Consider the following 144,179-nt stretch of genomic DNA (forward strand, 5'->3'; position numbering starts at 1 on the left):
GCGATATGGAGCATTTTCAAAGTGGTTGAACTTTTTCATTCTGTTGCCATTCTAGCACTGAGTTCAGGCATTTTCCACTTCCCTCTGACCCTTTGCTCCGAAATCATAGTAACAACAATAAAAGAATTCCATGGCTAGCATCAATCACCAGGTACACCCCTCACTATTAACCTGGTCAGCAATTGAGAACAACATGAGGGAGGTCTGGGAAGGTGTGAGGACCATCACAGGTCATAACACAAAGACCAGAGCCGTGGGGGGGACAGTGGAGAGGGCGAACGAACTGAATGACTTTTTCAACAGGTTCAACCAGCCCATGCCCCCCCCACCCCCACCCGCACTGCAGCCATCTCTCCTTCTTCCCACAACACACCTCCCCCCAGACACCACAGCACCTCCCTCCTCCTCCCCCCCCCCCCCCCACCTCAACACAATCTCCACCTCACATCACCACAGACCAGGTCAGAGGACAGCTGAGGAAGCTCCGACCCAGGAAAGCAGCAGGCCCGGACAAGGTGTGTCCAAGACTTCTGAAGACCTGCGCTGCAGAACTGGGGGAACCACTACAACGGATCTTCAACCTCAGCCTGCAGCTAGGGAGAGTGCCCACCCTCTGGAAGACATCCTGCATTGTCCCGGTTCCTAAAAAGAACCGGCCCAGTGAGCTGAATGATTTCCGGCCGGTGGCACTCACTTCACACCTGATGAAGACGTTGGAGCGGCTCTTCCTCAGCCTCCTCAGACCCCAGGTGCAGCACGCCCAGGACAGCCTGCAGTTCGCCTACCAGCCAGGTGTTGGTGTGGAGGATGCCATCCTCTACCTACTACACCGAGTCCACTCCCACCTGGATAAGGGGAGAGGCACAGCGAGGATTCTCTTCTTGGACTTCTCCAGCGCCTTTAATACCATTCACCCCCCTATGCTTCGGGATAAATTGAACCGGATGGGAGTGGACCCCCACCTGGTGGCCTGGATATCCAACTACCTCACCGACAGGCCACAGTACGTCAGGCTGAAGGACACCACGTCTGACACTGTGGTCAGCAGCACTGGAGCCCCCCAGGGCACAGTGCTGGCCCCTCTTCTCTTCACCCTGTACACCTCGGACTTCTGTCACAACTCAGAGCTGTGTCACATACAGAAGTACGCCGATGACACAGCCATCTTTGGATGCATCAGGGACAACAGAGAGGAGGAGTATCGGAGTCTGGTGGGGGACTTTGCTGCTTGGTGCCGCACAAACCACCTAGAGCTCAACACCTCTAAGACAAAGGAGCTGGTCATAGACTTTGGGAGGTCCAGACCGAAGCCGAGACCAGTCCTACTAGAGGGAGCTGAGGTGGAGAGTGTGGACTCCTACAAATACCTCGGGCTGTGTCTGGACAACAAACTGGACTGGTCAACACACACCAGCCACCTGTACGGGAAGACACAAGGCAGGATGCACTTCCTAAGGAGACTGCGGTCTTTTAACATCTGCAGCAAACTGCTGCGGATGTTTTACCAGTCTGTGGTTGCCAGTGTCCTCTTTTACACTGTAGTGTGCTGGGGAGGCAGCACATCCAAGAAGGACACATCCAGACTGGATAAACTGATCAGGCGAGCCGGCTCTGTGATCGGCATGAAGCTGGACCCTCTGGTGACGGTGGCAGAGACAAGGACACTAAACAAACTGTTGGACATTATGGACAATGCCAGCCACCCTCTGCACACCGTCATCAGCAACCAGAGGAGCCTGTTCAGTGAGAGACTGCTCCTTCCAAAGTGCAGGACTAACCGACTGAAGAACTCCTTTGTCCCTCATGCCATCAGGCTGTACAACTCCTCACTTAGGGGGAGGAGGTAACAGGGACAGACTCTCTCACAAGCGGTAGCCACTAATTCACCTCACAAAGTTAATAGTAGTTATCCTCCTTTATTCAATAGTAATATTTATTTATTTCTCAAAGGGTCATATGTGCAATAATCTCTCACCACAGTGCAATAACCTAATTTAGTTTAATTGAACTATTACCCACTGTTTACTTGTACATTTTCTAAGAGTGTATATTTTATATATTTTGTTATCTAATTTTGTACTTTTTATATATATATATATATATATATCGATAGATATATATATTTTGATCTTTATTTATTTATTTATTTTTTTACCCTCTGTGTGCTGATTCTTTCCTATTGCATTGTACTGTATAAGCTGCTGGAGACTGAATTTCCCAGAGGGAGTCATCCCAAAGGGATCAATAAAGTTGAGTCTAAGTCTAAGTCTATAACAGGCCTACTGTCAGGGCAATGGAAAAGGCCTGCTTGAAAATACTCAAAAGTGACAGAATATAAATTAGCCTGCTATGCAGATGATATTTTAGTGTATTTAGAGCAACCAACAATCTCTTTACCCAAACTGATGGAATCACTTAAACAATTTGGTCAATTATCGGGATACAAGGTTAACATAGGCAAAACGCAATTACATCCCACCACAAGAAATTAAAAATAAATATCCACTAGTATGGCAAACAACGTCCATCAAGTATTTGGGCTTAACCATACCAAAGGACCTCACTAAACTATCAGAATACAATTATCAGCCTATACATTAAAGAATTAAAGAGGATATAACGAGATGGAATCTGATTCCTTTCCTTAGCCGCCACTCGAGAATTGAATCTATCAAAATGTGTGTATTACCTAGATTATTATACCTACTTCAGACCCTGCCAATAGAGATCAGTCAAAGCCAATTCAATGAATGGGAAAAAATGATATCCAGATATATATGGCAGAGCAAAAGACCAAGGGTTCGCCTCAAAACCTTGCAACTCAGCAAAGAAAAAGGAGGATGGGGTCTACCTTCTCTTAGAGATTACTATTTTGCAGCACAGACCAGGGCAATTGTATGCTGGTGTAACCCATCATATAATGCCCAATGGAAAATTATGGAAGAAAAAACAAGCCCTATTCCCATACAAGCAATTTTAGCTGACAACAACCTACAGAACTACATAAATATTATTGATAACCCGTGGCTTAAAAGTACTCTTAAAGTATGGAAAATGATTATAAAAGAATATAAAATAAAAGGTGACATGGTAGCTCTGAAATGGTGTGCCTACGACTCAGACTTTGCTCCTAATAAATTAGACTCTAGATTTAAGGATTGGACACAAAAAGGAATAACAGCTCTGTTCAAGGTAATGAAAGGAAGAGCAATGCTCAGTTTTGAAACACTTAAAGAGAAACACCTCCTGGAAAAACAAGATTTTTATCGATATTTGCAGATGCGTCATTATGTCATTATGGAAATGAAAAATGTGACAGAAGCAAATATAAGTTTTATAGAAGTGTTTAGAAAAGCATACAATTCAGATAACAAGGGTAAAATTATCTCACATATATATAAGAGTTTGTTAGATCTTAAAACACACTCTACTACATACATTAAAAAAAATGGGAGAAGGAAGGGGGGATTAAAATATCTGAGGAGGAATGGACACAAATGTGGGAATACAACTGGAAGTGTACCAGTTCGCAAATATGGAGGGAATATAGTTGGAAAAGCCTGATAAGATATTTTATAACACCCTCACAGAAATCCCACTATGATAGAAATATCCCCACATGTTGGAGGAACTGTGGTAATCAAAAAGCAAACCACTACCACGTTCTGTGGGATTGCCCTGTTATTAAAGAACATTGGAGAGGGATACACAATGCCTTGCAAGATATTTTTGAACATGTTATGCCTCTGGAGATAAAGATGTTATATTTTGGGATTATACCTCAGAATTGGTCAAAAGGAGACAAATATTTAATGAACATTTTGCAGCTAAAAAGACATTAACTAAGAAATGGTTGTCACAGGAGAGCCCAACTCTAAACGGGTGGATGGACATTACAATGAACATTTACAGTATGGAAAGGACTACGGCTTTTATTAATCAAAAGTTAGAGCAATTCACTGCACACTGGAAAAGATGGGTTAATTTTGTAACTTCCCATAAGCCTGATTTTATTTTCACTGCTTATTAGTTATATTGTAAAGAAATGATTACTCCCTAACTGTACATACTTTTCTATTAGTTTTGTATGTTATGTCATTTTGTCGGTATGTGTACCTCTGGAACAATGGTTTTGAGACTCATGATGAGAATATAGGGAGGATGAGTACACTCAATGTCAAATATATACAATGGAGATGTTTGATGCAAAATGTAAATAAAATATAAATTAAAAAAAAAAGAAAATACTCACAAGTGAAACGACATCATCAGGCGTTCCACTTGACACTCGTCAGAAGAGTCTCTCCCCAACTACAGAAGAACAGGTACGATTAACTGTAATTTACAACTTCCTTGTTATGCCCAACTGAAATTCTGCAATTTAAAGTGGTACTAATAACTTCAAAGTCTATATGGAAAAAGGAACACGAGGACATTTTTTATAACTGTTTATCAAACATAATACATATATTGTTAAATTAAAAAATGTCAATATGTAGCAGTTAAACCTTTTCACTTGTTTATGACCTGCAGCTCACCTCCTTAGAGAGACACAGAGGTTGTGGTTTCTGTGCTCCCCTCTCAGACCAAAGGAAACAGTGTTATCATCCACCACAGTGAGCTGCGTACACTGCCACCTCATCAGTGGTTAACAGGAGAGGCAGAGTTTGTATTTTACTCTCTTTAAACTATATTTCCAAAGACAAATCAATTGGAAAATATAGTGTTTCATATAGTCTTACACCGTCTTATGATTAATAAATAAATATTAAATATTTAAAGAGTGAATTAGGTCAAATATTAAAATACTCAAATACATTTGATGATACAAGCACAAGGGACAACCGAACTGCTGACTTATAGATACTTTATAAAGACGCCACGATACAATCCATGCCTTTTCAATTTACAGTGCTACAATGTTTACCAATTCTTTCTTTTCTCTTTACCCTATTCCTGGATCAAGATAATTGAAGGCCTGCTCCATGTTGCTGTAAATCAGCTAGAGACGGGGAATAGCATATATCATCTAAACCACTACACAGCAGGTGTGATTCTGTTTGGTTGAAAGGCAGCTGGTCGCCCGGCACAGTCTGTCAAAAGTAACTTCCAAGGACTGTCTGTGTGTGTGTGTGTGTGTGTGTGTGTGTGTGTGTGTGTGTGTGTGTAGATGCCAATATGATGTGTGTTACATTTTGGAAACAATTTTCTGTTATGCTCAATGCTCAATACATAGCTGAACTTGCATAATTTGATTTTATTGAAAAAATGTAATAATATTTAATAATGGCTCACACTGCAAATATAAAACATCTTTCTTTTCTTTCTTTTAGGTGAACTTTGACAATTTCCAGGGCATTATTTCCTTTGTAAATATTGGCAATGTCCACTGGAAGTTTCTGGTTAGTAGGCAAATTATTCCTGGAAAATCCCTTAGAATTTCTGTTCTAAAAGTTGTGATCAATATTTGTTTCAATAAGTAAATTATTTTACATTTTCAGTACATAAATGCAGTCAACCACACAGTCTATCTGGTGGAAGTTCCACAGAGAGAGTGGATTCCAACCACGCAGCCAAAAGAATCAGGTATTTAGTAGTTTAATCAATCAGTATAACATACTTTGTGATGGTGCTTCTAGCTCTACTGCAATTGCGAAGGCGTATGTGGCATCTGGTATCCACCTAGTGGTGTGAGGGACCATTGCACTAGGATCTTGTCAACTTCCATGTTTCTCCAGAAAGGGTCACTGGAGAATATATTCCTCATTCTCATTCATCTGCTGTTGTCTGTAGGATGTGAGCTACCTGGTGGGCTGAAGTAAAAGCTTTGCTTCAGTGTGCAGTACTATGTTTGCACACAATAATGAAGAAGGTGTAGGTGGGGCCTTCACCTGCAGCAGGGTGGTAAACAAAATTTATCAGAGCATGCTCACGTTGGATACACCCAATATTAACGCAATAGCACATACACAGTTTGTGTTGTTGCCAAAATCAACACTGCAATTGTTCATATTCAACCCTTGACCTGCACATAATTTAGACATACAAGTTCTTTCATCTCTCGTTTCCATGGCAGCTTAATGTTAGTTCCATCTCAAAAGTTGACAAAATTGGTTCATTAGGTTTGTGACTTACGAAACCCCTAAGCTGTCAATCCGTGTTTGTGAGATCATCATTGGTACACAGCATTGAATAGGCAGAAATGCTCAGACATGACATTGACTTTTTATTTAGCTCATGATCTTGTAGCATATTGAAATGACCATGTGGATGTGTAAAAAGGTTAAAAACTTGATTTTCACTGCAGTGGGTCTTTAAGGCTTGAACATACTCTTTAGATGCATTGTAATACCAATCATTATGTGATATTAGTGAACATTTATTTTGAATCCAGTCCAAGTCATTGGATTATATCTATCAAATGTTTCTCATTCTTAACAAATCTTAATAACTTCCTTCCTAAATGACATAGTGAGTACGTGACAATGAGGAGGACATGCCATGGGAAGACAGAGTGGGTGGACATAAAAGGCAGGGAGGAGTTCTGACCCATCCAGTTCAGCAGGATGGCAGTAGCTGTGGGGTTATTGTCATCATGGTAGGTGCTTCTGAATGTAATTCAATGCCTACAAATATAATGTTATTCTCAAGTAAGTTAGCTCACACTTTTCTTCTGTTAATTAAGTCTGTCTTCATTTAACTCTGTTCAATTTGTGAAAATATGTTTAGCTTTATAATTATCATATACATGAACAGTTGAAAATGAGTATGTAAGAATTATTTTGGTTAATGAAGTTGTACCTAAGAACAGCTGCACTGTGCTAGAACCAGGCACATATGACATTTTAAATATTTGTGTTTGTTTAGATGGCAAGGGCAGTGATGGAGGCCTTTCCAGCTCCTCCAGTAATCACATTTGGGACATCCTAAAAGGAAATGCGGAATGAGAGGAAAACACTGGCTCTCCAGATACTGAATGCATCAGGTTTGTAGGGATAGTGTTAGTCTGTGGTGTGGAGGAGTAGTACACATACTTAAATACAGCTTTGTCAGGACTCCAACATACAAGGCAGTCAACCGATATAAGGTATAACGGTTTTAGAAGAGATCTTATGCTGAAGACAAAGTCACTCAGGTTCCAAATTGAGTAAAATGATCTTTACTTAAACTTCAAAGGATGAGCCGTTCCCTGTGCAGCAGAGACGGAGCTCACAGCAGTCATGAAATCTCTTCTGAAGATCAACATTCAGAGCGGAGTTTATACTATTACACCAATCCTAGCCTAAAACTATGAATGACAAAAATGGTGAATAGAACTCTGGAAATCCTTGACAGGCTGACCATATATGCCAGTGGCCCATTTTCCTAAACTCAAAGCAACACCTGTGTGAAATACAGGTTGTCTTGTAAATTGAATTCACATTTAAGTTTAATCTTCCTGGATGAGTACCTCACAGAGTTTACACACACAGAGGTGTTAATCAGTGTATAATATTTGTATAGTTTTATAGTTATAGGTGGTCTCAGCATAATGAAGCCAAACATCCAAAAGCCAGAAGACAATCAAAGTGAAAGTCAGACAAATATAACTAAGCAGGCAAATTTACAAAAAACAAGAGCCAAAAATGAAAAACAGGATTACAAAACAGAAGCAGTAAATAGATTTACAAATAGGCAAACCACTTGGGCAAATTCTAACAACAGACAGGTCCTAAGTGATATATGAGGTAAGTGTGGCAGTTGAGCAGGTGAATGGGGAAGGCTTGTGGATGATGAGCTGGAGAGGTCGGCAGAGCGGGAATGGATAAAACCCAGTGATTGGGCTGAGGCATGTAGGGCTGCAGGTATGGGATCTACACAGAGACACACAGAGCACACTACACAGATATAGAGAAAAAGACCCAATTAAAACTTTGACACACTTAACCACATTGCAATAACTCAAAATGCTACTTTGAAAGTATTTGAATGAAGTTTGTTCAAGAATGAAGATAAATGAATGGAGTCTTTGCTGTACTTGCTAAAATTATTTGAGGCTACTAGTTAAGTTGATGCTGAACATGCATGGGCTGAAGCTTTTCGTTTGCCAACCACTGTATTTAACAATAAATATCTTCCTAATTCTTTTCTTTTTGTTCCTAATTTTTTAGTGTTTGATTTGGCCAATAACTGTGCCATGTGCTCCATGGCAAAGCCTCCAGGATCTGGGCCTCAACTAACAAAGTGGGTAAGTTTTTTCCTTTGGTTTGTTGTGTCATTTAGTTTTTTGGTTGTAATTTCATTCTTTTTTTTTTTAAGTTTGTGTGATACCCTCACAATCAGAATCATCTTTGAGATTTCCACCTTGTCATTTTATAGATCCAGTGTGACAATTGTGAGCGATGGTTCCACGAAGAGTGCCTGAGCATGGCTACTGAGGACCTGGAAAGAGCCAGAGCGGGCACCTGGAATTGCTGCTTGTGCCCCTAAGTTATATGCCTTTATTTTTGCGTTTATGTCCTTATTTTGTGATGTAAATACTATATTTTAAATGATACTTCTGTGCTGCCAATTATTAAGTTATTTTAATTGTTTTTATTATTGGTTAATCTATCTTGGTTTTATTGTTTTGTTCAGCACTTTGTTCCATCTGCTTTGAAAAGGGCTATATGGATAAAAAATATTATTATTTATTGTGGTTGTTACATTCTGTGGTTGTTACGTGGAATATTGTTACAGAAGAACAATGAACCTGGGGCTCGGTATGATGTATCGGCTCATGAAAGATGGCTTTAAAGGGACAGAAGTGTGTGAAAACACGAGGTTTCCTTTTAATCCTAATCTGAAATCAGCAGCAAGTTATGTCATGTAAGCCATCTAGAGGGCTTTAATGGCTTTATCATCAGAATGACCTGATATTTTCTGAGTGACACCCTGGGGTGTTGTACTATCACTCTGAAGTGAAACTAGTGTGTGATAACAGGTAGTTTCGTTTTAATCCTCATCTGAAATCAGAGGAATATTATTTTATATAAGCCATTGTAGAGGGCTCATCATCTGCATAACAATGAACATTAATGGAGTGTTTCCTCATGATATTACCCAGAGGAAGCATATATAAGGTAAAAAGAATCGGTCCGAGCACAGAACCTTGTGGAACTCCATGACTAACTTTGGTGTGCATAGAGGACACATCATGAACATTAACAAACTGAGATCGATCTGATAAATAAGATTTAAACCAACTTAATGCAGATCCTGTAATGGCCAATTAAATGTTCTAGTCTCTGTAACAGGATGTGATGGTCTATCATGTCGAAAGCGGCACTAAGATCTAACAGGACGAGTACAGAGAGAAGTCCTCTGTCTGAAGCAGTAAGTAGATCATTTGAAACTCGCACAAGTGCTGTCTCAGGGCTGTGGTGGACTCTAAATCCTGACTGAAAGTCCTCAAATAAACTGTTGTTATGAAGAAAGTCACATAATTGATTAGCGACTGCTTTCTCAAGGATCTTTGAGATAAAAGGAAGGTTAGATATAGGTCTATAGTTAGCTAAGGTGCCTGAATCTAGGGTAGGCTTTTTAAGAAGTGGCTTAATTACAGCTAGTTTAAAAGGCTGGGGTACATAGCCAGTCGATAAAGAAGATGCAATATGTGCTGTATACAGTGATGTAACTGTATCTAGTCGAAAATGAAAATGCATGTAATTCATCAAACTCATTTTGTGTCTTCTGGATTTAGCGTAAAATGGAACTGGAAGCAAGTGAACCACCGCACAACTTCATGTACATGGATGAGGCTGGCTTCAACCTAACGAAACGCAGAAGGCAGAGCTACAGGTGATGAGCCAGGCCAACGGGGCGGGAACATAACCATGAGTGCTGCTATCTCTGAGAATGGTGTGCTAACGCATATTCCCCTTATTGGGCCGTACAATACAGAGTCTCTCTACAGGGATCTCATCCCTGAACAAGAGAGGGGTCAGACTGGAGATGACTTGCCAAAGTATGTGATAGTTTGGGACAATGTCAGTTTCCATCGCTCCAACATCATCAGGCAATGGTTTGCGACCCACAACAGGATGCTGATGGAGGTCCTCTCACCCTACTCCCCATTCCTTAACCCCATTGAGGAATTTTTCTCAGCATGGAGATGGAAAGTATATGATGGCCAGCCACATACACAGATGACCCTTCTGGCTGCCATGGATGCAGCGTGTGATGACATCACAGCAGATGCCTGCAGAGGCTGGATAAGACACTCTCAAAGATTCTTTCCACGCTGCATCACAAGAGAAGATATTCGTTGTGATGTGGATGAGAATTTGTGGCCCAACAGACAGGAACGTCAAGAGGTGTAGGAAGACTGCACTGTAATTCCTACAGCACTGCATGTACTGTGTTCCCAAAGGAGATTGTCCGATGTTCACATTTCTACTTTAGTTTTCTTGTTTCTTTCTTTGTGCTATGCAGCGCTGTCCTCTCCTTTCTGTATCGCAATGACACGCTCTGTCAACAAATCACAGTACAAACAGTAAAAGCATAAATGTGAATCTCCCACATACACTAAGGTGTAACTTACAATTTACAGTAACTGTCATCAGAACTTCAGCCATAGTTTACATCAGAACACCCCTCTAGGGTACACTGTTATATTGACAACATGACTAAGCAATTTGACTGTCTTATCCGTACACAATGACACAAGGACTTGTCATTCTGATGGCACTGACATGTTCATCGACACAGATATTTACTTTTGAGAAATGAACTCAGGATTTTGAGCAAGAGACTGGCTTTTGCAGGTAATCCATGCTGTTTTGCTATTTGTACGAATTGTTTTGAGAAACGCACTTTCTGTTCTGAAAATGTCGAGGATGATTCGAGAAATGCACCAAAGCGAGTGAGAAAAACATCAACAGTAAATGTAGTAACAGTAACAATCATAAGCAATACAAACATAGTTTTCTGGCTGTCATGGCAACTCAATATTCACACGTACCTAAACCAGCTGGGCTCCACTGTAATGAAGTAAATCTTTTACACATGGGTCTGTATGTGACTGACTGAGAGGCTGACTGAGAGGCTGACTGACTGACTGACTGACTGAGAGGCTGACTGACTGACTGACTGACTGACTGACTGAGAGACTGACTGACTGACTGACTGAGAGACTGACTGACTGACTGAGAGACTGAGAGACTGACTGAGAGGCTGACTGACTGACTGAGAGACTGACTGACTGACTGACTGACTGAGAGACTGACTGACTGACTGACTGAGAGACTGACTGACTGACTGACTGACTGACTGACTGACTGAGAGGCTGACTGACTGACTGAGAGACTGACTGACTGACTGACTGAGAGACTGACTGACTGACTGACTGACTGAGAGACTGACTGACTGACTGACTGACTGAGAGACTGACTGACTGACTGACTGACTGACTGACTGAGAGACTGACTGACTGACTGACTGAGAGGCTGACTGACTGACTGAGAGGCTGACTGACTGACTGACTGACTGAGAGACTGACTGACTGACTGACTGACTGAGAGACTGACTGAGAGACTGACTGACTGACTGACTGACTGACTGAGAGACTGACTGACTGACTGACTGACTGAGAGACTGACTGACTGACTGACTGACTGACTGACTGACTGAGAGACTGACTGACTGACAGACTGACTGAGAGACTGACTGACTGACTGACTGACTGAGAGACTGACTGACTGAGAGACTGACTGACTGACTGACTGACTGACTGACTGACTGACTGAGAGGCTGACTGACTGACTGAGAGACTGACTGACTGACTGACTGACTGACTGACTGACTGACTGAGAGACTGACTGACTGACTGACTGACTGACTGAGAGACTGACTGACTGACTGACTGAGAGACTGAGAGACTGACTGACTGAGAGACTGACTGACTGACTGACTGACTGAGAGGCTGACTGACTGACTGAGAGACTGACTGACTGACTGACTGACTGAGAGACTGACTGAGAGACTGACTGACTGACTGACTGACTGACTAACTGAGAGACTGACTGACTGACTGACTGACTGAGAGACTGACTGACTGACTGACTGACTGAGAGACTGACTGACTGACTGACTGACTGACTGACTGACTGACTGACTGACTGACTGAGAGACTGACTGACTGACTGACTGACTGACTGAGAGACTGACTGACTGACTGACTGACTGAGAGACTGACTGACTGACTGAGACACTGACTGACTGACTGACTGACTGACTGACTGACTGACTGAGAGACTGACTGACTGACTGACTGACTGACTGACTGACTGACTGAGAGACTGACTGACTGACTGACTGACTGACTGACTGAGAGACTGACTGACTGACTGACTGAGAGACTGACTGCCTGACTGACTGACTGACTGACTGACTGACTGACTGACTGAGAGGCTGACTGACTGACTGACTGAGAGACTGACTGACTGACTGAGAGACTGACTGACTGACTGACTGACTGAGAGACTGACTGACTGACTGAGAGGCTGACTGACTGACTGACTGAGAGACTGACTGACTGACTGAGACACTGACTGACTGACTGACTGACTGACTGACTGACTGAGAGACTGACTGACTGACTGACTGAGAGACTGACTGACTGACTGACTGACTGACTGACTGACTGACTGACTGAGAGGCTGACTGACTGACTGACTGAGAGACTGACTGACTGACTGAGAGACTGACTGACTGACTGACTGACTGAGAGACTGACTGACTGACTGACTGACTGAGACACTGACTGACTGACTGAGTGACTGACTGAGAGACTGACTGACTGACTGACTGACTTATTACAAACGAGGGGAGTCAGAGAGAAAGGGCTTTTACTTTGAAAATATACCGGAAGTTTTGACCCGCTTTACTCTCCACGTCTGTGACTTTTACTACAGGAAGAGATGCTTATATTGCTGTCAGAGGTCAATAGGACTCATCACAATCATTTTCACCGTGTATTCTGGCCGAGAACCGCGCGTCTCACAGTAAAAAGAGGCGAGCCTCCTGTTCTCTATGGCGTTATATTTGTGCCTAATTCCTGAGCGATCAGTGGGTGATTTCGAGTGCAAAATCATTTGTTTCGCGAGAACTTTAAATAATGTTTTGTAGAGAAGTTATAGGCAAGCGAAAAATAGCGAAATTTGAGCAAACAAATATCAATAGTGCGCTCAATTAATTATTTTTTATGTTCGCTATTATCCATATAAGTGTGCAATAACAACCCCTCTCCCTCGACTTTCCTCACGTGTCCGCTCACAGAATCTTGCTCAGAGCGCTGACAGGCCGCTGCCCCCTCGCTCACATTGTCTCTCTCTCTCTCAACCTCTTCACTCCGCGCGCTCAACTTTGTCTGTACGTTCTATGGTACGCTCGCTCAACCTGACACAGCGTTACAAGGTGCCACAAAACCAACCAATCGGGAGTCAGAGAAGGTCAACTCTGATTGGCTCTTCCGCCTCCAATTACAACATCAGAGTAAAGAGCGCTAGGTAGCTAGCTACCGGAAAGGCATGGTCATGGACATGGCAGAAACTGATGAAAACAGCAGCGATACGCCACAGCGTCAGGTGAGTCACTCATTTATAGCTAGTTTTGTTATATCACATTATTTTTTGTGATGCTTTTGATGAAATCTATATATATAGTATAGGCATATCTATAGTTGTATAGGCTATCTTAGCTAACAGCTGAGGTTATAAAAGTAGGCTACCTAAGTATAACTATTTTGTCTAACGTTAGCAGAAAACAGTAAGTTACATTTAAGGCCAGTTGTTTCCAGTTTAACTGAAATGTTAATGTCACATCTTGATTTGATTTAGGGCCATGGTGCAGTTGAGTCAGCCGCCAGAAATCTGTCTTTGCTGCTTAACACCATGGGCACGAACGGCTCAGCAAGGACGCCAGAGACGGGACAACGGCCGGCCCCTCGGAATGTGACTGTACAGCAAGAAATGACAAGGTTTGTTATTTAAACACGTTTTAATTTACTTGTTTTAAAAATATTGGCATAATATATTCTTGTTAAAGGTCCACCTACTATATGCACTTTGGTATGCCCCATCTGTTTAATCACTAAGATTAAATTCACATATGCATATTGTTTCCCCTTCAGACAGGCATTTGATTTATAATTTCATTTTTGTAAATTGATATTGGCTTATATAATCAATCTAAATATTATAAAAATGGCTGAGTGCACTATTGAATTAGCAAAGGATGCCATTATTAAATAAAGGTAAATTGTCTGACAAACAGCAATATAAAAAGTGCTGTAGTGATGCCCTGACTTAGAAAATTTGCTCTCTAGATGTAAGAAATGTATGTTAGGACTGACCACAGCAAATGTCACATTATTTTGATTTCAATGTTTTTTTTCAGTGAAATTAAAACTTAATTGATAATTTCCACTAATTTCAGATCAAAAGCCAAATTTAATATCGATGAAAATCATAATGATAAGTATTTTCAATGTAATGCATCTCTTGATTGTTATTATACTTCTATAATACTACATTTTAAATCAGATCCTTTCAGGGATATTTCAAATCCACTTTCAGTAGGGGTAAAAAGAGGTGTTTGACTGCCACCAAGCATCTTGTTAAAGTCACCAGTAAGCCAACTGCTCTCAATTTTTATCTGCTGCCAAAAAATACATCGCACACACCATTGCCAATTGAGGAGCTTGAACTTCTCCAGGCAGGCATGGGAAGACAAACAGTGTCTCTCCCTGAAGATGGTGACCACACCGAGGTACACAGTCCAGTTGTTTGAATTACCCTTAAAGTTCTTGTAAGACATACTTCACCCTAAGTCTTGAGACTATGTCAATGCTTTTTTTCTTTCTCACCCTCTCCTTCCCCCCCTTTTTTAAACAAAGATTTCAAAGCTCCTGGCTGACACATTTCCAAAAATGGAGGATCTTCGTGGAGGATGGCTTTTGCATAAGGCAACAGGTCAGTAAAATGTAGATAATTTTGTTGTTTTTATATTGTGTGTTTACTAGATACTACTTTCCTTTTTATTTTTTCCATACATAAACCCCCATGGTGCTTTGATAACATGCTGTAACCAATTGCATACCTACAAAATATATTCTATATATATATAATATTTGTTACAAAAAATAACAAAATAGTTTAAGCATGTTACTCCCCCTTTTTTGAAATACAGGTGGCAGTGGTCGGCGAAAGCTTACAGTCATTCCACCAGAAGCAGAGGGGCACTCTGTCAAAGCTCTTCGAGCTGTGTCAGCAGGTGGCAAAGCCACTTTTTACATAGTACCTCTTCAGGAGACATTAGACACCTCTCCCCTGCCTCCTGACTCACAGCACTTTTCAAAAATGCCAAAAAAGACATGTTACCAGTGTAATGAGGTGATGCCGTTGCAGATGCTTGCTGTACATGTTAAGACATGTAAGGGAAAACTGTCCCCTGATGAGACAGGTGATGAGGTTAGAGTACAATTTTTATTTTTTTGTATTTGTCAAATAACCTTAAGAAAATATATTAATTGTTTATTACAATGGATGTTTTGTAAATCTGCAGTCCTCTGATGAGTTAAGTATTGCGGAGACTGAGGCAAATCTGTGGAGCAAGGTAAATGTAGAACATAATTAAAATCCATAATCACTTAAGATTTAATTGTTGCAGTAATAATCTGTTTTTAACAGAGCAACTTTTGTTTTCTAATTTCAGGTAGTATGTCCAATTTGCACCAAAGAATTCCCAGAGGATGAGATCACATTCCATGCTAGCCGATGTGGAGAGAGGTAATCTGCTTTGTACAATAAACATTTTTTAATAGATTAATGTACATGTATACCTATGTATTGGTTGGTGTATAATAAGGAATATTTATTCCTGTACAGCTTTGATAGTGCACAGAGCTCTGCAGCAAATGACTACAGTCCAAGCCAGCTCAAACTCCAGTATTCAAACCAAAGTATTCTCAAAGGGTCATATGTGCAATAAAAATCTGTCAATGTGCAATAATCTCTCACCACAGTGCAATAACCTAATACCACAGTGCAATAACCTAATTTAGTTTAATTGAACTATTACCCACTGTTTACTTGTACATTTTCTAAGAGTGTATATTTTATATATTTTGTTATCTAATTTTGTACTTTTTTATATATATATATATATATCGATAGATATATATATTTTGATCTTTATTTTTTACCCTCTGTGTGCTGATTCTTTCTTATTGTATTGTACTGTATAAGCTGCTGGAGACTGAATTTCCCAGAGGGAGTCATCCCAAAGGGATCAATAAAGTTGAGTCTAAGTCTAAGTCTAAGTCCAAAGCAGTAAGTTTTATTTAGATGACACTTGCATGAGTTCACATCAAATATGTAAAATTAATAATCTTACTTTTCTTCTGTCTTCTATTCTAAGTGTGGAGGATGTATTGTGCTTCCTTCAACACCAAGTTGACACCACAACAGAATTTAAATTGTGTGTGGACAGAGACGACCTTCCAGACCGGGGCATCCTCCAGTGGAAAAGGAAAAAATCTGCAACTCCTGTCAGTGCTCTTAAGGTGGTCTATATAGGAGAGGCAGGCATTGATACAGGAGCCCTCAGAAAAGAGTTTTTGACTGGTAAGTTTGTCGTTCAACTGTTTTTTTCTGATATGAAACAAAACCAGCCCATTGCTCTAACTGGAATCTGCTTTTATGTCTTAGATATGATTTCAGGTATTGAAAACAGATTCTTTGAAGGAACTGGGAGCCATGGTAAAAATCCCATGTACTCTTTGACAGACCTTGATAATGACAACTTCAGGTTGATATTTTTTTATTTATTTTTTTTACAATTCTTCTTTTTTTCCCATGCAAGAAGTTTTAATGAGACTTTTTTTCTACCTTCCACACAGAGTTGTTGGTGAAATAATGGCAGTCAGCCTTGCACAAGGTGGCCCACCACCAGCTTTTTTGAAAGAGTGGTGCTACAACTTTCTCTGCACAGGAGAGGTGGACTTCAATGCTCTGTCTCTAGAGGATGTGTCAGATCCAGAATCATGTCTACTCATCAGCAAGGTGAACACTCTGAACTCTAACATTTTTGGGTATGAAATTGATCTTCCTTTTTAATTGTTTTTTGTGCTTTTTTTTTTTAATGTTGCACTTTTTCAGGTTCAGGATGCGGCAGACTCCCAGTCTCTTATGTTGTGCGCCGATGAAATTGTAAGCTGTGGATACACAAGCCTGATCAAAATGGACAGCAAAGACGGAATCATTCGGTAATTGTTTTAAAGATCAATTTTAAAATTGTTCAATTTAAAATGTTAACTTTTCAAATCAGTGATTCATTTTTGTGTGCTTTTCTTTAAAGAGCAATTGTCTTGCATTCTACAACAAGACTGATTCCAATGCTGCAGCAACTTCAAAAGGGCATGAAACTGTATGGCCTGGTTGACCAGATGGGTGGAAACCCTGAAGCTTGCCGCTCCCTGTTTGTTCCTGGGGAGATCATCAAAGTATGGATTTTAACTGCCACTTGTTTTATTCATACACTGTCCTTGTTCAGTTGTGTTTTTTATTCTACATTACCTTAAAAGTGTGTAGCCTATGTTAGTTAAACATTTGAAAAATATTCAACTAAATCTGCACTCTCCTTCTAGCCTGATGCTGATTTCATTATGATGAACTGCCAACCACATTTTAGTGAAAAGGGGACATCTAAGGAGAGAACTGAGAGGAAGATTATCAACTTCCTCCAAGATTTCTTGCAGGAGATTGAAATGTCAGTTAATAAATAATCTACAGTGTATATACATAAATCCTATTTTGAAAGTTTTGTTATAAATTTACTGTAAAAAGCACTTGGTCATTTCTTCAAAGAAAATTGGTTAACACTTTTTCTTTATTTTTGTTATGTGAAAAAATACCCATCACAGATGAGGTGACTGCTGATGCAACTGGTGGGACAAAGCCTCTCTCAGTCCATCACGTGCTCCAGTGGATTACAGGGCAATCCCACATCCCCATCCTCCCTGATGAAAAGAGACATTTCAAGATAACATGCAACTTTGAACACGAATGCAGGGAGCGGCTAGGAGATCATTCTGTTTGTTACCCAATTGTGAGTGCCTGCACCCAGACTGTGACTTTTCCAGTACAGCATCTTAGCACTTACACTGACTTCAAAAGAATCATGAGGGAAGCTGTTAGATATGGTGGTGGATTCCACAGAGTGGCCGGCAGACCATGTGACTCAGAATGTTCAAGAGGGTCAATAGTTCTCTGAAGATGTTGCAGGGTTTCATCCTCAAGTGGGCACAAGATTTCAGGAACCACAACTGTACCGTTGGTGTCTTCTCGAAGTATGGCACTCTCCCAGTCAATCCCTGGGTCTTGGAGTTCCTACACACCCCCCCCCCCAAAAAAAATTGACAGGTGAAGAATTTGTAAAATTGTTACTGTCAAAAATAAACATGAAGTTGTAACATAAAGCTGCATTTGTTTTTACTTGAATTGCAATTAAAGAAATTTTAATTTCTGGCTGTTGTAATACACTTTGCTTCATTACTTAAAGGCATAATAGTTTGTAAGAGTAAATGAAAGAAAAACAAGGATTTCTACAACTTAATTCAGTTCAAGTTTTAATCATGTCATAAGGAAAGACTGTAGTTTTCTAATGGTGTACCTCAAGTCTCTCCCCTTCATCTAAATCCTGAAGATGTCCCATACACCACAGCTGTTCAGGAGTGAGACTTCCTTCTGTCCGTAGAGGACGATGATTCCATCCTCCAGTGAAGGTGGCAAGGTCTGCTTGCACTCGAGGGAGAAAGATGTAGTGCACACCAAAGAGGTGAACCACATCAGAGATGTCAAGCAGGCCATCTTCTTCCAGTGAGTGAAGAACATCATGGTACTTGCTAGTGACTGCAACCCAGACATCACGCCAAAGCCGCTCTATCCTGGAATGAAATAGAGTTGGTTGACTTGGATTTATAAAACAAATTAAATTTCATTTGACAACCAAGCTGCAAGAAGAACTACTGATTATGCAGTAAAATAATATTTCAAGACTGTAAACAACTAACCTCTGATTGTGGACGCTTTTTCCAGAGATGAAGCTGGCTCTTCCTGTTCCCTTTGTGGCAAACATGAAGTATGCGATGTCCACATTCTCAACCACCTGATCCCCCCTGACCCTAAGATGAAAATAATTTGAATGAGATTCCACAGGGTCAACTTTTACCTCAGTTAATGAAATTACATTTATCATTGCGAGAATACAATTCAAAATTACAAAAACTGGCACTGCTCCTAATACAAGTTTGTTTTGTAAGGGCATAATACCTTGATGGTAATCCATAAAGCTGGGTTGACCTCAGGAAGAATGAGAATGCAGTTGATGCTCTGTTTCTTGTTGCACCTTCCAAGTAGAAGATCTGGGATGAATAATGGGAAAATTGACATGAACTTTAAGAGCTCTAAAACCAGCCACAAGAGTATTGTGCAGTACCTTAATGTTTATATTATACTATGAAAAGAATACAGGCAGGTCCTACATACTCAATGTGTGGTATAGTAACAGATCCTCCTACAGCATTTGGAATTTTTATAAATTATTTTTCTTATTGTTCTTGCATACCAATATACTACATATGTTACACCTGAAATGCAACTAAGTTAACACTTCATCTGACTGAGGTAAGTTAAGCAAAGACAATGTTTATCTGAAATATGGAAGTGTACAGCTGCATTTGAATTAATAACTGCTGTAAGGGAGGAATGCAGATGCAAGTTGGCAATAACTATAATAAAATTGTCATTGCTCCTTAAAGGTGATTTGTTTTTAGAAGTTTATTCAGATGTGATAACTATTTGATTCAAACAGGAATGCCATTCTGACCTCTGCTGGCCAATGCAATTATTCTGTTCACAGCTAAGCGAAGGACTTGCATAGCGTCTTTTCACAGAATGTTGGCAGTTTTTTGTTTTTCTTCAAAGGAATTGGAGATAAATATACACAATTTGTTCAAACCTACAATGGTAAAAAATAGCTGATTATGAGCTTGTACCTCAGTTAGCCATGTCCCTGTGTGGACTAAGCAAAGTGATAACATTATCATTAAGAAATAACACACAAGTTACCTTCCTTGAGTAACCATCCACTCCTCCAAAGATGACAATATTGTACCTGTTTAAAAAGGGAAAAAGTTTCAATATACAGGCTGTTCTTGTGAATATTTTTTAACATGGATCCATCAACCAAAAATCTGTTTACCTTATCAGTTTGTGATTTGTGTCAATGTGGACCAAGGAGAGAGGGCCACGCACAGAATAACTTCTTCGCACAACACACCCTAGTTCTGTGATCCTTAAAAAGATCCCTGCAGCATCAACACGATGCATGGATGCCATCATTCTCCACCATTGTACGCGGAGTCCCATTGAAACCAAATGGCCTTGAACCATCCTATAACCAGCATTTGGCATCTGAGTTTTAATGGCCGAGATTATGTCGTCAAGCTCTTGGTCAGCCATTGTGCTGTAGGTTCCTCTTACAGAGAAGCCAAATGCTTGCATCCTTCTGTATATTGTTCTTCTCGACACCCCAAGGCATTTTGCAATGCAGGAAACTGGCAGATGTGTGTCAAGCAAATTCTGTAGTTTTTCTCTTTCTATCACGATTTTGGGGTGTCCAGATCCTGGACCAACTTCTGTCTCGTGTTCCACTATGGGCATGGAGCTGGCACAAATTTCCCTCTGGACAACATGATGTAGGTTTTGTAGTGCTTCAGTAATCTCTGATACACTGCCTATCTGTTCAGAGAACGATTCGAACAGAATGAGCTCATGGCGAGTCAGGAACTCCAAATAATCAACATTTAATGGCTGCTGATTTATGGCAGACTGCAGTTTGGTGAGAAGTCTCTCCATTAGCTGCTGTCTGAGCAGGTCCTGTTGAACAGACAAGGCACAAAGGATTAGCAAAGCAGGAGGACTCATAATTAGCCTTTTACTAAGTTACAGAATAAACAACGTGACTGTGATAGCCGGTAATGTGACTTAGAAGCCTGTGTTACACTTTCCACTTATGAAATCCCAACTGTTTCCAAGACGGAATATGCATCGAGACAGGGTTAGTTTTTAAATACAATTTCTTAAATATGATACTTTTCTTCGACCTTTTATGCAAATACAGTTATGAGACCATGTGTGCAGGTTATCAAACCTATATTCATTAATAACTATCTACATATTGGCAACGTCCCTTTAGCATACATCGTAAATTAAATTACTGGTAAAACAGCCTCTATTTACCAACCAATGTTAAATTGCTAGCTACAACTTAGCTACCGTTACTGCTTATTGAAATACCGTGGCAAGCGTTAGAAGTCTATCAAGAAAGCTATTAGTTAGCTATTAGTTAATTAGTTAGCTATTATAATGTATGCGGATGCAAGTACAAACAGAAGTGCATTAATTTTGATCAAACAAAGTTTGTAACTAAAGCTATTCAAACTCCTTACATGGGGACGAAGTCGGACATTGTCTTGTTGCTGGCTGATTGACATTCTGGCGCCGTGCTAGCCAGAGAAGTAGTCATACGACCGCTGATGTCTGAAGGTACATACATCTAACGTTAAACTTAACAACACAATAAAAACACAAAACTAACATGGCAATGTCAATATAAAAAATACTGACCGAAAATGTTTATTGACCCCTTTGTCGATGAACCATTCGTCTCCAGTCTTCAATTTCTTCAAAATGCTTCCGGAATGCTGCATATACTGTAGCGATCTAATTGGAGGCGGAAGAGCCAATCAGAGTTGACCTTCTCTGACTCCCGATTGGTTGGTTTTGTGGCACCTTGTAACGCTGTGTCAGGTTGAGCGAGCGTACCATAGAGCGTACAGACAAAGTTGAGCGCGCGGAGTGAAGAGGTTGAGAGAGAGAGAGACAATGTGAGCGAGGGGGCAGCGGCCTGTCAGCGCTCTGAGCAAGATTCTGTGAGCGGACACGTGAGGAAAGCTGAGGGAGAGGGGTTGTTATTGCACACTTATATAGATAATAGCGAACATAAAAAATAATTAATTGAGCGCACTATTGATATTTGTTTGCTCATATTTCGCTATTTTTCGCACAAAAAGACAGCAATCAAAAATAACTAAAGACAAATAAAAATAAAAAAAACATAAAATGACATTACAAACATGATGGTGCAACAGGAGCGAGAGGGCACAGCCCTTTGTAATCCTGACTGCCTGTGGAAAGAAGCTGTCCAGCATCCTGCTGGATCTGGCATGGAGGCGCCTATACCTTTTCTCTGACAGCAAGCGTGAGAACAGGTCGTGGGAAGGATGATGAGGGTCCTTTATGATGCTGGTGGCCCTGCAAGCACAGTGTTGGTTATAGATCTCTAGGAAGGAGTAGAGGCAGCTAGCAAACATTGACTGCATAACCACAGCCTTATTTATTAGAACCATGCGTGTTAACTGCATACCGACATAACAGAAAACAATGTGTTCCACATTGGGACCACTTCTCTTTTCCATTTATCTGAATGACTTACCATCAATTTTCAACTGCTGCGCTCAATTCAACAATCCATCCATCCATCCAACAATCCATCCATCCATCCATCCATCCAATAATCCATCCATCCATCATCCATTCATCCAATAATCCATCCATCCATCCATCCATCCCACAATCCATCCATCTAACAATCCATCCATCCATCCCACAATCCATCCATCCATCCATCATCCATCCATCCATCCATCCATCCCACAATCCATCCATCCATCATCCATCCATCCATCCATCCATCCATCCATCATCCATCCATCCATCCATCCATCCCACAATCCATCCATCCATCCATCCATCCATCCATCCATCCATCCAACAATCCATCCATCCATCCATCCATCCCACAATCCATCCATCCATCCATCCATCCATCCATCCATCCAACAATCCATCCATCCATCCATCCATCCCACAACCCATCCATCCAACAATCCATCCCACAATCCATCCATCCATCCATCCATCCATCCATCCAACAATCCATCCATCCATCCATTCATCCAATAATCCATCCATCCCACAATCCATCCATCCCACAATCCATCCATCCATCCATCCATCCATCCATCCATCCAACAATCCATCCATCCATCATCCATTCATCCAATAATCCATCCATCCCACAATCCATCCATCCATCCATCCCACAATCCATCCATCCCACAATCCATCCATCCATCCATCCATCCATCCAATAATCCATCCATCCATCCATCCATCCATCCAATAATCCATCCATCCATCATCCATTCATCCAATAATCCATCCATCCAATAATCCATCCATCCATCATCCATCCATCCATCCATCCATCATCCATCCATCCAACAATCCATCCATCCATCCATCCATCCATCCATCCAACAATCCATCCATCCATCCAACAATCCATCCAACCAATAATCCATCCATCCATCCATCCATCCCACAATCCATCCATCCATCCATCATCCATCCATCCAATAATCCATCCATCCATCCATCCATCCCACAATCCATCCAACCATCCATCATCATTCATTCAGCCTGTGAGACGTTCAAGGACAGTAACATAATCAGACCTGACAGCATCACAGATGGAGCAGAGGGAGCAGAGCTGCAGGAGGCGACGAGTGTGCTGTGTGAGTGTGATCCAGCAGGAGGCTGCCGTGTGTCTGTGAGTCCCAGCAGCTGGAGGAGCTGATTCTGTCTCTGTGGGATCAAACTGACCTTTAATCACATGAAGCTGCTGCACACACTCAGTGTGGCCTTTCCTGTCCTCACCTGAAGCTGTGCAGAGCAGAGGTCTGGAGGGTAGCAGGAAGGGGAGGGGGGAGAATCTCCTCACCTGAATCCACAGTGACAGCTCCCTCCAGGGGGTGGAGCCGTGTGCACGCTGACTGAACTTTGTACTCTGAGATCCATCTGACATCTCCTGTCGTCTCTCTCCTGTATCCACCCTTCACCTGTCACATCTGCTCTCTGACTGTCGGCATGCAGGTCAGCTCGCTCAGCCACATGCATGTGTGTGCGTGTGTGTGTGTGTGTGTGTGTGTGTGTGTGTGTGTGAGAGAGTCACACAGCATGTAATCATCACTTTGTGTTTCACACAATGCAGTTACTTCAATCGCTCCTGTACCGACATGATTCCACAGAGATATGTTCAGAGCTTTGTACTAGTAGCTCTATGTTGGGTTAAAGGAGTTCAGCCTGATGAAAAAATATAACATATCAGATGCTTGCAAACATTTAATACTAAACAAGAGATGTGACGTGATCATGTAGAAGTATTACAGTAATACGTGGTATGAAATTAATCAATGTTTCTTCCTCCATCAGCCCTCAAAGGGACGAGCTCATACAATCTGAGAAGTTGTACAGCAGGTGGGTGAGGTTTCTCCTGATGGCATGTCCTGAGGGGAAAGTTTAACTACTACTATAACCTGTTGTCTACCTACCTGCCGACCAGACCTTACTCTGTCACACTCATCCTTTCACACACACACACACACACACACATTAATACACTGATTATGTGCCAGGCAAGGCTAAAAATCATCCACACACATTCACAGCTCGGGGGTTCAGTATCTTGCCAGAGGAGACTTTGACATGTGACAGCAGGAGCTGAGGATTGAATGGCCCATTTTCCCAATAGTAAATGACCCACTGTACCTCAGAGCCACAGAGCTAGACTACATCAAATGCGAGTGAATGTGCCGCTGAGTCTAAGATTAATCCTGTGCATGACCTGATGGAGGCAGGGGCACAACAAGGCACTGCCAAGCCCCTTCACCAGCAGACTCTGATGACACACACAGGACCTCTGTGTGACTGTGGTTTGTTAAATGGTTAGTTCAGATCCATCTAATAATTCATGTAAAACACAGTAACTCCATCAAACGAGCTGGCGGCAGCGGACCTCTAACTCCTGTGCTCTGTTCGAAGGATTAAACCAACACTACTTGTATCCTCTGTGTGAACGCAGCATGTTAGATGTGAATGTCATGGTGGTTTGTATTTCCTCACAGAAGAAGTGAGGATCATTCAGGCCTCAGTTTAAAGAGTTAAAGTCACTAGTGAGACACAAGAGGACAGATGTACACCTTGGGGAATCAGTGGTGAAGCCAATGAAGCCAGTGAAGTGACATTTGCTGCAGCTTGTTAAAAGGTGAACTGTGTGCCCTCATCAGCTGGAAGGTAATGAGCAGCTATGAGGATGAAGCAGAGACAGATATATTTGTGACACAGTAATAATAATGAGTTTTTTAATCTCTGTCTGTTCCACACAGTCGCCTGCACGTGCTCACACACACGAGAGAAGTTGATCGTACAGTGATAAGGTCCGCACTGATACAGGCGGCTCATTTCTCAGGTGGGTTTAAATGATCCAGAGTGTAGTCTGTCTCCATGTCTGTAGCTTTACATACAGGGTCTGAACTCTTTTCACTGCCTGCCACTGTGGCATTTCTTTTGTCTGCCACTTTTAAAATCTATGCACTAATCATCTTCATCGTCAGCTTGAGTACATCTTGGCTATTGACAGGCCAGGGACGGAGTTGATTTTCAAAACTCAGAAGGCTTTCCCGACACGTGCTGACTTTTGGAGCCTTGGCTTAATGATGGAATCAATCAACCGTTGATGGATCTCTTTCTGCTTTAAAGGTGATTAAGTTGAACTTTTTTTGTGTTGCTTTGCAGATTGGAAACACGTTTTGAACTCATCCAACAAATTGCCCTGTCAAAAGTTTAAAAAAAAATCTGATTAACTCTCTATATATATATTTATATATATATATATATGCGTGTATATATATTTATACAGTCAAAATACAGAAAAAATATGATGACAGAATTAAAATAGTCTTGCCCTCTGTCCTCTCTATTTCTGAGTGTTCTGAGCTTTGTTTTGCCACAAAAATGTGTTAAATAGAGGATATGAATGTTCTTTTTTATGTTGAAAATCAGTCAAATCTGTCAAACTGAGAGGTCAAGTTAAAAATTCTACTACATAGTAAATTAAGATCGAGACTTACAGGTAAACTTAAGAGTGGGTCACATGCTGATGGACGTCGCACAACATAGAGATCAGCCACAAATATGCACCTGTTCTGAGCAATGACTGTATATATAGATGGACAACACGTCTCCATCTGCTCCCATTGTATGAAATTGATGCCAAAATAGCCCCTGCGATAGGCGCTGCCATCTTGCGATGGTGACGTCATACGGAGCCAGAGACTGCGCAGTAGAGATCGGCGAGTGAAGCGGCCATAGACACTTCCGCTAACCCAAACACACACTTAACTTACCGAAAAACAGCAAGGATCCCGCACGCCGGCGTGTTTAACAGCAGAACAGCTTCCTGTGTTGGTCTGAGGTTAACGTTCACAGGTATGGAAACTTCAATGACTGTAGTGATTGTTTTAGTTACGTTTCCACTCGCGGATCGTCCTCCGCTCTGCTCACCCGGAACTGATTGACTGCAGGAGCCTAATTTGTCAACAGAGCTGTCAATCATCATTTTGACAGCATCAAATAACTACTTAAAAATAAACTTGTCAGAAAAAAGAACACCTGGACATAAGTCAGCATGATAATAACTAGCTATAATGACAGAAACCATGTTTGAGAAAAATGTATTTGACGTGTATTTTGATTTTATAGTTTGACTCATGTCCCATCTGTTAACATGGAGGAGGCGGGCTTTATGAGCTATACTGCAGCCAGTCAGCAGGGGGCGCCCGAAATGTTTTGGCTTCACTTTTAGGGAGCTGTCATGTCGTCGATCTTTTTATACAGTCTGTGGTTCCGAGCAGCATACATGCTCGTCAGCAGGGCTTGACATTAACATCCGACAAATGCGGGTATAATGGGGCAGTGGCGGGTGACTCACTCTCTCTCACTAGCCACTCTGGCAGGTGGCATTCTATTTTTCTTCAGTAAGCAGACCGCTTTAAAGTTTTTAACACGGGACGATCCAGAACCGACGAGAGGGAGAGACAGCGCGGAGAGAGAGAGATGATCCAGAGTGTGATCTGTTATCAGTTTATCAGAGTTTATAATCATGGGATCCAGCAGTGAGCAGTTTATAATCATGCAGCGCAGTGATGACACCGATCTGTGTGTGGTTCTCATGCTCTGCCCCTGACTAAACAGGGTCGCGATCTGTGCCCGTACTTCCGTGAACAATCATCTTTATAAAGCAGCTACGTCCACAGGCTGTGAATGAAACGAACCAGAGGTGATCCACGCGTAGTTTATCAGTTATCATGCGGCGCAGGGAGGAGGAGATATGACACAGATCTGTTTTTCTACCTGGCTCAATAACGTCGCGATCAGTCCGTCTTTCCGCACACAGGTAGGCTACTATAAAGTATAAACTCTCCACATGCTGTCATGTGTCCATATGCTGTGTACTTCATATATTTCACTGATGAACAGTTGATGTCAAGCCCTGCTCGTCAGACAAACACACACACATACGAGTACAGCCCTCTTGTCTTCTGTTGAACATGGACCTTGTGGCTGTTTTAAAAGCTCTAAAGTGCCGCGGCGTAGTGAACCACGTCGGCTGTGGATCATTTCGATGCGCAGCGTCTTTCAAGGCAAGCCTCCCTCACAAAACATTATTGGTTTTTCTAACTAGCCTTTTTTTAAGAGCCACATAGCTAACTCTAAAGGAGTGGATGTTGCAATTTCATTACACCATCACTAGAAGAATACACTGAAGCTGGTGATGTCCCCCAACCTGTGCTGCAATACCAGGCAAGTTTTGGCTTGTGATTTATTTTTCTCTTTGAAATGGCCTTATCAGAGAAATCAAGATAAAGAGCCTGTGTGAACCACAGATGGAGCTAGTAAACCCGTAGGAGACGGAGCCAGTTACACGAGAGGTCTGTACATACATGTTTACATAAAGTTATTCAAACCTTCCTTTTTCCATCCTTTCTTGGAGCAGACCAAACCTGCTCTGGTTTTCTGTGACGGCCTTTTTGGTGAAAATCAATATATGGCTAAAGACAAGGCAGGATACTGAAATCACACTCTTCATAACGGACTGATGGTAATCATTATTTAAATTGAATAGAGCTCATATTCATTCATTAGAATATAGATAGATAGATAGATGACACGATATTAGTGCCATTAACTAGTCTAGTTATCGCCACCTACTACCAGATTAACCTTTGACCTTTGTAAAGGTCAGTCAGGATTCCAATAAGTATGCGTTGAATGGGCGTAAAATCTGAAAACGTAATTGTTAAATTTGTAACAGTAACATCATGAAAAGCCTTTATCCTTAAAGGAACAGTTTCTGTTGGTTGAGACAAAAATAATGACTAAACTTGAAAATGTTCACGGCTTGTCGGCGTGGCCTTTCAGGACAACCCAAACACCTGGTCTGGATACAGTTCTGCCTTCTTGTAGCCCATTGGACCAACACATTAAGTTTATAAATTATTCACCTCTGTACAATCTCCCTTTAAGCATGAACATTAAATTACTTATCTCCCCAACAGACAGCTGCAGAATGCACCATTTTACCTCCAAATGGCCTGCTTGATCACCGTCCTTGCCCTCTCTATCTTTGTACTCAGTTCTGTCTATTAAAAACACTTCATTAAAGATGAATAGGAGTGCCTTAAGTTGCCTTGATTGCCACTTCCTCACTCACTGCCTACTTGTATATGGGTGTAATCAGTCTGCTCTGACAGAGGCGTGATGGTTGCATGTGACAGGTCAGGGATGTCAAATGAGGCAGAAGAATTTTGAACAAACTTTTTTTCCCCTTCGTAGATCAAGAATGCAGGAACATTACAGGAGGCCCGGAGGCTGCCCGCGATGCATCTGACAGTCGCTCCCTCCTGGGTTGCCTCAGACTGCCTTTGTCCCTACCTGAGGCCACTGCCCTTGTGGACAGGGTTGTCACAGCCTTTGCCAAAAGCAAACACACTAATAGGGATGGGGATCAATACGTGGTTCTATTTGGACCCGGTTCCGAATTTCTCGATAATTGTTGTGGTCTTCTGTCTGTGTAGGGGCGATCTGCCAGACGAGATGGCTACCTCTCAACTTATTGCTGCTGGTTATATTTCATGTCTCATAGTTAAACCTGATATGTTAAGCAATACCAGTTCTGTAAAGATTTATTGTAGTCTTTCCAGCAGTAATATAAAGGTATCGTTGGTGGTAAAGACTCAGACCGTAAGCAGTCTCATATTTTACCAATATCGATTAAAAACGAACGATCCATGGCCCTAACTAATGTGTGTGCACATGTGCTACAAAGGTTAGCAGAGGGCTTTCAGGCACAAGGAGTGTTGGAGGCAATTAAGACACATCCAGAAGTCATGAAGGAGGTCTTCCTAGAAGAGGGCCGGAAATCGTTTTTGGCAGAAGACCTTGTGAGAGGTTTCCATCCCATCCTCTCCCCAAATGGATGCAACAAGAGGACAGATGAGAATCGGACCCTGAGCTACCGGCGAGACTGGCTGCTCCAGCTATCTGTTTTACAACGTTGCCTCTTAGAGTCATACATAACTGATGGACGTGTATTTAAATATGAACTGTTTCTTTCACACGGTCGTTTTGGATGCAAAGCTCCTCCTCCTGTTACCCACGATGTCACTTAATCACTCATTTGTTCAGTCATTCACTCTCTCTTAACCCACTCTGCACCTCATGATGGCTCACGGGCACTTTGTGTAAGACCAGTTCAAGTCTTCACACATTGTTCTTGATTTCCAGCGGGGGAATCTCAAGTGAGCGTGGAACAAGTGCTGGTGTTCTGTTCAGGACTGGACCAAATCCCCCCTCGGGTTCAACAAACAGCCAAAAGGGTGTGTGTGTGTGGGGGGGTACTCTTTTACTTTTGTGTAAGTCATTTCTAGAACAGTAGTTTTACAGCATGAGTTAAATGTCTGCTGCTTAGTTATGTACGGACATTCCACTGTGCCCATTCCACATCCTGTGGCCTTCTGCATGCGCACGTCTGTTTGCTTTGTTCCTGATGTTTATGTTTTGCTCTTCTTGTGAAGGCCCTCACTCTTGTTGTTCTCTGGGGCGGCTGTGGCTCAGGAGTTAGAGTGGGTTGTCCACTGACCACAGGGTTGGCATTTTATTCCCCAGCTCTCCTGTTTATGTGGCGAAGTAGGGCTGACCCCAAGTTGCTCCCTATGGTCAGACCAGCACCAGGTCCGAACAGCCTCGTATCTGATATCAGCCTCATATCATGCAGTCTGACAACACAATGTAAAACGTTCACTGTGTGTAATGGAGCCCTCATCAGCAGCACATGCCTTCAACGATCTTTCCACTTCTCAGCTATAACGTCATATTCTTCCTGTTAACTACCAAAGTGCTCATATCTCAGATTCTCTGCTCACGTCTGCACTGTTGTGCCGTCCCTGATATGCACTCTGTATGTAATTAACTAGGGCTGTCAAAGTTAACGCATTAATAACGCCTTAACGCACATTACCTTTAACGCCACTAATTATTTTAACGCGCGCTTAACGCACTTGCGTTCTATTATTATGACCCTCCGCCCACACCGTAGTTTGAGAAATCAGGAAGCGATGCAGCCGCAATGTTGTGGATAGCATGCAGAAACAAACCTCTGAGCAGAAATGGATAAAGAAAAGGGTCTTTTAAGTGTTCAGCCTCAATGCCCTGCTAGATGGTCTGAACAAGACAAAAGTTATTTGTTTTTACTGTTGATGTGAACTGAGTTACCACCGGCAGTGTTTCCACTGAGGAAGAGCACTGACACAGTGACAGGAGTCACAGGACATCAGAACGCTCTCTGTCCGCACACAATCAGTTCTGTAACACAATGTAAACATTCCTGTGTATCTCCGTATGTCCCTATTGTAAATGCATTGATTGTCGCTGTTTATAAAGCTAGAAGGTGCAGATGTCATTCGGTAACGATCGATCTTTTTGATCGTTACATCATTAATAAAGTCCCTCGTGCACACCCGGCTCACGTGCTGTGAGAACTGAATCGCGAGAGAAAATATTTAACTTTTGTGACTTAATTAAACAGACTGCTGATGAAGACAGTCAACACAGCAGACAGAGAGACAGACAGAAAGAGGGGGCGGGGCCAGCAGCTGTGCAGCGAGCAGAGGTGCAGGTGTGTTGGGGGACTGAAGCAAAGTGATCAGATTAAAGTAGTTTGTGAATTAAAACTTAATTAAGGTGAAGCAGAGAGAACAATTAAACTGTGGAAGGAAAATAAGCATCTAGAAAGAGGGTCATCCAGACTGAGTAAGTCTACATGTGATGTGCTGCTCACAGAAATCATTGATATATGTGATGATTGCCATGTGATGCTTTCAGCATATTGTTGAGCGTGCATTACCTTTGAGGTTCTTCTGTAGAATATTCTGGACAGTATTTGTCTTTGTTTTGGAATGTTATAATAATAATACATTTGCATAAAGGAAGCATATTTGTCCATTGCCATGTTGATAAGAGGATTAAAAACTTTAAAAATATCTCTTTAAGGAACATTTACAACAGGTAAAAAATGTGCGATTGATTTGCGATTAATTGCCAGTTAACTATGTGTGACGAGCTGGTAAAACACACCCTCACTCAAGGGTGAGGTTGGGTGTAATTTATTAATTTTATTTAACTAGTGGAAAGCCTGACAACGCCACCCTGGGAATTTCGCCCAGGGAGATATTTAAATCACAGTGCAGTTAATAAAGGAAATATAATAAATAAATGGAGCATGAGACGTCGTTCAGGTACAAAAAAATACATATACTTTATTTTCACAAGGGTATAAAATTAACTTATCTTAAAATAACACCATACACACAAGGATGTGAGGGAAGGAACCCTAGCAGGGCTGGAGCTTACCAGTGAGGGGGAAATGGGACCATGAGGGGGAGAGGAATCCCAGGAGAGGAGCACCCGAGGATTTGTGACACTCGCACACACGCACGCACACACACACACACACACACACACAATGGTGAACAAGCAAAACCCCGGGTTTACACAGCACACAGGAGGGGGATACCACCACCAGGACACCAGGACCACCACCGTCAGCTTCCAGTCCTGAAAGGAGAAGGGAAATTAGTGGTGCTGGACACCGTACATCAAAACACAACTTCTCAAAGAAACAATCTACCAAAAGCAAATGTACGCAAAATTCTAATGTATGACACAACAAAAGAACTTCAGCTGTAGTAATTTACAAAACTGGTATCACACAAACAAGCAAAATGAAACAAACACAATTAAACAAACACAAACAAGACATTTAAATCGGTGATTGAACCAAATTCAGAAATAACAAAAATGTGAGCCAACCTGCCACTATCACTCATTAAAATAAATATAGGCCTGATACAGTCAGGACACACATATGCCAGGAGTCACTGCACCAGCCTGCTCCTAACGCCTGTCAATCTCATGCAGAGCTAGGAGGGTGAAGGAGGCCAGAGACTGGCAAAACAGGGTGTTGTAACTCACGGCAGCAAAGTCAAGCTGTGCAAAGCAAAGCAAGGCAAAGCAAGGCGAAGCAGGGCGAAGCAAGGCGAAGCAGGGCAAACAATGCAATACAATAAAGCCAAGCAAAGTGAAGCAAAACAGCGCCAGGCAAAGCAGCAGTATTTCTCTGTCGCGTCACACGACACAGTCAATCTCGATCAGAGCACAAGATCACACACATGGGAGAGAGGAGGAGAAGTGAGCTTCAACCACGGCCGGCACAGAGCGTCAGGACGGGGATTCCCCTGCTGAGGCGGACAACGCCGAATTGCACCGGTGCTGCGGTGGAGACAGGAAGTGAGGCAACCAGGGAGGGGGCGGAACCTCGGAGCCAAAGAGCAAGAGGGCGACAAGATGCACAGTGCTTGCCTATATAGAGTGGCCTCATGAGCTGACTGGCTAACAAGAGAGCGCTGGGCAGCACAGTCACAATCAGAGCAGGGATGATGCATCTCGTCCTGCTACATATGGACAACCATCCGATTAATCAAGATTAAATATTTTATAATAATAATAATATTTTATCAATTGACAGCCCTAGAATTAACCTGTTACCACTCTACTATTTGTGACTGACATGCAAGTTTCTTAACAATAATAACAATAATAACAATAATAACGATAATAATAATAATAATAATAATAACTACAATAATAATAATTGTGCTGTTCGGACTTTCCCTCACTAACACACACACATTGGAACCTGGAGGCTAGTTTGGTTGGCTAACACCAGCTAGCTAGCTCATACAGTTAAACTTGGGTATCATAGCTAGCGTGTAATAATGTCAACAACATAGACTGTAGAACAAGTTTGAGTTTATTTGTCAAATGCTTCACAGCACAACAAGTGTCCACCACAAATACGAAACAAATGACACAATACATAGGCTAACCCAGCAAAGCTAATCTGTACTGGGATAACGTTAGCTAGCTTTACATGCTAACACTGGATAGCGTGTTAGAAAATGTTGCAAGTTAGAAAACAAACTTAGCGAGTTCTGTCTGTGGTGGATGCTGTTGCATTGCTCACATTGAGCCGCATATCAATGAATCAACATCCTTTTATTGATGATCTATTAAGTGTAAACTACTCATGCATTAAATCATCATGAGTCATGCAGTACTTCAGTATATAAAGTACCTTTAATGTAAAGTGTTACTGCAGACCAGCATGTAGATGGATAAATGGATGTGCATGTTGATGTGGATGATGTTGTGTCGGTCAGTGAACGTGCATTGCTATCAGATAACAGCATACACATGCACATACACTTATCCATGGACATAACACTCTACATATACACCCGCCATAGTATGTAGTGTGTGTGTGTGTGTGTGTGTGTGTGTGTGTGCATGTGTGTGTGTGTGTGTGTGTGTGTGTGTGTGTGTGTGTGTGCTCGTGTGCGTGCATGTGTGTGTGTGTGTGTGTGTGCGTGCACGTGTGTGTGTGTGTGTGTGTGCGTGTGTGTGTTGCTGGCTGCAGACACACAGATGAAGAGGTGCCTCCCCCTCAGGGATCGTCCTACATCCTGTCTGCGCTCTGCTCCTCACAGTCTCTCCTCAATGTGATTCAGCTCTCACCGTCTCCGCCACATTTCTCTTTAATGTGTTTCCTGCTCCTTCCCCTGCACGACGCTCATGAATAAATTGTGAGCTGTTGACTTTTCTGCTCAGTTTTCAGCTGTTTCTCTAGTTTGGGGAGTTTGTAGCAGCATCAGGGGTCACAGTGAACGTTGTAAACACAGCTGAGTGACGGCAGACCCTCTGCCTCCACGTGGGAAGTAGATGCATTTAGCTGACAGCCACCTGTAGGTGAATTCTGATTCTCTAAATCAGTAGATGATGTCTAGATACCGAAAAATGCACAGTTAAAACAAAAACCCTCAAAACTCAGTGCAAACAGCAACACACTGAGGTGAAGCGCTTTGAGGTCATCGTCGTGTTGATCTTGAGAGTGTGTGGTGATATTTCCACGTCGTGAACACAAACACTGAAGGTTACAGTTAGTCGAGTTTGGTCCAGTCCAGCAGAGATGCTATACTGGGTGGTGAATGTCCAGTAAGAGACTGATAGATGAAAATAAGTGTTTATTACAACTAGTGCCAGAAAAGACCAACCAGCGTGTCATGATAGACGGAGTCCATCCCCAGCTTCACCGTCAGAGTCATGGTCCGAGCGGCTGGAGAGCTTCTTGACACTGTAAGTGTAATGTCACTCCCTGTCGTGGAGCATCGGACCTCCAAACTGCAGCACACTGTTCACCCTGTCAGACTCGGACGATGCATACACACTGAGGTTCAAACGTGTCCACAAAGAAAACAACTCACAAACATCTGTCTGTTTGCTGTTGATCTTAAGTTCAGCTTTTCAATCAAGGCAGAGGCTGAAGAACATCAGGAGGTGCTGGGAACATAATCAAATAAAGTAAGTAGGACCAGTCATGTAGAGAGTGTGTCAGCGTCCTTCAGGGTTTTAAAGCAGCAGAGAACATCCTCCTCTCTGAGTTGTCTGCATGAAGTCAGAATAATCAGTATAATGTTTCCATTACCTAACTGAGTCCGTACCACAGAGGTGACATGAGTGTCTCCGTCTCTCCTCTCTGAGCCTCCTGGACTCCTCACCAGCCGAGGTCACACAATTAGCCTCTCCTTGAGAAGAGGAGCAGAGCAGCTCCTGCTGAGCCTCATCAGCCTCCTCTTCATCTTTATGAGGTGTTTCACACACAGGTTAGGGTTCAATTCAACATCTACTGTCAGACATGTGGCACGTACAAAGAGCTTGAGCTCTTCTGAGAGCGCTGCCAGCATGAGGAGGTGAAGATGAGCTTCTTTATCTCCTCATTACGTCCTCGGTCACTTCAGCTTTAATCATCAGGGAGGCTCAGCGTGTGCTCGTCCAAGGACACCGAACATTTCCATCACTGCAGTCTGACCACAACTGAACATCAAACCAGTAATTACACTTCACGTCACTGGGGAAAAAAGAACACTGCTAACACATGTAAAGTGTGCTAACTTGTGAAACACATATACATGGACAAATGTGTATTTAACTATTCTGTGTTTGTGCCTCTGATTTACTCCTCTACACAACCCATCATTAAAATAAATGTTACCTATCTTTATATGTGTTGGAAAACATTTGTAAATAAATGCCTCTAATGTACAACTTTATCATCTTTGCAGATGAAAACCAGCACACACAGGAAGAAGAAGAAGAAGAGGACCAAACTAGCAGCTGTAACTGGTCTCTTGCCTGCTCTGAGTGACAGTTTGTCCCAGTTTGAAGCTGGAAGTCTTGAGTGAGTCCTGACAGATATCTGTAAAACATCAAGTCATCAAAATCAACCTGTTGATCCCGCTCTGTCCTGCTCATTATTATCTAACGCAAACATGAACAAACATGAATGGATTTCACACCGATGATTGTGTGTCAGTCAGTCAATGTGTCATTGTCATGGCTGTTGCTAACCTGTGAGTCACATGACGTACTCTCTGCTTATAACTGTAGCAGAAGTCTCTGAAATCACGCGGGTGGCGAGATGTTGCCTGAACAGGACGGTGGAAGAGTTGGAGAGAGGTTACGTAGAGGACTGCCAGAAGGAATATCTTTCAAAAACCATGGCTGAATATTTACCTGACGGCGATGAAGATGAGGCATTTGATTTTGATGGCCAGGGATGATACCTCAGACACCACACAGCGCTGTGTAACCACGTCGGAGGATGTCCCCCCTCTGATCAACAGGCTGTGCTGCAGACATTCTTTCATGTGCTCAAAATAAATTGAAGGAGGCGGCCAAGACCTCAGGGACCAAATGGGCAACTATCTACGAGTAAGTACCTAACATACTTACATGCATCTAATTTCTTCTCCTACAAATGTCACTGTTTCTGGTTATACAAAAGGGTCTTACTCTTAAAAAAAAGGACGATCTTTGTCGGGATCATTTCTGTCATGTTGTCGGACACCTGGAGCAACAATCTGAGCCTGTCAGCGGCAAAAACAAGAAGTTTTAGTGGACATACTTTGATCGGGCGCAGTTGCCCCAGTCCGTACCGCGGCTAAGGCAGAAGCTACCTGGACCGATTCCAAAACGTTTTGTTCCTATGAGTCATTTGGGCACAAATTTATACAATGAGGGCCCAGGTCTAAAAATACAGAACGTCTCCTTTAAAGTTTTTCGTCTGTCAAGCTCCTGTTTTGCAGAGTCTGGATTTTACAAGTTTCTTGTACAAGCAGATGCTTCAGATGTGGGACTGGGGGCTGGGCTGGCACAAGGGGAACCAGGCCAAGAGAGGCCCGTCTTGTTCTGAGTAGAAAACATTATGACTTTATGAGACTTTACTTTATTAGAGAAGAAGTATTCTCCCATCGAGAAAGAAGGTCTAGCTATTAAGTGGGCGATTGATTCCCTGCGCTACTACCTCCTCGGAAGGGACCAGCTGCAGACTGACCACCGAGCTTTGAAGTGGATGAATTCAATGCAACACCAGAACGCCCGATCCTGCGGTGGTGTCTCGCCCTCCAGCCACACCAGTTCACCGCTGAGCGTTGTCCGGGTCAGAAAAACCTCGTTGCTGACTTCTTGTCAAGGTTACCCGAGATGTGCAAGCCAAAGGGAGAGGGGGTGAGAATTGTCATGGAGACCTCAGTCTCCTTACTGACACTACCTGAAATGATTGTTGACATTAATGCCGAGAGGAAGGTGCGGGGTGGGGTGATTGATTCCACCAGAAGCAATTTGGCTGATTACAGAGCTTCAACCTGATTGGAACAAGGAAGCAGGTAACAGGGTATAAAGGTGAGGGTCTGTGTCTGTCGCTAAGAAAACTGATTCCTGGTTTCCATCCTTTCCACTCACTTGGCCTGCCATCCACAAGTACAACAATACAGCATGCCCGTTCATGGAGACAGTATTCCTTAATGGCAGTGTCCTCTTTCAGCAGGATGAAGCGCCCTGTCACTCTGCAGACATGGTTCAGGAATGGTTTGAGGAACAACGAGTTCGAGGTGTTGACTTGGCCTCCAAATTCCCCAGATCTCAACCCAATGGAGCGTCTGTGGGATGTGCTGAACAAACAAGTCCCATCCAGTGTCTTATCGTCTTCAAACCTCCAACTCCAACAAGCAAATTACACTCTTGTGTAACTACTTTTGAACCAATCAAAATGTGCATAAACATGAGACTAACTCACCATGCTTCTGCACTGGAAAACACTCTTTACCACCAGAACAGGCACAGAGGCTATGTGCTCCTGGTTCCACCAAAGTCTGGCCTGTGGGCCAGTTGCAGCCCGAGGACTTATTTGGAAACTGCCTACAATATGTCGCGAAAAATAAATGACGCATGTTCGTGTTGCAGTTTTTTATTTTCCCCACAAGATGGCAGCAGTCTTCACATAGCGACAACGCAGTCTGTCAGGCTATTAGAAGAAAAGCAGCTCTACTTTGCATACTTTTTTCTCACACCTCGGCCTCTACCGTGCCACCGGGTGTAAGCACTGTTTGGATCCATAACCAAGGAGACCGGACAAGTTCAGGTTCATGTTCAGGTTACTTTATTGATACCCAAGGGTAAACTAGCTTTGCAGTCGAGAGTCGAAACATCCAACACAGTTTGACAATCTAGACAAGACATAAAACAAGAAACATAAACAAGAAACAAGAGTGCTGCAATCCATGAAATACAAGCATGGAATAAAAGCAAATAATTAAGATAATTAAAAAGGCCACAAGTAAAAATTCCTACCAGACATAGGTTAAAAGAATAAAAACAGTTCAATAAAATAGAATAAAACAATGGGATAAGAATCAATCCATCCATAAAAAGTAAGATATAAGATACATGCTCCAAAGTGACTCGTGCAGTTCTGTGCAAAGGTTCTGCAGCTTGTTTACCAGTGTGATTGCAGCTGGAACAAAGCTGTTTTTGAAACGTTTCGTTCTACAGCGTGGGACTAAGAGCCTCCGACCCGAGGAAAGAAGCTGGAACTCACTGTGCAAAGGATGCGAACCGTCATTTCAAATGGTCGTGGCTATCGGCTGTAACTGCTTGTTATACAGGAAAGAGGGGTTCAGCTGGGACTCGCCGGTCAGCTAACTTGACCATTTCACAATTTGATTTAAGGAGTTCTTGTTCTTAACAGAGAGGCTTCAAACCATGACACCAAGGACAAGGATAAAATGGATTCAATAAAAGCATGATAAAATAAGGTCATCATGGTTTTGTCTACACGAAAATAGGACAATTTTCTCAGACAGTGCAAATGCTGTTGTCCTTTTCTACATACAGCCTCACAGTTTTTTTAAAGGTTCAGTTTAAAATCTATAATAGTCCCAAGGTATTTGTAGGATTCCACACATTCCACTGACTGACCTTTTATGGTTGTGGCATCGTGTGTGGGTTTGTTTGCTAAAAACAATCAGCATATCCTTTGTTTTGGATATATTAAGTTGAAGATGTGACTCTTCACACCGCTGCACAAAGTCATCCACTATAGGGACATGGCCTCTTTCATTTTTCTGGAGCAGACTCACAATAACAGAATCATCCGCATACTTAATAATTGTCCTATTTTGATATTTGCTCAGGCACATGTTTGTATAAAGGATGAACAGAAGCGGTGAAAGTACGCCTTTCGATGTGGGGAGCCTGTGGAGCTGTAAAGCTGACCAGACCGGACTTCATTCACCCTTACTCTCTGTGTCCTGTTAGTTAAGAAATCCAAAATCCAACCTACAAGATTAGACTTAAAATTAAATTGTTCTAAAAGGCGCTTGGCCAGAATGTGGGGTTGGATGGTATTAAAAGCAGATGAAAAGTCAATAAAAAGAACATTCGAGCAATGGAACAGCTGGCTCAGTGGTTCTCCTTTACGTCTGCAGACATGGCCACGACAAACAAGAAGCACAAAGTTGAGAGCAAAGGCCGATTTCAAAAACGTTGGCGGGGTGAAGATTTTTTCACTGAACATCGAGAGCCAAGAGACCGTCGCGATGATGAAGGAATAAAACGTGCCCCGGCCTGAGAAGAAGCCTTCATGAATATCGGTCTGGTCCTGAATACAGTGGCAAGTAGAATCGAGGATATATCAACTGACATTAAGAGACAAGTGAGAGAGAAGGAGTTTCTTTTCTATTGCCTGTAATGAGCGTACAGACGTGTCAGACTCTGCCCAGTTACTAGTTTCTGTGAGGGGTCGACGACAGCACGCATGTTACAGGAGAATTACTCGACCTGAGGAGTCTGAAGGGCCAAACAAGGGGATCTGATTTATTTCAGGCTGTCAGTGAAGCTATGGAGGACAGGAAATTACCATGGGAGAAACTTTGTGGAATAATCACGGATGACGCGCCTGCAATGGCTGGTGTGTAACAAAGTCATGTCATGACTACAGTGGTAAAGATGGTGCAAACAAAGTAGTGAAGCAGCTGTATGCAAACATAAAGGCCTTTGCAGCTAAACTCCTACTGCGTGAAAGACACCTGACACAGTCTGACCCCAATGTCACTCACTTCCCAGCCTGCGAGAGGTAATGGGCAGTGTTCCAGGTGTGAATATACGCAGGTGGGCAAGTATGTGAGTATTGCATCTCTCTCTGCCGAGTTTGACCGACGCTTTCAAGATTTCACTGCCATAGAGACGGAAATGCTCCTCTTGGCGCACCCCTCCGCGAGAAACAGTGTGTTTGGTCAAGTCTGCTGGGGCATCGACTTCCTGGAGGGACTGAAGGTAAATCAATAAATCAATAAAGAATCCGCTTAAAGGAGTGTTGTTCCTCTCGAAGACACATTCAGTTGATCAGAATATCTTTATTGATTGGGACGTCGATTGATTTCTGTGTCATGTTGCAGAGGATGGAGGAGTGAGGAGAGGAAGGAGCAGAGCTGATGGGTAGCAGACTGAGCTGTAGCTTATTCACGCCTGTTTGTATGCACACACCTGTAAGTACTTTAATGTTGAACAGACACGCAGTGCAGGCACATGTGGTCTGCAGAAGAGGAGCCACATGGCGTTAACATATGGATTCATTAACATTCATATGCATTAAAGTGGAAGTAATGGTCCTGAACCTGCTGGATGCTGCACGTTCTTCTTTATGTGGAACACAGCAGGGAGACTGGAGGCCGCGCCATTACTTCTCCATTTCACTGCATTTTTATTCACTTAGATATTCTGGACACACACACACACACACACACACACACGGCCAGGATGCATGAGCAGGTTGCTCCCCGCCAAACACCAGCTGTATTTGTTATGCTAATTCCACAACAAGAGGGAGTCATTAACTGATCGGCTGCTCTGAGGCTTTTTGGGCAGAACCTCTCTCTGAGTCTCTCCTGGGATCCACACACACACACACACACACTCTCTCACACACACACACACACACACACACACACACACACACACACACATTTCACAAGCACTTAATTTTTCAGAGTGATCCTCTGCTGACCCTGGCGGTGAATGCTGCTGCAGAAGGGGCTGAATGGTGAGGTTTGGTGTGTCACTCTGAGGTCAGACTTTGTATCAGGGACAACGAGTCCCCCGGCTCGTCTGAACTGAGGAGCTGCTGACAGGTGAAAATTATCATCTGTGCGAGTTTGGCTTTGGGGCCAAAAGGAAACGAGCTAAAGGTGTAAACAACCTTTTATCATGTGCAATTAACAGGCCACTGTCATAAATCACAGCCGCTGTGTGTGTCACATGTATTAATGACTCTCTCTCTCTCTGATTGGACGACTGAATTATTCACCAAGTGCAGGCAGAGAATCTAATCCCAGGAGAGAGACAGAGCTGCTCACTGTTTTCTCTGTGTGCAGGGACCAGAGGTGCACACACACACACACACACACACACACACACAGACGGTGCATGCTGTCTGGGTATTGGCTGCTTTTTATTTGAGTGTGCATGCAAACATTTTTACAAACATGATCAGCTTCTATAAAGGAGTCTTAACTGTCCTTAGTTCAGGTTCTAAGTGGATCCTGTTAACTGAGGCGTGCGCTGCGTTAACTGAACCGCGCGCTGCTTTTACTGAGGCACGCGCTGCGTTAACTGAGACGCGCGCTGCGTTAACTGAACCCCGCTCTGCGTTTACTGAGGCACGCGTCGCGTTAACGGAGACGCGCTGCACTTAATGAGGCGCGCGCTGCGTTAACGGAGACGCGCGCTGCGTTAACGGAGACGCGCTGCGCTTAATGAGGCGCGCGCTGCGTTAACTGAGACGCACGCTGCGTTTACTGAGGCACGCGTTGCATTAACTGAGGCGCGCGCTGCGTTAACTGAGACGCACGCTGCGTTTACTGAGGCACGCGTTGCATTAACTGAGACGCGTGCTGCGTTAACTGACACAAGTACTCTATCGGTTTACTATCGGAACATGCTGCCACTTTCAAACCACTGTGTGTTTGACTGGGCTGATAATAAATTCAGTATACTGACTGTTTCATAGGTTTGTTTAGATTCTGAAGACAGTTGTTATGTCATTTATTAAGCATCACATCACACAGTACAAGAAAAACTATAAAGCTCTCAATAATCAATGATTGTGTGTTCATGTAGACTTTTATTACAGACACACATGTTGTGTCTGTGTGTCTATAAATAGACTTGATATGATGATATGTCCAAATTCAGCAAACTGTTACAGGGTCCGGGGGCAGCTGGGGGTTGTTGATTTTCTGGCCTTAATTAAATTGTTCATCTCATCAGATATAACAAATCTCTCTTACTCAATCTCATACTCACATATACATTTCTATCTCTCTCTCTCTCTCTCTCACAAACACACACTCACTCACTCACACACACACACACACACACACACACACACACACACACACACACAGGCTGCCACACTCTGGACACCTTTAAATAAACTATAACATCAAGACAACATCCTGTGCCTCATGAACAAATGAACATTTTTGGCTGACTGACTGTTAAAGCTTGACAAGATGTATTGCAAATGCAACAAGCCCCTCATGAGATAATCTCAAGGCTGTATTACTATTGTATTTATAGTATTCCATTGCAGACATCTAGGTGGCAAACAACAGATGACAGAAATCAAATAGCAGGTGATTATCAATAAATGACAACTATGGGCATATCCCAAAGATCTGTGGTCTTGTGCCAGACTGTAGGACAAACACATGATGAGAATACTGCAAACAAGAGCCAAAACGGACAGAAACAACATTAGATTGCAAAAGTCATTCAGCGTTCAGATTTCCCGACTCCCTCGAATGCATCAGAAATGATTCAGCATTTTAAAAGTTGTTTCTCCTCCTCTTGAGGACAGACCTGACAAAGCTTCATTTTTACTTTTTACAAATCTGTATCATGATGTTGAAATTTCGGCAAAGGTAAGACCCGTTAATTACAAGACTTTAAAAAACATCAAAGGCTATTATACAAAAAACACTGCAGACTCGCAGCACAGAGAGGGGCAGAGCTGCTGTGCAGGCGCTCAGAGGGAGGAAGGAGGAAGTGATGACGTGATATGAAACTTTGTTTGATCATGAAGCCTGATGATCCTCTAGTCCGGACCAACAACCTTCGGGGCTGCACTGGGTGCAGCAGAGGTCCTGAGCAGTTTGTACAGTTTCAGCTGTAGGCGGTGCTAAAGGACGTCCAGCTCTCATACTGCACGTCTCATCCTGTCTGTTATTTTATCTGGTGTTGAGGTCAGGTACTTTGGGTGTAGTCAAAGATTGTTGTGTCTGTTGTAAATAAATCAACCAGTCTTTAGTTGTCCGTGAATTAAATGAAATTCCATACGATGAGTTCATCTCTTTTTATTTTCATCATGTTCTTAAAGGTCGTTCAAACTCATTTATCTAATGAACTCTAAAGAGTTAATGAAGCTTGTCTAAACAATATTTATAATTGTTTGCTCATATGTGGGTTTCATAAATAATAACCCGGTTTGTGGAAGCTTTTGCGTGGGTTCCCTCCAGGGACTCCAGCTTCCTCCCACAGTCCAAAGAGCGTGAAAGGTTGTCTGTCTCTATGTGTCAGCCCTGTGATTGACAGGTGACCTGTCCAGGTGTAACCCCGCCTCTCACCCAATGACAGCTGGGATAGGCTCCAGCCCTCCGAGGCCCTGAACAGGATCAGCAGTGTAGATGATGGATTGAAAACAAACACTAAATGAACTGTTAATAATAATAACCTGCACAGAGCTCCTGTTAGGGACACTGAGTGTCTGCATTTACACAACCTGAACACTAGATGGAGTTACTAAAGCACTGTGTTGGCTTCTTCATGAAGCTCAAACAATAGAAAGTGTAACTGCATCATGTTGGAGTGGGAGCTGATACATTTATACTGAAAGTGCTGCAACACAGTCGGCTCATTCTACTTTATATATACTTTAAACTTTATATTATATTTAAAATACATTTAAAAAATACACATAAATACAGACTGTTAATACATTTACTGTTAATGAATACATGTACCGTTTTTAACGTATTCATATATTATACATAATGTTAATATAAATGAATATATTAACTGTTACGTTATACCTGTAAGGTTAATGAATACTTCTACAGTATATACAGAGCACAGGCCTCTGTGGTGCAGTGAGTCAGCAGAGTGTCCAGCAGAGGGAGCTGCAACACATCATCAGAGAGAACATGTAGTTACACAGCCGCTTAAAGGTTTAATGTGTCTTCACGCAGATTTCACAGATACACACGTGTGTACTATGGAGAGTCCCTAAACACTGATGGTACCTGAGCTGCTCACTGACACCGAGGTCATTCACCCTCCTGTTATAAACATATAAAACTCTGTAACAGAGTGTGTGTGCGTGTGTGTGTGTGTGTGTGTGCGTGTGTGTGTGCAGCTGTTTGACCGATGAGTCATGTCTCTCACAAGCACACAGACAAGGTCACTGCGAGGCTGTCTAAACAGTAACCATGGTAACAGGGTCAAAGACTGACAGGCTGAACTCCGTTTAAAGGCTCTATTAAAAACTTTACAGCACTGTACTCTATAAACAAGCGCATCAGTGTGTGTGTGTGTGTGTGTGTGTGTGTGTGTGTGTGTCTCTGATGCAGTTTGTCACGGTCAGTGTTAACACAGTGATGGGTGTACCTGCAGGCTCCGCCCCCTGACCTTTGGAAGGACTCGAACCATGTTTTCACTGCTGTGTGTGCTGAACAGTGAGACTGTGCCTCCTCTTCTCAGACACACACTGAACATCACACAGGTGAGTACAGGTACTAATACCTCAGCACATGGGCCACAGGACGTGGCTGCAGATAATGCTCTATCTGACAAATGTTTGTGTGTATGTGAACTAGATTGTTGTAGATCTGTTTCAGTCAAGCTTGTTAGCTGTGTGTGAGGTCAGGTGAATGCAGCAGGTTGTTACAGCTGTATTTGGTGTGATGTGGTGTCTTGTTCAGCTTTATGTTGACATGTCACAGTGCAGAGCGTCACACTGGCGGATTGATATAGCACACGTATGACTGTGCTGTCCTCTGCACATCACCTGCAGGTGAAGAGTGACGCTAACAGAGCGATGCATGCAGACTGCAGACGGACAAACAATACGTCTCAAAGCTGTCCATATAAATATGAATAAACTACAATATACGCTCTGTAAAATCAAACATGACATTTGCCTTATAATGTTGAGGTTAAACATCCATCTGTATCATAGTAGTGATTTATAGTTTACAATTATAAGACTTACATCTGCACATCAGAGTGAGAAGGCTCCTGTTTCAGTTCTAATGTTTAAATGCAGACATGTAACAGCTGTGATGTAACTGACCGAGCTGAACGTCACAATATGAATCAGCACTGAGATGAAATATCGTTAATCAGGTTTGATAACTTGCTACTGAGATTGTATTCATTTTTCTGTGTAACATAATGCTTTATGTTATGGGCCAGCTGTGGCTCAGTGGTAGAGTTGGTTGGTGGTTCGATCCCTGACTGCTGCAGTCACATGTCACATGTGTCGTTGGTCAAGACACTGAACCCCAAACTGCTCCTGAATATCCATCGGGTATGAATGTGCATAGATCTGATTGGAGCACTCAGGGCTTTGCCATCAGTGTGTGAATGTGAAAGGGTGAATGTGAGGCAGCTTTGGGTGGTCGGAAGATGAGAAAAGCGTTACAGAAGTACAGTCCATTTACCTTTTATTAACTACAATTATTAATCTGATCACCAATAACAAGTAAAAACTGCTTTATGAACTCATGACAAAAGTCTCATGACTCAAGTCAATAATTAGTATTTTGAGCATCTTGTCCTTTTTATCTCTTTACATGTAAAGAACAGATAATGAACACATGGAATTCACTGTTTAATTGTCATCATGACACCACAGCACAGCAGTCACGTGTTCATATAGACGTATGGAACACTGTACATATCAGGGGAACACACTCACAGACAAAGCTACTTGTTTTATTAGGTTCTTTGATAATAGGTGTTTTTATTTGTTTAAAAAAATATTGGCAAGATACATTTTCTTCTAGTTCAAATTTTTAATGTTTAACGTAACGTTTCTCCGATTTTATTGATTTTTTCTTCTCTTTGAGAGCTGAGTTTTTGCAGTGCGTTGAACCTTGGGAAACACCACAAATGTGTATGTCTTACAAACCTCCAGCTGGCTCAGCATCAGTACATGCTGAACTTGTTGTCATTCCTTTCTCCTGTGTAGAAATGTTGAATGTCTGGATCCTACTCTTTCCCCTCCTGTTGGGTGAGTTCATACTTCACGCACACACATTTACGTGTGATTATGTGTGTATCATTTAATGTAAACCTGTCTCTGTCACAGCTCCTGCAGGGGCCTTCATGATCCACAACACCAGACGCAGCCTGTGTCTGGAGGACTCAGCAGGTGGAGTCCTGCTCAGGACATGCAGCCTGGACTCAGAGTCTCAGCAGTGGGTCTGGATCGATAAGAGAATGCTGATGAGCGTTGCATCGTCCAGATGTTTGTCGGCCCTGCAGGTGGAGCCTCTCCAGACACGGCCCTGCAGGGGGCCCGAGATGGATCTTGCAGGGTTACTGTGGGACTGTGACAGGGACAGACTGATCAGCAGGAACAACTCCACGTTGCTGTCCGTAGATGGCTGGCTCCTGACCCTCACGCACGACAGCAAACAGTCCAAGTGGAGGTCTCTGGATGGGGGGGACATCTGCCAGGAGAGACTGAGTAAGTAAGGGACGAATCCAGGAACAGAGAGCAGCTTTTCTGCTCTAATGGCGCCGTTTGTGCAGGCAGCTGTCAGACTGAACTACACTACTAGTCAAAAGTTTAGACACATTTTCTCATACAGGTGAATGGGACAGTGTGTCCAAACTTTTGACTGGTAGTGTATGTTAGAGAATGTGCATTCACCTGCTGGCACAGGGTGGTGGAAGTACTTTACTAACTGCACCGGCAACAACTGACTTATAGTCCAGAGCAGATACATATAACAGTGACTCAAATGGACCTTATGAATTGTTATCAAATAGTGTTTTTTTCCACTCCAGCACACACAAAGAAAGATGGTGATAGATGAGGAGGGCTGTTTGTGTCCAGTACTCTCTGTCTTTTGGCTCTGTGTTTGGTCTCCACCAATCAGCCTTGTTCCAAAATATTAATCTGAAGCTGTTTTGACAGAAACTGTTTCATGGTTAAATAAACGATGATCAGGGAACTGACGGGGTTAACAATATTTTTTGGTGACAATATTTCTTCAGACAACTGATAAAATGTATTTTATGTGTCATGTGATCTGCTGTGTTTGTACTCAGGATCCAGGAGGGCGTCTGATGAACCAGAAGACTTTGAGGCGACAGAAGAGCAGACAGGCGAGCGGGCGGCCATGACAGAGGAACAGAAAGAGTACCTCCGCTGGTTCTACCGCACAGAGGACCGTAAGTACTGCTGCTTAAGCTGTGCCCACAATACTCCACCCATCAGGAAATGTGTTCAAAACCAAACAAACCATGTATTTTACTGTGAATCAATAAAAGTAGTTTGATAAGGGAATCGTGTTGGAAATGAATATATTAAGATTGATTAACCTACGAAACCCGGTGTTATTGTCAATGCTACAGCAGACAACAACTGAATGTTGTTTAAAATAAGCGTTTCATGTAACTCCCTTCATCAAAGATCAAGCTATGAACCCTGCAACTGTTACCCTAATGAGGATAAACAGGAACCTGTTGGCATATTCAGGTTTCTAAAAGCAGGATAAGTGTTTACATGCAAACATAATCCAGGATACTCAAAACCCTGATCATACATGGTATCCTCCAAAACCTGATCATAAGCAGGATCCTCTAAAAACCTGATCATACGTGGGATCATTCAAAAACTTGATCATACATGGGATCATCCAAAAACCTGATCATAAGCAGCATCCTCAAAAAACCTGATCATACATGGGATCATTCAAAAACCTGATCATAAGCAGTATCCTCCAAAAACCTGATCATAAGCAGGATCCTTCAAAAATGCTGATCATACCTGGGATCATCTAAAAACATGACCATAAGCAGGATCCTCCAAAAACCTGATCATACGTGGGATCATCCAAAAACCTGATAATAAGCAGGATCCTCCAAAAACCTGATCATACATGGGATCATTCAAAAACCTGATCATAAGCAGTATCCTCCAAAAACCTGATCATAAGCAGGATCCTTCAAAAATGCTGATCATACGTGGGATCATCTAAAAACATGACCATAAGCAGGATCCTCGAAAAACCTGATCATACGTGGGATCATCCAAAAACCTGATAATAAGCAGGATCCTCCAAAAACCCTGATCATACGTGGGATGCTCCAAAAACCTGATCATACGTGGGATCATCCAAAAACCTGATCATAAGCAGGATGCTCCAAAAACCTGATCATACGTGTGATCCTCCAAAAACCTGATCATACATGGTATCCTCCAAAAACCTGATCATAAGCAGGATCCTCCAAAATCCTGATCATAAGCAGGATCCTCCAAAAACCTGATCATACATGGTATCATCCAAAAACCCCGACAAAAAGCAGGATCCTCCAAAAACCTGATCATACGCAGGATCCTCCAAAACCTGATCATAAGCAGGATCCTCCAAAAACCTGATCATACATGGGATCATCCAAAAGCCTGATCATAAGCAGGATCCTCCAAAAACCTGATCATACATGGGATCATTCAAAAACCTGATCATAAGCAGTATCCTCCAAAAACCTGATCATAAGCAGGATCCTTCAAAAATGCTGATCATACCTGGGATCATCTAAAAAAATGACCATAAGCAGGATCCTCCAAAAACCTGATCATACGTGGGATCATCCAAAAACCTGATAATAAGCAGGATCCTCCAAAAACCCTGATCATACGCGGGATGCTCCAAAAACCTGATCATACGTGGGATCATCCAAAAACCTGATCATAAGCAGGATGCTCCAAAAACCTGATCATACAAGGGATCATCCAAAAACCTGATCATAAGCAGGATCCTCCAAAAACCTGATCATACATGGTATCATCCAAAAACCTGATCATAAGCAGGATCCTCCAAAAACCTGATCATACGTGGGATCATCCAAAAACCTGATCATAAGCAGGATGCTCCAAAAACCTGATCATACAAGGGATCATCCAAAAACCTGATCATAAGCAGGATCCTCCAAAAACCTGATCATACATGGGATCATCCAAAAACCTGATCATAAGCAGGATCCTCCAAAAACCTGACCATAAGCAGGATCCTCCAAAAAACGCTGATCATACGTGGGATCCTCCAAAAACCTGATCATACGTGGTATCATCCAAAAACCTGATCATAAGCAGGATCCTCCAAAAACTTGATCATACATGGGATCATCCAAAAACCTGATCATAAGCAACATCCTCCAAAAACCTGATCATACATGGGATCATTCAAAAACCTGATCATAAGCAGTATCCTCCAAAAACCTGATCATAAGCAGGATCCTTCAAAAATGCTGATCATACCTGGGATCATCTAAAAACATGACCATAAGCAGGATCCTCGAAAAACCTGATCATACGTGGGATCATCCAAAAACCTGATAATAAGCAGGATCCTCCAAAAACCCTGATCATACGTGGGATCCTCCAAAAACCTGATCATACGTGGGATCATCCAAAAACCTGATCATAAGCAGGATGCTCCAAAAACCTGATCATACGTGTGATCATCCAAAAACCTGATCATAAGCAGGATCCTCCAAAAACCTGATCATAAGCAGGATCCTCCAAAATCCTGATCATAAGCAGGATCCTCCAAAAACCTGATCATACATGGTATCATCCAAAAACCCCAACAAAAAGCAGGATCCTCAAAAACCTGATCATACGCAGGATCCTCCAAAGCCTGATCATAAGCAGGATCCTCCAAAAACCTGATCATACATGGGATCATTCAAAAACCTGATCATAAGCAGTATCCTCCAAAAACCTGATCATAAGCAGGATCCTTCAAAAATGCTGATCATACCTGGGATCATCTAAAAACATGACCATAAGCAGGATCCTCCAAAAACCTGATCATATGTGGGATCATCCAAAAACCTGATAATAAGCAGGATCCTCCAAAAACCCTGATCATACGTGGAATGCTCCAAAAACCTGATCATACGTGGGATCATCCAAAAACCTGATCATAAGCAGGATGCTCCAAAAACCTGATCATACGTGTGATCATCCAAAAACCTGATCATAAGCAGGATCCTCCAAAAACCTGATCATACATGGGATCATCCAAAAACCTGATCATAAGCAGGATCCTCCAAAAACCTGACCATAAGCAGGATCCTCCAAAAAACGCTGATCATACGTGGGATCCTCCAAAAACCTGATCATACAAGGGATCATCCAAAAACCTGATCATAAGCAGGATCCTCCAAAAACCTGATCATACATGGGATCATCCAAAAACCTGATCATAAGCGGGATCCTCCAAAAACCTGATCATACGTGGGATTATTCAAAAACCTGATCATAAGCAGGATCCTCCAAAAACCTGATCATACGTGGGATCCTTCAAAACCTGATCATAAGCAGGATCCTCCAAAAACCTGATCATATGTGGGATCCTTCAAAACCCTGATCATAAGCAGGATCCTCCAAAAACCTGATCATACGTGGGATCATCCAAGAACCTGATCATACGTGGGATCATCCAAAAACCTGACCATAAGCAGGATGCTCCAAAAACCTGATCATGCGTGGGATCATCCAAAAACCTGAACATACGTAGTATCTTCCAAAAACCTGATCATAAGCAGGATCCTCCAAAAACGCTGATCATAAGCAGGATCATCCAAAAACCTGATCATAAGCAGGATCCTCCAAAAACCTGATCATAAGCAGGATCCTCAAAAAATGCTGATCAGACGTGGGATCCTCCAAAAACCCCGACCAAAAGCGGGATCATCCAAAATCCTGATCATATGCGGGATCCTCCAAAAACCTGATCATACGTGGGATCATTCAAAAACTTGATCATAAGCAGGATCCTCCAAAAGCCTGATCATACGTGGGATCCTTCAAAACCTGATCATAAGCAGGATCCTCCAAAAACCTGACCATAAGCAGGATCCTCCAAAAACCTGATCATAAGCAGGATTCTCCAAAAATGCTGATCATACGTGGGATCATCCAAAAACCTGACCATAAGCAGGATCCTCCAAAAACCTGATCATAAGCAGGATTCTCCAAAAATGCTGATCATACGTGGGATCATCCAAAAACCTGACCATAAGCAGGATCCTCCAAAAACCTGATCATACGTGGGATCCTTCAAAACCTGATCATAAGCAGGATCCTCCAAAAACCTGACCATAAGCAGGATCCTCCAAAAACCTGATCATAAGCAGGATTCTCCAAAAATGCTGATCATACGTGGGATCATCCAAAAACCTGACCATAAGCAGGATCCTCCAAAAACCTGATCATATGTGGGATCCTTCACAACCCTGATCATAAGCAGGATCCTCCAAAAACCTGATCATACGTGAGATCATCCAAAAACATGATCATGAGCAGAATCCTCCAGATACCTGATCAAAAGCAGGATCCTTGATGTTTTATGTAATCCAAAGTTAATCCATGCATCAATATTGTTGAATGAGCTGTGCATTAACCAGAGTGTTGTCTTGTTTGGGTTGCAGCGACCATATGGAAGTTCGTGCTGCTGGGTCTTGCCTTCGTCTGCCTGCTTGCTGGCTTTATGCTGCTGGGGATGGGAGCCATGGCGAACAAGTAAGCTCTGACATTAAACCATGATACTTTCTGTGCTTATATTGTTATTTTATTTTTTAAAGGCTGCTGGGTGACAGATTGTCCTGCCTTTGTTTCTACAGGAACAGAAAGAAGATTGCCAAGTACAAGGCAGCAGCTGCTCTGGCTCAGATGAGTGAGGGTGAGCAGCTCCAGGTCATTTCAGTGCTCAGAGACGACTGCAGCAGTAAACCCTCTCCATTGCCTGACAGGCTGCTGCAGGGAAACAAACCCCCACCATCCAACGGGGAGCTGAGTGAGCTCAAAGCAGGAAACATAGTGGTTACATGGAAGGACGGCAACACCTCCTGTCTGTATGCAGATCCTACGTCAGAGGAGGAGCAACAGGAGGAGCAACAGGAGGAGCAACAGGAGCATCACCAGGAGCATCACCAGGAGAAGCACCAGGAGGAGCAACAGGTGGACGTGTCAGCTGAGGAGCTAGTCCCTGATGAGCCAGTGAAGGCAATAGAGTAAAGTGTTTATATTACAGATGTGTCAGCATACTGCTCTACAGTTGTTCATAATACTTGATAGCAGCTTCGCCACCCACTGCTCCCCCTGCAGGTTGTTAGCAGCTAATGCTATCAAGTAACAGAGCATCATCTTCACATAGATTAATAAGGTCATGAAAATGTTGAAAAAAAAACAACTTGACATTAGAAAATGTATATTTCTCTGAACCCTATGGTAAATATGAAGGTAAAGTCTTCAAGTAATTAACCTAGCTGAGCATTAATAATGGAAATGGGAAACAATTAAAAAACAGAAATCTACCTTCAAAAATGTAGATATAATGTTGATCAGTTCTCTTTTAATCTACCTTTATACAGCGACAGGCTAGCTGTTTCCCATTGTTCCCAGTATGTATGCTAAGCTAACTGCCTGCAAACTTTGGCTTAATGAGAGAGAGAGAGAGAGAGAGAGAGAGAGAGAGAAAGAGCTTTTTTCATGCAGAAGTGCTTATTTATCACAGAGTGGAACTATTCCTTTGAGTACAGGAGCAGGAGCACAATTAGCTTAGCTTAGCATAAAGACTACAAACAGGAGGAACTTTTAAAAACAGGCCCGTCAGTACGGAGTCATAGGAGTAACAAAAACAAATACATCTATGAAGTTATATGAAAATAAATGTGTGAATACAAATAAGAAATATAAACAAATCATTATAAGCATTTTCTTTTTTTCATAAATATATTTGTTCATTTATTCCTTTATATATATTATCTAATATCCTAAATATCTATTTATTGATTTTATGAATGAAATAAATGAACAAATTAAAGTTAAAATAAATGCTTGTAATTATTATTTTTTTGATTGTCTTTATATCTTTATCCCTCTTTTTTCCAACACATTTATGTGTTATTCCTTTACAGATGTATTATTCTTCATGACACTTCCGTGGCTTCATGGCGGTTTGTTTAATGTGTACACAACAATAAAAGTGAGGAGATTTCTGTGAGTAAATTAGCACACATTTCCATTTCTGTCATCAACATATGTTTAAAATATCCAAAGTTATTATGTATGAAAGGATAAGTAGTGAACTGTTTTACTGTGATGTCACAGTGTACAGTACAGAGTCAATAAAGAAACTGATTAAAATACAATTGTTTAATATATATTGTTTTATTTAATCATATACAAATGACTGAGTGGACGGACAGACAGACGATGATGTCTCCCTTCTCTTTATCTTCCCCCTCACACGTTTCACTCTCCTTGTTCACTCTTATTGCTCCCTGTTTTACTCTTTACTCCTTTACTTTGATAAAAGACCTTTTGAATATATTTAAATATCTGGTTATTTGGTAAAGTCCAGATGACAACTGTTATGTTATGTTATGTTTCTTTACTTGAGCAGGGACAATGCACAAAGAACATTATATAAAACAAGGACAGATGTAGTGCACCGGGTTTGAGCTAATTGCTATTTTCTGCCTGTAGTCCCTTGGCAGGTCAGTAAAGCAATAAAATCGGAAGAAGACATAGACATTAAAGGAAGACTAGACATCAAAAGAGTACAAAATACATTCCCCGCCCCCCAAAGACACACGAGATTACACAAAAAAATGACATTTAAAAGAGCACCCTAACCCATACCCACACAGAAATAGAAATTAATAGAGCACCCGCCTCCCCCTCACCAACACACACAATTGCACACAGGACTAGACATTAATAAATACACAATGCATCCCCGAGCCACACCACCCCCTCCCCATCACAGAATATGTCAACTACAACTCCCAAGGTGCATTTCAGCAAGGCACATCCCAGAGCCTTACATTGTTTTAGGGTGTCCTGCTAGCATGTGCTGCTAGCGGTGGTGTAAATAAAGATTGCGATATCTGCAGCTTAAACTCTGTAACAATGGCAACATGTTTAACCCTGCAACAACCAAGTGCTTTCAGTTTACAACATGTCTGATTGGTGATCCCATCTCACTGGAGGCAGACTCATGGGTATTGTAGTTTTTATGGCCCAGATAGAGCCTGATTTTACATACATGGGTCGTAAGTAATTCAGCCCTGTTTGTGTGGTCCATCGTCAGTCTCTGAGACATGGATGAGAGGAGATCCATCCCCGCTGTATTGTCATCAGTTTAGTCTGTATCCTGTGCAATTGTCACCCTAACCCTAAACCAAGTTATTCTGTCCACCCCCTGTTAGTGCTGTGGGGGGGCGGACGACTCTGGTGGCTCAGAAGATCTTGAATCCTTTCAGCAGGGTGAGCGTGGTGGCCCTGCGTTTGCTCTGAGCTCTGGAAGTCTTCACAGTGACCAGCTTGGCGGTGGCGGGGGCTGGCAGCTCCTTGTAGCAGGGGGTGGTGAAAGAGGGGGGAGGAAGCGGCGCTCTGTCCTCACTAACGCAGACGGCAGGGACAAGGCGACCACGGCCCGGCCTCGCCCTCCTCACCGCCTCGAAGAACACGTGCTGCACAGACAGAAAGTCCAGACAGGCCGACACCTCGAAGAACACACAGCCGAAACGTGATGCCAGAGCCTCAGCCTCGCTCTGACTCACCTGTCTGAGACACAAACGCAGGTGTCACACCTGTCTGAGACACAAACGCAGGTGTCACACCTGTCTGAGACACAAACACAGGTGTCACACCTGTCTGAGACACAAACACAGATGTCACACCTGTCTGAGACACAAACACAGGTAATATACCTGTCTAAATGCTAAGTTTCATATCTGATGTTTATTAAAGTTCTGTGTGCTGACCATCAAAGAAAGGTGCTTGGATCACATGACTGTGTTCTCCAGTGCCTAATGGGCCCTTGCACTGCGGGTGTACGGTAGGGCCCTCTGTGTACACTGTACACCTGTCTGTACAGAGTACAGTGACTCTACCTGCTCTGACTGCAGATTATTACATTACACACACACACACACACACACACAGATACCAGCCTGTATGGGTCCATGTCCAGCTTGTTGCCCAGGAGGATGATGGGAGATCTCCTGTGCAGAGCAAGCATGTGCAGGTACAGCTGGCAGCATTTAAAGCTCTCCATGCTGTCGATGCTGTAGACCACAAGGAAAACACTGGCCCAGGACAGGTAACGCTCACTGTTCACAGGACCCTCCTACACACAAACACACACACAGACACACACACACACACACACACACACACACACACACTGTCATGTCCTTATCAGGAAGTACAATTATGCTTTCTTTAACAGAGCAATATTCTGTAAATTGAGTGATTTTTGGTTTATTTATGAAGGTTTGAACACATGCTATAATGGTGTCATTAGTATTCTGATTCCCCACAACATTTTTCCACAAGAAGCTGTCACTGTTTATAAAGATCATTTTATTAGATCTTAAATGTATTAGATGTGACAGCTGAAGAGGGCTGGGGTCAAACCTAGGGCTGCTGCGCTGAGGTCTGTTGTACCAGCTGAGCTTTTTTTAAATTTGATGCAGTTAATTTTTCTTTTATCTCTCTGATCTATTTTATATGTGCATTTTATTTAAAGTTTAAGTCTGAATTTTGTACCATGTCATTATGTTTTATTAAAACTGTAACAATTTACAGTGAAGTTCATAAAAAGAAAAATAATTTTGAAGTGTACTTTTACTTCCTTTTCTCACTGTGTTATATGAATCATCAGTGTGAGTGTGAACTCATATAGAGCCCACAGATACTGATGACGGTTTGTACAGCAGAAGACTGATGACCCCATCATGACAGCAGGAGCTGAAGTGAAACAGTTTAGATGTTTTTAATGGACTGGTTGTACTGGTACCGGCTGTACCGACTCCCAGTTAGTTTACATGTACTGGGTCTGCAGTACTGTACGTTCTCATATTTATAAAGTTTACTTTATATGATCATGTTACATAGGCTGTCTGATCATTTAATGCTGTTCATAACAATGACTGATGTTAATGTTAGTGTGAGAGCATATGCATCTGCGAGTAATCATCTCTTTCTTTAGGCGGCGCTAGTTTCTACTGTCATCGAAACACTGAATAGTTGAACCGCAATGTAGACTCAGTTAGATCTTACCTGGTCACAGGTGTCCATCACTCTCACTGTGATTGGCTGCTGGTCTACCATCTGCTCTGATGAGTACACATCCTCTGCACACAGGACACATGTTACTCAAACATGTTACACTATCACAATCAGATACTTTATACTATATAAGTATAAATGATACTTTATTACTTCAGTGTAAATGTACTTTAGTTTAAATGAACTTAAGTTTAAATGTACTCCAGTTTAAATATACTTCAGATTAAATGAACTCAGTTTAAATATACTTCAGTTTAAATGTACTTCAGTTTAAATATACTTCAGTTTAAATGTACTCAGTTTAAATATACTCCAGTTTAAATGTACTTCAGTTTAAATGTACTTCAGTTTAAATATACTTCAGTTTAAATGTACTTCAGTTTAAATATACTCCAGTTTAAATATACTCCAGTTTAAATATACTTCAGATTAAATGAACTCAGTTTAAATATACTTCAGTTTAAATATACTTCAGTTTAAATGTACTTCAGTTTAAATATACTCCAGTTTAAATATACTCCAGTTTAAATATACTTCAGATTAAATATACTCCAGTTTAAATATACTTCAGTTTAAATATACTTCAGTTTAAATGAACTCAGTTTAAATATACTTCAGTTTAAATGTACTCAGTTTAAATGTACTCAGTTTAAATATACTTAACTTTAAATGTACTCAGTTTAAATATACTTCAGTTTAAATATACTTAACTTTAAATGTACTCAGTTTAAATGTACTTAACTTTAAATGTACTCAGTTTAAATATACTTCAGTTTAAATATACTTAACTTTAAATGTACTCAGTTTAAATGTACTTAACTTTAAATATACTTCAGATTAAATATACTCCAGTTTAAATATACTTCAGTTTAAATATACTTCAGTTTAAATGAACTCAGTTTAAATATACTTCAGTTTAAATGTACTCAGTTTAAATGTACTCAGTTTAAATATACTTAACTTTAAATGTACTCAGTTTAAATGTACTTAACTTTAAATGTACTCAGTTTAAATATACTTCAGTTTAAATATACTTAACTTTAAATGTACTCAGTTTAAATGTACTTAACTTTAAATGTACTCAGTTTAAATGTACTCAGTTTAAATGTACTCAGTTTAAATATACTTCAGTTTAAATGTACTTAGTTTAAATATACTTCAGTTTAAATGTACTTAACTTTAAATGTACTCAGTTTAAATGTACTCAGTTTAAATGTACTCAGTTTAAATATACTTCAGTTTAAATGTACTTAACTTTAAATGTACTCAGTTTAAATGTACTTCAGTTTAAATGTACTCAGTTTAAATATACTTCAGTTTAAATGTACTTAATTTTAAATGTACTCAGTTTAAATGTACTCAGTTTAAATATACTTCAGTTTAAATGTACTCAGTTTAAATGTACTCAGTTTAAATATACTTAAGTTTAAATGTACTTAACTTTAAATGTACTCAGTTTAAATATACTTCAGTTTAAATGTACTCAGTTTAAATGTACTCCAGTTTAAATGTACTTCAGTTTAAATATACTTCAGTTTAAATGTACTCAGTTTAAATGTACTTCAGTTTAAATGTACTCAGTTTAAATATACTTCAGTTTAAATGTACTTAACTTTAAATGTACTCAGTTTAAATGTACTCAGTTTAAATATACTTCAGTTTAAATGTACTTAACTTTAAATGTACTCAGTTTAAATGTACTCAGTTTAAATATACTTCAGTTTAAATGTACTTAACTTTAAATGTACTCAGTTTAAATATACTTCAGTTTAAATGTACTTAACTTTAAATGTACTCAGTTTAAATATACTTCAGTTTAAATGTACTTAACTTTAAATGTACTCAGTTTAAATGTACTCAGTTTAAATGTACTTAACTTTAAATGTACTCAGTTTAAATATACTTCAGTTTAAATGTACTTAACTTTAAATGTACTCAGTTTAAATATACTTCAGTTTAAATGTACTCAGTTTAAATGTACTTAACTTTAAATGTACTCAGTTTAAATATACTTCAGTTTAAATGTACTTAACTTTAAATGTACTCAGTTTAAATATACTTCAGTTTAAATGTACTTAACTTTAAATGTGCTCAGTTTAAATGTACTTAACTTTAAATGTACTTAGTTTAAATATACTCCAGTTTAAATGTACTTCAGTTTAAATGTACTCAGTTTAAATGTACTTCAGTTTAAATGTACTTAACTTTAAATGTACTCAGTTTAAATGTACTTCAGTTTAAATGTACTTCAGTTTAAATGTACTCAGTTTAAATATACTTCAGTTTAAATGTACTTAACTTTAAATGTACTCAGTTTAAATGTACTTCAGTTTAAATGTACTTAACTTCAAATGTACTCAGTTTAAATATACTCAGTTTAAATGTACTTAACTTTAAATGTACTCAGTTTAAATGTACTCAGTTTAAATGTACTTAGTTTAAATGTACTCAGTTTAAATGTACTTCAGTTTAAATGTACTCAGTTTAAATGTACTCAGTTTAAATATACTTCAGTTTAAATGTACTTAACTTTAAATGTACTCAGTTTAAATGTACTTCAGTTTAAATATACTTCAGTTTAAATGTACTCAGTTTAAATGTACTTCAGTTTAAATGTACTCAGTTTAAATATACTTCAGTTTAAATGTACTTAACTTTAAATGTACTCAGTTTAAATGTACTCAGTTTAAATATACTTCAGTTTAAATGTACTTAACTTTAAATGTACTCAGTTTAAATGTACTCAGTTTAAATATACTTCAGTTTAAATGTACTTAACTTTAAATGTACTCAGTTTAAATATACTTCAGTTTAAATGTACTTAACTTTAAATGTACTCAGTTTAAATATACTTCAGTTTAAATGTACTTAACTTTAAATGTACTCAGTTTAAATGTACTCAGTTTAAATGTACTTAACTTTAAATGTACTCAGTTTAAATGTACTCAGTTTAAATGTACTTAACTTTAAATGTACTCAGTTTAAATATACTTCAGTTTAAATGTACTTAACTTTAAATGTACTCAGTTTAAATATACTTCAGTTTAAATGTACTCAGTTTAAATGTACTCAGTTTAAATGTACTTAACTTTAAATGTACTCAGTTTAAATATACTTCAGTTTAAATGTACTTAACTTTAAATGTACTCAGTTTAAATATACTTCAGTTTAAATGTACTTAACTTTAAATGTGCTCAGTTTAAATGTACTTAACTTTAAATGTACTTAGTTTAAATATACTTCAGTTTAAATGTACTTAACGTTAAATGTACTCAGTTTAAATGTACTTAACTTTAAATGTACTCAGTTTAAATATACTTCAGTTTAAATGTACTTAACTTTAAATGTACTCAGTTTAAATGTACTCAGTTTAAATATACTTCAGTTTAAATGTACTCAGTTTAAATGTACTTAGTTTGAAATTACTTCAGTTTAATTGTCCTGATAAACTTTGTGTGTATCAGCTCTTACCTAGAAGAGGGTCGTATTCACTGATGAATCGCTTTGTGAGGAACTTCACTGTCAAAGCTGAAAGACAAACACACACTTGAAAATAAGAGGAGGACCGTAAGGGGTCAGACGGGACCCTGTGACAATTGGCACTGAATAAACAGTGCACATTAGCACCAGACTCAGTGCACATTCCACAGAAATGGTGTTCATTGTTTTTTAAATGTCAATAAATAAATCCAGAAAACGTGTTTTCCTCGTCCTTTTTATTTTCCTTTATCTTTCTTCATCTTCTCCTCCTCAGCGTCATCATGAGTCTGAGCTGTCTTCATTCTGCAGTGTTCTGATTAATCTGCAGGAAGATATGACTTTGGGCTTCGTGAGTAGACTGCTTGGAGCTAACTCATGAGCTAACTCACAGTCAGCTAATACATGAACATTCATTAAACCTGTTTGAGCTTCTGCGTACAGATGTGAATGTCATAGAAACAGTGAGAGTCTGACCTGATTTCCCAGAGCCCATCATGCCGAGTAGAACCAGGTTACACTCTGCTGGGCTCGAGTCCAGACCTGCTGCTATTGCTGCAGGCTGAGCCGTCTTCACTTTCCCAAACATGATAATGTGTCCACAAACGTCTCACAGACTGCAGCTATCCTCTCTCTCCATTATGTCCATTGTCTATACAGGTCGGCTCGCTGGGATATCTTCGATCAGACGCGTGTCAGAAAAAGAGAAAAGTTTCTGTACAGATCCGACTGGTAGTAATCCAGATCCTGAACTGTGCTCAGTGTGAGAGTACTCAGCTCCCAGGAGAGGAGCACACTGATGACCTCTCCATTTTAGGAAAAACTCTTCAAAGAGAGCTTGTTAAAGCTGAACTGTACTGGAACATCAGCTGATTCACTGAAACTGTCGATCTGCACACATCCAGTCTTCACTCAGCTGTTTGAGTCACAGCACTTTCCTTAACTTTATACATAATGTTTGTTTGCCTCCATAATAGGGTGGACTAAGCTTCTATGGGGCAGATCCCACCCTCACCCCAACAACACTGTTCATCCTTAACAAACTATCTATCTATCTATCTCTATGATCTTCACTGAGTTAGTCACTGTCAACTGACAAGTCGCTGTGGTAACGACTTGTCAATCACAGGTAGCCCCGCCCTAACCCCTCCCCTCTTCCTGGTCTGTGTGACTCTCAGTGGGAGCATCAGTGACTAAATGAACATCATGCTGTGTTGAAGAAGACTTGAAACTAGAGATTGAGACCATAAACTCATTTGGGAAATGTTAACTGAGAGAATAAATCAAGAGAGGAGGAGGAACATTTTCTCATAGACGTCTAAAGAATCTGACTACTTTTTGCAACCAGTGGAGTCGCCCCCTGTTGGCTGTTAGAAAGAATGCAACATTTTATATGCAGTCCATGATATCTCTAGGTTGTGATTGATTGCCATTTGCTCTCTGTGTTCTTATATTTATGTGTTATTGGAATGTTTTTCTTTTTGTTGGCTCTTCGTGTTTTTTAGTAATCTGTGTCTACATCGACTGTACTTATATACTTAAACAGCACTTTTCTAGTCTTGCGACCACTCAAAGCTACTTTTATACTACATGTCAAATTCACTCCCACATTCACACACTGATGGCAGAGGCTGTTATGCTAAGTGTCAATCAGTGTTCACATTCAAACACCGTTGGCTATGCCACCGGGAGCAATCCGGGGTTCAGTGTCTTGCCCGAGGACACTTCAACATGTAGACTGAGGGAGCTGGGGATCGAACCACCAACCTGTGCTACTATACCTACTATATAAAACTGATTGTATCTATGTATTTTGTTCTCTGAAACCCTTTTCTGTTTTGTGTTTTATTTTATTTACACATTTGGATCCACTTGTTTCACCTGAATGTTTAAATCTTGCAGAGAGGATGGAAGCTGCAGGTGTGCAGCAGTGCAGACAGTTTTGAGGCACATTTTAAAAGCTAAATAACAATTTATGGATATTGGCAGTGCCACTATACTGCAGGAAAAGTAATCAGTGATAAGTAAGAATACTGTCTGTCTGCATGCAATGGAGGCACTACAGTATGTGACCAGGGGAAACACCTATTGTTACAGAGTGACTGTTCCTGACACTCAAGGACAGACTTCAGCTGTCCAGCTACAAACAAAGAGCAACATGAACCATCAGCACATTATCGGCTCGTCTTTCTGCTCCGGCTGCATGTCATCACTAAGTACTGTGTGACACACAGTGTCTGCTATCTATAGAGTGTGTTCTCAGAGCAGAGACACACACAGAGCAGCAGAGAGGACAGGAGGCGTTCAGGCTCACAGCAGCGTTGCAGGACTCTGATCTGGATCGAACACAGCACAACCAGGGTGAGATGAGAATCCACAGCAGGGATGTGATGGAGTCCAGCAGCAGGGACCTGATGGAGTCCAGCGGCTGCCCAAAGCTGGGACCCTGTAAGCCCCCCCATAGCCTGAGGGTCCGCATTGACCGCAGCACCTTCATGGTGGATCGAAACCTCCTGGTTGACAACTGTGAGTACTTCAGAGCTCTGTTCCAGTCAGGAATGAGAGAGTGCCACCAGGAAGAGATCCAGCTTCAATGTGTGGGGGTTCTGGGCTTCCTGGTCCTGCTGCAGGTCCTGGACGGGGAGCGACCCATGCTCAACAGTGACCAAATCGTGGAAGCCATCGAGTGCACAGCCTTCCTGCAGGTGCTTGCTCTCACCAAGCACCTGATCAATGTCATCAATTCTGAGAACTGCCTGCTTATGTACCACACGGCTGCCACCTTTGGGGTGTTGGATCTGTCCCACAGCTCAGCCCTGTTCATCAGAGACCTGTACCCTGACCTGCAGGAGGAGGTCCACACCTTACCTCATGGCCTGGTGGATTACATTGAGTCCCTGCTGCCTAGCAGCTACATGGCCGTGTGCAGCCACTCTCCCTCCTCTGAGCTGCTGAAGGACCTGCAGAGGACAGTCTGTTACCTGGATGAGACCAGCAAAGACTGGAAGGTCCTGACTCACCTTCCTATGAGCACCAGCACCACCATGGCTGGTTTGGCAGTCCTGGACAACAAACTCTACATCATGGGAGGAGTGCATGATGTGAGCAAGAAGGTGGTGGAGACCGGTTTCTGTTACAGTCCTGCAACCAACTCCTGGTCAACCATCTGCAGCCCCCAGCAGCTACGCTACAACTTCACTCTGATCGGTCATGAGGGCTGCCTGTACGCCCTGGGGGGCGAATTCAAGATGAAGTCCCTGTCATCTGTTGAGAGATTCAAAGTGTCAGATGGAAGCTGGAGCTTTGTGTCCCCCCTCCCCTGCCCTGCAGCCTCGGCGGTCTCTGCTGTAACCATGAACCGGATCTTCATCTGTCTCTGGAGAGGTCAGGGGGCCACAGATATACACGAGTATTTACCTGAACAGGACCAGTGGCTGTTGATCACCACACTCATCCGCCAGCACAGTTATGGTCTCTATATGGTGGCCCATAAGGACAATCTTTACGTAATGCGTAATGGACCCTGTGAGGACTTCTTGCAGTGTGTGATGGACCGCTACAACCTGAGCTCAGGCCAGTGGACGGCCATGTCAGGCCAGTACGGGAACAGTAAAAGCTCTCTGTTCACCGCTGTAGTGCGAGGAGACTCAGTGTTCACGCTGAGCCGACAGGTGACCACAGAGTTCACTGTGGAGGACCAAACATGGAGGCTGAAGCGTCAAATGAAAGGCTTTGGAAGGATTGGATCCATATATACATTTCTGATGAGGCTGCCTAAAACCAAAGTGTCCCTCATGGAGAACTCTGTGGATCAGACCCAGAACCAAAACCTCAGAGACCTCCGAAGCTGCCTCAGTATCTCTCCACAGTGCTCCGATCACACGTGACAGCTGCTCACAGAGCTGTTCTTCATCCAATGTCATGACTTTGGACAGGGTTCATAAAGTTGTTAGGACCCAAATGGAAGTGAATTTTTCCCTGATGTTACTCAAGTTTGATCATTTGTGTTTATTCGCGTTGATTGAACACAGCGCACTGAAATTCCTCCTTTCAGGTACAATGAAACACTAACTCCATCATGTCTGCTTTCATAACATCATCTGGAGGAGCAAGCAGCTCGATTAGTTTTCCTTTGCTAGTGTGATGAGCTGTTAGCTCGGATCAGTACCAGGATTTCTCTGATGGACACCAACTACCGGCGTTGTGTTTCAGCTGTGGAGCGCCTGTCCATCTGTCTCGCTGAGTGGCAGCATCACTGGATCTAGAGAGTCACGTGTGGGCTGAGATCTGTCTCACTACAGCGCTATGAAGCCAAAATAATCAGATGTTACTGAGATTTAATGACAGTAAACGGGCTGAAAGGATGCTGACATAACATCATCATTTCTGAAAAAGAAAACGATTATCCAAACGTTAAATCTGCTATTTAAACATAATGTACTTTCACTCTCCCCTTTTTAGCAGCAGAGCTGTTATACACTTTATTCTGTCTTATATCCTATTTGATTGTTTCTATTCTTATTGAAAGAGCTGAATATCTGTTTGGTGGGGGGGACTACATCGGCCTTTCATGACAATATCAATACAGCTGCACCAGTTTGGCCCTTGATTAGAGGCCTGTGTACTCAGTTAATTCTCATGTTTATAGGAACCGGACCCTGATGGACCCGATCCTGGTCTCACAGTTTGAATGAGGTTCAGTGAAAGCAGAACTCGGAGGTGGAAACTGCAGAATAAAAATAGAAGCACAGTGCTGTGTGGATCTTTAATAATGTAACAGCTGCTCACATCACTTCAGACCGTCACACACATTACACTACAGATAATAAACACTACACTGGATGTAATAAAGTGTTAAAACAACTTAATGGAACTGTGCAGCATTGGCATATCACCATCATCATCATCTTCCACAGTGTTGTAATGTAGATCAATAAGCTCAGAAGGCCACCGTCCATCTTCAGCTGTGATATTGTGTTTAGATCATCTGTCAGTATCAGCATGATATCACATTCTCCTGCAGTAAATAACTTTATTATCAATGTAAACTGTGTTGATGTGCATCACGCCACACGCATCATCAGCTCCTCCAGCGCCCGCTCCCGGTGGTTTTCATGGACCAGCAGCACCTCTTTGATGGCGTTCTGCTGGAAGCCCATCTCGTTGAACTGACTGAGCAGGTGTAGGAACTCCTCCGCCTTGACAAGACACAACATTCACATTTTCAAAGTGACGTTAAAAAGAAGTGTAGTAGAGAGTCTCTCTGCGGGTCTTACCTTTGTCTCACAGTTCTGAAACATCTCCAGAGCCTCCTCTACCTGAGCCATATCGTAACCCAGCTGACACAGGTGGTCACAGGCCACCAGGTAACTCAGGATCTGCAAACACACCAAGCACAGATAAAACACACAGAAACACTTCATTACGCAGGAGCAATGGACTGAAAGGCAATGATCTGTTACATCCAGGTCGTATTTCATAGAACATCTGTTTTTACACAGATTTTCATTTTGTGAAGCAGGAATGAAGTCCCTGCTACATACTGTAGCATGCAGTGTGTCAGTGAAGGCACCACAGGCCGACACAGAGCCAGGCAGCAGAGTTGCTCTGAGGGACATCAGTGAAATACAATCTGTGTGGGAGCACGGTGGCCTGACTGGCATGAGGCAGCACGCCCTCACTTCATTAGCTCTTCTAGCTCTTCCACTGACTGACGGAGACACAGAGAGGCTAACAGGGCTGATCTGGAGTCAGACTGATGGAGACACAGAGAGGCTAACAGGGCTGATCTGGAGTCAGACTGACAGAGAGGCTAACAGGGCTGATCTGGAGTCAGACTGACAGAGAGGCTAACAGGGCTGATCTGGAGTCAGACTGACAGAGAGGCTAACAGGGCTGATCTGGAGTCAGACTGACAGAGAGGCTAACAGGGCTGATCTGGAGTCAGACTGACAGAGAGGCTAACAGGGCTGATCTGGAGTCAGACTGACAGAGAGGCTAACAGGGCTGATCTGGAGTCAGACTGACAAAGAGGCTAACAGGGCTGATCTGGAGTCAGACTGACAGAGAGGTTGACAGGGCTGATCTGGAGTCAGACTGTGAAGAACAGCAGACAGTCACAGAGAAGCTCGATTCTTCTTTTAAAAACAAATCTCATGAATATTTCTCTTCGTGTGTCACATGTCTGTCCATCGTGCAGAGTTTGTCCTCTGTCTCTTCCTGTTTTAAGGATAACATGACACTTCCTGCACATGCCCTTTCCCAGGGACTCTGAACTCCTGGTTTACTCTGGGTTCAGATGCTGTTGTGGGAAAACACAGCACAGAGCGACTGTGGAAACTCTCTGCTCTATTTTTACACAGGCTTAAAGTGGCTTAGTATTATGGATTTTGGTTTCACTCCCACCCCCAGTTATATTTATTTATATCTGTGCGTAGCATCTAAATGTTTACCTTGTGGGGCGTGTTGTTCTTGCTCTCAGCTCTCTGTTTGTCTATTTCTGTGTACGTCATATTCCTGCAGGTGGAAGCCAGTAAATCTGATTCAGAGTCAGATGTTTTAACCACAAGGTCGTCTCAGGACTCTGCTGTACTCTGTGACTCCTCACATCTGTGAACATGTTCTTCACTGTGTGTCTAACTGAGCTGATCTGGGGTCAGGGAGGAGGTTTGTGACATGGACTGACCTGGTCTGGGGTCTGCCGGCCAGTCTTCTGCAGAGCGATGATGGCGGTATGGAGGGGGTAGCCCCGGGCAGTGATGGCCCCCAGCAGCTCTCTCTCCTCTGGGCTCAGAGCTGACAGAAGCTCTGCTGATGAGTCCAAAGATGAGGGGAGACTGCGGTGGGAGGAGGCTGCAGGGGGCTTTGTGCAGGATTCTGGGCTGAGAGACTGTAGAGGGGAGACAACAGACTGTAGTGAGTATGTGTGTGTGCGTGTGTGTGCGTGTGATCTGAAGGTAACATTGAGTAAAGCTGATCCAGATCTGCTGAAGGAGACGTTCTCAGAGACGCTCACTCTCTAATCCTGATGAAGGTCTAATAACCCGGCTGAACTCTGAGAGCAGACTTTACACGGTCTATTTTTAGAGTGCAGATCCTTGAAAACATGCAGGAAATGTGAAGCTGAAAAAATGAGATGGCTCAGATAGATTTTCTCCTTCAGCTAGCAGAGAGAAGACGTTCATAGACAGAGGTCCAGGCTGCTTAACAAGTGGCTGAATAGAACTGCTCTCTCTCTGCTGGGCTGATACTGTGGTGTGTCTGTTCCTGGATCTATCAGGAGGTTTAACGCACAATTTAAGACATGGCCTGCAGGCTAGGATGCTTCTGCAGACCACACTAAAGGCTTCTTTACATAACAGCATCAGCCTGACCGTGAACTGTGTTTCAGCAGGTATACTGACCACAGTATAGGAAGCACAATCTTCCTATACTCCCATGGCTATCTCTGCCAGTAGAGTGGAGACTTCTGAGTGCAAATGCTCTCTACGATGAAGGTCTGTGTTGATCAAAATTGAGGCTGACTTTGTCGCTGAAGGGGCGCTCATAAACTGCTTCTGAATCCCCAAGGCTCATTGTTGAATCAACCCATGGTTCTGCCCCCAGAGCTTATGATGCATGAAAAACGTCAGGGCAGGGGCAGGCCAGGGGGCATTCATTTTAGTCAGCAAGGTGTCCATGATTTTCCCAAACACTTTCTTAGATGGAGACACAAAGGCTGCCAAAGCCTGGTCCATGGGTGTCCCAGTTCTAGCCTGGCGTCAATTCACAGTAGGGGCAAGTTATTGGGAATTGATGCTAGGGACCTTCAGGGCTAAGACCACAGACCAGCGCCAGACGGTGTCTGAAACGGCTTTCAGTTTACCTCCTCAATGTCAGAGAGAAGAGGCACCTTGAAGTGCATGGACCACCCAAAAAAACTTACAAGGTCAAATACAAGGGGGCACTCTGGTCAGATGGCAGATCAATAGATAGAGCTGTTGTTCCCTATGAACAATCTGCTGAAGGACAGGTGAGACTGATCTATGTGGTTCTTGCATGCCACACCCTGCACTGGGCACACAAAACAGCTCATGCATGAGGACGCATTGTCCCTAGCTGTCAGTCAATGATCAACCCAGCTAGTCATACTGACAGCACCAAGAAGGCGAGGAAGTGTCTTCATATGCTGAGTATTATCATCTTATTTATATTATAAAGAGGATGGTCTAGAACTTCTCTGCATGTAAAGTGGTATTTATAATTATAGTTTTATAAATAGAACTGACGTGAATACTGTGGCTGTCGAAGGTCTCACAGTAAAGAATATATATGAACTTTGACCTTCACGTCGTTCAGATTCAGTTAACCGGAGGACAAAAACAAACATTGTAAGACGTCTGTTAAGACTCTTCAGTGAGCTGAGCAGTTGTGTTGAAAACATGACACGCTGTTAGTGTCAGGTTCAACACACCTCGTCTTCTTCTGCTGCTTAAAAAGCGTCACATAAGAGCCCAAAAAAAACTTCAACTGTGTTTACCGTTCGTGTTGTGTTTGGGTGGTTGATGCTGGGGGGTCTGTCCACCGTATTGGCCCTGGTGTTGGGGGCCCTGGTGTTGGTTGCTCTGATGTCTGGAGTCTTCTTGGACTGGCTGTCTGTTTTGGGTTCAGGTTTGGACGAGTCCAGCCCAGACAGGGAGCACTGTCGGAGGTTCTTTCTGCGCTGGTGTGGGAGGCTGCTGAGGCAGGCTGGGGGGTTCAGGAGGTCTGGGACGAAGGCTCTTTGTGCTTTCCTCTGACCTGGAGCAGCAGGACTTCCTCCACCTGAGCAGGTTTTCACTGACAGACACGCCTTGGCCCTCTGGGCAGCGATCTCCCCTTCCTCCTCAGAGTCTGAGATGGCAGACTTGGTGCGTAGGACGGTGGGGTTGAGGCTGTGGGAGCGCTGGCGAGGGTTGGGCTCCCAGAAGTCGGAGCAGTGGCGGCTGGCCAGTCGGCTCTGCTGTGGGCTGCAGAACATCATCCAGTATGGGGGACAAGATGGCAGAGGGCCTGATGAGGAGGAAGGCTGAGGCCAAGGCTGGCTGGTAAAGCCGCTCTGCAGACCAGTTAGCACCCAGTTCTCCAGACTGAACTCATACTGGCACATGGACAGACAATGTGTTAGTGACAGAAGCTTTCTCTTTTCTCTAGTCATATGTCATTACACAGAGCTACATGAGCTTGGTGGCTACACTCCCAGAATGATCCATAAGTAAGCCTGTTGGTCTGAAGTGATATATCTCAACCTGCTATGAATGTTCATCACAGCCCACCACAGGATTAAAATCTCTTTACTTGTTGAAACACTGGGAACTAGCTCATGATGGTATCAACAGGTGACAGATAACACTTATGGTAACAACAGCGTGCGTATCATCCCCACTTGTTTTCAGTAGAAACAAACACTACACTGGCTTATCAACACATTTTAAGATGATATTGTGAAAGTGTTAAGTGGAAACATATTCCACATCTTGCAGCGATATGATTCGTGTGTTTAAATTTATGTCAAATATTCTTTCTCTTGTAGCTCTGTTTTTCATGTCCTTCGCCTCCTTGGACACATCATTGTCTTTAGCTGCTAAATGCTCCACCATGTTCACCAGCTAGTCTCTAACCCTTTCTGTGTCTGGTAAAGTGAAACAACAGAGTGCTGAGAGTGAACCTGAGCGGTAAAGTTGTGTGTACAAACAGCCCATTTGCTATTCCACACTATAATTTAAACATATCAATTAGCGATATATATTTAAAATGCTGGCTTATCATAGAGACATAATAGACAGAGGACACAGACACTCACTTCTGTGTCCTGCAGGATGGTCAGGTAATCAGGAAGCATCACTTTGACGTCATCTTTGACTTCCTGAGAGGCACTCTGTGGCATCTTCAGAGGGACTCCGTCCATACTGCTTACTACAAAGACACACACACAGTGTTTGATTAGTTTTCTGTATCACAGTAAGACAGTGATAGCGTCTGTACATCCATGGATACACTGCTAACAGGAGATGCTAACAGGAGCTGCTAACAGGAGCTGCTAACAGCTACTAGCATTTCAGAATCAGAATCAGAAATACTTTATTAATCCCCAGGGGGAAATTCAGGATTTAGTGTCTACTGCCAAAAATACTTGAAATGTCAGGAGGACTAAGGACAGCTAGCTTCTAAGTAACGCAGAAAACATCTCAAAGTAACTTTTGGAGGGAAATGGTGAAGAAGGTGTTGAGTTTCTATTGTCCTCTTCAGCTCTCAGCAGCCTGTGATTGATGTTTTCTCCAAGCTAAATGTGACATTAACTAATAGTTTATTACTGTTAATGCAAACAGTTGTGTTCATTATATAAGATGTAATATTTAAAGTGGCCTGGGGGGAACAAGTAAACAATAAGAAAAGTGTGATGCATGTGTGATGTTGATGTTATTATCACTCGACTTGGCAGCAGTGAATATGAGCCTTCCACTTTAATCATTATAATTAATGAATTCATTTCAAGGTGCTATAACGTGGGTTCAAATAGATACTAGAAATCAAATTTTAGAGGACGAGAGGAGGAAGCTAACATGAGGTGAAGCACAGAATACCAGCGACTGTAGAGCACAGCGCCCTGAGAGTCGAGAAGTCGATATTTAAGTTTGAAGGCGATGGAGAGAAAGCAGCGTTTGATACCTCATCTGTTACCAAAATAATTACATGAATTAAAAGACACAAAGTAAAGAGATGCTTGCTTTGTTATCAGCAAAACCTTTTTTTAAATGTGACCTTTGCTCCACATTTACAGTCTGTGGGCTCAAACAACTTTTATTACATGTAAATGTCGTACTTGTGACAGAGAAGGCTTGAATGAGGAAATGAGATGTAGCTGGTTGAAATTATCTTTTCTCAAATCACTATCGTCAAGAAAACAGTCTCCCCTCTTCTTAAGGGACTTCAAGGTTCACAGCACCACCTGCAGGCCGGAGTGGATGGTGCAGTCTGTGTGAGGCCGGAGTGGACTGTGCAGCCTGTGTGAGGCCGGAGTGGACTGTGCAGCCGGTGCAGCCTGTGTGAGGCCGGTGCAGCCTGTGTGAGGCCGGAGTGGACTGTGCAGCCGGTGCAGCCTGTGTGAGGCCGGTGCAGTCTGTGTGAGGCCGGAGTGGACGGTGCAGTCTGTGTGAGGCCGGAGTGGACTGTGCAGCCTGTGTGAGGCCGGTGCAGTCTGTGTGAGGCCAGAGTGGACTGTGCAGCCTGTGTGAGGCCGGTGCAGCCTGTGTGAGGCCGGAGTGGACTGTGCAGCCTGTGTGAGGCCGGAGTGGACTGTGCAGCCGGTGCAGCCTGTGTGAGGCCGGAGTGGACTGTGCAGCCTGTGTGAGGCCGGTGCAGTCTGTGTGAGGCCAGAGTGGACTGTGCAGCCTGTGTGAGGCCGGAGTGGACTGTGCAGCCTGTGTGAGGCCGGAGTGGACTGTGCAGCCGGTGCAGCCTGTGTGAGGCCGGTGCAGTCTGTGTGAGGCCGGAGTGGACGGTGCAGTCTGTGTGAGGCCGGAGTGGACTGTGCAGCCTGTGTGAGGCCGGTGCAGTCTGTGTGAGGCCAGAGTGGACTGTGCAGCCTGTGTGAGGCCGGTGCAGTCTGTGTGAGGCCAGAGTGGACGGTGCAGCCTGTGTGAGGCCGGTGCAGTCTGTGTGAGGCCAGAGTGGACGGTGCAGCCTGTGTGAGGCCGGAGTGGACTGTGCAGCCTGTGTGAGGCCGGAGTGGACGGTGCAGCCTGTGTGAGGCCGGAGTGGACGGTGCAGCCTGTGTGAGGCCGGAGTGGACAGTGCAGCCTGTGTGAGGCCAGAGTGGACGGTGCAGCCTGTGTGAGGCCGGTGCAGTCGGTGAGGGGCAGAGGGGGACTGTTGTTTTCTTTCATGGTCATCTGTGATTGGCTGAGACACGTAAATGATGCTCCAGTATGGATCTATCAACCAATCAACAACCGGAATGTCATGGAATGGATTCTCTCACTCTGTGTGTGTGTGTTATGTGTGAGTGAAAACACACGTCTCTCTCTCGTTGTCTCTTTCTCTTTCTCTCTCACTTTTATATTCGTCCTCTGTGTTTCAGCCTAATATATGATTATATGACATTTGTTCCTTATGAAAGGCGGGGCTACTCTCCACCTGCTCTGATCACGTGACTGATTGTTCCCTGTGATGGTCTTCTGCTGACACCTAGTGGACACTTAACAACACTGCACCTGCTGTTTACTGATGGTGAAGTGACCATTACTGTGATATGTCCTTTGTATTCATAAAGCTGATGTGTGTAAACTGTTATGTGTGTGATAGCACTTACATTAAAGCATGCTGTTACAGAGGAACCGTCTAACAGTTTAACAGGAAACTGAGACACCTGTGGAGTTACACGAGCTCATTGATGGACACTGGCCTGATTCATGGTTAGATTTAAAGTTTAATTCACATCAAAGCTTTAATATAAGTAATGTTCCTGTTCTATTAGGAGAAGTTAAAGATCAACAGAAGTCAACAGCTGTGTTTATAAATTATTATGAGCCTTTTGAACATGACAAGGCAAAGATCAGAGTCCAAACCAAGGTTATAATAGTTTTTATTTTTGTTTCGTTTTGACTTTTTGTTTTCAGTTTAGTCTGAATTTGTTGTTAAAGTTTCTAAGTTTTGTATTAGTTTTAGTTTTTTTGTAATATGGGATACTTGTCAGGGACCCAAAAGAGCCACAAAGAGTATTGTATGATAATAACTCAAAGCATAATAACCCGTTTTAAAAATGTATTCAGAGTATAAACACGGACGTGTGACGTCATGTGCTGCCATCTGCTGGTGTGAAACAGCTGCAGCTAGTGAAACAGAGAACAGATCTATCCACCCAAAATACTGCATGTACTAAATGAACAAAGATGAAAACTGAAGATATTTTCTCTTCTGGTTTTTTGTAAAGCCTCAGTTTATTTTTATTTTAGTTAACGAAAATGTTTGTGAATAACTTGTTTTTGTTGTTTGGTTTCGTTTACAGTAATAACTTTGATCCAGACAGTGTCAAATAAGACGTTTTCCTGACTGAAAGTCTGTTACAGAAACACAATGACCCTGATCACACCTGTATTACCATGTGTTTTTTGTGATCCCATCACGAGTGGTCAGCTCTAAGCACAGCAGTTCACACCTACCATCAACAAGCCCCTCAAATGCGTCTTCAGTGACCACAGATTTCTATTCTTATGTAGGCTACCGGTACGTGCCCTCTCTCTCTCCCACTCGCTCTCGCTCTCTCCAGCAGTCCGTCAGTGTACAGTGCGTTTGAATATTACTTATTTCATAGTCATTGCCTGTTTTAAAACTCACCATGAGAAAAAGTCTGACTGCAACTTCTTTTCGGCAAAACATAGAATAAAATTTGGCAACCATGAAAAAAAATATAAAGTGAATCCTCCAATTGTGGTCAAATCTGAGCAGCTTCAGTGAAGAGGTAAAGCTGTCTCTCTCTCTGTCATCTGATTTCTGCATGGACAACATGAGACTACCTAGACTGCTAGAATGTGAATTTCAGGCTTAAAGTACCAGACATTTATAATTTGAATTCATGTGTTTTCATGTACAAATAAAGACACTTCCATCACAAACTGGGGCAGAAAAATAAACCAGAATACAGGAATAAAGGTTTTGAAACTCAACATACAAGTACACACTATTTTTCCCTACCACTATTGTGTTTTTTATTCTGTGTGAAAGTTAATAAGCATTGTTCAGCCTAATTATATTTTCGTTATTTGATTTGAGAAACACACAGATCTGTGTCCTCACTGCACTGCATGATTAAACTCTGATATACGTGATCTTTGCCGTGGCCATGGAGAGAGTGGGCGGTGCTTAATGTGGCCCAGGACACGTGCGTACACAGATCTGAATGCGTCCTCAATCCGTCCTGGGAGCATTCAGACCTGTACTTAAGGTTGTCCGCTATCTGATCACGATAACCACACGTTAATACCAGGTGTGAATAAAATGAATTTAAAGTCATGGTTTCAGTTAAAGGAAACTTTGGTGGGTTCCTTCTCATCATTGATGTATAATCTGTACCTCACTCAGTGTTCAGACTGCTGGGACTACGTTTACCTCATTAACTTCATCATGAGAAGAGAATAAATGGATGTTGTTCTGTTATAAAGTCCTTTTTTGCCTGCACTGCTAAATAATGTAATTTTGCACAGTTACAGGTATGTGGTTTTATAGAGAGGCTGAATCATATACAGGAGTTACAATGCTAATGTGTGATGCTTTGAAATGTTGATCATTTTTCTAAATTAAATTTTGGAGAGAAAAACACTTCATGTAAAATATCTAGGTAAATAAAGTTAGATTTTTCATGCAGTCAGAGCGGTGGGATCTGTGTGTGTATCTATCACAGTCTCTGTAACATCCGACATCTCTACCTCCACAGTCTGAGAACAACATTTCACTCTACCAGCAAAATACACCGCTCAAAAAAATGAAGGGAACACTTAATCGTCACAGTATAACACCAAGTCAGTTAAACTTCAGGGATATCAATTTTAAGAAGCACAAGTGATTGTGAATCAATGTCACCTGCTATGGTGCAATTTAAAGAGACAACAGGTGCAATGGAGAGGAAAAAGCAAGACAACCCCCAAAAAGGGAATGGTTTTGCATGTGGTGGCCACAGACAGTTGCTCTCTGATACCTCCTGACTGATTCTTCTTTAGTTTTGTGTTCTGCTCGTGTCCTTGTCACTACTGGTAGCATGAGGCGGTACCTGCAGCCCAATCAGGTTGCACAGGTAGTCCAGCTCCTCCAGGATGGCACATCCATACGTGCAGTCGCAAGACGGTTTGCTGTGTCTCCCAGCACAGTCTCAAGAGCATGGAGGAGGTACCAGGAGACCGGAGGAGAGCTGGACAGGGCCGTAGAAGGGCATCAACCCAGCAGCAGGAGCGATATTTGCTACTTTGTGTGAGGAGGAACAGGAGGAGCACTGCCAGAGCCCTACAAGATGACCTCCAGCAGGCTACTGGCTTGCATGTTTCTGACCAAACTGTCAGGGCGGCATGAAGGCCCGACGTCCTCTAATGGGACCTGTGCTCACAGCCCAGCACCGTGCAGCTCCATTAGCATTCGCCAGAGAACACCAGAATTGGCAGGTCGGCCATTGGCGCCCCGTTCTCTTCTCAGATGAGAGCAGGTTCACACTGAGCACATGTGACAGACGTGAAAGAGTCTGGAGATGCTGTGGTGAACGTTATGCTGCCTGTAACATCATCCAGCATGACCGGTTTGGCGGTGGGTCAGTGATGGTCTGGGGAGGCATTTCCTTGGAGGGCCGCACAGACCTCCATGTCATAGCCAATGGTACCCTGCCTGCTGTTAGGTACCGGGATGACATCCTCCAAGCAATTGTTAAACCTCATGGTGGTGCAGTGGGCCCTGGGTTCCTCCTGGTGCAGGACAATGCCCGGCCTTGTGTGGCCACAGTGTGTAGGCAGTTCCTGGATGACGAAGGCATTGATGCCATTGACTGGCCCTCTCATTCTCCTGACCTAAATCCAATTGAGCACCTATGGGACATTATGTATCGGTGCATCAGACACGGCCAAGTACCGCCACAGACTGTCCAGGAGCTCACTGATGCCCTGATCCAGGTCTGAGAGGAGATCCCCCAGGACACCATCTGCCGACTCATCAGGAGCATGCCCAGACGTTGTCAGGAGTGCATACGGGCATGTGGGGGCCATACACACTACTGAGTCACATCAGGAGTTGCCATGGTGACATTCACGCAAGTTGGATCAGCCTGTGACTTCATTTTTTTACTCTGATTTTGGGTGTGATTTTGAATCCAACCCTCAATGGGCTGATGATTTTGGTTTCCACTCACCGTTGTTACATCATTTTGTTCTCAACAAAATAAACAGTGAAGATTTTCAAAGAACACCTGATGATCCCTGAGTATACCTGTGTGCAGCAGGGAGACACTGCAGGGAGACACAGACAGGTGCTGTCTTCTGTCTCTAACACTGACTTCCTGTGAAACTCTCAAGCCCTTTTTACACTGCCAGTTCAAGGCGGGATTATTACGCCTCTGTTACGTTCCGTCTCCTATGTAAAACCCACAGAGGCTGAATGGTGTGGCGAAGTCGTTCCACCTCTGAGCCAGCATCGGAGGTAGTAGCAGAGGCATAACTGAGGCGAAACGGCGTCTGAGTAAACTGCAGAGCGGGCAGGGCGGAACAGCGCCGTGTGTGTGTTGCATGGTCCATTGTAGAATGACAAAGGTGGCATGAGGACGGAGCTTCGTTGCGGCACTGAGGCGGAACCGCAGAGTAAAAAAGGCTTCAGACTGTGTGAACATTTGAATCTGAAGTTCTGGGTCTATCTATGGGTAGTAACAGGCTTGAGGACGTTAGGACTTTGTTATTGTTCACGCAAAGTTGAAGACTTGTGAAAAAAGCAACGAATAAGGAGAATAAAAAGTCCCATTATGTTACACCAATTTGTCTGTTGATTTTTACTTTGTTTTCTCTGTCAGCAGATATGTCTGAAGGAGAAACTGTGGATGACTATGAACACTTCACAAGACTTTATCATGTGCTGCTTTGTTTTTGGACAGTTGACCTTATTGTGTTGACCCTTAAAATAATCGTGTTGTCTACACGTGAAGACATCATTATCTACCTGTTCAAAGATAAAGTTTAGTTTTTAGACTCATCAGGTCGTTTTTATCCCGAGGATAAAGTGTAAACAAAATAACAGCTCAGGTGTCAAGAGGTCAGTAGAGAGTGAGGACGTGATCTCAGAGCTGCAGAGCCGATCAGCTGACTCTGAGCCCACTGACGGTTCAGACGGTCAGATCTGACAAACTGTAAGGGCTAAATTTACTTTCCCAGAATCCTCTGTGTCTATATCTGTCCTCTGTGTTACACAATAAGGCATGTGCAGGCAGAGGAGCCTGACATGCTAACAGACAGGCAGTGTGTTTATATCACAGTGAAAGGTTATTTACACACGCAGGCGCACACACACGCACACACACACTCAGGCACACACACACACACACACACACACACAGAGCATAAGGCAGAGATGAGCTCCGTATGCTGTGTGAAAGCTAATCACAGCCTCAGAGCAGCTGCTCTGACAGACACAAGCTCCATAATGTCATTGTGCTGCTGTCTCTGTGACGTACGTCAACACTGCTGTTCACAGGCTAATGCTAACACAAGAACACACACTGCTGTTCACTGGCTAATGCTAACACAAGAACACACACTGCTGTTCACTGACTAATGCTAACACAAGAACACACACTGCTGTCCACAGGCTAATGCTAACACAAGAACACACACTGCTGTCCACAGGCTAATGCTAACACAAGAACACACACTGCTGTTCACTCGCTAATGCTAACACAAGAACACACACTGCTGTTCACTCGCTAATGCTAACACAAGAACACACACTGCTGTTCACAGGCTAATGCTAACACACACTGCTGTTTAAAGGCTAATGCTAACACAAACCCACAGCTGTACACAGGCTAATGCTAACACAAACACACAGCTGTCCACAGGCTAATGCTAACACAAGAACACACACTGCTGTTCACTCGCTAATGCTAACACAAGAACACACACTGCTGTTCACTCGCTAATGCTAACACAAGAACACACACTGCTGTTCACAGGCTAATGCTAACACACACTGCTGTTTAAAGGCTAATGCTAACACAAACCCACAGCTGTACACAGGCTAATGCTAACACAAACACACAGCTGTTCACAGGCTAATGCTAACACACAAACACTGTTTTATGTCTGCTTTGCTCCGATGTAATTCGCTGTATTGTGTTGAAGTGTGCTGCAGATGTTTCAGATGGTGTCTCTCCTTTGGAAAGCTCTTTTTAACATGGTTTTAAATGATGTCACATTTATAATGAGTCTGATAACGTGAAACACATTCAGGTGCTAGATTTTTCTATCGGCACATTAAGCCACAGAGTCTCCTGCTTTAACCACCACTGTTTTACAGGTATAATTTTAATATTAGTAACTGTTAATAATATACATAAGTGATTTATTTCTGCCCGTGTGTCTAACAGGTAACACAGTCTGATGTCTCTCTCAGCTCTGTTACAGTAAACAGTAGAAATCATTGCAAGAATAAAAAGTCAGTCTTACCTGTGCTGTGTTGAGCTGCAGTCTGACCGTCAGGTATCTGTGTGTGTGTGTGTGTGTGTGTGTGTGTGTGTGTGTGCTCAGACTGAGGCTGCAGGTTAAATCAGAGGAACCACCTGGACCACTAATCTACTAGCGGACAGTGACCTCAGACAGACGATCCACTGTGATCCTGTTAGCAACAACCACACATACACCTACAGCTGCACAGGTCTGTCAACTACACTGAATCTAGCATTATAATACACATATAATGTGTGCGATACACACACATTAAATGTGGGACACATGATCTGAAGACAATCTAATATTGTTATAAATATTATTTAATGTGTTTAATATGATTATACACATATTTATATTAAATATTAATTATATTATTATAAATATATAATAATATATTAAATGTGATGAATACCTATAAAGAAGAATGAGTGAGACTGTGTGTGGCTGATAGTGGCTGTTAACACACTCCACACAGGACGCACAGCTTCAGACATACAGGTTATAAAAGGTTCCACTTTATTTTGTTCTTCTGATTTCTTTCATTAATTACAAATAAAAACACATTTTAAGACTGAGCTGAACAAAGAATGAGCAGAGAGCAGAACGGGAGCCTTGTTCTTTCGCTTCACAGATCTATCGGTCATACAATCACACAATGCGAGAGCTCCTTAATGTGACACTTAACAGATCACAGGTTCATGTTGTCAAACCTTTAACATCATCCCTGTGTTCACCCTCACACCTGCAGAGTTCATGTGCAGGTGTAGTGCAGTGTTCAAGGTCATGGTTCAGAGATGGTCTCCGTCAGGGTGTGCAGGCTGCAGGGCCGAGGCCCAGGCCTGGTCTGAGGGGGGGTCTGGGAGGACCCAGCTTTGAGGAACAGGAGAGGCGTCAGGATGATCTGCTGCCACCACGAACACGTCCCACTCCCTCCTGAAAGGTGAAGACACGATTCATTCATTCACTGTGTCATCATTGGGATGAAACCACAGCTTGGTTTTCATGAGAAGAAGAAGAACAAGAAGAAGCACCTGATCTGCAGCAGAGCGTGCAGAGACACATCTGCCTGAGTGTAGAAATGTGTGAACGGCTGCAGCACCGAGTCAGCAGGAAGCTCCTCTATAACACACACACACACACACACACACACACACACACACACACACACACACACGATCAGTCATGGTGCAGGTGAACACATAATGTCTCTCACAGAAAGAGCAGCATGTTTTACCTCCAAACAAAATGCCGTCGACTCTGCGCCTCCTCTGCAGCTGTTTCTCCCTCTCCTTCTTCATCTGCCTCTCCTGCTCCCTCCTCCTCTCCTCCTCCTGCTCCCCCTCCAGCATCACCATAAGAGCCTTCTCCTCCACCGAGTACACAGCTGTCCTCCTCTTCATCACACTCCTGAGCTGCTCCAGACGCTCCCTGAACGCATCGTCACACCCGGGCTCAGTGACAATGCCTGAGACACAGACACACAGACACACACACACACACACACACACACACACACACACACACACGCACACAGAGACCCACACACACACACGCACACAGAGACCCACGCACACACACACACACACACACACACACACACGCACACAGAGACCCACACACACACACACACAGAGACCCACACACACACACACACACACACACACACACACGCACACAGAGACCCACGCACACACACACACACACACGCACAGAGACCCACACACACACACACACACACACACAGAGACCCACACACACACACACACACACACACACACACACACGCACACAGAGACCCACACACACACACACACACACACGCACACAGAGACCCACACACACACACACACACACACGCACACAGAGACCCACACACACACACACACACACACAGAGACCCACACACACACACACGCACACAGAGACCCACACACACACACACACACACACACACAGAGACCCACACACACACACACACACACACACACACACAGAGACCCACACACACACACACACACACACACACACACACACACACACACACACCTGTTAACAGCAGAGCAGCTCTTAATGATTGAAGGATTTCAGGAAGCTCGTGAGCTCGAGTCAGCATCAGCTCGTTCTGCAGCAGGGCTGAAGAGCATCAGAGAAACACTGATTGCGTTACTGCTTCACCAGGTGTTTTATCCGTTGTGATCAGCGGGTCTGTCTGTGCTCTAGAGGACCACTGTGATAAAAAGCTGGTGAACGGCGTACACTAAAGACACATCCAGAGACCTAGCGTCTAAAGTGTACAGCCAGTCGAGATGTGTTCCTGCTGCTCTGTGTGCAATGGTGCAGCTAAAACACTACAAGATCCAGACACAGCAGTCATGTTCAGCTGTGTGTCTAACTTTGTTTTTTCAGTGCTGTCTCCCACACCTGAAGCTACCCCTCACTGCTCGGGATCAGAGAAAGGAATAACACAATGCATCATGGGAATAAGTTGGACGAGTGGATAGGTCACCTTTCCTGGACGCTGCCTCCTTCCTCAGTCTGCGCAGTTTCTCCAGAGATCTCAGCACGTCCTGCATCCTCTTCACGTCCGCCTGCTTCTTCCTCACCTCGCACAGAACCGCGTCTGCAGCCAGCTTCAGCTCCTGCTCCTGGAGACAGACACACACAACCTTCATCATCATCATCATCTTCATCTCTGTGACAGGGTGAAGCTGCTGAAGCTCACAGCATCACATGATCCAAGTACAGCTCTTTGTTTTTATAAAAATAACCTGAACATCTGTCTGATGTTATGATTCACACGATTTCTGCTTTAATTTCCCTTCGCCTCCATGGTTTTACAGAAGACAAATACACATAGTTAAATCTGAACCACCGAAATGTACAGACACTGTTAGCTGGGATTGTTTATCCATTCTGCAATAGTAATGAACAGAAAATGTTCAATAAAGAAGGAGACCTGGCTGTAAACTGTTCCTGATGAGTCAACACACACATCTTCCTCTAAAGTGTCAGCCTGCTTCATTTGTCAACAGTGAAAATGTCCATCAATGAGCCTTCATCACATGGAGGAGTTCTAATGAAACATTGATCAGGAGGCATGACTTTTCATGACCACACAGCCTCTTTGTTTCAAATGCCTTTAAGCTGCATTCTTTCTAATGTGCAGCAGGGGGCGACTCCACAGGGTGCTAAAAGAAGAACATGCTCCTCCTTCTCTCCTGATTAATTCCCTCAGTAAACATGTTGCTACTGAGTTTATGGTCTCAATCTCTAGTTTCAAGTCTTCTTCAACACCACATGATGTTCATTTAGTCACTGATTTTAGCCCATTTAGAGTCACACAGACCAGAAAGAGGGGAGGGTTTAGGGCGGGGCTACCTGTGATTGACAACTCTCTTGTCTCTTGACAAGTCTTGTTCAGTGTTAAGTTGTAATAAAAGACAAACTGAGGCTTTGGCTGTCCATTTTGTTTGAAGTCTGTTTATAGATAGCCACATTAGCATCTCAATTCTATTAATTACTTGTATTATTTAGGCATCATACTAACCAAGCTAGAACTAAGATTAGCTGATAACCTAGTATTTGCCAAGCCCCTGCTCCTCTCCAGCCTCAATGTGGTCAGGAGATTAAAAAAAAACAAGACGGTGATGGCAAAAATGACAAACTTGATGCTTCAAAGGGTGACGTCATAGAAACCACTTCAGCTTCTTAAATATAAAACTTAGCTGTACTGTTCATCTGCTCCCCAGTACACAGCCAGACTGACCTTCTTCTTCTCCTCCACCTGCTGTATCTGTTGCAGCCTCCATTTATCAATAGCAGCCTCCTTCTCCGCGCTGCGCTTCTCCCTCTGTTTCTCCTCCAGCTGCAGGAGTCTCCTGGATCTCTGCCTCCTGGACCTCCTCTGAGCGACCCGGGACAGTTTGGCCTTCCAGCGAGCCAAAGTGAGGCTGTCAGTGAGCACAGAGAGTGTGTCCTGCAGCTCCTGCTTCAGCTCTAGTGCCCCCGAATAAGACGGGGTCCACACACGGTCCTCCTCCACACTGCTCCTCAGAGAGTCACAGGCCTCAGCCAGCTGGGACACCAGCTCAGCGGCCCGGTACAGAGCCTGCTTCAGGTCCACCACATGCTGCGGGGGCTGCGGGCGCTGCGGGCTCCTGGAGGTCTTTTCTCTGTTCTGTAGGAAGCGTCTGATCCACTGCTTGTCCTGGCTTCTCTGAAGGCCAGCTTCATCCTCAGCTCGTCTCGGTGTTCCTGCTCTCCGGTCAGGCTCGTTACACCGCGGAGGAAACAGCGGACTATGACCCGAGTCTGGATCATACCGAGCGCTCTGAGGACCCGGTCCAAAGGGATGCTTTACTGTCTGAAACGTTGAGGGTACGGGGCTACTGCTCGCTGCGGGTGGCACCATGTTGGGGTAGTGTCCATGAGGTGGACAGCCGAAAGGAGGAGGCGGGACGGTGGGGTCAAAGCCAAACGGAGGAGGAAAGCGAGGTCCTCCGAAGCCCCCTCCTCCGGGAGGCGGTGCGGGGAAATCATACCTGAATCCGTACGGGTGACTGTCATGTCCCTGTAAAGGAGTCCACGGCGGAGCAGCTTGGTCCTGCTGTGTCGGTGCATGAGCCGCGCTGGTGTACGGAGGTCTGGTAGCGGTGTTTGGTGGTCTGTTTGTGGAGTACGGTGTCTCCTGGTAACTGCCATAATAGTCCTGAGGCTGCTGTGTGTTGTCCATGTCGTGTACACAGGGTCTGTTAGATACAAAACTGAACAATTACATCAATTGTTTCGTGTGATTGTTTCTCACAAGTCCTGAAGGTAGGCGCCATGTTTTCTCTTGTTCACGTCCGAGTTTTACAGCTGTTAGTTCTTATTAGAAGGAAAACAGCGCCAACATCCTGCAGCGGCCTGGGTTAGTAATGCAGACATTACATTACACATTTCATTCATTGACTGTAAAAGAAAAAAATCTAACACAGTGTTACTGTAGGCTGTAGAGCGTGAACTACATATAAAATGTGTTTATCTGAGATCAGGAACCTCTCTCTAGGGCCAACTACTGTGGGTGGTTAATTGCGCATGCGTAGCTAAGCAAGTCAAGTCTGAAGAATACCCATTGCTACAAACCGTAGATGCTTACAAAACAGCTACAGCTGGCTAGCTTCTGTCTCTACTGCCGGTTATTATGGGCTAACGTCAGTCTGTGTGAGATCAGGCTAACAGACAGACAGCCGCTCTGCATTATGGGTAGGCGGTGTCAGAAACTTAGCGGAAGTGTGTGAATCTTAAGTCATATGACCAGGCAGGCAGCTGCAGAAAATGCTACCCAGATATGGATAAACTTCCTCGGACACGGTGACTAACATCCACGACGTACGGTAAAAGCTCGATAAATCATATTTACACGCAGTTCATATATCTGCTGTTTGAGATGTCACCGTAAAAAGGGTTAGCGGCTACACATGTGAGACAGTTAGCACTGAAGCTAATTTATTGATAACATAAAACACTCTACTAGCTGAGGCTAATATTAAATAGAATAACGACTGAAGATAATAGTACAGATGTTAGCAGCTGAAGCTAATATTAAAGAGTGCAGCAGTTAAAGATAATGTAAAACAGTATACAAGATGAAGATAATGTTATGGAGTACAGTATTTAAAGCTAACAGAAAACAACATACCAGTTGAGTCCCATATTAAATAGAATAACAACTGAAGGTAATATTAAAGTGAGTAGCAGCTGAAGATAACATGGAACGGTATAATAGCTGGAGCTCATGTTAAATAATATAATAGCTACAGCTTATATTTAAGGGTATATCAACAGAAGTTAATATTAAAGTGTGTAGCAGCTGGCGCTAATATAACAGTGTATTATCTGAAACATATTTTCTGAGTGTTTGTGTGAATGTTTCCTCAGATGGACGAGATTAAAATGTCTCCTGACTATAACTGGTTCAGAAGCACTGTGCCCCTGAAGAGAGTAAGTACCTCATGATTTATAATCTGTAATCTCCCATAATCCTGGTTTTCTACATGAACACATCACAGAACATGTCAGTCATTTTAAACTCACAGCTTTTAAAATAAAGCACCGTTCATGGTAACAAGACAACACGGAGCATAAAAGTGTGATTTGTGTCCTGATCTTCACACAGTTATATTCAGCTCCATGTGTTTGTGTTGGACATGAATCACTGTAGCATGATGTAAATGAGCTCTGCCCTAAGTACAGACATTAATGCAGCCTCTCCTCATTGGGGGCCATGTTTGGGGGTTATGATTAATGTCTCTGTGGGTTTGTGGTACTGGAGAAAGTATGTTGATATGCTAGTTTATCATGTACAGGGCTGTGAACAAACAGAACAGACTGCCTGTCCCTATAAGGACTGAGGGCTTGTGGGTGACCTGTGTGTGTGCTGTGGTGTAGTGGGTTTGAACAGTGTCCCAATCCCAATGTCCACACTCACAGACTTTGAGGCAAACTCCTGCTAAGTGTGAGAGTGTCACTGTCAGCTCATCCAGTACGTGAGGTCTCTGATGGGGACTTTTCAATGCCACATTTCATGCTTTCTGTGAGTCCACATATCTGCAAACTTTCCTTTGGAACTTCCAAGAGTTTTTTGTTACCAAAATGTGTTACCTGTGAAACGTGACCCCCCACCCTCACTTAAATGTAAACAAAGTAAGTGTGGACGGTGAAGATAAAAAACGAAACATCATGTAATTAATCACTGTTGTGGTTATTTATTGAACATTCTTACAGACGTGTTTATTTTCAGTCCAACCTTTGCACATGATTTACATTCATGCATTTCCTGACTTTGGGTTGTTTGCTGACGTGTGAAAACACTGTGATGTCACAAACGCATGGAGGTGTGGCTTTCTTTCTTATCATTATTATTATGCTTCATCCTAGGGATGAACAATTAATCTAAATTTGATCAAAATCGCAATGTGGCCAACTGCAATGTTTTCAATTGCAAGAGGCGCAATAATAATGTATACATTTTAATTGTAATATTGTTCTGCAGAGATGTTCTGGTCACACATCATACTCAGACGTAACGATCAAATATCTTCGTTCGGTTGAGATCCCTGCAAACACCACACCATAATCATTTTAAGAGCAGCTCCAGTCATGTTTTAAGACATATAAAATGCTCTGCTTGAAATAATTAGTTGTGTCTGATATGTTTTTTTCTGCCAAATAAGTAAAATTACCTTGTAAAACTCCTCCCATGTCATCTCCTCCTTCTCCCGATATAACGGGATTGATCACTTGATCCAGTGATCTGCTCTCTATAAGCAGCGACACCTGTCGTCAGTAATGAACAGACCTGCAGCTGCTTCTGTTCAAACATCTGTTTAGATCAACATGACATCGTTTTTATGATGAGGTTAGGTCTGTTTCAGAGCGGACAATAGTCCTCATTATTCAAACTCATGATAACAACACAGGGATCCTGCAGGGAGAGGGACCAAGTTTCTGTAGGAATTCCTGGTAAATACCTGGATCTCAATCCCAACAGTACAACCCGCTGGCCTCCCAACACCATCATACTACAGGACTATTTCCATTTTCTCTCTTAACATAAAGATTACTTATAAAGTATGGTTTCAAAACACCTCTCAGACTTCAAATCCAGAGAGTCTGTGTTCATATGAGCCCGCTCTGATCCTCAGTCAGAGCTGCTGTGTGTCTCTGGATTACTGCAGTAAACAGCTCTGTGCTCACTCCTCTCCTTTGTTAGTCACTGATTAACTGACTGTACGTCCACAGGCTGTGAAACACTGTTTGAAGTGATGACACAGAGCAGAGAGGAGGACAAACAGCAGCTTTGTCAGCTACATTGATAATAATGTTTTCACAGTACAGTTCAGACAAGAAGTGCAGCTCAGAGTCCTTTACAAAAAGGACAAACATGATAGTAAGAGTAAGATATACATTAAAATAGAACACATACGTTAGAGGAAAAAAATACTGTAGTATAATGATAAAGCTCAACGTGAGACGTGTAAGAGCAAATCAAATATTTAGAAGAAGTGCACCATCAAACTATTACACAGTTACAGCACGTTATCTGTTGACATCAGATCACTGAATGTCCTCAGAACATAACTTCCTCATGAACACATGGTTATCACATCACATTTCACCACCACGACCTCTCTGCCACAGTACACCCAGCCTGTGTGCGTGTGTCTGTCACAGTGCGTGTGATGCTGCAGTAGAGGATGAACAGAAGACTTCCTGCTGTCGCTCTGTGTGTGTGCAGTGAGAGCAGGTGTTGATCATCATCACATGTGTTCACTCTGTTTAAAGTGAGCTGCTGTTTCATCTCAGCGTGATTACTCTGTGACATCATCAGTTCATTCATGAAGTACAGCAGGCAGTTCAGACGCTTTGAAATCACAACTTTATTAAACATTATCACAACATTTTCTCCTAAACTCACACATGAACACAAACAGACTGAGTGTCAGCGAAACACTGATTGTGTCTCAGAGTTTCTGGTGGAGCAAGTAAGTAACCTGCAGAGCTCAACAGAGACATCATGACTGCAGTTACACATGTTTGAAGCCTCAGCAGCTCCTCAGTCTGCTGTAGTGTAGGAGATGATGTTTACTTTAACTGGAACTGATGGAGGAGCAGATCAACACATCCAGTGATTAGAAATTGTTACAGCACACAGATGCTGTGTTCCCAATGCCATACTATACTAGCAGTACGTCCTGATGTGGCCAAAATGTAGCATGCAGTATGCAAACAAAAGCAAAATGTGCAGAATGTGAAATATACAGGATGTCATACTGATCCCATGCACACGTTTCCAGTCTCGCATTAATATGTGTAACTTCCTGTTTCCTTCCAGCTCGTCCTTACAGAGATGTCTCTGTGTGCAGATATTGATCTACTGCTCCCTGTCTGGACACAGACTGTAGGAACATGTCTCACTGTACTGTGTCTGTGTGTCTACTCAGATCATTGTGGATGACGATGACAGTAAGGTGTGGTCTCTGTACGATGCTGGTCCAAAGAGCATCAGGTGTCCCATCATCCTCCTCCCCCCGGTGAGCGGGACGGCCGAGGTGTTCTTCCAGCAGGTGTTAGCTCTGACAGGCTGGGGCTACAGGGTCATCTCGGTGAGACACACACTCAACACAATGTAATATGTTCCCATATGTTGTGTTGAATTCAGGCCAGCCAGTGTGAGAGCTGTGATGTCTGTTCAGTCCTGTGTGTGAGTCCTGAGTTATAACGCCCCCTGCTGGTGTGTCTGTGCTCTCCAGCTGCAGTACCCAGTCTACTGGGACCTGATGGAGTTCTGTGACGGCTTCAGGAAGCTTCTGGATCATCTGCAGCTGGATAAAGTGAGTCTGTGTCTACACACAGCTGACGGCTGCCTTTGTAGAGTGTATATAGGTAGATTTCTTCAAACAACATTACAGATGACATTATGAGCAGCAATAACAACATTTATAAGTCAGTTGACATCAGTCATCAGTCAGGCTAAGCAACAATTAGAAAGAAGAAACAGTCTGCAGGTCAACAAAGTAACTGGTACGTACAATGTAACAATATAAACATTCACACAGATCGAAACTGTCCCTGTGAAAGTGAAGGAACTATCCTGAATGCGGTCATGTGACCTGTGTGTCTGGCCCTCAGGTGCACCTGTTCGGGGCGTCTCTGGGAGGATTCTTGGCTCAGAAGTTTGCAGAGTGCACACACAAGTCTCCACGAGTGCACTCTCTGATCCTGTGTAACTCTTTCAGTGACACGTCCATCTTTAACCAGACGTGGACAGCTAACAGGTGAGTGTTAAAGGTTCCAGCACAGATACATAGCCCTCTGAGTGTTGAATGCTTCTTCATGGATGTTTGTTTCCATGTTCAGCTTCTGGTTGATGCCAGCATTCATGCTGAAGAAGATTGTTCTGGGGAATTTTGCTAAAGGACCTGTGGACTCCAAGATGGCCGACGCTATAGACTTCATGGTGGAAAGGGTGAGTGGACGCATGCAAGCGTACGTGAGTGCGTGCTTACGTACGTGCATTCAAATGCTGTTATTGTGTCACTACAGTGTTAAGTATGTGGAGTAGTGGATATGTGGAGCTAAACACTAGCATAACTAATGCTAAATTCCTCATGTCACAACATGTTCAACCTATAAGAGAGGAAACAGCCTCACACTGAGGGCTGCTTCAGGCTCTGCTTATGTTGCTTAAAGTCTGTTCATGGTGAGACGTTCACTGGACCTCCTGCTGGAAAACATCTGTTCGTCAGAATATTAGATGAAACTTATCGTTTAAGGAGTGACTTTGATTTTTCAACCACTGTTGTGATCCACCTGTTGTCACCCTTTGGTTCCGGGCCATGGTCTCGCTTTGATTCTGATTTAGTCCGGCTGTTGTTCAGTTGTGATCTATTCTTGTTCCTGATGTTATCAGGCTGCTGTCCGGCTGTGGTCCTGCTTTAGTCCGGCTGTGGTCCTGCTTTAGTCCGGCTGTGGTCCTGCTTTAGTCAGGCTGCTATCCAGCTGTGGTCCTGCTTTAGTCAGGCTGTGGTCCTGCTTTAGTCCGGCTGTGGTCCTGCTTTAGTCCGGCTGTGGTCCTGCTTTAGTCAGGCTGTGGTCCTGCTTTAGTCAGGCTGTGGTCCTGCTTTAGTCCGGCTGTGGTCCTGCTTTAGTCAGGCTGCTATCCAGCTGTGGTCCTGCTTTAGTCAGGCTGTGGTCCTGCTTTAGTCAGGCTGCTATCCGGCTGTGGTCCTGCTTTAGTCAGGCTGCTATCCAGCTGTGGTCCTGCTTTAGTCAGGCTGCTATCCGGCTGTGGTCCTGCTTTAGTCAGGCTGCTATCCAGCTGTGGTCCTGCTTTAGTCAGGCTGTGGTCCTGCTTTAGTCAGGCTGTGGTCCTGCTTTAGTCAGGCTGCTATCCAGCTGTGGTCCTGCTTTAGTCAGGCTGCTGTCCAGCTGTTGCCCTGCTTTAGTCCGGCTGTGGTCCTGCTTTAGTCAGGCTGTGGTCCTGCTTTAGTCCGGCTGTGGTCCTGCTTTAGTCCGGCTGTGGTCCTGCTTTAGTCAGGCTGCTGTCCAGCTGTTGTCCTGCTTTAGTCCGGCTGTGGTCCTGCTTTAGTCAGGCTGCTATCCAGCTGTGGTCCTGCTTTAGTCAGGCTGCTATCCGGCTGTGGTCCTGCTTTAGTCAGGCTGCTATCCAGCTGTGGTCCTGCTTTAGTCAGGCTGCTATCCGGCTGTGGTCCTGCTTTAGTCAGGCTGCTATCCAGCTGTGGTCCTGCTTTAGTCAGGCTGTGGTCCTGCTTTAGTCAGGCTGCTATCCAGCTGTGGTCCTGCTTTAGTCAGGCTGCTGTCCAGCTGTTGCCCTGCTTTAGTCCGGCTGTGGTCCTGCTTTAGTCAGGCTGCTGTCCAGCTGTTGTCCTGCTTTAGTCCGGCTGTGGTCCTGCTTTAGTCAGGCTGCTATCCAGCTGTGGTCCTGCTTTAGTCAGGCTGCTATCCAGCTGTGGTCCTGCTTTAGTCAGGCTGCTATCCAGCTGTGGTCCTGCTTTAGTCAGGCTGTGGTCCGGCTGTGGTCCTGCTTTAGTCCGGCTGTTGTCCTGCTTTAGTCCGGCTGTTGCCCTGCTTTAGTCAGGCTGTGGTCCTGCTTTAGTCAGGCTGCTGTCCAGCTGTGGTCCGGCTGTGGTCCTGCTTTAGTCAGGCTGTGGTCCTGCTTTAGTCAGGCTGCTGTCCAGCTGTTGTCCTGCTTTAGTCAGGTTGTGGTCCTGCTGTTGTCCTGCTTTAGTCCGGCTGTGGTCCTGCTTTAGTCAGGCTGCTATCCAGCTGTGGTCCTGCTTTAGTCAGGCTGCTGTCCAGCTGTTGCCCTGCTTTAGTCCGGCTGTGGTCCTGCTTTAGTCAGGCTGTGGTCCTGCTTTAGTCAGGCTGTGGTCCTGCTTTAGTCCGGCTGTGGTCCTGCTTTAGTCAGGCTGTGGTCCTGCTTTAGTCAGGCTGCTGTCCAGCTGTTGTCCTGCTTTAGTCCGGCTGTGGTCCTGCTTTAGTCAGGCTGCTATCCAGCTGTGGTCCTGCTTTAGTCAGGCTGCTATCCAGCTGTGGTCCTGCTTTAGTCAGGCTGTGGTCCGGCTGTGGTCCTGCTTTAGTCCGGCTGTGTTCCTGCTTTAGTCCGGCTGTTGCCCTGCTTTAGTCAGGCTGTGGTCCTGCTTTAGTCAGGCTGCTGTCCAGCTGTGGTCCGGCTGTGGTCCTGCTTTAGTCCGGCTGTTGTCCTGCTTTAGTCCGGCTGTTGTCCTGCTTTAGTCCGGCTGTTGTCCTGCTTTAGTCCGGCTGTTGCCCTGCTTTAGTCAGGCTGTGGTCCTGCTTTAGTCAGGCTGCTGTCCGGCTGTTGTCCTGCTTTAGTCAGGCTGCTGTCCGGCTGTGGTCCTGCTTTAGTCAGGCTGTGGTCCGGCTGTGGTCCGGCTGTGGTCCGGCTGTGGTCAGGCTGTTGTCCTGCTTTAGTCCGGCTGTTGTCCTGCTTTAGTCAGGCTGTGGTCCTGCTTTAGTCCGGCTGTTGTCCTGCTTTAGTCCGGCTGTTGTCCTGCTTTAGTCCGGCTGTTGCCCTGCTTTAGTCAGGCTGTGGTCCTGCTTTAGTCAGGCTGTTGTCCTGCTTTAGTCCGGCTGTGGTCCTGCTTTAGTCAGGCTGCTGTCCAGCTGTTGTCCTGCTTTAGTCCGGCTGTGGTCCTGCTTTAGTCAGGCTGCTATCCAGCTGTGGTCCTGCTTTAGTCCGGCTGTGGTCCTGCTTTAGTCAGGCTGCTGTCCAGCTGTTGTCCTGCTTTAGTCCGGCTGTGGTCCTGCTTTAGTCCGGCTGTTGTCCTGCTTTAGTCAGGCTGTGGTCCTGCTTTAGTCAGGCTGTTGTCCTGCTTTAGTCCGGCTGTGGTCCTGCTTTAGTCCGGCTGTTGTCCTGCTTTAGTCAGGCTGTGGTCCTGCTTTAGTCCGGCTGTTGTCCTGCTTTAGTCAGGCTGCTGTCCGGCTGTTGTCCTGCTTTAGTCAGGCTGCTGTCCGGCTGTGGTCCTGCTTTAGTCAGGCTGCTGTCCGGCTGTTGTCCTGCTTTAGTCAGGCTGCTGTCCGGCTGTTGTCCTGCTTTAGTCAGGCTGTGGTCAGGCTGTGGTCCGGCTGTGGTCCGGCTGTGGTCAGGCTGTTGTCCTGCTTTAGTCAGGCTGATGTCCGGCTGTTGTACTGCTTTAGTCAGGCTGCTGTCCGGCTGTGGTCCTGCTTTAGTCAGGCTGTGGTCCGGCTGTGGTCCGGCTGTGGTCCGGCTGTTGTCCTGCTTTAGTCAGGCTACTGTCAGGCTGATGTCCGGCTGTGGTCCTGCTGTAGTCTGACTGATGTCCGACTGTGAACATGCTGTGGTCCAGCTGTGGTTTGGCCCGGCTTATTTCCAGCTGTGGTTCAGCTTTAGTTCGACTGATGTCCTGCTGTAGTCCAGTTTATGTCTGGCTGTGGTCCGGCTTTATAGTCAGGCTGGGGTTTGCTTGTGGTCCGGCTGTAATCTGGCTGTGGTCTGGCTTATTAGTCAGGGTGTTCATTTATTCCGTCTTCAGGTTCCTGCTCAGATGTTGTTTCACTTCATGTTCGTTGTGTCGTCAGTGGAAGGAGTGATGTGAGAAAATGTGCAGGCAGTTTAGATCAATGAGAAGCAACAAGATTGATTTCTATCATCTCAGTCCTGGAAATGAAATAAGAAAAGGTGTAACTACAACAGAGGATCCGTTTGTCTCCGAGTCTGAGGATGTTTAAGAGTTTAACTATTAACCCCTGTCCTCCATGTGTTGTGTCTGCTGCAGTTGGAGAGTCTCAACCAAAGTGAGTTAGCATCACGGCTCACACTCAACTGTCAAAACTCGTACGTGGAGCCGCACAAAATCAAAGATGTTGCTGTGACCATTATAGATGTAAGTGTTAAACAAGAGTATACATGTGTACTACAGTACTGCAGTCACCTGACACACCTGTGTTCTGTGTGCAGGTGTTTGATCAGAGCGCGCTGTCACTGGAGGCAAAGGAGGAGATGTACAAACTGTATCCTAACGCCCGACGAGCTCACCTGAAGACGGGAGGAAACTTCCCCTACCTGTGCAGGAGTGCTGAGGTCAACCTCTACATACAGGTACACTGACACATGATGGAGGTACTACAGTCTACACACAGGTACACTGACACATGATGGAGGTACTACAGTCTACACACAGGTACACTGACACATGATGGAGGTACTACAGTCTACACACAGGTAGGCCGTCCTGTCCTGTTATTCCTGTTTGTTTCTAAGGTGATTCTTCTCGTTGTCGTTGTTTGATCTGATGATGCTGCTCGTTGTTGCCTTCAGATCCACCTGCGTCAGTTCCACGGGACGAGGTACGCGGCCATTAGTCCTGACATGGTGACTGCAGAGGAGCTGGAGGTGCAGGCCACTCACCTGAGCGACGACCAGTGAGACCACATTTACCTGTAGAGTCTCCTCTGAACATTTCCTACAGTCTCTCTTCTCCTGAACGCATCATTTCAAACAGGAAGTCCCCCAGGCTTTCTGTGGAACCAATCAGTGGAGAGTATTTTCATTTGACAGATGAAGCAATATTTTGATAATGAGCCGCTTTGCTTTAACAACACGTGACACTTTGCCTTATGTGAATGAATCTGATCCTGTTGCACTTATAAACTGCCTGAACTGTGTTTCTATGTTTGTGTTATATAAAGAGGTTAACAGACCGGCAGTGAGCTGGTTCCTGTTAACACAAAGAGCCTCTGTGTTTCCTTTTTATTGCACACCTTGTTGTTGTTCAGTGTCTGACTGCAGGAAGACCACATGCTGTGTAATAACCATCAAACATCAGTGAGTCAAGTTTCTGGATGTTTATTCTTTTTAGGAACGGTCACTTCCTGTCTCTACAGGAACAACAGTGAACCAGGTGTGGGTTCATCCATCGCTCCACGTGCCCCTGCAGCTGTAACTCTTCTTCCTGTTTCTGAATAAATGAAAACAATGTGATGTGCCTTCTGTAACAGATAGTTCCACTTTATTGTCCTTTTCCATTACACACACACACATCACTCAGACAGAAACACGTAGTATATAAATAATGTTCACGGCCTCCTCACTGTGACACATTCCTGCAGAATCCGTGTACTGTTTGAAAAGATGAAGTTTTCCTCTTTTCTTTCAGCACCTGTGTGAGTTTCACTACAATAAACATCGAGTGGCTCTATCATCATTTTTATACCATCAGTGGATCAAATAAGTAAAATAATGACGGCTCAGGTTTGTGTTTTGATCCTCATCCCGTCCACCTGTCCAGGTGTGTGCATGTGAGAGAATGAGAGCTCTGCTTTTATTGAACTCTTTTTAAAGGTTTGTTTTCTGTAGACAAAAACAATCAGCTCGTGTAGTTTTTATACAATATAATATTTCATTTATTATAATGTCATTGTATCTGACAGCTGATGTGACTGAAAACAGCAGCTACAGGCCTACAAGCCTTTCTAAATCTAAAGCCTGCCATCTGTAGCTGATGGATGTGTTAACGTGTGAAAGGGGGAATGTGACAGGAGTGTAAAGGGCTATGAGTGGTCATAAGACTAGAAAAGAGCTATACTGTTGAAGTGCAGTCCTTTTTACCATTAGTGGTTCAACAGTGACACCTGCAGGACAGTGTGGGGGGTGCAGTCTCCTGTAATCTGAGAAAGAAAGGAAACACTGCTGATTCAAGTGTCCTGAACTGGATTGTGGTCAGAGAAACTCTCTGTAGACAGTGACGAGGCTGAAGGATTACGGACTGTCTGTTCCCTTATACTTTTTCAATCAAAAAAAAAAAAAGAAGAAGGTTCAGGAGGTCAGGGGCAAGGAAGCTCAGTCTGATCAGTCTGCTCGCAAAGAACAGGACTTAAAAAAAAACATGGAAGCAGTGACATGAGGGGCGTACCAGGGGCTGGGGTGTGGCACCTTTGTCCATGACTGCTGGACAGCGCTGTCGAGTGGGATTACAAACGGGAGTCACAGCTGGCTCATGTATTGCCGAAGTGGTTGCCATAGGTTACACATAATGATATGCATAGCGTCACCCCTTCCATTAAAGGGATTGGCTCCTTAGGTTTGTGACGTCTCAAACTGCCAATCTGAACACGTGTTGTTCAGCCTGTCCTTGGTACACTGCAGTTTAAAAGCAGACAGGCCCAGCCATGGAGATGATGCTGCTGTTGTCCCTGATATGTCTTGTATGTCTGCTATACCCTCCAGGCTGACTGGCACAGAGCCACCATGCATTGAAGGGTGTCTCTGGTCTAACGCTATTCTGAATACTAATTCAGCATTCACACTATTGTTATCCTGTTCTTTATTTTTCTCCTTGTGTATGTTTTTCGGCACCTTTCATCTCCTTCGTACTACAGAAACTGTTCAGCATCTTCAGCACATGTGCTATTTCTTTTCACATTTCTGCTCTTTACACGTTGAAAAATATTCAGCTTTATCTGTTTTTTACAAAACATTTACAATTAAAATATGGTAAAAATCTTCACTTCAACTCATTCAACAAATGCTTCTGCTTCAGCATACTTTCACTCACAGACTTCATTTTTGCTTTTAAAAAAATCACAATTATTTCAACTATTCATCTATAATTCAGCTTGGTGCTATCTTTTACAGTTTTTGAATAATACAGCTCAATAATACAAGAAGTGTTATGAAGATTTCAGCCCTCTTCAGATTTTATAATGGGTGTGTATTACGCCGCTAGAGTGCGTGATGTCATCGTTATAGTGTAGAGAATGTCAAAGATAACTCAAACGTTTTTAAACATTTTTCTCCCAAGTCCACAATTTTCACTCCACACACACAACTTTACCATCAAAATGTAGGAAATCTTCTCCTCTATCACTGATAAACTTTTGAAACAGAACGGATAGACAGTTTTGGCACAATGAGCTTCAAAGCAACAGGAGCGCCGAAAAACTCTCCATCCACCGTAATGTTGACCGGAAATGTCTCCATCCAACCACAAAGGGAGCACTTTAGTATTTCACTGTGGGGTCCACATGTCTATCTACATGTTCAGCAGACGTATACATGCTCACAGTATCATTCTGATAACTGATTATTTTACCACACATCCCTCTTATTTTAAGGTGTAAAAGTCAACATTTTTACAGCGTTCCTCTCTTGCCTTTTTTACCGTAATTACCTTCATATATTCATCATCACTTCTCATTTTAACAGTGTGGCTGAAGCAGACAGCCAATGAGGCTCCTTTTTGTGCAGAAGAAGCGTCAAATGAAGCACAATCTCGGACAATGATGATCATGCCAGGCGTGTAGCCAGCGGGTAGCGATAAACAACTTCTGGTCAAGGCTTCCTTTTCAGCGTGCTGCATTGTGTACAGAAAAAGAAACAGATTGTCTTGTGATTTACTTTAATTAACGGCTCCTAAGTCGATATTTCAACATCATGATGCAGATTAGTAACAAGTCCACATGAAGCTTTGTCAGGTCTGTCCTCAAGAGGAGAAGAAAACTACTTTGACATGACAAGTTTGTTGAACAGAGGTCGGATCATCATTTATGATGCATTCGAAGAAGTTGGGAAATCAAACGCTGATTAGCTTTCATGACACAGGGTCAAGTGAATTTGTCTCAAGTTGAGTTTTAGATCTAGAACAGATTGTTAGCTGTTAGCATGCAGATGTCTGTTTCTAGAGATTAATAAGAAGCTAAATCGTTGTCAGATCACGCTGATGGAGCCGGGATGTCATTATGGTGGATTACGTTCCGCCTGCTTTTCCAGCATACGCTGATACAAGGTTGGCCGATAGAACTCGCCTACAAGCGTAGTCCAAAGGGAAACCAGAACCCTTGCCTTCCCGGAAATTCACGTCCCTGCCTACAGCTTCTACATTTCTGTGTAGAATCTGTAAATAGAGATTAAGTGAAGCGTAAAACGTCCCTTTTTCTGTGCGCTCGGAGCCTGAAGCAGAAAGCCTGCGTTAGCAGAGAAAGTTCATATCCACCTTCATGACACCTGTGATCTCTAACTTGAGGTTTTGTTGAGCCAGCTTACGTACACCCCTCTGGGGCTTGATAAGCACTTTCCAGGTGAGTCAGGTGACAGCAGTACAGAGGTTTAAACAGACACTTTAATCTGCAGGAAATTCATTCATCTCAGAATATGTACAGGTAGCACTTTAAGCCAATAGTGACTCATTCGTATCATCACTCAGTCAAATTAAAAACACAACTTTATTTTTAACCTTGATTTCCCTCAAACCTTAAAAACACCTGAACGCACATCAACTCATGAGAACAGAACATTACTGCATCAGTGCAACCACCCCCTGAAAGGAAACAACATTAAACCTCAAGTCCAACCAAACCTGCATCCAAAGTGCTGAGTGGATTTCACACAACAATAAAACTAAGTAAAACGTCCGGAGCCCAAAGAATAAATAAGATAAAATTCAGAGTTCAGTTAATACCTGACCACAACCACTTCCTGTTTCATCAGCGGCTCTGCAGACCTCCTCCACAGGCCGACGTGAATCAGAAATATTTCAAAGCATCTAAAACATGAAGCTGAAGAACGTGAACACTCGTTGGTCCTGGTTAGATCTGTCAGGACACGGCATGTGGACGGTCTGACGTTGTCTGTCAGTAGTAGAAGGTGCCAAAGTCGCCCATGCCGTTCCGTCTGAACTGGTTTCCTGTGATGGACACAAAGATCTGGTGGTCCATCAGATCCTGCACCGCTCGGCTGACACAGGATGTCTCTTTGTTTCTGCTCAGCTGACGGCTGAACTGCCACTTCCTGCCTGAGTTGGAGGCTGCTCCGCCCTCTGTGCTGTTCTCCGCTGACTCCAGCGGCACTGAGCCGCTGCTGCTGACAAGGGGTGTGGTGGAGCTGAGGGGACGGTCTGAGTCGGCTGTGGGTCCTGCAGAGTCTCCTGAGAATGAAAGGTCTGTTCAGTAAGGATCCAGTTAGAGGTTGGATGGTGCCTGTGTGGGCTCCACCTACCTTCAGCTCTGTCAGCAGGAGCTCCTTGCTGCTCTCCGTCGCTGGGCTTCACTAAGATCACCCCGTAGCCTTCGTTGTTGTGGATCACGTTGTTCTCCATGGTGATGGACGGCATCGCATCCAGCTCATCTGCAAAGTCCTGAACTCAAACACAGACAAGTTCACATTTAATAAACAGTCATGATTCATTAATCCAAAGCCTTACGCAAAGCCTCTGGAATCACTGAGCGTTCCCTCAGTTAAAGAGAGACGCACCATTAAAACAAAACTCAACAAAACTTTATCAATTTTTAACTGAAAATACGGCTTTAATGAACAGAAACTGAGAGGTTAAACACTGATGGTGGCAGTACAGCAACATCATGGACGCCAAAACCTCAAAGAAGAAGAAGAAGATCGTCACAAGTTACAGCAGGAGGACGGGAGAGATGTTGCAGCGATCATGTCATTGCGGAAATAAACAGTCTCTCCTGGTTGTTCCAGACAGTAAGAGTAAGAAGACCCTGAAGGAACGTCCAAAAATGTCCACTAATAAGATGATGCACGTTTCTCTTCATCATGAAAGAAGGCGCCATTATTGTGTGATCACACAACATGCTTTTATGGGAGTCTGAGTCAGACAGACAGACGTAGATGATAAATAGAGAGAGGAGAGAGAGACCAGCAGCAGCAGGTGATGAGACGTAAACAGCAGACACGACACCTCATTAATGTATCCGAAAATGTGTGTGATTTTATGAAAAGCCTTTGTAATATTAAATAAATTCCAAATCTAATCATTAAATGCTTAATTATAGCAGCTGTGCATCGAATGTGAGGTGCACACCTCAAATGATCTTGTTTTTCTTCAAGTGAATCCATTTTTGAAGGTTTACAGTACAGAAATGACTCTTGAAATTCTGATCACTTTATTTTTTATTAACATAATTTTCTTGTACTTTTACTTTAAGTACAATTATGAGAAAAATACTTTTGATACTTTTTAAGACTTTTACTCAAGTAATATTAGAACAGCTGACTTTTACTTCTACCAAAGTCATTTTCTGGTTTGATATCTGGGCTTTTACTCAAGTATGGCTTTCAGGTACTTTGTCCACCACTGTGTGTTTCTGTACAAAACAGAGTTTTTACCTCACCTTAGTGATGACATTTTCAACATGGGTTTTAATGTGAACGACTCAACAAGCTAACCAACACCAGTATATTTATACTCTGGGACTCTCCCAATGTTGCTTTTATTCAGTGTTGTGTAGACTGCTAAAATTGAAATCTCTTGATTTGGAAGAAAAAAACATGAATTTCTTTTTGCTGGTGTTTAGTATGCGAGAGAAAGTCCCGTGATCAACGTGACTTTTCATCTATGACCATGTGTTTGTCAACGTGATCATGCCTTTGCTGAGAATTGATTCCTAACTATTGAAGAAATGTGTCTCGTGTGTTCACCATTTTATTACTTTGTTCATGTTGTAAGTAATGATAAATAAGACTGCTCAATGTAAGGAAGTTTATCCTGGATGGGAGTGTAAAACCCCCTCCTATGTGTGTCTGTGTTTGTGTGTTATATATTGTCTGCTGTATCAAAGAGATGTGTAAAAGAAGATTAGGGATGATAGGCATGCGACATTCTCAGGATGATGAAGACAGAACAACGTGCGATATAGTAAGTTAAAGTATTAATTATTTAATGAACTCAAATGACATCCTGAGTGTAATCATGTGTATGTTGTTGTTTCGTCAAAGCATAAAGTCCACTGTCTCAAATGCTATAAGAAGGGGAAGAAACTGTTATTCTTCAGTCATTACAGAATGGCTCTTGCTTGCAAGCAATAAAAGTCGACTTAGAAACTGGAATATGGTGCTGGGTGATATTTTGTTACCCTCTCTCACCAATCCTAGACAAACGTACGACAAAAGTACTAGTTGAAGGCTGATGAATGTATTAAAAGAAAGAGTCAGTAGAACAATACAGAAAAGTTTGAGCTGCATAAGATGGATATTACAATCAGTTATAAAACAGAATACTATTATTGTAAATTGTTAATAAGAAGGGGCTCAGAACGGCTCCCTGGGGAACTCCTTTTGTAAGTGGTAAAAACTCTGATTGGATATTTCCAGCTTTGATACACTGAAGTCAATCAGAGAGGTCATTTTAAAACCATGTAAAAGCAATGGAGTCAAAGCCAATATTACAGACGACCTGAATGAGTAGAGAATAAATGTATTGAAAGCTTTACAAAGTATAAAAACAGCAGCACAATGCTACTTGTCCATAACAGAAACAATAACGAACTAATCTACCTATGCATACTACCATCTCTGCAGTCTCTGTAGTGATGGCAGAAACGGTACTGTTTATATGTCTGAAACCAGACTGGTGAGGAAGAGAAACAGACTATTAAGTGAGAGTTAGTTACATTTCAGTGATTCCAGATTCCAGATTTTACCAGTCAGGAACATTTGCATATTGGTATAGACGTACACAACAAAAACAGAACTACTTTCATATACAAAGCCATGAGTAATTTCAACAGTTGAACAATACCGTTACATCCACATGGTGGTGTTTGACTTACAGATCGGAGCTCAATTTCTTTATTTAAGCAAGATGATCTCATTTCTAGGGGGCGAGTTTCAGGGTATATGAACTTTTGATGTTATGATGAAAAAGCATTGGATGCTACATCCAAGCAATTGTTCCTACACATTGAGAAAAGTATTTCTCAAATGAATGTACCCATTTTATTATTATTGTAGCTGTTGTGATTTTTTACTTAAATGTCCCTGTCATAGGCTTGTAAACCTGCGTTCAAACCTAATGCTGTGAGTGACGATGAGCAGCAGTCGCACAGTTAACAATGGTTGTTTGAAGGGAGTTGAATTTTAAGGATTTAGTCTACATAGAAACATTATCTGAATGTCGTCATGAAACCACCCTGTTTTATAACATTAAGTCAGATCAGAGGCCTGCCCGTCTCTACAAACACTCAACATATAATGTGTTTAACATGTTGAACGTGTTTGTCACCTTGATTAGGATCCCGTCCTTACAGTGATGGATGCCGTTACCCACCAGGCTGCAGACAGAGCCGGGGTAAATCTCCACTCCGGCCCCCTGTAGACACACAGCAACGTGAGCACACACAAACTCACACTATGCTGAAGGTGCTTATTAATCACACATATTTAAACATGACACTGCTCCAGTCTGTGGTCCACACATGTCCCCACAGACCTGAACCCGCTCCTGATCCACTATAGACAGGTAACTCTCAACTCCACCATCATGGAGAGCTGTGAAAAGGTAAATAAAACCGTCTTCACCTGTATCTACTTTATGACAGCAGAGTGGTCAGAGTGTGGCCAGAGTGTGGCCAGAGTGTGGCCAGAGAGTGGTCAGAGTGTGGTCAGAGTGTGCTCAGAGTGTGCTCAGAGTGTGGCCAGAGTGTGGCCAGAGTGTGGCCAGAGAGTGGCCAGAGAGTGGCCAGAGTGTGCTCAGAGTGTGCTCAGAGTGTGGCCAGAGTGTGGCCAGAGAGTGGCCAGAGAGTGGTCAGAGAGTGGTCAGAGAGTGGTCAGAGTGTGCTCAGAGTGTGGCCAGAGTGTGGTCAGAGTGTGGTCAGAGTGTGCTCAGAGTGTGGCCAGAGTGTGGCCAGAGTGTGGCCAGAGAGTGGCCAGAGAGTGGTCAGAGAGTGGCCAGAGAGTGGCCAGAGAGTGGCCAGAGAGTGGCCAGAGAGTGGCCAGAGAGTGGTCAGAGAGTGGTCAGAGAGTGGTCAGAGAGTGGCCAGAGAGTGGTCAGAGAGTGGTCAGAGTTGTGGGCCTCACCTTGGAGCCGTACAGGTCACACATGTTCATGCTCAGACAGGCTGATGTTCTGACGATCACTCCAGTGGTCTCACACTGCAGCACACAGTTCTCCATGTTCAGAGTCCCCTGACGTACGCCTGACATACGACACACAGGGCATAATGAGTCAGAGGCAGCAGACAGCTGGATGTCTGATGCCTGATGGAGGTGGATATAGTCATGCAGACTCACACAGGATGCCCTCGATGGCGTCATGCTGGATGAACTTGATGTTGGACAGTTTGACTTCTGCTCCCGTTGACTCCACAAACGAGTCACCTTTGTTCTTCTTCTCAATCACCACCTCATCAGGGAGCCCGAAGCCTGACACACGCACCAGAACCAGGACAGTCGGTTTACAGAGACTATTATGGTACAGATGTGTGTCGATGCACTGTCACACTCACACAGAGCTCTCCATAGCACACTCACCGGGAGGAGAGTGAACTGGGCAGTATCTGACTGATAGCTCCTGCGTGAGGAAGTTTACCTTCTACAGAGATGGAGTCTGGGATAAAGATGGAGCTGCTCACACTGTAGACCCCCGGCAAGACTATGACCACATCCCCCTGATGACATGAGTCCACCGCTGACACTGGATCTCTGTGGAACTGAACACACCAGCACCATTGGTCAGCACAGACCCTGAACCCTGACACTCACACACTCATACACAGGCCCAGCAGGGAGCTCTTTGGAGGCTCAGTGTTTTTCAGTTGCTTTAATACAGATTATCTGCTGTAAAGAAGTAAAGGTGGAATTCTTTTTCTGGATGAAGAGGAGGCTGAAGCACATAGAGAGAGACGACATCCTGCAGGTCAATGCGAGTGACTGCATATGAAGATGGAAAGTTCAATGACTGTAGTGTTAGTGTTAGTTACGTCTCCTCTCGCTATTCCTCCTCTACTCTGCTACTCGGGAACAGAACGCTGCAGGAGCATTGTCAACAGAGCTGTCAATCATGAGGTCACGCCCCCTTTTTATAGCATCAAATAACTAATTAAAAGTAAAGTTGTCAGAAATATGAACACTTGGACATAAATCACCATGATAATAACTAGCTATAATGACAGAAACCATGTTTGAGAAAAATGTTTTGACATGTATTAGGATTTGACTCATGTCCCATCTGTTAACATAGAGGAGGCGGTTTTTTATAGTTTTTTTGGTCCGATGGAAAGAACTAGTCTAGAAATAGTCTGTTAATGTGTGTGTGTGTGTGTGTGCGTGTGCGTGTGCGTGTGCGTGTGTCTGTGTGCGTGTGTCGTTCTGACCTGGATCTGTGTGTCCTCAGAGGAGCACAGAGGCAGCAGTCTGTCACTGAGGAGGGACTGCAGCTGGATGCTGCTGCAGGACGCTGTGACCACATGGACCACCTTCGTGCCTGAACACCGGATCCCCCGACTCTGCACACACTGCTGCCTGCTGTTACCCCTGTACCCCAGCACATACCTGAGAGGAGGAGGAAGCGGAGGAAGAAGAGTAGGAGGTAAGGAGGTATGGAGAACGTTAACACCTGTCCTCCCTGAGCAGAGGTGTCTTGATGATGTGAGGATGACAGAGACTTAGAGGTGAAGATGATGAGTATGTAGGGATGATGAAGATGTTTGTTACCTGAGCAGGGGGTTCTCAATGATGTGCAGCTTGCGGCGCAGCGTCTCCAGCTGCTCATACAGCTTCAGGCCCTCCACCATGGACACGTTGTCCAGCTCAGAGTCAGAGTCTAAGCTGAGGATGCTGCGCAGCGCAGAGAACTGCTGGAAGCACTGGGAGCAGGATTCAAGTAAGGACTGGTACTCTGCCACCAGACCTGCAGGGACCCGGTCCTCCAGGATGTCGTAGTACCTGAGAGCAGACGTACACGAGTGATGGGGAGGAACACACATCATCATCATCCTCCTCGTCAGAAACTGAACTCACAGCCGCAGACGAGGCTCCACACAACGGACAAAGTAATCAAAGTCATCGTCTTCGTCCTCCTCGTCCCACTGCCTCCAGATGTGCTTGTAGAAGAACCTGCAGACAGAAGAAGAAGAACCTTATCACAACTCATACAGGTGAGGTCCAGGACCAGGATCAGTCCAGCAGAGTCCCACCTGAGATGCTCCAGAGCCAGCGCAGTCTGGTCAAAGTCCCCGGACTGCTCATAGACCACGTGCAGCTCCTGCAGGGGGACTCTGTGCTGCGTGGCCTCCAGCAGAGACTCTGCAGACTCCTCAGAGAGCTCACAGCCTTGAGTGTCACACTGCAGAGGAAGAACCAGCCGCACACAGGCCTTCAGCTGTTTCAGGTCCACGTCCCGCACCTGAAAACACCGGCAGGTCATTAATACTCACTGAGAACTCAACCGTCTGTGTGGTTACACTAACAGGTTTGTCACAGTCACCACACCAGAGGCTTCATGATCTAATCTATAATAATAATAATAATATTTTATATATATATATATATAATAATATAAATATTTTCTGAGCTGGACTCCTGACTTCTTACAGGAAGTAAATCAACGAGGTGTGAGACTCAGGCTCACCTCTACAAGAACATCAAAGACATCGGTGCACCACAGAGCCAGCCAATCACACGGCTCCACCACCTTCTCCAGGTAGTCTGCAGTGAACGCCTTCACCTCTGATGGCTTACAGTCTCCTGAACACACACACACACACACACACACAGATCATGGTTATAATTATATCATACATGAATGTGTGTATGTGTAGTACATACCAAGCATGTAGTCCTGGTAACTACACAAAGCTATATATGATGTTATTGATATCATTATTATATTATAAATGTGTGTGTGTGTGAGAGTGAGAGTGTTTGCATGAGTGTGTGTGTGTGTGTGTGTGTGTGTGTGTGTGTGTGTGTGTGTGTGTGTGTGTGTGCGTGCGTGCGTGTGTGCGTGCGTGTGTGTGTGTGCGTGAGTGTGTGCGTGAGAGTGTTTGCATGAGTGTGTGTGTGTGTGTGCGTGCGTGCGTGTGTGCGTGCGCGTGAGTGTGCGTGTGTGTGTGTGTGTGTGTGTGCGTGTGTGTGTGTGTGTGCGTGTGCGTGTGCGTGTGTGCGTGTGCGTGAGTGTGTGCGTGAGTGTGTGTGCGTGTGCGTGTGCGTGTGCGTGTGTGTGCGTGCGTGAGTGAGAGTGTTTGCATGAGTGTGTGTGTGTGTGTGCACACCCAGCATGTAGTCCTGGTAGGCCTTGAACCTCTCGTAGAACAGCAGGTGGCAGGTCTGAAACGTGTCAGGAACACATGAGTTCACTCCTGCATTGCGCTCACATCTCTGTAGCTGAGTCCCACTGGGTGCACAGTTGAAGTGGTCGGTGCCACTGTCATCATCATCATCATCATCATCATCATCTTCATCATCATCACTCTCATCCTCTTCATTCTGAAAAAGAGCTGAGAGGAAACATAGACCTGTGAAAGTGTGTTGAGGATTTTCCGATACTGAATAAACTCAGGAAAACCCAGTGAAATGAAAAGTTCAGTGTGTGTGTGTGTGTGTGTGTGTGTGTGTGTGTGTGTGTGTGTGTGTGTATCATTCATGTTAATGATAATAATAATAATAATAATAATAATAATGTGCAGCTTCCAGCTAACACGTTTGTCTGAACAGATGTTGAAGCTCCACTGGCCTCTATTCTTCTTCCGGCAGGTCAAACAACTATAACCAGTAGAACTAGAGGAGAAACCTGTCTGACTGAGAAGTGGACCGTCTCACAGCTTTATGGAGTGATCATTTTAATCTGTATGTGTCTCTGTCTGTCCCTCAGCCACACGTCTGCACTCAGAGCCTTATCATCTCACAGATGAATAGATGCATGAATGACTTCAAGTCTTCACTGACTGTCAGGTGGCTCTATGATAGATAGATAGATAGATATGGTAACCCAGGTGACCCCTGAGCCCAACGTGAAAAAGTTTAACATGAGCTGAGGGAATAGGGCCAAACACAACATTAAACAAACACAACATGTTTACATTTGTGAGACTCACTGCTCAGACTGGTCTATGTTGGTATTAGCTGCAGCTCGGACTGAAACCAGTTCAAGTGAAGACTGTGTCCATTATATTGAATTAATGGGCGGAGGTATAAAGGTTATCATTAATGACATTAACTTGGTACAGTTGGGGGTTGTAGAAATGTAACAGCAGCATGATGACGTCACATGCATCAGCTCCATAAAGCACCGACACAGGTGTTAACCAGCTGATTAATGTTGAGTCCTGTTTACAATACTGTTAGACATGACTGCACAGCGTGTGGTTTGGAACAGAGGTATATACTCAAAGACGCTTAAAAGAAAACTGACTTCATATCAGGCCGTTACGTTAATATTACTAATGACAACGTCAACGTGCCAACGACTGAGCGTATGCCGTAGGCTAAGTGGTGAAGCTAACAGATTCCGCGTTTTCAGTGACATTATTTAACACTGAAACATTGTAACGTTAAACAATAATAACGTTAACCAGACCTTGAGTAATGACGGACATGTCCCCGCAGTTCTTCACCATGTCGAGCTCAACGTTAACGAAGGACTCCTGATCCTCGACCACGATGTCCGCCATGTCGTCCACAGTGTTTACTGCCGACTGTGTTTCTCCGGCTTCTCGCTCCATAAAGAATTAAAATAATTACTCAATACTTTACTCGGGTTAGTTTCAACTGACTAAAAGTCAGCAGCGTCTGTTAAGTTTGACAAACACAAACCGAACAGTCACACCCAGATACTTTCAAAATATTCCCGGTCTACAGAGGCACAGCCAATCAGGAACTGTACAACTGCAGGAAGTCCCGCCCATTAATTCCCGAACTCCTGTCCTGTCCGGCCAATAAGGAAAAGAGTGTAGAGCATATGCAGTCCGCTTTTGCAGTGCTGTTCTAGACCTTATAAAATGACAGGTCGTTCTCTTATCCTTCTTTTGTAAACTAATTATCTGAGTTTGTGTACTTTTTCAATTACTCATGGTGTGACTTTGCGCTTATTCTCTGCTGATGACAATGTGTTTAGACCAATGACTTTTATACAGTCTCTGGTTTTAGACTCGGGAACGACATTCTGCTGCAGCGGCAACGTATAACCTCTGGGGGGCAGCAGTAGTGTGGGTAAAGCCTGTAACAGTGACGGTAACGTAGAAGAAGAGAGTGTTGTGACTGGCGGATCACACAACCTGCTGTGGTCGTGACGCCAGCAGTCAGGTAACCCGCGGGGAATTAACCCTAAACTAATGAATACATGTGTAACATAGAGGGTCAGTCTATGGAAGTATAGTATGTCTGCTACGGGATGTGGTTTAGCGGAACAGTCGCAAAGCTCTGTAAACTTTCATCACCGCATCAGTTAGCATTAGCATGCTAACAATCGTTGTTTGGTGTTCAGCTAATGCGGCCTTAACACGCTGCTTCACGCACATCGTGGACGCGTTTGATTGATGTTTCACAGTTAAATTCTGCCATCGTAATATAAAGTACTAAATCATTGAGCTCGTGCGTGAGTGTATCTGCAGGGTTAAATAAAGCTTAGCCTCGTGAGACAGTGAGGGGGAGAAGCCCGGGCCGGCTGTGTGCTGCTCTATGGGGGTCTGCAGTGGGAAAACACTGTTTAATAAAGCATCTCACGTGTTAGCCTGTCCCAGTCTGACTGTAAAGATGGAGACTAGCTAGTTGATTAAGTAACTAAATGTGTGGTCTACTAGTACACATATTAACTGTAAGAGATGTGTATCACATCCTGTAAACATTCCCTAATTAATGTAGCTGGTTTGTAGTTCGAACAGTCCCTCTGAATGAATGTTAACTACAGTATTTGTCCGGACACAGTACATGCACTTTCACCACGTCTCCATTTGAATCCACTGATCCAGCACTACTTTAATAATCAGTATGAAACACGTGTTCAGAAGTCCTCTGTGTGTTTGAATGGTGTCCTGTCTTTTAAAACTCAGATTGATCATCAGAGAGGCAGAGTGAGGACAAACGCCTACATGGTTGCTGCCACAGGACAGATCTGATTGGCCGTGCCTCTGAAGTGAACCTGCTCCGGAGCAGGTTAGCCGTGCAGCTAAATCGTTTTAATGTTTAATGTGAAGTGAGTCTGCTTTGAGGAGTCTTGAGTTCAGACCAAAGATGGATTACAGACCCACAGATCCTTGTGGTGCAGGCATCAGTCTGACAGGGTAGACACTCCCCACAGAGGCGCACCATGCTCTGAGAGTCCACCGGTAGACAACACTCAGTCCGTATATCAATAATGGGATGCTTCAGTCACAGAAAGATTTCATATATGATCCACATTAAGCCGCAGAGTTCCTGTCAGAGGAACAGATGATGTGCTCTGGACCACTTTACTGAAGAATAATAATAAAACTATAAAAACGACATCAGGAAACATGTTCATGATGCTCTGTAGACTTCAAAGATAAAAACACCAAACACACCTGATGTAATTTTATTGACGGTGTCCTTGTCACATCAGCTGCAGAAGTCTGTGATAAACTGAGCTGAGGTCAGATTCAGGACTCACCCTGCTCTCATGATCATGCATGTAGGCACTCTGTTCAAGGAGCAACCTCGGATCCCATCGGTTATAGTCTGACAACAATACAGCCTCTGGGCACACCTGTGAACATGTCGGGGCGTGTAGCTGGAGGTTCTTTTTCTGCGTGCTGCTTTGTTACAGAAAAAGAACCAGATTTTCTTATGATTGACTTTAATTAATGGCTCTTAAGTTTGCTGAAATAACATCATGATGCAGATTAGTAACAAGTCAATGTGAAGCTTTGTCAGGTCAGACAACTACTTAAAAATGAAGTTTGTTGAACGGAGGCTGGGGTGTCATTACAGCGCATTATGTTCAGCCTGCTTTTTCTCTCCACACTGTTTTTCCTGCGTACGCCACAGCCTGCTGATACGTGATTGGTCAATACTACCCGGACTACAAGGCTACTGTAAATGGAAACCAGAACACTTGCCGTCCTGGAAATCCACGTCCCTGCCTACGGATTCTACATTTCTATGTAGCATCTGTAAATAGAGATTATCCAAGGAGTGACTTTGACCACATGGACACACACACACACACACACACGTTGGTAGTTTGTGTGTTCATGTGGGCTGAAAAGATTAGAGGATGAATGTGACTAAATGTCAATGTGTGGAAACAGAGCTCTGCCATTAGGCTCCTCCGAGATGAGCATGGCCTGACGGTTAGATTGTTGTCCACCCAGCTCTGAAAACCCGACTGTGCGAGACTTTGAAGTCCCGTGGGAGCGAGGTGGCCGCAATTTTCAGGGCCAGGCTCCACCGACTGCATGGCGCCGTGCATGATGGGAAACGACTTGCTCTGGTTTTAAATGAAGCGCCAACTGTCTGAAAAAAGCTTTGACACCGCCCACAAGGAAGTGATGAGACTTCTGTCTTATTCATCATTATTCATTAAACTTAATGAAGTGTCAGACAGACACCAAACGGGTTTATCAAAGTACTGTCATTCACAATGTGATGCTTTACTCATTCCTCATGAACGCTGTCTTAATAAACATATCTGCAATATATCGAAATAACTATTAAAACCCCTGAATAACATATACTGAGAACTTGTATGAAGAAGCTCTTGGTATACAAACTCCTCCATCCAATTAAAATAACAACAACAAATGAAGACTTTGTTCACATCAGGTGACAGTGAGGTGTTGGTATCATAGATGGTATTTTTATTCTCCCACACATAAAATCCAAACAATAGTGAGCTTGCCAAGCATGATCAATGTCCCAAACTATAAATAAATGTATTAGAAACACAGGCTAACTATAATATACAGGCTCATTTATCCACTAGTTTTACATAAAGTGTGCTGAACAACTCTGTTTTGCCTCCACGTGAATATATACATATATGACTTAAACCTGTTCGTGTGTGTGTTTAAACCTGTGTGTGTGATGACGCTGGTGAAGACCACACACTTGTTTTTAAGTTGTTCCTATCTTGACCTTCTCCCCCTCTCTCCCTCCCCCTCCTCCCCCCTCCTCTCCCTCAGCAGCCCTGTGTTCAGCTGACGCTCTCTGCAGACATGTGTGATCAGAAGAATGGCAGCGACCTTGGAGATGACGTGGACGAGCTGTCGGCCAGTGATGACTCTGAGCCAGAGGAGCGGCCCAACACCGCGCCCTTTGACCCCGAGCTGGACCACAGTGATGAAGATGATGAGGAGGAGGTCTGTGCTCCTGCTGGACTCAGAGCTCAGGGTCCGTTCAGTCTGAGGGGGGGGGGCTCGGCCTTCTCTCACCGCAGCCAGAGCATCTTCGACTGCCTGGACAGCGTGGCCCGGCTTGCCTCCTCCTCCTCCTCCTCCTCCTCCTCCTCCACCTCCTCCTCCTCCACCTCCTCCTCCTCCTCCTCTGTGAACCAGCAGAGCGGCTCAGACGGAGTGTTCGCTCGGCCTCTTCCTCCTCCTCCCAACAGGAAGACCAGCCAGCCTCCGCCCAGCTCCCCCACCCCCGCCAAGAGGAGGGGGGCCCCTGACTACCTGCTGCACCCAGAGCGCTGGACCCACTACAGCCTGGAGGAGGTGAGCGAGACCAGCGAGCAGGGAAACAGCCGGGCCGCCCTCAGCTTCTTGTCTGACTTGAAGGAGAGGAGGGAGGAGGGGCAGAGGAGGGAGGAGGAGCAGAGGAAGGAGCAGCAGCAGGAGAGCCAGAGTGACTCCTCCTCCTGTCACCTCCAGCATAAGATGATCTTCTCCAGACCTAGCAGACTGACGAGGGATCAACCTGCTGAACAGCCGTCAGCTGTGAGGAGCAAAGAGAAGGAGACGCACCTCAGTCACCTGCAGGAGGAGGAGGAAAAGGAGGAGGAGGAGGAGGAGGGGAAGGGGAAGGGCAGGGAGAAACACAAGGCAGGAGGTAGGAGAACAGAGCAGATTGTTGAAGAGGCTGAGGAGAAACAAACTGTGGGAACAAAGGAGGAGAAAGAGAAGGGTGAAGAGGAGGAGGTAGAGGAGAAGGTAGGGGAGGTGAACCCCAGCTTCACCTCCTTCAGGAAGATGAAGCGTAAGAACTACAGGAGGAGCTCAGGGCGAGAGGAGAACTGATATTTAATCTAAACCTTGACCTCTGATGACAGCGTGTGGGCGTGGTCAGGAATGTGTAGCCACACCCCCAGCGATGTCACAGCTTCCACAGGTTCACCTGGTCATCACTGCAGGGGGCTGAGACACAGAGACCAACAGAGATAAAGTGAAACTGAGTGAATCTCCTCGCAGCAGGAGGACACACGCGTGCACAATACAAACGCATGGTTCACACATGTGAATAAGCTAAGCTAACGTTAGCTCGCTGTGGAGTGAGACATTCACATAACACTGTGGCATCAAATGTTCAGTCCAATCTTCACTCTGTATTCACCAATAAGTTATATTTGAATACATTCAGTGATGAGTTAAACAGGTGAACTAGTGTTACACCCACAGCCGAGGACTCGGTCATCATCTGACAAAGCCAGAGACGTTTCAGACCTCCCAGAGGAGCTAACGTTAGCTTATGTAGCTTCCTACATAAGGAGAGGCTTCTGTGTGAATCAAAGAATCGTGTTTCAGAAGTGAACGTGGACTTTGAGGAGGTTTACTTTTATCTGAGTGAAAGAAGCGTCTGTCACACTCTGGTCAAACATGCAGAAGCCGAGTAGGAGGTTCCAACTGTTTTACTTTGTATCATTTTGTATTGCATGTTGTGTCTTTTGGAAAAGTCTCATTGTTTAATAAAAGTAGTGATTTTGTATCGTTCGACCTGTCGTCCTTTCAGAGACATCAGTGGCTCGTTCACCTGGAAGAAACAATGAGTCATCAAAGTTAATCCCTGCAGTGTCTCCTCATGGTTAAAGGGTCCTCAGAGGCAGGACAGACAGTGTCACGGTTCCTCTTCACTCCTTTAACAAACCTTCATTCATTGTAACAGACCTGAGTTGTCCTCTCTCAGTCTGTGAACACATGAATGTACACTTGCACGTGAGGCATGGTGAACATACAGCACATAGACATGAACCCTCTCACAGAGGTCTGTATGAGCTCCACAGAGAACCTTGAATTATGAACAGTAGTCTGTCTTGAAAGTGTTCATTATACCTGCAGAACTCTACAGTCGTTTCTTTTCTTGGTGGAACAGTTTGAGTATTTTCCACTAAGGTTTGATTCAACTAGGCTGAGGTGATGTGTCTGTGATCATTATAGCTTCAGGAGATGTTACGTCCTCAGAATGTGACACTGCTGGAAATGCAGGAATGTGAAATTAACTGCTGAAAGCTGTAGAAAGCTGAATGTGAGGAAGGAGAAGCTTGACTTGAGGAAGAAGAAACTGGAGGTGAGGAAGAAGAAGCTGAACGTGAGGAAAAACAAGCTGAAGGTTGTTTTTTTTTTAACAAATACTTTATTTACCTATTTCAACAACTAACAGACAGACGTGACGTTACGTTAAAAAAAACCTCAGCCAAGACAATCACTGAACCTGAGCTCTGCCTGATCAGACACACAGCACAGTACGTCCTCATAATCCCACAGCTGCAGGAACTTTTCCATGTTCCCGGTGGCCTTGTGGAAGCAGAACTCCAGCCTCAGCCTGGCTTTAATGTTGCACTTCCACAAGGCCACAACATCAAGTGTAGGTCCAGTCTGCAGTTTGTCCCTCCGAGTTATATAAATTGCCAGTTTTGCTTCTCCGATTAAAAAGTTTAAAAGTTGCCACTTGGATTTATTAGTTTTGCTGTGTTTGACTCCACAGATGAAAACAGGACGAGAGAAAATGAGACCAAAAAGAGGTGCCTTATACAAGGTCCTCCACTGGGGGGTTTGTCCCCCGAGTCTGTCGGTCCACACAGAGGCCGCTCTGTTGCACAAGTTCTTCTGGTTTATAGTTTTTACACAGTTCATGTACAGAGTCTTTCCGTCCAGGCTGCACAGGTTTAATTTTTCCATATTCCGCACGGTTAGGAGGGGACCACTGAGCTCTGCGAACCCCGGGTTCAGGTTGAGGTCAGGAAAAGTGTCCATGGGGTCAGGTTGAACCCCTCCCTCACTGTACAGTCGGAGGAGGCTCTTCTCTTTTGCAGAGAGCTTCTGCCTCCAGAGCTCCAGGCTTTCCTGCAGCAGCCTGACAGAGCGTATCCCCAGCAACGAGCTTACTGCTGCAACATTCGCTGGGTTGGCCCCGCAGTGACTATCAGCTGCTTTAAAACAACCGTTTTTGTGCTGCACAGCGCCCCCATCAGCCCTGGAATGGAGCTACAACATATATCAAATCTGGCAGCACAGACTAAAGGTTCCATCAACAGCCAGTGCAGAGAGTCACATTTCTGCATTGTTTTCCATTTAAACAGAGCACAGGATTTAAAAAGCAGGTAACCCAGTTAACTTTAAAACTTTAAAATCAGTTAAAAACAGAGCAGCATCCAGCCCCAGGTTACTGACATGCCTGAAAATGCAGCTGGCCACATCCCTCCACACTAAGTCAGACGGTCCTGTGAGCAGCAGGCAGCCTGAAGGTGGCTGTTCTACTGGCCAGGTGGACCAGGCCCTGCCCCCCCTCCTCTCTGGATAAAAACAGAACAGACTGTGGCACCCAATGCAAACCGTTCCAGAAAAAATTGATCATGTCACTTTGGATCTTAGCCAACAGACCTGTTGGAGGATCCAAGCAGGCTAGCCGATGCCACAACAGAGAGGCTACAAGGCTGTTTACAACCAAAACCCTGCCCCTGTACGACATCTGGGAGTGTAACCATCTCCATTTCGTTAATTTGTACTCAACTTTTTCAGTGAGATTTTCCCAGTTCTTTTTTAGCACATTTTCATTTCCTAAAAAGTTGCCGAGGTATTTAAAGCCGTCTCTTTTCCATAAAAGGCTTTGAGGGAGAACGGGGAGGCCTTCACGCCACTCACCCACAACAAGGGCCTCACTCTTACCCCAGTTCACCGTCACACCAGACTTAACGGAAAACCTTTCAGTGATACTGATTAATGTGTTGACATCTTGTTGATCCTTGACTAAAACAACAACATCATCAGCATAGGCAGATAAAACCACATTACTAGTAAAACCCGATAAAAACAGACCCTGAACACGTGAGCGTATTCTCTGGAGGAGGGGTTCCAGAGAGAGTGCATAGAGCATCCCAGACAGCGCACAGCCCTGCCCAACGCCCCTATGCACCCCAAAAGGAGCACACAAACTACCATTGGTTTGTCATGTTGTCACAATACAACACCTGGATCTTGGCAATGAGACCATCGCTGAACCCAAACCTCCTCATAGTTTTCCAGACGAAGCAGTGCTCAATGCAGTCAAATGCCTTCTCTTGATCTAATGAGATCAACCCAGTTTTCAAGCCTAATGAACGAGAGACTTCCAAAACATCTCGAATTAGGTAGATATTATCTACCATAGGCCTGCCGGGAACACAGTACGTCTGGTCCCGATGGATGACCTGCTCCATAGCTCCTCTCAGGCGAGTGGCTAAGGCTTTAGAGAGGATATTGTAGTCTGTGCAGAGGGGAGACAGTGGACGCCAGTTTTTGATCTCTTACACATTTCCTTTCTTTGGTAAGAGAGTGATGACAGCTCTACGGCAAGATAGCGGCAGCGAACCAGCGACCAAGCTTTCATTAAAAACCTCCAACAGGTCATGTGCCAGGATGTCCCAGTAGGCTTTGTAAAACTCCACAGTGAGTCCATCGATGCCCGGGGCCTTGTGTCCTTGCATGCTCTGGAGGGCTGCATACAGTTCATGAGCTCCCAGAGGGCGCTCTAGTTGGGAGTTGGTCTCCTCAGAGACCTGAGGCAGTCCACTGCAGAAAGCCTCCAACAGTTCCTCATTTTCTCTGTATTCACTCTGAGGAACGTGAGGAAGAAGAAGCTGAACGTGAGGAAGAAGAAGCTGAACGTGAGGAAAAAGAAGTTCAAAGTGAGGAAGAGGAAGCTGAACGTGAGGAAGAAGAAGCTGAACGTGAGGAAAAAGAAGTTCAAAGTGAGGAAGAGGAAGCTGAACGTGAGGAAGAAGAAGCTGAACGTGGGGAAAAAGAAGTTCAAAGACAGGAAGAGGAAGCTGAACGTGAGGAAGAAGAAGCTGAACGTGAGGAAAAAGAAGTTCAAAGTGAGGAAGAGGAAGCTGAACGTGAGGAAGAAGAAGCTGAACGTGAGGAAGAAGAAGCTGAACGTGAGGAAAAAGAAGTTCAAAGTGAGGAAGAAGAAGCTGAACGTGAGGAAAAAGAAGTTCAAAGTGAGGAAGAGGAAGCTGAACGTGAGGAAGAAGAAGCTGAACGTGAGGAAAAAGAAGTTCAAAGTGAGGAAGAGGAAGCTGAACGTGAGGAAGAAGAAGCTGAACGTGGGGAAAAAGAAGTTCAAAGACAGGAAGAGGAAGCTGAACGTGAGGAAGAAGAAGCTGAACGTGAGGAAAAAGAAGTTCAAAGTGAGGAAGAGGAAGCTGAACGTGAGGAAGAAGAAGCTGAACGTGGGGAAAAAGAAGTTCAAAGACAGGAAGAGGAAGCTGAACGTGAGGAAGAAGAAGCTGAACGTGAGGAAAAAGAAGTTCAAAGTGAGGAAGAGGAAGCTGAACGATGATATCATGGACTCTAGCCGGCGCCATCTGCACCCATTATAAAATCTGAAAACAGCGGAATTTAAAACAATAATAATCTCACCTTCTTCATGCAATAGGACATACCATGACAAGGGTCTCCAACATGCGCTCATGGTAATTTGATGAGATTATGAATTCTTTTGTTCACTGTTTTTCAACTGGAATTCCCACTTGAGTTTTGAGTGCATTACTCTTTTACTCTTTCACAGTATGCCCTCTACTTTGAGACTGAGTCAGCTTTTGATGTCAGTGAGGAAGGCAAGAGAGAGACACATTCATCCTTGTGGTGTTCCCTTTTCGTTGTAAGCATGGTGGTGCATGCTACTCATTGAGAACTTCTACATGCTGTAAGTATTTTATTAAATGTTTTTGAGTATGTCATCTTGAACCTTAAATTGTATTGTTTTTTAAATATCTTATTAAGTCAAAACTGAAATGAACCAATCCACCAGTTCTGTTGGTTAACGGTATCTTATTGCGATTGATAGATTGAAGGAAATAGATCAAATAAAAGACAGAGATAGAGAGAGAGGATTGTTCCAGGGTCAGTTATCATGGATAATGTTTGGTAGAAAAATGTTGTTAGACATCCTGGGGCATTCTAAGCATCCATATTGCACTTTTTAAAGCTAATAGTTGCTGAAATGTATAAACCTCAACCATCCAACCTCCACAAACATAGAGGCCATGGGCCATTGCATACATTTGATAGTTCAGGATGATCCAGGCAAAAGAAAAGGAAAGGAGACATAGGAAATGGCACTCAGCAGCAACTTAGAACTGGTAAGTACATTTCAGTAACAACGTACTGTAAAAGCTCCAGCCATACAGTTTGTTGCCTCCACCTCTTTGCTTCAGTCAGGAAACGATGTGGCATGGTACCAAAACACATACTTTGGTGTCTTCCTGAATGAAGACCCATTGGCACAGAGGACAGTGGCAGAAGAAAGGGCTCCTGTCATCCCTGAAGAGGAGGATGAGGTATGTGATATGCATTCTGCACCTTATCTGAACAGTTCAGGACCTCCTTTTGTTCATATGTAGTTGTTTGACGAGTAGATTTTATTTTGTACCAAGATACCTTATGTAGAGTACTCTGGGCAGCATGCACAGCCTTGAATACGGTGTCCTAATTATAACAGTAATATAATAATGACTTGAAAATTTACTAAATTAAGAAACACCAGAGAGATGTAAAATGTATTTATTTTTTATTTATCTTCTTGCGGTCAATAATAAAGCTCCCAACAGACTAGATTCATATTTTTACTTCTTGTGCTCATCCAGCAGATGTTGCAGTTTGTGTCATGATATCCACAATCGTGTTTACGCATGGCTAACAGACACACACCGCCGTCCATTCAGACGAGAGGCTTCTGCATCCTCATTACATCCATCCACGGAGGACTCGGGAAATGAAGGCCCTTCTGCTGCTTCACACTCTTTTTTAGAGGTACTCCATCACTTCACCAGAGCCACCTTAAAAGGCGCCCAACGAGGAGGGGGGGCAAGAAGCACCGACTGCACCGGAGACAGTCGACGGCGGAGGACTTGAACATTGTCAACCTCTCCAACAGACCCCTGACTTCGGATGAACTGTCGGTATTGTCTAAGGGTTTATCTTTTGTTCTGTTTAAGACTGCTGACTCTTTTCAAACTAGATTAGAATTATTTAAGTTCTTCAGATCTGTTAAACTTAGAGCATTTTTGGACAAAATACCTCTTCCGTCACCTTCCCATAAGCAGAACAAGCTAAATTCCCCTCCTGAGAAGCCAATGATTGTATCTGTCAGGACCTGAGTTTTTGTCTGTACTTCCTGTTTGCGTTCATTTGAGGTTTCTTTACTCCCTGTGTGTGTGATTGCTTATTGTTTTCACCTGTGTCTCGTTGTCTCTTCCCCTCTTGTGTATATTAGCCTGTCTTCCCCAGTGTGTCTTTGTCAGATTGTCTGCATCCTTTGTGAGTAGTTTTCCGGCGTTTATTCCTCGTGTTGGTTTCCCAGTGTATGATCAGTTTTCCTCGTGTTCTCCTTTTTGTCCAGCGCTTTTGTACTTCTGCCCTTTCTAGTTTGCTGCCTTGGTTTTGACTTTGCCTGCCGATTTTTGTTCTGCTGCCTCATTGACTGATCTCCTGTGTACCGAACTCTGCCAATAAACGGTTAAACGAATCTGCTCTGTCTCAGGTCTGCTCAGTTGGGTCCTGTTGTCTGTCTGAACGTGACAGTATCAATTTAAAACATAAAAGTACTTTCATACCCCCAGTGAACAATTCTTCTGTTGCCACTTTTTGTAGATTAGTAGAACAGGGCACTTCATCTCTTTTCAAAACTGAGAAAAATAAAGGTTTTTTAAATTTATCCTCTAAAGAGCGTCATGCACTTGTCAGTCTGTCTAATGATAATTCTGTTGTTATAAGGAGTGCTGATAAAGGAGGTGCAGTGGTGGTTCAAAGCAAAGAAGCGTATAGAAACTATGATTTTTACACTCCCCTGAGTTATGACCCCACCATTACATTTTCTCTGGAGATAAATTGTTTTCTGAATAAAGCTCTAGAAGATTTATTCATCTCTACAAACGAATTTGATTTCATGTTGCAACAACACCCAATATGCCCTATTTTTTATACTCTGCCCAAAATTCATAAATCATGCATTGAACCAGTCCTTGGACGTCCCATAGTGGCTGACAACCAGTCCCTCATGGAACCTATTTCACAATTTATTGATTTACACATCAAACAGTTGGTATTTATGCTCCCTTCTTAATTGAAAGACACCACCGACTTCCTTAACAAAATCTCTTCCATTCATGATCTTCAGGACACAGATTTACTGTGCACTATGGATATCACTAGCCTGTACACTAATGTCCCACGTATGGAAGGCTTAAAAGCTCTCTCCCACTTTCTTGACTTAAGAGAGAATAAGACCCCCCCCTACTGGCTTTTTGGTGGAACTCACCCAGCTGGTTCTTAACAAAAACTATTTTAAATTTGAGGACTCTTTTTACCTACAGTGCCAAGGGGTCGGCATGGGTAGTTCATGTTCCCCTAATTATGCCAATCTTTTCATGGGAAAGTTTGAGGAGGATCATGTTTACAATAATAACCCCTTTTTCTCTCAGCTGAAATGTTGGTTCCGCTACATTGATGACATCTTTTGTGTATTCTCTGGTACTATTGACCAACTAGAAGCTTTCAATATACACTTGAATTCTGGCATGTCTACTATCAAGTTTTCCTTAGAATACAGCAGAGAGTCCGTGTCATTTCTCGATGTATTTGTTAAGAAAACTGAGCATCTCAGCACCAGTGTTTATAGAAACAAACTGATAGGAATACTCTTTTACACTTCAGCAGCTACCATCCCCCAGGTGACGTCATTCTCCATCCCCATACTGGTAAGAAGTTTAATATCAAGAACACAATCTCATGTAAAACTAAATATGTGGTTTACCTCTTGAAATGCCCCTGTGGGCTAGCCTATGTAGGTAAATCTAAACGTGAGCTAAAAACAAGGATTTCTCAACATAAAAGCAACATAAGAAACAAAGATGAAAAATCTCCGGTGGCCAGACATTTCAATGCAGCAGGCCATGATGTCTGTTCTCTCAAATTTCAGGGCATCGGAAAGGTTAATCCTTTGAAATGTGTGCATTGTACACACGTGTGTATATATGGGTATAGGTATGTATATATATATTTAGGTATTTATATGTGTATATATTTATATTTCTATATATGAATTAGAAGAGTAAGTTTCCCTATGTAACCAGATTTATTCTATGTATTCTATGTCTGTACATGTGGGACGGTTCTGTACCTTGTGCAGGATTTTGTACTTTTTTGGCAGGGACATGCAGCTCTTAATCTAATCATGTAAACCAATTACTTTTTGCTACTTGTCCTTGTTAATATGGATTATGATACGCACTGTGTCATATGTATAATGTATCGAATTTATGTTTGTAAATGGGCTGTTGAAACCCTAACTGACTGTCTGTGGAGGCAAAGACATTTTAGTTTATATTTTCTGCCATGTATTTGACTTAGTAAGGGATCTGTCCATGTCATTTGTAGAAAGTGAAAAGTTGACACACTTCCTGCGTTCCTTCCTTCCTGCGGGGCGGTCCTTTCACTCATTTCCTCTCACCTGGGCATATGTATCAGCTCCTTTGTTCTCCTTAGTATGCTGAAGACGGCATAAGAGCCGAAACGCGTTAATCTGTGACCCACATTAAAGTCAGTGTTACTTGATCCTGTGAGTGCCGGAGCTTTTTGTTTTTTCTGTTTGTCATGATATCCACACACAACAAACACACAGATTCACGTTATTAAATGTCTGTCTCCTCCCTACGCAGTGTTATTACAAACTGCTATGATGATCTGCATCTCCCGCTCCTGACATTCACAGCATGTGGAGACAAACCCCAGTGGGCATTCTTCAGGAGAAAAGTCGTTTAACAGACGACCATGGACCCCATTGCAAATTTCAAGTCACATAGCGGCTAAAATGATTGTAGACTACAAGTGAGCAGTGCATCCCAGTCACCAATTATAAAAATATATAAAAAATGTAATACAGGGACAAAGCTTGACTCAATTGCCTTTCAGTTATTAATTAACTTCATCAGCATCCAGGGATCGTTGTGACTTCATGGTCAGAGCTGCATGGCCAAGTAGCTGGGCAAGTGCAGTCTTCTGTTTTCTTCGTCTTTGGGGAGTGTTCCAAACTGCTAATTTTATAATGTCTGTGAACCTCTTGTTAACATATAACATATCACACACACACACACACACACACATACACATATGCTCAATTCTGTCACATAGGCAACAGATGATGAGCTGGATGGGGAGGGGGCACGTCTCACCAGTTTATTGTGAAGTCATTAAGACATTACTTTTACTGTACTTAAATCAGTACAGGCTGTCCAAGGCTTAACCCTGGCGTATAGGCTACTGGCAAACTTTCACCACAAATCGTCTGTACCATTACGCACGACGCAGAAGAGTGTCTGTATGAGGAGCTGTTCTTCCTAACGCACTCCAAGGAGGACGCTATAAACTCGAGGTGTCAAAGATACAGCTGAGGATTTTGTGACGCTCCAATGTGATGCTCTGTTATCTAAACACAATATTACGAATGGGCTGAGGTCCGCTGGTGGAGCCGTGTCCAGTTCATGGCACAGAGAGGAAAGCCAGCGGCAGAGTTGGATGAGCCAGACAGGGTTACAGGTTTTGCTTTACTAGTGAACAGTGTTGAATGTTTACATGCATGGCCGCAACGAACCTGTCACGGAGCACGGCGTTACTGTCTTCACTCAGCTGATCAAACTGCAGTGTAGCGCACCGATAAAGGAGGAATCTACGTCAGATCGTTTACTTACTGTATCAAAAGATGGAGAGCATTTGGACAACCTACTTATGGGAGCAGATAACTACGCGAGTGATGAACCTGAACATGTCCAAACTGCGCAGTGGGCTGACGCACAGACATCAGAGTGACATAATGAAAATCGCCACTGTCGCCATGTCAACAGGCTGGTAAGAGCCGAAAAGTGTCGATCAGCAAGTGAAATTGTGAATGTTCCTTTTTTTCTTTATCAGTTACACGTATACTGCCGGCCACAAACTGAGCGCAGTGTTATTGCATTCCGGGGCTCCGTAGTATTTCACGCGCTGCAAAGAGATTTTGGAGAAATGTCGCTGTAATCATCACTTTCGTCACCCTTTAGCACTAAAATTTAAAAAAAGATGAAAATTACTAAACATCTATACATACATACATACATATATATAGTTATATTTGTCAAAGGACAGGCAAAAATGTTTGTTGTGTATGTGTGACCTTGCACTTTGGGATCCCTGTTTAATATTTATTCTGTCATTGTACATAAACACATTAATGCCTACATGTCTCATATATATGTTATAATGTATAGTGATCGGTAAAAAGTACATACTTGAATGCATACATGAATGTGTATGTTACACTGACAAAGCAAACTATAACATAATTGTTAATCACCTGAGTGGGAGTCACATTTCTCTAGCCTATTCAAAATCTACATATCTTTGACAATGAATCACAAGCTTTGCCCCAGCAGGGACTTGAACCTGTGTCCAGATAATCATTCTTGGATATTCAGAGAACTCCGCTCGATGAAAGCCTCCCAATACTCCAATGGTTCAGCACCTCATCCCTGTTGGCTACAGGATTTTCTAAAGTTTATGTCTGTCAGGACTTAATAAACTTCATCAGCATCCAAGTCACAGTCAGAGCTGCAACGTCCAAGTACTTGGGCATTTGATGTCTCCATTTTTTTTCTTCTGTGGAGAAAAAACTGCTCCCTTTATGATGTCTCTGACCCTCTTTTAACATCACACAGCCCATAAAGCACCATATTTATGATTTTTGTAGCTATAAAAAATAAAATGCGTTGAAATGACGCCTCTTTGTAGACCAAGTTAAACCCCCGATCCAAAATGATTTTGGAGCAAAGCAGCTCCAATCATCACTTTTTTCACCCTTTCATTGCTAGAATGAACAAATTAAGAAAATGTTAAAGGGGCTATCTGTAAGATTTCACATATATTCATCAATCAAATAACATTTTTATTGCCAATGTGTGAAGGGATAGTAGAAGAACTGATAAAATCAGACCTTCCCCAACTTCCTCCATCGGCCCTACAGCCTGTGGGCTGATTTTTATGTAGAGCACTTGGGACGGTTTGTCTGCGAAACAAGAGGATGTGGTGTGTGTATGTGGAATATCGGCTAATCAATCAACTATACTCTGACTGTTTAGCCTGCTTGTTAACTTGTTATTAACGGCTCTAACCTTTGCCAAAATTTCAACATCATGATGCAGATTAGTAAAAAGTTGAAGCTTTGTCAGGTCTGTCCTCAAGAGGAGAACAAAACTACTTTTAAATGCTCGTGTGTTGAACAGAGGTCGGCTCGATAATCTGATGATGCATTCAAGGAAGTCAAGAAAATCAAAACGCTTAACAGCTTTCGTGACACAGCGTCAGGGAATTTTAGTTGAATTTTAGATCTAGAACAGATTGTTAGCTGAACTTGCTACGATGTCTGTTTATAGAGATCAATAAGAAGCTAAATCATCGTCAGATGTCGCTGATGGGAGCCGGGATGTCATTACGGCGCATTACGTTCCGCCTGCTTTTACTCTCCACAGTTTTCCTGCACACACCGCAGCTGATACATTTTTGGTCTATATAACTCGGACTACAAGCGTACTACAAATAGAAATCAGAACACTTGCCATCCCTGCCTACAGATTGTACATTTCTATGTCGATTGTGTTAATAGAGATTAACCTAGACTAACAAACATCTATAACCTATTATACAAAAAATACGCCGTAACATTAATATTATACAAATGGGTTAACATAAGATAATATAATATATAATATCAACATTGTGATAGTTAAGTAAGGGACAATGATATGCTTCCATAGCAACAGTTAGCTTCCATACCAACTCTGTAGCCGTCGATGAGCTAACCTAATTACTCACATCAAAACGAGCTAACCTAACTGTTTTACTCACAATAAATGGAACATTGCAGGAATCAGCGCAGCAGCTCACTGAGGTTTTCTGTCTCATCACTGATCACAGCTGTGTAATGATTGAGCAACACAGATGGAGGACATGTTCAGTTCTTGCTGTTCAGACTGGGCACGTCACAGTTGTCCCTTTTTAACTATTTCTGTTTGTTTTTATTTAGAATGGAACTATCAAAAGTTCTCAGCAGCCGACCCCAAACTCCCTATACAAAGCCGCGGCCACTGCATGTGGCCGATGTGGCCATAAAAAGGGAGACAAAGGTGCTTTACTAGAATTTTGAGAGTGGGGAGCCCACTCCCTCGGTAACAACAAAAATAGAGTGGTGGCCATTAGTGACGGGAACATCATAAAAAAGATCACACTTTTTGAAGCCTATACGGCAAAAGTTGAGGAAGGGGACTCTTACATGTTAAAGGGGTACTCCCTGAGGGGCCCGGCCTCTCCTTTTGAGATAAACGTTACGAAGGACACCATATTCTTCAAGTCGGCGCCTGTTCCAGTGCCAGAGGAGCTCTTTATCAAGGGGGTCAGGCTGCTGTCGCCCCTTTCTAGTGAGACGTCCCTCAAAGACCTGAAGGAGACAGAGGGCTTGGTGACACGAAGTGGAGAGATTGTGCAGGTCAGTTAATTAACCTGAAACGATACTGTAGATACTTAGGTCTGTGAATAATAAATGTGTTATAACACCTACACATTTTTCTTTTTGAGCTCTACACAATCAAAAAGGTCAAAGTCAGCAAGGACTCTGTGCCGCTCAGGACGATTGAACAGTTAAGCTATAGGCTACATGATATCCATAAGAACAGTGCCACTGTCTGCCTTGGACAAGTTGTGTTTTTCAGAACCATGGACATCTGCAGGATGAGAGGGAGAGTAAGAGAAAGAAAAAGCAGCTGTGGTGTACTCATGGAATTAGGAGGGCCATAGAAAGAGAAAATAAAGAATTCATTAATAAATGTGAAAATATAAAGAGAAATAAATTACTCAATTTAAAACTATTTGGAAATAAAATAGGAAAAAAATAAGTAAGAAGAGTAAATAAGTCAATAATGCATTAAATGTGATAATAAATAAAACAATAAATGTGGAGCTATAATGTTGTATAACTACATATAAAGTAATCATTATATGCATTTTTGTGATTTCTCCTTTAGGCCTGAGAAATTTAAACTGCTTTGCAGAGATCATTGGTGGCTTAGATGCTTCAGCCCGCTGGAGCTGGAGCTGGAGCTGCACAGTCGGTATTTAAACTTCACTATCAAAGCTTTCCATACAGTTGTGACATAGCACACCGTCCACTGGGAACTGTTCATCAGATCCAAACGAAGAACAGAATATGCCAGCTAGCTTGTTATTTCTGACTGTTTGGTAAACTTTGAGTCTGATCAGACTATGATCTGATACAGTAGAGTGAGAGTTGAACCTGCGGTGTTCCCCTGCTTCTTCATGTCAATCACTCCCTTTCTCCTTTTTTCAAGATGACTTGTTGAATTAAGAAATAATTGACAGCCTTCTCAAAACCTTTACATCAGCAGAGAGAAAAATAAAAAATACTATACATTGATTAATATATAAATAAATGGGATAAAAAATGTATAACAAATGACAATCTCATATACAAAAATATTTTGATATGTTCTAAGCTTTATCTGAAAGGTCCAGAAGCGCATTTCATTCAACAAAGAAAAAAACAATTGGCTCCCTTATCTTGCAATTACGAGATCCGTATCTCATGTCCCCGTCACTTAGAATGGATACCTAATAACACCATCATTTGCGCATTAATTGCCCCCACTAACTACTCTGTCTCAAGGCTGATTCCAACAGCATAATATGTTTATGATAATCAAGCACAAACGCAACCATAAAGGTTATCTGCTCCGTGCAGTTTACTATGGAGTAATCAGAGAGGAAAAGGTCACGGAAATTGCACCTGTCCATACTTTACTTATAGTGACAGGATATTTGATTAGCAACAAAATATTAAATAAGGTGACTTTATTTAATGTTAGTACAATTACTTTTGGGGATACTTTGTAAAACAAGAGGTCAAAACCTCATATGTGGCTGACCGCATCAGTTCAATGTGCGCTTTTGTGGGCGATGTGTTACAAGGACTGACCTCATGAGGCCGATGACGCCCACCAGTGGACGTAGGTGAGGACAGCAGACGAGCAGCGGAGGAGCAGCCCCGCCTACTCCCAGAACAAAGTATCCAGAGCCGTATAGACAGAGAGTCACATCAGTGGAGGTCCAATATGCTCCATGATCCGCCATTGTGATGTCACAACTCTCTCTCTACGGCTGTGAAAGTACGGTCACTCACTCACTCAGTCAGTCAGTCAGTCAGTCAGTCAGTCAGTCAGACACATACAGACCCGTGTGTAGGGCTGACTCCGGCAGTCAGCCTAAAAAAGGACTCCTGCATGACTCCTTCGTGCTTTACCCAATATTGATGTAAAGACCCTCAAATTAAAGCTGAAAGTCTGCACAGTAACCACAGGCATTGTTCAATTTCAAATCCAATGTGCCGGATTACAGAAACAAAACAACAACTAATGTTTGACTGGACTCAAACTAATGGACTGCACTGTATATTCCTAAAATGAAAGATAAAATGGGAGGAGGCAATCAGGATGGAGCTGGTTCCACCTTGGGAGAGGAGGTGGAAATGGTCCTTCCTCTCCAGGACTGACAGAAACACAACGTTTATGGGCAAAGGAGGTTGTTTGTAGGCTTTGACATAATATTGTACTTCCTAAACAATCATATACAGAGCATAACATGACTATTGGCGACCTTATAGAGGTATTCTAGTGGAACATTTTGACTGCATTGTTGTTAATAAGCATTGTTCGGTGAGCACAACCCCATACTAAAACAGTAAGAAAAAAAGGGCTCAAATAGTGAACAACAGGTATTAATGTAAGCCAGCAGGCATGGCGTCATGAGAAAAAGACTTTACCCTGCATGGTACTGGTTTTAATAAAAGTGTGTCCCTGTGTGTATTTTCATCTGTAACAGCCCGCACAGACATGCTGACCGTCCAGATCATGGACTGGAACTACAGAAAGGTGGAGAATATGTGCAATACCTTGTGCACAAGATTTCAGAAGGTAACTCTCATCTTCATGAAAAAGATCCACATTGCAATCTGTGTGAGAAATGGACAAAGTTTAAATTCTTTCTGTTTCTCTTTTTCCACAGACACAGCAGAATCTTCACAGGGAGACGCAGAGCTTAGAGACCCTTCAGGGAGAGATGTCTGCCAATGATGGGACTGTGCAGCAGTGGGTCAGAGATGTCCAGGACTGGGCTGAACAGGGTAAGTGCCTCGAATTATCTTCAAGTTCAAGTTTACAAGAACAGGCCAGACAATGTTCTTGCAAAACTCAACTTTGCTCTGTGTTGTCAAGAACCCCACGCAGCCAGTACCGATTCTCTGCTGGAAGTGAGGAGAAGAATTGAGGAAACTTCTCTGGGCTTAAGTGAGGAATGGAAGGACAATCCTGAATTCAGGGACTGGATAGGACATGTGGCAGGTGACAGTACACCAGGCTTACTGCAAGACATGCAAGGAAACATTTGAAGTAGGCAACATGGGCATGTCTGGTGTTAAAAGCACTGGCGAAACTACCATATATGCAGACAATGCGACTGCATGTGCGGGCCCTGCACTTTTTTTTCTTTTTTTTTTGTGGTGTGTGTGTGTGTGTGTGTGTGTGTGTGTTACATCAACGTTATGGGCTGGTTATAGACATATGCCTAGTTTAAATAAAAAATAAAAATAACTATTTTAAATTTATAGATGATCTCGGAGGATTGGGTTGTGCTGGTGTTGTGCGCATGTGTCATACGAATTTCCGTATGAAGAAGAGTTGGCGAAAAGGAGGGAGATTGAGTTGTCATGGAGAAATACAAACATAAAAGTGGGTGCCAAAAGCGAGAAATGCTAGAGGTGGCAAATGAGAAAAGGGAAAAGCTGTATAAAATTAGCAGTTTTACTCAACCAAAAACAAACAAGGAAGCTGAACAAGAGCTGAAGCCGAGCAAAGAACGAACGCTCCCTGCTGCTGCCAGCAGCCCGCCATCTGACTCACCAGTCGCCGCTAGCAGCTGCAGCACCAGCACCAGCAGCACCGGGGCAGCGGAAGCGTTTGGGCCGCAGGATCAGCCACCCACCGACCCGGAGACACAGCCGGAGCCGCCGTTGCAGTCTACCATTAACATTTCAACCATTTCAACACTCGCTGCTGTTAGCAGCCCGACACCAGCAGCCGCTGGCAGCACCGGGAGAGCGGAGCCGGTGGTCCCGGAGCCTGAGGAGCCCGACATCACAATAGCTGCTGCCATCACATCATTGCATGAACATTCAGCTGACATCGGCCACTTTCCGGAGAAGTTAACCCCCAAATGAAAAAGGTATATAGTATCTATGGGCCCATGCAAACCCCTTGGCCCTGCCCCTTTCCCGCAGGATCCCAAACAAGAAAACCGCTGCTTTTCAGGCTCTTACTACCCCAGCAAAACAAAAGCTGGTTTGGAGTTACCAAGGGCATGGCTATGTTACTCGCCCAAGCTGGATGAGGCTTATTGTGAGCCCTGTTGGTTGTTTGGAGATGGGAAGGCCATGTTGAAAACAAATAACTGGCACAATTTATCCACCAAAATCCAGTTGCATGAATCGGCTGAGGGGCATACAGCTGCATGTGTGATTTATGACCAGTGGCGTTTGGGTCAGAAAACCATTGACAAGGATATGGAAAGGGACATTCTGGATGAAGCGAACTACTGGAGGAAGGTACTGGACCATCTTATTAATGTCACACTTACTTTAGCTACAAACAACTTTCCATTCAGAGGACATCGGGAAATATTGGGCCAACAGAACAGTGGCAATCTCCTCGCTCTCATCGAGCTTATGGCAAAACATGATCCGGTCTTAAAAGAGCTAAATAGTGGTCGTCCAGCCGGCACAGTTAAATACTTGAGCTCAGCGATACAAAATGAGCTTATTGATATCCTGGCCAAACGTGTCCAAAAAGACATTCTGGATGAAATACAAGCAGCTCCCTTTTTTTCTGTTATTACTGATACAACACAGGATATTGCTGAAGTAGACCAGATGAGTCAAATCTTCAGATATGTCACCATAGAGAGACATGCTCATGGCGTAGCCAGTAATGTGAAAATCAACAAGTCATTCGTTGGTTTCCGTGAGGTGTCGGATTCATCCTCCAGTGAACTTGTCAAGGACATAATTGCATCTATAGAGGAAAACGGATTACAGCTGTCAAAGTGCAGAAGACAAGGACACGACGGTGCAGCAAATATGAGTGGCGTATACACAGGAGTACAAGCTAGAATTGCTGCCAAAGAGCCGAAGAACCAAGTTGTTGATTGTTGAGAACAATTGCATTGCTGCGAGCTTTGGGAAAGACTGCACCGATTTACTGCTGTTTTTGGCAATACCAGTGCCTGTGGCAACTGCCGAGCAGTCCTTCTCCAAATTGAAGCTGATAAAAACGTACTTGCGCAGCACAATGGGACAGGCCCACTTATCAGGACTCGCAATGCTCTCAATTGAGAATGCCAAGGCAAGCCAGCTGGATCTGAAGGAGTTAATGAATGACTTTGCCCAGCGGAAGGCCCGGAAAGTAAAACCGTGATGTTTTTATCTGTGGTGTGCCGCCGTGTCACCACATTTCAATCTGCGCGCTGTGTGGTTTTATTCTCAGCTGTTTGCACTGCCGGTGCACTGTGTGCGATTATGCTGTTTTATGTGCTTTTTGTTGTGTTTATGTGCTATGATTGTTTTTATCTGGTGTTCTGCCGTGTCACCGAATTGCAATGTGCGCTGTCACAGTGTTTCAGCTGTTTGCACTACCAGACGCTGTGATTTGTTTTATGTGTTGTGTTGTTGTGATAATGTTTCTATATGTGCCTGGTGCACTTTCACCACCAAATATTAAATTAGATTCAGATTCGAAACATATATCTATCTATGCGCTGTGGTTATGTTAAAGCTGTCAATGGTGCCCGTCGTCATTTGAATGGTGATGCACCTGCTGTGAGATTGCGTCAGTTACAGCATGTCTGTTTTGCATTGTGATGGGCAGGGCCCGGTTAAATTATCTTGCATTGGGGCCCCGTGCTGAGTTGTTTCGGCACTGGTTAAAAGCCATGCTAAAGGACAGGGATACAAGAAGGTAAAGTCGATGCTTCACAAATGACTGATTTCTGAGGAATAAAGCTGGGGTTAAATGTGTCAGTACTAGGCAGGGGTGGACTGGCCATCTGACATACCGGGCATCTTCCAGGTGGGCCATTGACCCAATGTGGGCCGGTCCGGTCTGCTATGTTTTTTTTTCCTCCAACTGGGCCGGCCGATTGGCTACAGAGGGCTAGCAGTGTGTTGCCAGCATCGACACATATTATTGGTCTATTGTTTGTCATTCAATCATGGGCTGACAGGCTCAGAGAGCCCTGACAGTGCTGTCAATCACAAGACGAACCAGGGTGGGGTGGGGCCTCATGGCATGGGAGGGAGTTGCGGGACGGGCTGCTGCTGAGCCAGTTTGAGCGTCTGAAAATGTATAAGAGGAAGAAACGCCTGGGTGGCGCTGAGAAACAGCGAATAAAAAGGTGAAGTCTCAGGAGGTGGAGGCTGCTAAATGTGCGCAATTGACGGACCTGTTTGGTGCCGGGGTCACCACCCCAGCAGCAGCAGGTGCTGCTGTGCCGGGAGACGAGCGAGGAGGACTCGACGATGATGAGCGAGTGGAGGCAGACATGGTAAGTAACGTTAGCCTGGGGCTGGCTAGGCTACATTTTTGAGACATGTCCAAAACAAAGTAGAAAACGTTTTTACATTGAATGTGATGTGACCTAACTAACTGCATACTAGTGAATGCAGCTGCCGCTAATGCTAACGTAGCTCCTCAGGGATTGAAGCCCTTATTTTTCTAACTTTGACAATCTAACATGTGACAACATATTAGCCCAGAGTTGAAGGGCTGTGACTGTTGGTAGTTGTGGTTGATTTTGTTTAAATATGCCGAATTATGATATTATGGGTTATTATTGTTCAGATGATTTTGCTAAGCTAGCTAACAGCTGCTAACGTCAGCAGTCTGTTGTTGCCATAGCAACAGTAAACATTCACATGGACTAATGAGCTGTAAATAGAGATGCAGAATCAAGCTGTATTGTAAATACAGATGAGATACTTTGAATTTCAGCACAAAACACAAGTAAACCTATAGGAAATAATTAGTTTAATTTGCAATATTTGACATTGAATTTATTGTAATCTTTCAATTCATTTATTGTTTACTGAGGTGATAACTATTTAATAGGTATAATTTGTGTGTAACTTTAATTTGTGTGTAAATGTGTTACTTTTACTGTAGTTTTCAAATGGCTGTGTATAGTGCTGTCTCGAGCATTTTCAGGTATTGTCACAAAGATCTGACTTTTTTGCAGTGGAAAACACTAGTAAAGTGTCCTCATGAAAACATGACAAAGCCATTTGACTATCTTGTTCATAAATGATGGTGTCAGGACTTTTTTTTATGACACACACACTTTCATTGATATGAATACTTGCTTTTGAGGAATGACCTCCATTTTGAGCATGTGACACGCTTTTGCAGGTTATCAACAAGGTTTTGCAGTTTGTACTAATTGTTTTGAGAATGCACCAACTGTTGTGCAAATGTTAGTAGTGATGTGAGAAATGCTCCAAAGCCACTGAGAAAAACTGTTTAAAAAATACATTGGGTCATATTGGACCCTGAGCACTAAACAAGGCTTAATTATAGCTTGTATCTATATTTTAAAATGACTGTTGATGTTGTGGAGCAAAGAAAAAAACATGAATGCGGTGTACTTATTTTTTGTGAGAATTTCTCGTACATTATTCTGTGGTTTTGAGTTATTTCCCCATCCAATGATAAATACTTTCCCTATGTCTAGCCCAGACAGGTTCAGGGCAAGTCCAGCTGGTCAATTCAGGGAGAGAGTCAGACCAACGCAGGCAGCCCAAAGACCGCACCACCTGAGAGGGAAACAGCTGTAGAGAGTGAGGAGTGTGTCAGCCCAAAGACAGGATCACCTGAGAGGGAAACAGCTGTAGAGAGTGAGGAGTGTGCCAGTCAAATAACAAAAATAATAATCATTTTTTTTCACAACCTGATCAGAAATATCTCCAGTCTTTTTTAAATTACCATCCTCAGCAAAAAAGTTCTGTAGCAGAGACGGCACCAGTAGAAAGTGGCTGACGTACTGTCCAGAGCGTCACATGCTGTATTGTTTCATCTGCATGGCATTCGGTAAGAGAACTGTTAGCAGTCTGTTCATCAGTGGAATGTCAGATTGGAGGCATATACACCAGCGCACAGAGGAGCATGAGAGAAGCAGTGCACACAGAAACTGTGCTGAAGCTTACCTCTTGAAATCCGCCAGTGCTGATATCAGCAGTGTGTTTGGTGGCAGTTAGATGTCGGCGCACAGAGAGCAGTTCAGAAAGAGACGGCAGGTTTTGGAGCGCATCATAGATGTCATCAAGGTTCTTGGGAAGAGGGGTCTTGCATACAGGAGGTCAGAAAATGAGGCAGCATATACCCTGGAAGACCACACAGTTGATCATGGTAATTTCTTGGAACTCATACTTCTACTGGTGAAGTATGATTTCTGTTTAAAAGAGCACCTGGACAGCTGCATTGAGAACAGCAAAAAGTTGCATTTGTCTGGTGGCACAAGAGGCAGAGGCTCCCTTGTAACTTTACTCTCCAAAACCACAGTCAGCTCAGTGATAGATGCAATTCACCATCTGATTCAAGAAAACTTCTCCAGTGATATCAAGAATGCAGGAATGTTTTCAGTTCAACTGGACACAATGCAGGACATCACCTCTCAGGATCAATGCTCTATAATTGTGAGGTATGTTACTGATGTTGTTAATGAGAGGCTTGTTGCAGTGCTGAAGTGCAGTTCATCCACTGGACAGGCCTTTGTCTGTCTGGACAAGTTCTGGACAAAATGGGCCTCAGCAAGACCATGTGCATTGGAAATGTGACTGATGGGGCATCAAACATGCAAGGCCAATACAAAGGATTCTCCTCACTGTTGTCTGCACAATCTCCAAACCAGGTGCATGTATGGTGCTACGCACATGTACTAAACTGCAAACACAACCCAGATTGTTATTGAGAGTGGGTCCCCGTTTGCGCTCCTCAATGGCATTGCGGTATTCATCAAAGAGTCATATCAAAGGATGAATGTGTGGGAAGAGTCAGGCCGAAACGAAAGACGTAGACGCCTCGCTCCTATTGGCGAGACACGCTGGTGGGCCAAGCATGAGGCCCTGAAGAAGGTGTTTGGCTCCTTTGGAAGGCCGGAAGATGGGCTGTACGTTGATGTGCTGTTGACATTATCAGCTATACAGAAACAGGCAACAGTGAAACCATGTGTCCGTGTCATGGCCAGAGGATATGCAGAGTCATTGCTCAAGTATGAGACGATCTTGACAGCTCAAATCTTCCTCCGCATATTTGAACATACCTCTCCATTGTCTAAATACCTTCAGACGGCAGGATTGGACATCCTCTCTGCTCACAGAATGGTGGCATCGACGCAGGATACGCTGAAAAGTTTGGGAAGAGATTTTGAATCTGTAAAAAAAGCAGCAGACACATTTGTCAACTGGACAAACACAGAAATCCAAGAGAGAGACGACACAGACATTGAAGTGGAGGCCACACTGCCACAAAAGAGGAGGAGGATGAAGAAAGTCTTGCCTGGAGAGATGGCTCAGGATGAGACCCTGGATGATGCAGAAAAATCCTATGAGGTGAATGTGCATAACCGGATCATGGACACAGCAATTGAAGCCATTCATAGGCGCTTTTTAACACACGGCAATCTATATGCTGACTTGGCATGTCTGGATCCAAGAAACTTCCCTCAGCTCTGCACCAGTGCTCGTCCCCAGTCTGCCCTTCAAGACAGGATTTGACAGCAGGGCAACCAAGGAAAATATGCAGGCTGAGTTGAAAAGCTTTGCACTCCAGTGAAACAGGCTGAAGGCATCCCCATTGGCAGAGTACAAGGCAAGAAGAGTAGAAGATGGATCAGCTGGTGAGGAGGAGAACACAGAAGAGGTTCAGATAACTCCCATAAGCTGTTGCTCCTGCAAAGAATGCCCTCTGTGCTGCTACCAGATACTTCGCCGTTTCAACATGCTGACAGATGCATACCCTGTCCTAGGCCTTGCTTATAAATACCTGCTTACATTATCCCTCACGCAGGTGGCTTGCGAGCGCACATTTTCAATCCTGAAGTTTATTAAAAACAGACTCAGAAGCACCCTCTCATCTGACAAATTGGAGGCATGATGGCCACAGAGAAAGACATTCTCATGGCCTTGGACTCTGACTCGGTGATAGACAGACTTGCAGAGAAGAATGAGCTGCTTAAAAAGCTGCTCCACTGATAAGGCGAGAAATATTTAATATTATTGTTATTATCACACATTGTCATTGTTATTCGTTTATAATCATTATGGATGTAGTAATTCATTATTTGTCATTTTAATGATTCTTTTCAGAAGTTTTATTGTGCTCATGTGTTGATCCTTAATGGTGTGATCATGTACACTAAATTATCAATTATTCTCCATTACAGGTTGTTCTGATATATTTGAGGAGTTGTTCTCCCTCTGTTCTATATGAGGACTTGTTCTCTCATTTGGGACCACTGTTAGAATTTGGTAAGTTTGTCATGTATTTTTTAATGTTGTATAAATTCATACTTCTTTTAAAGAAACGCACATCCAAAAAGTTTTCAACTCTAGGTGCAGGACAGAGGAAAACATTGTCTTTATTTTTCAGACTTAATAATGTATCCATGTCCCTCTCAGGTTGACCACTTGACGTGTGAGAGCCTGAGGAGTTGTTCCCCCTCCGTCCATGTTCGAGGACTTGCTCTCTCTCTGCCTCCACTTCACCATTTTTTGGCTACTGAGGCGTCTCTGATTTGTTGAGTATGTCATGTATCTTATAATGTTATATGAATTCTTTCTTGATTTGTGATGATGACAGACTTAATAATGTTTCCATGTCTCTTTTAGGTTGACCACCCTATATATGAGAGCCTAAGGAGTTGTTTTCCCTCTGTCCCCTTTTGAAGACCTGCTTTGTCCCCTCCATCATTCACTGGGCCACTTTTGGGTTCCTGAGCTTATTTCATGTGGTGAGAGGAATGCAATATGTGTATGTTTAAAGGTTTATGTGAAGAAACATACTATATGTGTGATAAAATGACAATTGGTAATTCATAAATGTCTCTTTATATTCTCTGCTACCATCATCTCCTGTCAGACAGGTTTTCCTGACCTGCTAGAAGTTCTTCTATGGTGCTTGAGTCATCCATCATATCCGAGACCTTCGTCTTGACTTTGTGAGTTTATTATGCAACTTGTTTTGTCTCAGATTGAAACAAAAGGTTTGATTATGATTATTTCCTGGTTGAAGATTTTCATATTGATGATTTTAATTTCAAACATCTGCATATCTTTTAAGTTCAATTAACAGTTATCGGGTAGGCCTTAGGGCTCTTTTGAGACTTTTAAGTCATCCTTCATGACAGATTCATTTGTTCACTAGGTGTCACTACGTCACAAAAAGGCTACATGGCTACATATACTTGTCAGTACACAGATACTGAGTACAAGTTCTGTTTGCTGTTTCTTGCAGGTCACGAATTTGGTGAGGACTGGAGCTGGCTGGCTGCGGACGAGGAAGGAGGGCAATACATGTGCACATACACGTATATGAGAATGCATATCTATTCAGACCTGTAGTTCATGTCTTAGACTTTTTCACACAGCTATAGATAATATATATATTTTTTCAATTCTCTATTTATGGTTTCATAATGACTGAGTCACCGTTAATACAAATGAGTTCCAGCTCTAATGCTGCTACTGTCTGTAATATGTTTCTGTTTAGTTTATTTGTCAAGATATTTTGTTATTATTGTCCCTGTTTGTCCTTATCTCTCTGTCTCTGTCTCTTTGTCTCTCTCGCTCTCTCTCCCCCCTCCACCCAACTGGTAGAGGTAGCGTCTCGTCCCACCCCTAGTCATGACATAACTTCTGTTGTGATTTGACACTATAATGAATACAGATTGATTGATTGATTGTTTGCTGTAGCTGTCAATTTTAGCCCTTGAGTTCATAGTTCCGTGCTTTATTTGTTAACTGCTATCAAGGAATATGACTCTCCTTTGTAGTATGCATGAGAGAAGACGCCGCGAGATTTGTGGACTTCTACGTGGTGTCTGTTTTGTATTGTAAAAAAAAACCTCCTGGAAAATGTCCTGGAAAGTCTTTGAAAATGATTTCTTGAAAAGAGTGGGAACCCTGTCTATTAATATATGTTATTTGTTATCAAATATTTCTCATGGCATAAAGTAAGTTTGCAGCATTTAGCCAACTTTTTCATTGATAAACATAATCTAAAATTAAAAGAACTAGTCTTACTTGAGGTTTGCATGAGATTCCTGCAGGGGCTCTTTTAATGGTTCCTCTTCAGATGTCTCGCTCATCGTTTCCTCCTCTGGGCTTCATGACAGATCACCAGGTTGGTCCATGAAAACTGAGGATGAATCCTCATCGCTGTGTGCAGGACTGGGCAATGGAGATGATGTCAACTTCTCAAACATCTCTGTCTGAGTCCCCAAACTGACCATCTTAGGGCATACTTGGACAGCTAGGTTAAAAAGATGTCCACCGTAAATAACTGTGCATCATCAAATATATTTAGAGACCATTGTATAAATTACAACTGTGCAATCCAATGCAACAGTTTTGCCCCAAAAAATCTTTACAGAGCTCACAATGGTCAGGTTTTTGACTTTCAGTCTGACGTGTAAATTCATTTATACCTGATTCAAACATGGTGGAATTAACTACTCTATGTTCGAAATAAGGATCTCGATCAACTTGATATAAAGTAATGTTGAACTACCTGTCGAATGACAGAAGGGTTTTATGTCACACTGTGAGCCACAGTGGAGCAAAGCTGATGGCTGAGGAGCCACTAGAGAGAAGGCGTCATGTTCAGTGTCTACAGGACCTGCAGTGAGATGCAGGTACCGCTGCCCTGTTATCTCCTATCACCTGGTAACACACAAACATCACACACAATGAAATTGGGGTGAAAAGGGCTTCTACAGTTAGCAAACTGAGATGAACAAATATGACTTATCAAACATTAACTTAACAGTGTTACTTTTTCCAAAATAAGATGCTAATTCTAGCCAATGTTAGCTAGCAATTATGCCATGTCACCGTTAGCTTGTAGGCTTTATAAGATGCCTTACGCTAAATGCGTATCAAACGTTGTTACTTCTTGTTAAAATTCTTATACCCACTCATTTGGAGTTAGCAAACATTAAAAATCTAAAAAAAAAAATCGGCAAGCTCCTCTTGTGATGTAATATGACGCAATGTTGGGGAGAAAAAAACGGTTCTAGCAGCTTCACTGAAAACAGCCACTATTTCCCCAAAATGTGAGTCCTTATTGACTTGTAAAACATGTAAAATTATTTGCAGACAAGGTTTACTGTAAATGTAGAAAACAATTTAATGTAAGTGTAACTTCAAATGTTCACCGTTGAAAAGACGTTTACAAATAGTTTTCACTATTTCACTCCCACTTGCAACCTCAGATCCGCCAACAGCAACCTCCTCACTCCTCTCACCCGCTCCAAGCACCGGACCTGGGGGGACCCCTCCCTCTGGAACTCCCTCCCCCATCACCTCAGACACTCTCCCTCACTCCCCTCTTTCAAAACTGGACTCAAAACCCACCTTTTTAAATCTGCTTTTAATCTGTGACCGTGTGTTTAATTGCACCTTGATTGTTTTATACTGTATATTGCTTTTAATGTCTTTGTTATGTTGTTTTTACATGTAAAGTGTCTTTGAGTACCTTTTAAAGCACTATATAAATAAAATGCATTATTATTATTATTATTATTATTATTATTTGAAGACATTGATCTGACGTTTAAATGAATGAATGAAAAATTAAATGCCTTGTAATCACGGTTTGCCTGCCCTGAATTTTCACCTACCGCTGCCTAATGATTGGAGAAATGTTGCTACAATCATGAATTTCGTCACCCTTTCAACCCTAAAATGAACAAATTACTTAAAAAAATAAATAAAACAAAAGTGTTGATGTTATGACCGCTTTTGAGCTGGTTGAAAATGGTCGAATGAGGTCTCAGACGGACCAACTTTATTTCACCCTGTTTACAACCAAACAACATTGGTATCCGGTTGTTGCTCAGTGGGAAGTTGTTTTCTCCTCCAGCACACACTGATGACAGTTCGGTGTGCTATGTGGCTGAGGTGTGGCTATTTTACTAAAAATGTACCAAATTTGTGCATAAACATTGTTAGTTATACATTGTATAAATATTTTCACATTTATGATAAAACCGTGGTGGGTGGGAGTAGATAAACACAGTATACAAGTAAACTTTGTAAATGTCTTTTCAACGGTGACTAGTCATTTTTAAACATCATAATAATCAATAGAACTAGTAATCAGGGATGGCTAGCAAAACTCCAGCACATTTGAAGTTGAATACTGACATTAACACAATACAATACAGTTTCAACTGTTGGCCAACACCACGACAGGCTACATACTAGCATGCTACTATTGTATTTCTCCAGTACCCTACAGTGATGAGAGGGCAATGGCTTTTTGTCCAGAGCTTTTAGAGTTTGTTTATATAAGGACTCAAGAGGTCTTATGGCTGTTTCACCAGCCTGCCCCCAACATGTGATGCAATAAGACATATGGGAGAGGATCATCGCATGCATAAATATCTTGGCTGCATCCAAAGAGAGACAGTTTGTAATTTGTCGAAAATTTGCCAAGTTGTACTTTATGTTTCTTAAAGTTCAGGTTTGGATCCAGGATTAAGCCTACATATTTAACATCAGTGACTATTTCAATCCTTTCACCTTTGATAAGAATATCAGGGTGAGGAGGTTGTACCATGGTTTTAGTAAAAAACATACCTTTTGTCTTGCTGATATTTAAACTCAGACATGATTGATCAAGCCAATGTATAATCATCACCAATGCTTTTGTTAACTTGGCAGCTGCTTACTCAGCTGTTTTTGCATGTGTGTATACCACAGGATCATCCGCATACATTTGCAGTTGTATATCATGACACTGTTGAGGGAGATCATTAATATATAGGCTAAATAATAAGGGGCCCAACACTGACCCTTGTGGAACACCCGTCGTGCACTTCATGTTACTCCAAAGTGTGTCACACACTTTAACACATTGCATCCTGTTTGATAAATATGAAGAGATCCATGCCAGTGCTCCAGATGAGAAGTTGAATTTAGCGAGTTTTGATATTAAAACATCATGATTGACTGTATTGAATGCTTTACGCAGATCTAAAAATACAGCACCAACTACTCCCCCTTTATCGAGCATTGATTTAATTTGCTCCATTAAGTGCAAGGTAGCAGTTTCAGTGGAATGATTGGATCTAAAGCCAAACTGCATACAATGTAGACCAAAGGCGGTCTCCAGATTTAAAATTCGGTGTGACAATTGCCCATTTCCAGTCATCAGGGATTCAGTGAGCAATGGGGGGAGTTAAAATATCTTTATATGTTGTAGCGGATGATCCGATGATGAAGAATTAAAATCATTAACTCCTTAACAAAAGCAGAATCTTTTTCTTCCTGTTCACATGACCTCTGGGTCAATAAACACAAGTGAAGCCAGCTAATTTATGGCTCTTGTAGGAGGACGACTTTCCTTGATTTCTGGCTAACATCAAAAGACTCACTCGAGCAACAAGATGGAGATATCCAAAAACTGTATGAAAATAAAGAACTTTATGATTAAAATGTACATTTACTAATATGTTATGTGTAATAAGCAACTGAAGTTACTGGACTGATGCTTAATGTTGATTGTTGATTCTAAATGTACAGAGAGGATGAGTGGCTATCTGCCCACTCTCCCTCTCATCCCCCCTTTGCCTACAGATACAGTTCTGTGACTCTGAATTTCAGTTGTTCAAGAAACAGACAATTCCTAAACCTATAGGACGAACCCTTAATTAATACGTATTCTATTACCTCAATTATTTTACATTATCATGTTAGACTTATATTTCTGTAACATGTTTCCTAAAGTCTCTGATAGGAATGCATGTGCACATTAGTGCATTAACCTAGGGAGGATGTTTGAGCAGACGTCCTGACACCTCCTCATGGGCTTTGCACTCAAAGTCATAAAGATGACAAAAGTGATGCTTCCCAGTGATATCCCAGGTCCCCAAACACCTCAGGAAATGACCTTTCAGAAGACAAAGGGGTTAAACAGCAACAACCCTTATACCTCTCTAATGGGCCATGGACCCCCTAACAAGGGATTAACAAATAAACACTTTCTTATGGACTGAACAACGCTCAGACAAAACAAAGGGAATCAACAAGAACTGGTTGATAAGGACACTAATGGACAATGGTTGCCTTTCCTGTGTTTTGTATGTTGTGTGAATTTATCTGCCTGCAAGATCTCTCTGAGCACCTCTGCACGCCACAGGACACAGACACATTCCTGTGGTAGAGGGAGCATTGATGAGACTACTCAAGTCATTTCACTCATTTGGTGTACAAAGAGTATACAGATGCATATAGATGAAATGTATGTGTACTGGTATACATATTTGTCTTAACAACTAAGGTCATCATCGATGTGGTTGTTGAAATCGTTTCATACTTTTATTTCAATTGATCAAGTTTTATTCGGTGAGTGATATTAAGTATTTGGTCTTATTTCAAAGCAGAGAGAGCAAAACTTTCAAATACGGTAGAATTAAAAAGGTGAAGCGAATTAATATTAAGTTTGTTAAAGAAGTTTAACTGAAAGAATCAACAGATGGTTTATGATGGGGAGTGGTCAGCAGCTCCCGCCAATGCAAAACACCCCTCTCACAAAGGATAATACCCAAGGAGAAGGGATAAGACTGGTCTTCTGCTGTGGCTCTTCTGCTGAGACCCCAGGACTGAGGTCCTGATGTGATTCTCCCTCTCTCTGGCCTAATGGCCGAAGGCCGGAGAGAGGGGGGTAAAGCCTGCTGTCTGGCCACCCAAGGCCCGCTGCAGAGTTCCAGCCACACCGAGCATGTTGGAAGGGACATCCAACCAACCCGTGAAGGAAACTTCTGATTTCGCAAACAATTAGAACTTTGAGTCCTGCCAGCCAGGATCCCTTATTGCTGCTTGTGCTCTTCGCCTCTGGTTCTCACCTTGATGCTGCCCTGCGGAATGCTGGGCCAGAAGACGTCGCCTGCTGCGACTCCTGAATCCTGAATCCTAAGTTGCACTGAACTTGCCTGAGAGCCAAATCTTGCGACTATTGAGTAAAAGCTTTTGAATGAAGATGACGTTAGAGACAAAGACTTTGAACGGAAGAGACTTTGAATATGGCAAAGCTGCCATTATGACCCCCTCAGCCAAAGGACATGAAGAGATGCTCCAGCTGCTGCTGAGAGAGATGGAGAGACACAGACTCAAAGCCTGCAGTCTGCAACGTGGGACCCAAAATGCTGAGGCCGCCAGGAAGAACTTCTGCTGCTGCCACTCAGCCCATCGTCAGGTGAACAATACTGTTTCAAGTGTTAAGAGTTGATGTCAGACAACTGATGTTAAATTACCAGTTGAGAAATGAATCAAGAGATTTAATAAGCATCAGACCTAAACTAGGATCCTTAATCAAAATTAAAGTTAAACCTAATATTAAATTGCTTCACAGTCTTCCATGATGCTCCTCCAACTCTCTGCTGCCGAATGTGTTTTATACATTCAATCAGTTGATGAACCTCCAAAGATACGGTCACTGATGTGACTTGACTTAATGTCAATCCTATATAGAGACTATTCATTGTGCGACCTATTCATTGTGCTCACTCATTTATTTTTCATTCATTCATGTATTTCCTATTCAGTAGTTTAATCATGTAGTCAGTAGTTTAATAAATATCTCATTTATAAAGACCTTGATTCTGTGATTTGTGTGTGTATGAAATGGTAAAGTCACTGTACACCATGACCAAGAACCTCGTAGCAACCCTGAGATCACAAGCCTAAATTGATTAATAACTAATTATAAGTTTTCCCTGTTTTGTCAAAACTGGGGGGCGTCCAACATTGAATTGAAGGTAAACCTAAACTCTGTTATTTATTAATGAACTAATCGTTTCTCGGAGCCGAAGATGAGTGCCCTCACTCTCCTTCAGCTTTTACACCGATGTCTGTAATAACGATGCAAAACTTTGAGTTATGGATTATTGTTACATAATTTGATATTAATTGGTTGTTAATTATTAGTCCTTTGAGCCGCTACAGTGTTTTAATAAACATTGTGTCTAATTGAAAAGCATCTCTACATTTAGATCTTTTTAAGGAGCTGATGATTTTGTTCACTTGTATCTCGTTAGTCTCCTCCAGCTCGAAAACCTGGCCTGTAGTATCTAAAGGAACAATATCCAGTTTTATTTTTGTGAATTCTTTTCCTAGCTCATGTACAGATTCGAGAAAAAAATTATTGAAGACAGAGGCAACAGCAAGAAGATCTTCAATTAGCTCTCCCTGTACTTTGAGTTTAAAACCTCCTAAGTATTTTGGGTCTCTCCTTGTGAGATTATCAATGTTTTTCCAGATCAATTTACTGTTGCCTTTTGCCTCATTCAGTATATTAAGATACAAATGGGATTTAGCTAATCTTAGCTCATGTATAACTTTATTCCGTAAACCTTTATAAATCAGCATGTCCGTGTCTCTTCTAGTTTTAATTGCCTTCCTAAGTGCAGCATCTCTAGTCTTCATCAGCTCCCAAAGATTTTCATTGAACCAAGGTAAATTATTTCTTTTTTCAGACTTTGTGAGGAAGCACCAACTCATCATTAGCTGTTTGCTAAAACTCCTTTTTCACAAGAAAAGTGGACAGATTCTCACACACAGTTTTCTTTGTTTTCTTTCATTTATCTGAAATGGTTTAATTGATACAAATAGCTGTACTCTGCATTAGTATAATTTGAAGTTTTTGTTACAAGTATAAGGAAGACATACAGTAGAAAAACAATAACCTTTTGGAGTTTGAGTCTTTTGTGGAGGCCATCTTGTGCTGGTGCTTAAAGAGGAAGCACGCCTCAACTACAGCCCTTTTATGTGATGGGTGAGTAGGTGGGTTCTCTGATTTGATTGGACAATGGATGAGTGGTGAAATTGAGAGCCAACTAAGGTATATACTGAATGATCTTGAAATGATTTTGGATAATGAATGTAAAGCATTGAAGCTAAGTTAATTTTTTGTTTTGGTTCATGTTTTTTTTTTCCTTTTGGTTTTGTAGAGACTGAAAATAAAAGTCTGCTTAATGTTTCAAAGCATAACTCCCTGCCATAGTGATGTTTTTTTTGTCTTCCTGAAGTCTCCCTATGCTTCCCTGCACCTCACTTCGTAACAGACTTCATCCGGGCCCTCACATTGAATTTTTCCCTCACAGTGTTGATTTTATGTATTACAGCTGAGGTCCAGATCATCAGAGGACAGTACATCATCCCAGTTCAAGCTGTTCATTTCACTACTGAATTCTTCTTGCTTAGCTTTAGGTATGCACTGAAGGATTTTTTTCTTCGTTGCTGTATTCCTAAATCTATTTTTTGTCAGTTTTCTCGCAAATAGGGTTAGGTTATGATCTGATAAGCCAGTGATTAAATTATAATTATAATTATATAAAATGATATGACAAATACCAGAAGTACACGCCATTTCCATCTCCAGAATAAATAATGTGCTATGGGTATTTGACCACGTAATGTTTCATATCGCTAAAATGTGCGGCTACTGGATAGTTTTTATCCTGTCGTCAGATTGCACTCTTGTGTTCGCTAATTCTTAGTTTTAATTTTCTGGTTGTTTTACTGACATAAGCTAGGCCACATGGGCAGCGTATCATGTAACATGAGTGGACGCACAGGTGATCACACTCTTGATGGGAAACTTTTTCCCTGTCGGGGTGATAAAAGTGTCCAAGTAATAAATTGATTGGGGGGGCTTCTGTATGTTCTTGATTCTCTCAGTAAAAACTAAGCGTCTGGAGACCTTCATCATGGGGTATGTTTGTATAGAAACTAGTCACAGCTAATATAAATAGAAGGGCATTCTCAGGGAGATCTGTTACTGAGGAAATTGTGTTTATAAGTCTGTGGAGTCCTTTGAAAAGGCTGGTTATGACTGCACAACTGGTTTAATAAACAAGTCAACATATTCTGATAGAGGAGCTAGTAAGGAACCTATTTGCGCCACTATAGGGCGACCCGGAGGGATCGTTAATGACTTATGTAGTTTAGGGAGTGTGTAAAACACAGGTCTAATCGGATGCTGACAGAAGAGAAAATTAAACGCAGATTTTGAAATCCAACCATGTTCTCTCGAGTCTTCTAAGAAGGCATGGATTTCATTTTGAAATGACACGGTGGGGTCTGAGAGGAGGTTTTTTTTGGCTCATTGATAATATCTCCTGTTTTTATTTTCTGCGTCTTGCATTCAGATTGCACCTCCCTGCAAATAACGAGGGCGAGAGAACTTCACCCTGTCTAGTGCCACGTTCCAGTGAGAACAAATCAGAGCAGTGGCCATTAACCCTCACTCGTGACCTGGGGTTTTTATAAAAAAATTTGACCCACTTAATAAGGGTGTTATTAAAGCCCATATGTTTGAGAGTCTGTTGTAGGAAAACCCAATCCACCCGATCGAACGCCTTCTCAGCGTCTAAACTGAGAAACATTGATGGAGTGTTCCTTTTTTGTGCTATTGTTTGGAGATTTTAGGCCCTTCTAACATTATCCGTTCCTTGTCTCTGTGGAATAAAACCCGTTTGGTCGGGCTTCACAAGTCCTCTTATGTGATTTTGAATTCTATTTGCGATGATGGCTGTAAGTATTTTTAGATCAACACATAGGAGGCTGATGGGTCGATAAGACGTGCATAGAGTCGGATCTTTGCCATCTTTATGGATGACACTAATAATGGCTTCAGACCACGACTGAGGAGGATCACCTTCTGAGAGTGCGTAATTATAGACCTTATTCAAAAGTGGCGTCAGCTCCTTTTCAAACATTTTATAATATTCTCCAGGGAGGCCATCCACTCCTGGGGATTTGTTGTTTTTGAGTTTCAAAATGCTTTTTTTATTTTCTTCTGTTGTGATTGGACGTGTTATTTGGTCAGCCTCCTCCTCAGTCAATTTACTAAGGTTAATTGATTTAAGAAGGTTTTCAATCTTTTCCAACTTATCTGAGCAGCTTTCTTCCCTATACAATTCCTGGTAATAAGTGGCAAATGTCTTTGCAATATCCTTGGGCATAAGCATCATCTCCCCAGTGTTTGTGCACTTGATTTTATGCACTACTTGTTTGTGATTTACGCAGCTGGAACGCTAGCAACCGGCTAGCCCTGTTACCAAATTCATAATACTTCTGATTTGTGAATCGAAGTTGCCCCTCCGCTTTGTAGGTTAATACGTTTTTTAATTTCTGTCTGTTCTCCTTCAATAGTATGTCGTCATTTTGTGTTGTCTGATATTCTTTCTCTAATTTCCGGATTTTGTTTTCCAATTCTAATTGTTCTGCAAGTCTCTCTTTTTTTAATCTAGAACAGATTGCAATAATATTGCCCCTTAGGAAACATTTGGCTCCCTCCCACAATACTGTTGGAGACACCTCATCATTATCATTAAATTTAAGATACTCACTTAGGCCCTTCTGTAATTCTTGTTTAATTATTTCCTTATTTAAAATAGATACATTTAGTGGAGCGGCTAAGAGCTGATTTTAGGCAGAATCGT

The 144,179-nt window shown here is 43.1% G+C and overlaps 9 protein-coding genes across 11 annotated transcripts; 5 read left to right on the forward strand and 4 right to left on the reverse strand.

Annotated features, from left to right (window-relative positions):
- Positions 1 to 13,547: 13,547 nt before the first annotated feature.
- LOC138592955 (G2/M phase-specific E3 ubiquitin-protein ligase-like) lies at positions 13,548 to 18,900 on the forward strand. The gene is made up of 8 exons (XM_069663839.1): positions 13,548 to 13,604; positions 13,857 to 13,996; positions 16,438 to 16,643; positions 16,728 to 16,827; positions 16,919 to 17,081; positions 17,178 to 17,284; positions 17,377 to 17,521; positions 18,775 to 18,900. The coding sequence occupies exons 1-8, from the start codon at positions 13,548 to 13,550 to the stop codon at positions 18,898 to 18,900; spliced, it is 1,044 nt and encodes a 347-aa protein (XP_069519940.1).
- Positions 18,901 to 44,756: 25,856 nt separating this feature from the next.
- Positions 44,757 to 52,368, forward strand: LOC138593068 (uncharacterized). Its single transcript, XM_069663944.1, has 6 exons — positions 44,757 to 44,832; positions 46,303 to 46,344; positions 46,423 to 46,803; positions 47,391 to 47,513; positions 51,783 to 51,873; positions 51,975 to 52,368. Exons 2-6 carry the CDS (start codon positions 46,305 to 46,307, stop codon positions 52,366 to 52,368), a joined length of 1,029 nt encoding a protein of 342 aa, XP_069520045.1. The 5' UTR covers positions 44,757 to 44,832; positions 46,303 to 46,304.
- Positions 52,369 to 53,549: 1,181 nt separating this feature from the next.
- On the reverse strand, positions 53,550 to 60,514 carry rasl12 (RAS-like, family 12; the record flags this gene model as incomplete). Its single annotated transcript, XM_069664069.1, has 5 exons — positions 53,550 to 54,920; positions 55,310 to 55,489; positions 56,425 to 56,498; positions 59,905 to 59,961; positions 60,388 to 60,514. Coding segments are annotated over 5 exons (762 nt in total), but the record flags the coding sequence as incomplete, so codon positions are not given.
- A 1,762-nt stretch (positions 60,515 to 62,276) lies between these two features.
- On the forward strand, positions 62,277 to 63,797 carry kbtbd13a (kelch repeat and BTB domain containing 13a). Its single transcript, XM_069664194.1, has one exon. It carries the CDS (start codon positions 62,277 to 62,279, stop codon positions 63,795 to 63,797), a length of 1,521 nt encoding a protein of 506 aa, XP_069520295.1.
- Positions 63,798 to 64,827: 1,030 nt separating this feature from the next.
- On the reverse strand, positions 64,828 to 78,152 carry ubap1lb (ubiquitin associated protein 1-like b). Its single transcript, XM_069658406.1, has 6 exons — positions 78,111 to 78,152; positions 69,731 to 69,843; positions 68,458 to 69,028; positions 66,596 to 66,786; positions 65,187 to 65,288; positions 64,828 to 65,108 (listed from the first exon to the last, which is right to left on the reverse strand). Exons 2-6 carry the CDS (start codon positions 69,833 to 69,835, stop codon positions 64,974 to 64,976), a joined length of 1,104 nt encoding a protein of 367 aa, XP_069514507.1. The 5' UTR covers positions 69,836 to 69,843; positions 78,111 to 78,152; the 3' UTR covers positions 64,828 to 64,973.
- A 475-nt stretch (positions 78,153 to 78,627) lies between these two features.
- On the reverse strand, positions 78,628 to 82,947 carry pdcd7 (programmed cell death 7). The gene is made up of 5 exons (XM_069658393.1): positions 81,880 to 82,947; positions 80,620 to 80,758; positions 79,348 to 79,578; positions 79,145 to 79,232; positions 78,628 to 79,046 (listed from the first exon to the last, which is right to left on the reverse strand). Exons 1-5 carry the CDS (start codon positions 82,843 to 82,845, stop codon positions 78,902 to 78,904), a joined length of 1,569 nt encoding a protein of 522 aa, XP_069514494.1. The 5' UTR covers positions 82,846 to 82,947; the 3' UTR covers positions 78,628 to 78,901.
- A 498-nt stretch (positions 82,948 to 83,445) lies between these two features.
- On the forward strand, positions 83,446 to 93,138 carry spg21 (SPG21 abhydrolase domain containing, maspardin). Its single transcript, XM_069660299.1, has 9 exons — positions 83,446 to 83,465; positions 84,033 to 84,095; positions 87,098 to 87,259; positions 87,407 to 87,487; positions 87,786 to 87,931; positions 88,014 to 88,122; positions 91,934 to 92,041; positions 92,116 to 92,256; positions 92,476 to 93,138. Exons 2-9 carry the CDS (start codon positions 84,033 to 84,035, stop codon positions 92,581 to 92,583), a joined length of 918 nt encoding a protein of 305 aa, XP_069516400.1. The 5' UTR covers positions 83,446 to 83,465; the 3' UTR covers positions 92,584 to 93,138.
- A 2,951-nt stretch (positions 93,139 to 96,089) lies between these two features.
- On the reverse strand, positions 96,090 to 105,708 carry shcbp1 (SHC SH2-domain binding protein 1). Its single transcript, XM_069657615.1, has 13 exons — positions 105,467 to 105,708; positions 104,163 to 104,387; positions 103,520 to 103,635; positions 103,086 to 103,294; positions 102,910 to 103,005; positions 102,604 to 102,834; positions 102,264 to 102,441; positions 101,480 to 101,600; positions 101,182 to 101,313; positions 100,969 to 101,087; positions 100,175 to 100,261; positions 97,150 to 97,288; positions 96,090 to 97,078 (listed from the first exon to the last, which is right to left on the reverse strand). Exons 1-13 carry the CDS (start codon positions 105,609 to 105,611, stop codon positions 96,786 to 96,788), a joined length of 2,091 nt encoding a protein of 696 aa, XP_069513716.1. The 5' UTR covers positions 105,612 to 105,708; the 3' UTR covers positions 96,090 to 96,785.
- Positions 105,709 to 106,107: 399 nt separating this feature from the next.
- On the forward strand, positions 106,108 to 110,764 carry LOC138593482 (U5 small nuclear ribonucleoprotein TSSC4-like). 3 transcript variants are annotated; one of them, XM_069664508.1, is made up of 3 exons: positions 106,108 to 106,191; positions 106,938 to 107,040; positions 109,029 to 110,764. In XM_069664508.1, the coding sequence occupies exon 3, from the start codon at positions 109,062 to 109,064 to the stop codon at positions 110,079 to 110,081; it is 1,020 nt and encodes a 339-aa protein (XP_069520609.1). In that variant the 5' UTR covers positions 106,108 to 106,191; positions 106,938 to 107,040; positions 109,029 to 109,061; the 3' UTR covers positions 110,082 to 110,764. The 3 variants fall into 3 exon arrangements, with proteins under 3 accessions (XP_069520609.1, XP_069520625.1, XP_069520617.1); XM_069664524.1 differs by lacking the exon at positions 106,938 to 107,040 and having other exon boundaries at positions 106,130 to 106,191; XM_069664516.1 differs by lacking the exon at positions 106,938 to 107,040 and having other exon boundaries at positions 106,140 to 106,191; positions 109,032 to 110,764.
- Positions 110,765 to 144,179: the final 33,415 nt, after the last annotated feature.

The sequence above is a fragment of the Semicossyphus pulcher genome, unplaced genomic scaffold, assembly GCF_022749685.1.
Source record: "Semicossyphus pulcher isolate SPU_LCO1_2020_fin unplaced genomic scaffold, fSemPul1.0.p SCAF_1, whole genome shotgun sequence".
In the NCBI taxonomy this organism is placed as follows: Eukaryota; Metazoa; Chordata; class Actinopteri; order Labriformes; family Labridae; genus Semicossyphus; species Semicossyphus pulcher.

Coding starts and splice junctions, on each gene's coding strand:
- LOC138592955 (XM_069663839.1), top strand. CDS start 13,548: ATGGTCATGGACATGGCAGAAACTGATGAAAACAGCAGCGATACGCCA. Junction 13,605..13,856: donor GCGATACGCCACAGCGTCAG/GTGAGTCACTCA, acceptor GATTTGATTTAG/GGCCATGGTGCAGTTGAGTC. Junction 13,997..16,437: donor GTACAGCAAGAAATGACAAG/GTTTGTTATTTA, acceptor TTCTATTCTAAG/TGTGGAGGATGTATTGTGCT.
- LOC138593068 (XM_069663944.1), top strand. CDS start 46,305: ATGTTGAATGTCTGGATCCTACTCTTTCCCCTCCTGTTGG. Junction 46,804..47,390: donor CATCTGCCAGGAGAGACTGA/GTAAGTAAGGGA, acceptor GTTTGTACTCAG/GATCCAGGAGGGCGTCTGAT. Junction 51,874..51,974: donor ATGGGAGCCATGGCGAACAA/GTAAGCTCTGAC, acceptor TTGTTTCTACAG/GAACAGAAAGAAGATTGCCA.
- kbtbd13a (XM_069664194.1), top strand. CDS start 62,277: ATGAGAATCCACAGCAGGGATGTGATGGAGTCCAGCAGCAGGGACCTG.
- ubap1lb (XM_069658406.1), bottom strand. CDS start 69,835: ATGGACGGAGTCCCTCTGAAGATGCCACAGAGTGCCTCTCAGGAAGTC. Junction 69,029..69,730: donor CCATCCTGCAGGACACAGAA/GTGAGTGTCTGT, acceptor TCCATGTGCCAG/TATGAGTTCAGTCTGGAGAA. Junction 66,787..68,457: donor TACGGTGGACAGACCCCCCA/GCATCAACCACC, acceptor CTCTCAGCCCAG/AATCCTGCACAAAGCCCCCT.
- pdcd7 (XM_069658393.1), bottom strand. CDS start 82,845: ATGGACAACACACAGCAGCCTCAGGACTATTATGGCAGTTACCAGGAG. Junction 79,233..79,347: donor CGACGGCATTTTGTTTGGAG/GTAAAACATGCT, acceptor TGTGTGTTATAG/AGGAGCTTCCTGCTGACTCG. Junction 79,047..79,144: donor CACGCTCTGCTGCAGATCAG/GTGCTTCTTCTT, acceptor TTCACCTTTCAG/GAGGGAGTGGGACGTGTTCG.
- spg21 (XM_069660299.1), top strand. CDS start 84,033: ATGGACGAGATTAAAATGTCTCCTGACTATAACTGGTTCAGAAGCACT. Junction 87,260..87,406: donor GGGGCTACAGGGTCATCTCG/GTGAGACACACA, acceptor TGTGCTCTCCAG/CTGCAGTACCCAGTCTACTG. Junction 88,123..91,933: donor TAGACTTCATGGTGGAAAGG/GTGAGTGGACGC, acceptor TGTCTGCTGCAG/TTGGAGAGTCTCAACCAAAG.
- shcbp1 (XM_069657615.1), bottom strand. CDS start 105,611: ATGGAGCGAGAAGCCGGAGAAACACAGTCGGCAGTAAACACTGTGGAC. Junction 102,442..102,603: donor ATTGAGAACCCCCTGCTCAG/GTAACAAACATC, acceptor TCCTCCTCTCAG/GTATGTGCTGGGGTACAGGG. Junction 97,289..100,174: donor AGGACGGGATCCTAATCAAG/GTGACAAACACG, acceptor GTTTGAGTTCAG/GACTTTGCAGATGAGCTGGA.
- LOC138593482 (XM_069664508.1), top strand. CDS start 109,062: ATGTGTGATCAGAAGAATGGCAGCGACCTTGGAGATGACGTGGACGAG.